Here is a 144179-nt window from a genome sequence, read left to right as displayed (position 1 = left end):
GCTAACTATAGCAAGCATTCCTGGCCCCATACATTCCCCTGGCTGCCTGTTGCATACCATGGTATTGCCAGTGGAGCAGGAACAGTCATGTGATATCTGATCCATTAGCTATCGCTTTCTCAACTTATAGATTTGTAATCCATCTCTGTCAGTGGATTATCTGGAGGACAGGGAGGCATGTCCATGTGAACCAGAGCTGAAGTTGATCTGGTGAGGTGTCATGTCTTAGGCTTGAAAGCAGCAGAGTTCATCTGGCATTGTCAGTCTGCGTGCATGAGACTGGGAGTCCTGCATCTGAGGTTTGGGTTGTTTTTTTTTTTACTTCATTTTTTTAATAAAGTCTCTCCTCACTGTAAAAAGGAAAGTTTTTTCAACAAAAAAAATATGGGCAAGTACAACCAGTTGTTCCAGATTTGCACCTTTTGAAGATAGTTACATATGTGCAGATAAGTATTCACTAAAATTTTTTTATGGCTTACTTTTTGAGGAAGCAACATAAAGTACATGTAATTGCAGTATGTGTCTGTAATAAAATAAATCCCATAAAAGAAGTATCAACTTCTTTTATGTTTAAAGAGGACAGTATGTCTGGAGGACTTAGAGTAGAAACAAGTAGATTGTCAAATGATTCAGCAGTGGTGCCTAGCTAACTGGAGCATCTAGGAAAGCACAGGTAGGCAGTTGGCAGGCAGTTTCTAAGAGGTGAATATTTATGAAAGATATGAATGGTAGAACATATAAAGCTATTTCCAGTATCTCCTTGAAGTTCTTACTACCAAAAAAATTAATTTATTTTTGAAATGTGAAATAGTTTTGCTTTGCATCTAAGGTTTTTATAGGTTCCAGGCTCATACAGACTTTCAGTTAGGATGAGTTGGTAAATCAGAGAAGAGGAAGGAGAATTCAATGGTCTTGATTCAAAAAGAAGATAAAACAACCAGTTAATTCTCATTAATGTGATAAGATCTAGTTCCCTCATGTACATTTTTAAGATGGAATCAGCAGATAAGGAAAGTTACCTCTAAAATTGCAAAAGTCCATATAGTTGCTTTCTGAATTTCAGTCCCCCGAAAAACTAATTGGAATTAAAATTTGAAGTTAATTAAGTCACTATTAAAATTCCTTCATTTCCGTTCAAGTTAATCTTAGGAATTACATTAAACTGTGGCTTCATGAGCAAGGTCATTTTTTCACATGTAACCTGAAAAGTAAAAACAAAAGTCAAACTGACAGTATAATATCCCTTCCAGAAGAAAATAGCGTATAACTTTATAAGTTATGCTTAAGTTGGTACAATATTGAGTAGACTTCTGTTTCTACTTTGCTTATTCAGTGCTTAAATGTGAAAGTTTTAAAATCAAGTGGCTTATAAAGCTCATCAGCAATGGCGTTTTTTCATGTGCTTCTGGAAAACAGGGCAGCTGTGATACAGCAGGCTTTCTCAGGGTAGAGAGGGTTGCTTGGTCATAAGGGATGCTATTTGCATCCCTTCTCTGGGGCAAATGTAAGTCCACTAGAATCCTTGTTCAGTAGAAAGTATTTTTATAGATGAATTCTGTCTTTTGCGAATGTCTTTCACCTCTTATGTTTGAAAGCAACATTTGAAAGTGTAGAAATGTAAATTCTGAGATCACTGCTGTTGACACAGGGATGTTGGCACGTGGATCTGGAGCTGCTGTAACTACCTTTGCCCTTGGATCTTTTTTCGTGAGTATTGCTGGTGGAAAACATCACTTTGCTACATGTATAAAGTGCCAATTTCAGTAGATGTGTGAGTGAGTCAGATGTGATCCCAGATGACCCCTGATCAGCACCAAAGAACAAACACATATGACCCTCTCAAGAGTGTTGGATACCTCAGGAGCCATGAGCCTCTCTTGAGGCACCAGTGTCTCTGGTGCTTGCAGAGTGGTGATACCTTGTCTTTGCCTGTATCTCCCTGAAAAATAAATATATGTAGATATCTGTAGGAATTTCAGGAGGCATTCATTTATCCATTGCAAGTTTCAACAGATAAAATTCCAGTTGGATGTAACAGGAAAAAATATTCCCAGGGAGAATGGTGAAGCATGGGACAGGTTGCTCAAAGAGGCTATGACATACCCATACTTGGAAATTTTTGAAATTTAAAGGGATGAGACTTGGAGCAATCTGATCTGACTTTGAAGTTAGTCCAGCATAGAGCTAGGGGTTAAAATAGATGACCTCCAAGAGTCACTTTCAACCTCAATTATTAGGTAATTTTATCTGCCTTTCTGTGGACCACTGTGGAATGTGGTCTCAGGACGTAGGACAGGGATTGTATGTGGGATGTGTTTAGCAATTTTGTGGGGTAGGAAGAGCGTGTGTTTACCACTCCATTAGCTGTGGTTTTCGTTGAGAAGATTTAAAGTAGGATGTAATCGTATTTGATTTCGTGGAATACTCAGGACCAGGATTACCCTCTCTCCAAAGACTCTTGGAACTATTAACAAAAACCAGAGCTTTATTAGATCTGTGCAAAGTAGGTAAATTTTATCAGTTTGCAGAAGAGTACATGGAGATACAGGAATGGAACTACTTCTGTTGGCAATCAGCAGAAAGATGGATGTAGAACCTAGGCAGCCCTGTTTCATGCTCTGCTGTGGGCATCATGAAGCTTGGTATAATTTTTAATATGGTTTGTGGAATCTTTCTGGGAAAAAAAAAAGCACAACAACAAACAACGCCCATACTTGTGAAATGATTCACTGTAACAGCAGTGTCTTTCTGGTGTATATTACAAAATGCCAAATCAATTTGTGATGGGAGAGGGATGGGGCCACAGGTGGTGTAAGAGGAAAACCCATCTGTGGAGCGGTCAAACAGAGTTCATAGCTATATTTACTGTGCTGCTTTTATTTTTAATAAAGTTCGGTGCTAATTTTTCTTCAGAAATAAAACCAAATTTTCAGTAAGGGCAAGAATCACTCATATTCTCATCTGATATGAAGAATGTTTAAGCAAGGAAGGAGAATTATACAGAAAATGGAAATCTGGAAACAACTATAACTCATATTTAATGCTCTGAAACTTGCCTTAGAAAACCATTATTGTCTTAAGCCAGCTGCAGTATTAATTAATGCAAATGCAGGCTTAAGCAAGGTGTTGCTTGCAGTGTCTTTTCGTCTGGCATATGGATTGTACTGAGTAGTTCCTGCTTTCCTGTGCTTAAGGAGGGGGGAAAATAACTTTTTTTTCCTTCCTCTCATACAGATCCACATCCAGAGAACCGAAGGGTGTGACCACATGACCTGTTCACAGTGTAACACTAATTTCTGTTACCGTTGTGGGGAGAGATACCGCCAGCTCCGCTTCTTCGGAGATCACACGTCAAACCTCAGTATCTTTGGATGCAAATACCGCTACCTCCCCGAGAGACCACATTTAAGGAGATTAGTGCGAGGCTCTGTTTGTGGTGAGTGGATAAAGGTTCCTTGTGGAGAGCTGCACAATGAAGTGATTGGGGGGATAAGGCAGTATTTAAATTAAAACATGGTTTAAGGTATTGGATGGGCAACTTGTTTTTCAGTTATGTAAAGGGGGGTTATCAAATATATTTAAATATATTACATTTGCACTCCCTTTTTAGATAGACTTGTATGAGTAAGTATTTTGTCCTCTTCTGATAGCTTCTGTTTCCTAACCTTTTTTAGTAATACATAAGCAAACCGGAAAAATGCTGTCAATATGCATGTGGCTGGCTCTTTTTATTATTCTAAAAGCATATAGGAGAAATGGATAAGAGCAGGAATCTTTTTTTAACCTCTCCATTAAGGATCTGTTTGAATAAAGCGCTGTTAGGATTTGAACCTGATCTGGGTTATTTTTTAACTGTTAGCTTCACTTCAGCTTAAAAGAAAATAATATACATAAATATATACGTTAGTTTCTCTCAGAAATATGATCCCGAAATACAACCATACAAAATGGTTGTATTAACTGTCAAAAACTGGGGACCTAATAAGGAAAATAGAACTTCTTGTACTTTGAATTAAGTCATAGAAATTGGAAATGACTTGGAATTCACCTAGAATTAGGAAATGCTTTGAGCTTATCAATTGATGATGTTGACTGCAGAGGTAAGAGACTGTACATGTGGAAATAGAAGTCAGCAGACCTGAGATGAAAACATTACTCCTGAGCCAAACATATTCCAGTAAGAAAACTGGATGATTTTTAGAGTAACACAAGAGTTGGCACACAAACATAGGCCTGGTAATAAAAATGCCGATCTTGCTGCTCTGCAAAGTTGTGGAAGATTCACAAACCTGGAATGCTTGTTTAACAAGCAACAATAAGTCATTCAAGCCCATTATTTTGACCTCAGAAACTTGCAAGGCTTTATAAGAAACTTTATCAGAGAGGTGAATTAAAGATACATGAATAACAAGAAAGTGGATGAAAATTGAAAATGATTGGAGATGCCTACTCTTGACACATTTTGTAGATATTAATACTAGTGGATGAGAAGATCTAGTCTAGATTAAAAACAATTCTGGCACTAAGGCACATGGGCAGAAACATTTCATGAATAAATTTAGACTTAAAACTCAAGAACTGTTTCAAAGCACTTAGTAAGATTTCAGAAGAGCTTTTATTAATAGCCACAATGGCAAAAAATGTAAGCTGTTTTAAAATGCATCTTATTACATTTGGTGTAATTAGTATCTGCTGTAGCAATGGACTGTTCTCAGAGACATAACCAAGTCAATGCTGCTTATGTACAGAATCATGGGGAGCCTTATTAGAATTATAGAATAGTTTGGTTTGGAACAGACTTTTAAAGGCCATCTAGTCCAGCCCACCTGTAATGCGCAGGGAAATCTGCAACCTAGATCAGGTTGCTCAGAGCCCTGTCCAACCTGGCCTTGAATGTTTACGGGGATGGGTCATCCACTACATCTCTGGACAACCTGAGCCAGTGGTTCACCACCCTCATTGTAAAAAAAACTTATATGCAATCTAAGTTGCCCACCTTCAGTCTGAAGCCATTACCCCTTGTGCTATTGCTACATGCACTTGTAAAAAATCCCTCTTCATCTTGCTTGTAGGCCCAAGATTAAACCTTCTCTGTGCAATGGAGATGCAAAGATAAAACAAGTGAGTTTTATCGCAACATAGATCTCCAAAAAAAACATTATCATTCTGGTAATATTTGCATTGGTTCACATTTAAGGTATCTAAATATGTAGTTGGAATGTTTTAATGTCGCATAAGAAGTCCCAAATACAGATGCATGTACTGCATGTGCATAACTACTATTGAAATTACTTTATATTTACCTTGCTTGTTGTTGTAGGAAACAACAATACACAGCCTTTTCCTTTTAAAATAAAACAGCTTTTACTAGTAAGAAACAAAATTATTTTATTTGCAAACATCAACTTGAGGGCAATAGAGAAATGTGGAAGAGAATATATGAATTAAAGTTCAGTGGTGAACATGTATATGTTCATATTTAAAAGATCACACATAGAGAAGGTATAAAATATTTTTATTTTAATTTCCTGTTTGCAAATGTACTTGTGGTTTGTGTGAATTAGTAAATAAGAAAGATTAGCAAAGCTCAAAGCCTCAGATGACATTTCTCATAGGGACTTTCTGTTAAAAATGTCTCTCCAGGACTACCTCTGTTATATGGTGCAATTTCTCAAAAGAATGGTTATCATTTGAATAGAGACAGAGCTAGCTGGACCTGCCAGCACATGTAGTTAATGACCCTCTTCTTGTCAATAGCTTGTTAACACTCAAGTTGACAATAATTCAAAAAATTCTGCATTGATGCTCGTGACTTAAATCCCTGTCATCTCTAGAACTCTAAATTTTAATATTGGTTCTGTTACACTTTATGAATAACTACCAAAACACTCCATGGCCCTAACAGAATTTGCACATGAAAACAAAAAATTACCAGCTTTAAAAATTTGCATCAGATTTGAATTCTGGAATTGAGGTCACAGCTCTTCCTCCATTGGATTAGATTTTGGCTATGATTTGCATATATGAGCTAGTCTAGATTTTTGTATTTTTTTCCGCAAAAGTGCACATGTGAGTTTTCACATGTGTTTTTTTTTAAGACAACATTATATTGCTGTAAGATTGTACCTACTGACATTTTTCTTTGCAGAAGGTATAATCCCAAACTGTGATACAGTGTCAGTTCAGTTTGTGGATTCTGCCATTTTCAATGCTGCAAATCTGATAGGATCATCTGTCTTCGTAAAACTTCAACAGAATTGATCTCTGCCTGTTAATTGGGCTTGTGTAAAGGTCTGCCTGATAAGTCTGTCCCCAGCAGTGGTCAGTTAGAAATAAGATCTCGCTCCCTGTTTGTTTCCGGTAATAGTTGTTTTAAACAAGACACTTCTTTAGTTAAGGTTTGTATCTGAACCTTTGATTAATAACTATCAGTAGATTTATCCCTCAGTAGTTTATACAGTTCTTAAGTTTTGACTTCCAAAACATTTCTGGTAGAGGTTCTAGGATTTTACTGTATGTTGTGTGGTGAAAGTTCTGTTGGTTTTTATTGATTCCTAGTGATTTCATTGGTTACTTCTGTTATCATGAAATTGAGTAAATAATAATAGCTTGCTTACCTACTCATCTTTCCTTTATGGACCCTCCATCAGATTCTACTTTGTCATGATATTTGATACTGGTTTTGTTTGTTTGTGTTTTATGTTTTGTGCTGAACTGAAGCTTACTGGTCTTAATGACTTATGATCAAGCTGAAAATTCTGAAATGTTGAATTCCAATTAGGGATCATGTCTAGGCTCAGGGATGTCCTGGTTGTTAGAACTGTAAATGTAAATACATAAATACATTGTTAGGCAAGAGAGGAGCATTGTCATCAGGAGATGCTAGAGTACAAGCCTGGGTTTTGGTTCTGTTCTGAAAGTCAGCAGAAGAAAGAAGAGATGGTAGCAGAGAGATAGTCCATTAAAGCAAAGTCTCAAATTTTAGTAACATGTAGTAAGAAATAAAGGTTCGATTTCCTGTAGTAAAATGCCTCTACTAGCTAGCTAAGTAGTGGAAATTAAGGGAATCTTATCTTGGCTGTCAGTGGGAGACTGGTGAGGTGTTGCTAGATATGTGGGTGTTTTCTATGACTTCTTTATTACTATGGAGAAGAAATACTTAAGTTAATGTGATTTTGTAGCCATGTAGAGTAAAGGTTTTTTTGGCTTGTTTCTAAAATCTGGCTGGGTAGGGTGTGTAGAAAGAAAAGAATGCGTCATGGCAGGCTGGCATGCTGTCATGGTTTCCATTGAGAAGCAAGGGTTTGTGCATACAATCACAAACTGTTCTGCAATAAAAATAAGGGAAAAGCATTTATGGCAGCATAGATTTAAACATACTTCTCTTCACAAACCAGTTGTTATGTAAATGTGATAGTAATCACAGGGAGTAGAAAACCTGAGAGCAGAGGTGATCTCTAAATTTGATGACATTTCTTCCCCTTCTTTAGTCAACATGTTTTTTAGAGAAACTTCGTCCTGTGACCAGTAAAGTGAAACTGCTTTTATTCTTCAGTCCCAGCAGACTTAGAGATTTCATTCTCATAGTAATTATTTGGCTAAAGTGTCGAAGGCAGAATGTTTCGTTATAACTGGAGTCAGTGATGAATTGTACAGAAAGGAAAAACATGTTCAACTGTCTTAAAGGTACTTAAGATGTCACTGGAGTACCACTTGAATTCAGCTGGATGAACTATATTCAAATTTAACTGCTAGGTACTTCATGGATCTGTAACAGGACACAACATGCAATGAAGCTATTAAAGCAAATTAATTTTTTTGCATGGTAAGCAGCATTTCAAATAGGAAAAGCAGTATGTTTTGAGATCTGACTGACTCCTGTCCCAAGCAGAGCACAAGGTTCACTTTATGTATGCACAGCTTTGAGCCCTGCAGAAGGAAGCATGCATTTCTGTGATCCAACCTTCATTAGCAACTTCATGATTTAAGTCCGTCTGATTTGTAAGAAGTCATCTCTATACACTTGATAGTACTCTTTTAAAAACAAATGCAAAGGTTTATTAGAACTTAAATGTACATAGATATGGCTACTTTGATTTGTAAGGAGACTCTTCTAGTGTCTCTGCTGCTTAAACAATAATGATATTTAGACTTAAAAGATAAAACTTATTATTTCCCATATGCTAGTGATTAAATTTGTTTTCTAAAACTAGTTTATTAATATTTTACATGGCAAAGAATTCTTGAAGTGTTTATGGATGTTTGTATATATTACCCTAAACCCTTCAACCAAACCCAAAGTTATGCAAGGGAAAAATATTCCCTCATGTTTCCTGAAATACTTCATCATTTTGCAGAAAAACATGATCCTCTGTATCACAAACGTGGTAGTTTGGTCTACGCCTTCCTTGGTGACCAGTTTGTAACCAAGGAGGTGCCCAGATTTACCCAGTATTCCCTACGATTTTTACGTAAGCCAGGGTATAAGAAGAAGGGAGGAAAGGCCTTCGCTCTCTCTTTCCTTCCGGCGGCTTTGGAGGTGCAGGTTTCCCTACTGTTGAGTCTGTCGGGTTGGAGAGCGAGGCCTGGTGAGGCCTTGTCGACCTTGGGAGGCGGAGGCTGCTGGTAGTCGCTCCAGCATGACTCTCCGTTGTCCCAAGGAGAGTAGTAAGATATTCTTTGCTAATTCTTTTAGTTGATAGACCTTGGGCTATTGATTGGGATATATATATATATATATATTTTATTTTGGTTTTGTTCTTCCCCTTTCCCTTTTCCTTGTGAAATTGTATATATATTTCAATTGTATATAACTCTAATAGAAGTGTAAATATATTTATATATTGCTTTAGCTGTCGTTTCGGTTTTCTCGGTTGTTTTTTTCTCCCTCTTCTCCCTTGGTTTTTGGGGGGGGGGGGGGACACGACACTTCTTGTGGTAAGGGTTGGAGACTTGGCAGGGAGCCAGCTCCAAACCATATCAACAAGTAAGGCAACCCCTCTGAGACACCTGTAAATACAGTTACTACATTACCACAAATATCTAAGTCTTCATGCAGAGTGACCCAGTAGAGAAATTATTTACCATTAATTTGAGTGTGATTGTAAAAAAGGTTCCCTTTTGAGGCTTGTTCTCTTTACAACCATTTCTTCTTAAGTTATCCCTAAAAACTAGCTTTGGACAGTACCAAACTGGGTCATAACCTGCCACTGGGTTCATCACATGGGCTAATGACCCAAGATTTCATTCAGCTCTGAGAAAGGTTTTACATTTGCTCTCTCCACTAGCAGTCTTGGAGCTAACAGGCATAGGGCAGTGGGTCTTTGGGCAGTTCAGTGCCTGCAATAAACATTCTTAGTCTCAGCATCATTTCTTGGTGTGTCATGATTCCATCACATTACATTCATCCTTCTGTCTACACTTGAATAATTCAGGTAACAACTTCTATGTATGTAGAACACAGCGCAGTGGAGTCCCAAGAAAGTCTACCATTAGGATACCTAGCAACTAAAGTAATACAAATAATATTTGCCAATTTTTTTCTTCTAGGAATTAATGTTTCCCACTCACAACACTCCTATGAAATTTAAAAGCTATCAAAACAGCATGAAAAGGACCAGTTCATTTAACTGCTGTAAATATTTCCAAAATATCTAACCTTTCCTTCAGACTGCTCAAATTAGTGTCTCAGGTTATGGAGAGATTTACATCATTATTGAATGAAGTAATCCATTTACTGAAATCTGATACGAGTGACTTGAGAGACAGAATGGTAGGGAAGAGGCAAGTCACAAATTCACTCTTTCTCCCATTCTAGAGGTGATCTTTCAAACACATGCCTAACTTATAGACTTGCCAAATTTCAAGTCCCTGATCAGACTGCTGATGTATCAGTAAAAATGCCTTCCCTTCTGCATTTTCAAACAGCTTAGACAAATGATATCTTAGATCCAACTGCTCAGCCAACTGAGACAGGGAGATTCTTCCACTTGAAGTGTGCAACTCAAAGATAACTTGGTTTCAAGTTCAGTTTCAGATTCACTGTTTCAGAAGGTCCCCTGCCTTCACTCCATGATCGTGAACTTATTAGAAGTAAATAATATGAGCATGCTTTATTTGTTCTTGGTCATATGCTCTAGCCAGTATGCTGCACAACATTGCTGCCTTACTTATGTAAGTGCCACAACATATCCTTACAAATGTTGATCCAAAATAGACTTGGCTGTAGTTTGATTTAGACCTAAATCACAGCTGTACACAAGCACTTCACTGTAGCCTTTTAAAGCTAGTAGAAGCATATTTAGAGGGGATGCTCTCATCACCTTGAGCTAACCTAAACTTTCCAAGATGGTAGTTTGCTTGGCATCTTTCCAGGGTGGTTGTTTTGCAGTTGGATTCCGGAGAAGCCAAATGATAGTAGCTTTATAGCTATCACATTCCTGTCAATGCTTGAGGGATTTCAGAATGGAAACAGAAGTAAATGCAAGCTGTTAATGGGCAAAATGAGCTGTGCTTGAAGAGTTGTGGTCGGTGCAGAAAGAAATGTGTGCAGGGAGCTGGTTGAGTGGTGATAGATCCTACGTGGATTTGTAGGATGAAATTGCAAATAGGAATCCTATTTGTAAAGGTAAAGTATTTAAAAAGTGAACCGGCTTTTGGGAGTCTGATATTGAAATGTTTATGGATGGTTGGAAAGGGAAAAATAAAAATGCCTTCTTTAAATTGCTTAATGAATTTTACATTTCAGCTGGAAAACTACTCATTACGCCCCTAATACTGGTTCTGGGACTGGCACTGGGAGCCGTAGCTGTTGTAATAGGTAAGAGTTACATACGTGAATGAAGCTAATCCTGATTATGCAGTGACTTTCACTGTATGACCTCTCTGTATTTTCGTCTCAAAGAGATGGACACAAAGTACACATTTCACAGATACTGTTTTAGTATCAAGCACATGACTTTTTTTTTCCTAAAAAGCTTGTCTCTGGGTTTTGGTTGTTTTTTTTTTCCTTACTTGCATTTTATGCTTATTAGCTTTATTTTTGTTCCTATATTTGGTTTTCTGACCCAAAATCTTTAACTAGTATAGTTAAACTAGTACAAAGGCCTGAGTAATTTAAACATAATCCTAGGGGCTGGCTGACTTGAACCTGCCCTTTAATCACCCCATTGAATCACAATTTTATGATCTTAGCCATGTGCATAATAAGATTTTTGGGGCACTAGGCATAGTCCCAAGAGCTCACCAGCTTGAAGATGTAGCAGCAACAAAGCAGCGAATTGGGATGAGTCAGTCTCAAAATATGATTCAGTGCATGGGCTGCCAAATTGGATTCCATCACAAAAACTGGTACTGTGAACTCATTTGATATAGTATCAAAGCTCTATTAATGTGGAGGTAGTTATTTTAGCAAATCTGCTCTTTGCCTGGCTTAGCTGAGTTCTCCTGCAGAAAGGAAATTAACCATGACAATCAATGTATAATTTTGCGCATGCAAGTGCATATCTACTCTTTATGTTGGCAGTAATACGTCATTTGGGTATCATGTTGCTTCACAGCTCTACACCAAACTACTTACTTCATTGAAAATTTGCAGTGCATGCCCTGAGGCATGTTGGGATGTGGCATCTTTATTTTAATATAATAAAGCCAAAATATACCACGGGAGTTAAATTAATAAGGTTGTAAATAACCAATCAACCTATAACCAAAATACTGCTATAGCTTCTCTAGACTACATCTGGCCAAATAAGGAATATTGCTATTAATTTCTATATTTAAGACTACCTTCACTGGATGTAGAGGGGGGGGTCTATCTTAAATATTTATTTTTATTCCAAAAATAGAGACAATAAAAACTTCTTAATGCCAGTAAAGCTTATTTTGCTCTGCAATCTGATATAGTGTACAATCTATAATCCACTGTTTTGCTTATACTAAAAATTAATAGGGTTTTGCAGTAATATAATAACAATAATTGCAATTACAAGCATGCCATTGAAGTCTCATCCTAGGTATGGCTGGATAAGACAATCAAGAGCAGCAGTATGAGCAGTTCCAAAAACGTGGATTATTTATGGGAAAGTTTCGGGTTTTGAGATAATTACAGCAGTATTTTTTGCCAACATCACTGTTAAAGTAATCTCAGTATCATAGCTGAAAACCATTATGCACCATTTACAAGGCTATTGAGCAAAGCAAGAACCTTGGTGATTGTGGGAGTGTTTTGTTCTATGTTATTACTCTAGTGGTGTCTGAAAAGGAAATCTTTGGCCGTTTCAGTCAGCTGGTGCCAAGAGAAAGGGGGAGATCTCATTTGGGTTTGAGAGAGTACCTCTTATGACAAACTATTTTTCACTTGATTAAATGTGATTTATTTATTTTACTTTTTACAGCTTGCTTTCTCTCAAAAGACTTTTAAGAATAAATAGTATCCTGCCCAGGCAAGGATAAACTTTTGCTATTACTTCACAATAGATGAGGATGTTTGTAAAAATAAATAATATTTATAAAAAAGTAAAGCCATAGCATACTGTCTCTATTCCATGTGAAACTAATTGAAAACTAGTTTAGTTACATCAGACTTGGATCTAGATCTAAGGATTTCCAGAGTGGTTTTAAAAGTTTTGTTTGTATCTTTTACCAAACAGCATGGTTCAGAAATTAATATGTCAGAGATAGGTGTAGGATTAGCAGGAATTTGTTGTAAAGGAAAGAATAAGTGTAGCTCAAATCATTATTGAAGAGACTCTTGCAGGCTAATATTTTTCTGCTTGTCCAAATGCCTTGTCGAAATTCTCTTGGGATGTAGAAAGCCCCACCTGAATACATATATTGAAAGAATACAATATACGCACAAGGGATTGCATTTAGTTATGGTTTTCTTTGTATTTTCTTCTTTTGGCAGGTTTATTTGTGTTTCCTATCTATTGCCTTTGTAAAAAGCAGAGGAAAAGGTCACGGACAGGTATGCCCTGGTGAGGATGGACCTTACTCGCCTGAACTGAACTGGTCCTGCAAGGGCTATACGTGCTTTGTGCAACAGAGCAATACAGTGCTGGTAACAGCATCAAAGCCACCGCCCTGGAAGAAGAATGGGGGTTCTCCTGCCATCTTCCCTCAGCCGAAAACACTACTGCAGACCAGAAAGCCTCTTTGCTCTGGTGCACTCTCAGCAAGATGGGCCCCCTGAGTGCTGCTTTTTAAATGGTTTTGGTTCTTTGTTTTTTTTTTAATTATTACTTTGGAGGGGTTTTTTTGAGTCTAAGTTTCTGAACTAGACAATCAAAGTCTGTATTGTAGCCACAGCTCTACTACCGATTTGGCCTGTGAAGAAAGCATTTAACCGCTAACATGTGCTCCATTTAACTTCAGTGTCGGCCTTTAAGGGGGAAATGCTTAGAAGTGTTTGGACTCTTACTGTATACTGAGCATACTACTTTTGGTATTAAAAACTACTTCTGTAAATAACTTCCATCACACAGCATTCTGTTCAGCATACCAAAACCCCGTCACATGCCAGAACACAACAGCTGGTTATCTTCTGAGTTCTCCTGCTAGTAGGCAAGAGTGTAGATTGCCACTGCCAAACTGCAGTGCCTCAGAGGGAAATATCCTTAGTATTGAAGCTCTGTGCTACTTAAGAATGTGATGATTGGTTTCGCTTCAGTAATTTATTTATGACAGTCTATTAATATTAATGGCAGGGGTGTGACAAGGCTTGTTACAAGAGTACTTCATTTTTAAATTGTCACAGTACAGAAAAAATTTGAAGGGTTTAGATAACAAGAAGTGTCAGTGGCCTATTCTGTCCCAAGATATCCCTGAAGTGTGTTTGCAGGGAAGATGGGAACCTGCTCTTCTATTCTGACTTGGAATATGATACACATGCTCCACACTAGTTGTGTGAAGATAGACTTGGTGAAATTTTATAACCTAAATAGCACATTTTGTTTGTTTGTTCGTTTAAGTAGGCTATTGCACAAGTCTTAGAGTATCCACTGATGTCTCATGAGGAAAATCTGTGAATCTGGGATAAGGGGAGGGGTCATGAATTCTTAGGAGACCACTTCATTCTTAATTTCTGTTTCTAGTGTTTGTCTTCCTGGTGCATTACAGTTCTGAAGATAATAGCTATCTTTGCTCTTTTTTCCTAACTTCAGAGTTCCACTGTTTGCTACCAAACCTCTTTCTCAGTGCGTCACCCCAAAAGCAATCTAATTCAGCATTAGGAATCAGCTACTGAGAATTTTTACACTTTTTATTTCAAATTTATCATACAAATATAACTTCCAAGAAAAAATAGAATAAAATAAATTTGTGTAGGCAGAACACTGAAGCAAAGAAAGGAACTGATCAAGAAAAATACCTACTTTATACTGTAAAAATACAAGCTGATCTTAAAGAAGATTGAATTTGTACTGTGAAGGTACTTTTTTGCAGTGTATGTGTTTGAAGATACACGTGTGTGTGTGTGTGTGTGTGTGTATATATATATGTTTGTGTATATATGGGAAAGGGGGAAGCAGGAGGATGGGAAATGTCCTGAAGAGTCTACAGACTTCAAAACTTAGACTTGCAAATAGCATATCATGTAGGAGGATGTACTTTGCACCCCTTTCTTTGTTACATGTGAATCCAGTTGTAATTTTTAAGTAAATGGTATTCTGCCCCACCAAGATAATACTGTTATAAGATACTCACTTTGACTTCAAAGCCTCAGTGGAAGAAGGTGATGACTTTTGTTTACCTGGAAACACAAATATCAGCTTTCTGTAGTTGGCTAGGATGCTTGTTTTCTGTCAGCTTCTTGTTTTGTGTTCTTGGTTTGTTTTTTTTTTCATTGTTGAAACAGTGTGTGCAAGCACATCATAGTAGTCAACAATTATTTAATAATTTCCATTTGAATTTAAGTGCATGTTGCTTCTGTTGTCCTAGCAGTAGAAACAGTATCTAAGATTTGCAAATTAAGCAGGGAAGCAATGACATTTAGAAATAAAATTCAAAACCTATTGTCATTGCAAATCCACCTATTAATTAGATTTCTTCTTCTGAGATGCATCAGTTTTCTATTTGTGTTCTGCCTGAGGTTGGAAGCTGCCTTAAAATTGGTCTTGGTTTTGCGTGTATTTTCTGAGGCTATACATATCAGTTGTCTTTGGCTTACTCAGGGATTTTTATTCCTCTCTTTAAATGTCAAATAATGAAGATATTTTTGTATTATTTAGAAAAACCTTCAGACCTCAGAGAGCGAGATATATATAGATAGATTTGGGTTTGCAATGCAGTCTGTAACATGGTGTCAAACTATTCCACTTGAGAATATTTTAGTACTTGAGATTATCTGTAATTAACTATACAGTGGGTTAATTTCCTTGCTTTTCCTGGTTCTGTATAAATATGTGAGATATTATTACACTTTTTGTAGCTATTTTCACTCTGGCGTGTTTGCCATTTTCAGTTTCTGACAGGAGTTCAGTGAGATTTGAAATTAAGATACTAGAATAAAGAGCATAAAAGGGAACATAATAGATCTGCACTTATTTATATTCAGAAAGCGTGTCCTTGTGGATGGAGAAAAGGAACACACAACTCAGCTCCTACATTATCATTTCATCTAGGCCATTTTGATTTCATCAGAACAGATTAAATCAAAGGGAAATAGTTTTTCATTTTCTATACAGAGCAAAAAGAGACATCTATGACCTTGTAAAGATGAGCAAGTCTGGTCTTTTTCTGTGGGGAAAAAAAGGGAATGACAATAATTTTTGCTTCTCTGTAGAATGGGACAAACTTTCAAGAGTCAGAGTAGAGATACGAAAGTCTTTTTCCATGTGTATAAAAATATTCCCACTTGAAAAGTACATAAACACAATTTTTATCAATATGTTGTAACATAACCAACTGAAATATGAGAAGTAGCTCAGTACAAAGGTTCATGCAATAAAACATTAGCTTTTAAACAACTCACCACAGAAAATCTTACATCAAAGCCATGACATTTGTTTTAAAAGCATTAATTTATGAGTTTGAAAGAAATTGAATGAACTTTGTAATATTTTTATCATGTAAACATCTTTTGGTTTTGGTAACTACTCTAAAGAAACTACCAGGCTGTTCTACTCCATCTTTAGTAGCAGAAACCTTGTCACGCAGCTGACTTAACCTACTAATGCAGATTTCACACTACTGTATGCTGATCATTGCTGGTCATTGTGTTTGCTTTCACCACATTTATTATTTAAGATTATTTATTGTTGTGCGAAGTTGTTGCTCACCAATACCTGTATTCAGACTAGGAAATGCTTAAATCCGTTCTACACTAGCCTTCTCTTTCAAGTTTGCCTGAGAATGGATTTGCCTATGCGCCAAGTCCTGCTTACAGACATGCAGTCAGAGCTAGGACCTTCCCTGTGGTGCCATGCAGTGTGTGCCCAATCCTGTTCCTGCTGGGAGGGCTGGCTGGACATGCCATCTGGCAGGGACTGCTCTCCACTTTCTCCACTATGCCTAATTTAGTTGTATTTCAGTAATGGGGTTGAGCTTCAGGGCTACTCAACCATGTCATTGGCTGGATGATTGACTGCTGTGGCATAGGTATATTTGCAGAGCTTATCCAACACCTTGTAACTGGAAAATAATTGTGCTTTCCCTATGTCACAGTTTATTAGCCAGTGAGAATAAGACGCTGAGTAGGAATACAAAGGAGAGGCAGAAGGGCAATTCTGAGTAGCCTCATGCTGAGCTGATCCATCGGTTTTGGTTCCGTACAAAAAAGTTGGTTAGTCTTCAGTTCTCACCACCTCTGTAATAAACAGCTTATTCCTATCTTCCCCATGTCATTAAAAATACAGTGCACTTTGAGTGATCTGTTATCTTCCTTTGAGGAAGTGCAAATATGTAAGTAAGGGAAGATTTTGTTTGGTTTTGATGTTACTAATGCTGACATCGTAACTCTTTCTGGTATGTTAGGGGTTTTTTAATTTACACCAGTTTATTCATTATAAAAGTTTTATCAACATGAAGTTTATTAAAAATATTAATTTGCAGGGACTATTGCCAATTTAACTAGAAAGCATTTTGGATCATCATCAAGTATTCTTTTTAGCCAAGGGGCTTTCTGCTCTTCCAAAGACTGTCACAGCTTGTGTGATGTTAAATGGTGTGTAGGTGGTGCAGTAATTCTCTGAGGATACAAATTCTCCAGTGATAAATGGTTTCTTTTGCCAGTTAGTCTGAGAAACTGTTTGATATTCAATGGCCAAATAGTTTGTCATGCAGACTCTTGAAGTTTTGTTTTTTTTTAATTTAGTTGGAGTGTTTTGTTTCTTGAGCAAACTTTGCATCATTAATAATTTTGGGTATGCTGATCATGTAGTTTCAAGTTGTGGATAAGAACCATGGATTACTGTTACTTTTATAATCTATATTAAATCTATGATTCTGCTGATGGAAAGAATCCTACCTGAGTAAACTCTTAAAGAGATAATTTCTTAGTTTCTTTTAATTTTGCAGCTTTGTAGTTGCAGTGAATCAGCCTCGTTCCTGACATCAGTCATAGCCCCATTAAACCAGAGAAACCCATTTTTATGCCAGTATGGGATTTGGTCACAAATACTTTGTTGGCATGTTGGTAGCCATTGTGCAGGAACTTGAAAATCTGTTTTGCTTCTTAAGTGCAAACTATCATTTGCCGAATGATGCCAATGTGTTTAGTAAGTGCAGGAGAGGGAAGGACTAGGGAAGAATTTCCAAACAACATTCTTATTAGAGCAAATTGTCAGGAGAAGGGATACTAGCTTTTAATATAATAAAAGAGACCTTCTTAAAGCTTTGAGTCATTAATAAAATTAGAAACAACATCCACAGACAGTGTTAAGTAACATCTTCAAATTCTGCTTTCTTCAATGTAACAAATAATAGCACAATGTAAGAATTGGTATTGTGAACTGTTCAGTATTTTGGGGACTTAACACATAAGCTTGAGGGCACACAACATTTAAAAAGTTATGATGCTGATCTGTTTGGTGGTTTGTCTTGCTACTGTTACATTAAAAACAGGCTGAGCCTTGATTCAGTTGAAAGACAAGCAGTGTTTTCACTTATATTACAATTTGAGCAGTACTTAATGCCCCCAAACTTTTTTCTTAATAAAACTAACAAATGCAGCTGCTTGCAGACTTTAACTTCCTGGCTGATTTCTTCATTATCTTTCTGTGCATAAGATTTCAGAATCTATATGTTCTTTCTGCAGTAAGGAACGGAGTGCTCATATAAAGCAGTTAATCACTAATGTTTTCTCTTAGCCTGATAGTGAAATACTGTAAGATAAGGAAGAGAAAACTGGTCTTAGAGTGCATGCTCTGATTTCAAACATAAAAATGTGGAATAAGCTTTAATTACTCTGTAGCAAAAAATTAATACATACATTTCTAAGCATAATTCTAGCTGTTTATTTCTAAATATATCTGGTTTAAAAAATAGAGTAGTTATAATAGCAATTAGTTTATTAAAGTATGCATATTGTACCAAAGGAAAACTTTTTTGGAGCTTGTTTGGCTTACCAAAACTTGAAAAATTAATCTGAAGTGTTTTGGATGCATCAAAGTCAGAAGAGAAATATTGTGTAAAAATATTTGTTTTGCATTAACATGAATTTTGCACATACCTTCTTAAACAAAATTTCATGCCAACCCCAGTCCAGTGTTCACCTTGTTGAAAATTTGTCAGGCTGAAAACAGTATTTTTGAAATTTTAACTTACTGTCACTGAGCATGTTACTAATATAATGCCACATTTACTTCATTTCTGGAAGGAAACCTATTTACAGAATCCAGAGAAGCTGTTCAGATATTTTAAACCTGTCCTGTAAAACTGCTGATGCAGTCAAGAAACATTTCCATGCCTTATGCAAGCTCTGGATGAGCAGATGGATTCAGTCTTTAGTCATAGACTATCTTTTTGCATAAAAAATGCACTCTTAAGAGTTCTTCATATCAATTTACATTCTGCTACTTTGTGTCCCAGAATTGCAAGGATGGGGTAGAATTATATTTCACTTTGTTTACCATCTCATAATAAAGTGTTTACCATGTTTCCATTCGTTATACACTTTATTTGTAATCCTGTCCTTTACCTTCCAAATTTCATAAGTTGAAACTGACTTGTGAAAATGGCTTCAGATCAAATTAGACATGGAAAATGTGATCTCATAAGAAGTCATTTCATTAATGCTTTGCTGAGCTATACCAGCAAAAGATTAGTTTTGTTTATTTAAATTACTGAAATGCAAAATGCTGAAATCTTTTTCCTCAGGGCTTTTAATTTTGCAATTTTTTAAAAATGTAATTAAACAGCACAGTCATCTTTGCTACAAAACTAACCATCTGAGTATAAAATAACATTTTAAGGTATTTGTTAATTCTTTTCACTATGGTAGAGATGAGAATAATAATATGTGCTGAGAAGAAGAAAAAATTATCCTGAGGAGCTTGTCCAACCTGAACTTTCTCTTAGTTCCATGACAATTCAGTGAGAAATCTTCCCTTGTTCTCATCTCTTTTACGTATTTTAGGATGAAGAATTCTGTTTAAAATAGGTTTAATTTGAATGGCTGGTGGTGAGGGGAGTGAGATAATGAATCACATCCTTTTTAGTGTACAGGCTCCTGGCATAACTAGGGTGCTGGCCGAAACACTGTGGATTCATTAAGAAAGCAATTTCTAATTCTGCATTTGGGCTTCATACAAGCTATATACATCAGTGAGTGGAATCTTTTGTAGTGTATTTATTGGATGGCTAAGAAGTTATAAAAACTGGAGGTAGGTAATGCCCATGAAATCAACACTTGAATTCCAGCATTTAGAGTGTTTTGTATAATGAGGAATTTTAAACGTGTAAGTGCCTTATTGCTTGAAACAAATGAAAGGTGTTTGTTCCCCTCAATAGAGCAATATGGGAATTCCTGTTCTGTGGACTCCTACAGTTACGTTAAGCCAAAGTAACCAATACTGGTTTGCTCGGAAAGTTGGAAAATGTTATGTTAGTGAAGAAGTTATTATAAAAGTAATCCGGCATGCTGATTTTAATTCTTATGATCTCATTTCTGAGTTTTTTTAACTTGCTGTTTGCTCCCCTCCCCCCACTGACTCCCACCTTCCTTCGGACTTCTGCACAAATGCATGTTATGTTGTTGTTAGAGTGAGTTTGGCTCTTCAACATAACAAGCCATGAGTTTTCAACCACTGAAAGAAATGCAACTTTTTGGAGAAGAGAATTCAGCTGAAGTCTGGTTAGAGCCATACTGCAGAAACCACAGCCTGTCATAGGTGTACCTTCCAACTCCAGGGCTCAAACAGTCCCTGTTTGCACCAATTAGTGAAGGTGGAAGCACTGAGGAGTGTGGTGTAATTAGATTGGGACTTCGAGCAGGTTAGCAGCATTTCAGTTTAGTATCCAACTTGAACTGTTAATATAAGTTGGTAACTCCTCTGGTGTGGATATCTTGGTGGACTAATCCATCAATCAAGCTTGATGGCACAGCTCTGGGATCTCTGCCCAGCCCCTTCATCGCAGGGTGGGAGGTATGATCTGAAAAAGTATTATTCGTTTTGCCATCTTCTGATAGCTTCAAAATGAATAGCGTAGGGTTTATTTCTTCTTACTTCCATTCCCAAAAGACAGTGGAATTTTGCCTTTTATGAAATAGATTTTCTAAAGGACCTGTTTTTTCTTACTAACATTGACTCTGCTTTTGTCCATCTATTACTGGAAATCAGGCACCAAGATTAAGCTACTTTTCTAAAATTGTCTTGAATTACATGAACTTCTGGTAGAAATTATCTTTTAAAAAATAGTGAAGTATAAAAGGTAATTATCAGAAGGAAATTGAGTTAATGGGGGTTAAGAAGAAAAATGATACTTAGAAGGTCTATTTATTATAGATTCATGATCATAAAATAGTTTTATTATGTTCAATTTCCTCCACTGAGAATTTGTGGAGGCAAGAAGGAAAAGAGGGAGAAATGAAGATAAGAAGAGCATCCCCTTGAACCTTTTCTTCTCCTGAAATTCCTGGTTTTTAGAACTGTAGAAGAGTTGTGTTTTCCACCCTGGAAAAATTGGTAATACAGCTGTCACAGTGTTACTGTTAAACAGTACTATGAGTGCTTAATCAGGATTCAGCTTGCATATATGAAGGTTTTGGTGATAGGGAGTTTAATTTAGAGCCATACTGCAGTAAAATTTTAAGTGAATTATCACTCTTAGATGACTCTTAATGACGTCTATTTCCGCGTTATCTCAAATTTTTAGGCACTAACTAGGTCCTTTTATAACCCATTGAACAGAAGACACCATGTGTCAAAATACTTCTTCAATCTTATGAGTTACTGTTTATTTGTACAAGTTATTTCCTTAAATGAAATTTTTTTCTCTTAGAACCAGCAGGCACACAACCAAAATGTTGATAAGGGTTTTCCATTATCTTTGTCTTACATTCAGCTGATAACTCTATTTTCTGCTGCGTAGTATTGCAACAATAGTCTTCATGCTGTAACAACTTGTATTGGGTAGTCTTGGGCAATATTTTACAAATAATTCATCTTCAAATTGGTATTTTAAATGTATACCAATAATCACTGTTGTGTGTGCTATCTGTGTGGCCGCTTTAGTTCATGTCAATGTTTTGTAAGGATTATTTCTTGCTACCCTCTTCAGAGTGCCTTTCATTTAGCAGATCTAGAAGGCGGTTCACTGAAGTCTTCTGTTGAATCTACCATAGTAATGTCTGATCTTTAAACTTGTCCTGATGAATGTATAACTAAAATCTTGTTCTTTTAAAAAGCTATAGTAGACACAGGTGTATATGCACATGTACATGCATGGATACAAGGGAAGGTGTTCTGCCAATGTTTGTCCTGCTGGACAGGACCTTTTGAAAGTAAGTGAATTTTTAAACAGTTTTATTTTCAAAATGTTACCTCACTAGTATTCAGTAGTAGGTATGTCTCTGTACTGCTTCACTTTGCTAAATACAATCACGATCATGATAGGCAGTTTCATTTAAAAGACTGCAATGAATCTGGTGTCCGTATTGAGACTGAATTTCGTAAGACAAAACTTACGGTACTTTGTTTTCTTTAAGGCATTCCTTTGACTCACACTGACTCCCAAGCCCCTGTTACCAACAGACTGAAAAAGTGCTTCCCCATGATGAAATGGAAGAATGTAAAGTAGCATTTGAATGCACTCCACCTGTCTTAAAATCAGTATTCAGAAAGGGGGTGGGGAGTGAATTTGATGAACTGTGGGAAGACATACGTTGTAGAGTTCATTCACTTGCACACAAGGGGTTTTACAATGTCATCTAATAACATCTACCTAATAAAGTTTTGAAAAAGAAAAATTAAGTTTCCCGAATGTTTAACTCTTTCTTTAAGCAATTCCATGCGTGAAGGATAGCCGAACAGCTACAAGGAATCTTGCTTAAACCTGTAATACTTTTTATAATTCTTACATAATCTTTTTTTAAAAATTACATTAAATTATTTAAACTCCAGAATCTTTGTCTTTACAAACACTGTATTTCAGTCACTTCAGTCTTTAACTGCTTTACCACTGAAAATGAAAGCAGAGGTAAAAAGCCAGTCCACTGTGATGAATATTCTAATGTAAAATATTCTCTGCTGTATGGTGTCATCTCTGGCTACTGCTTTCAATTTTAAAAACATCTTAATTGAACACATAATTTTACCTTCTCACAAGATCTTAAAATGTTGGCTTAAAATAACCCAATACAAAATGAGGAGAAAATATGCTGGAATCCAGTTTTCCCATTCCCTTGTTATGACTACTTCTGAAAACTTCTTCAGTTTCAAAGACAGTTTTTATAGAAAGCAATCTGTAGCTGTAAACTTTAAATATGTAACCCCTTAATTGAACTAAGTGCCTTTTTCTCTGGAAAAGAACTGTGTTCAGTTTCTACACTTTGTGAGCTGACAATATTGATGGAATGTTTTGTTTGATATGTTGAGGATTTTTAAGCACTATACCTAATTATGAAATTGCAGTTCATGCACAGGCAGTCAAGGTATCACAGTTGCCTACACCTGTGGGAAATAAAGCTGAAAAACAATTCACTGCAACAAAATATACAGCAGAAATATTGAGGCCTGTGCTAGGTGCCTCTGGCAGAGGAAAAGCCTTTCAGCCCTCTCCCCACCCCCCTCCAAAACAGTCAAGATTTGCAACCAAATGTCAAGGACATCATACCAGAGGTTCCTTATCTGCAGGAATTCTAGCATGCAGTGGAAGCATAGTCAGCAGGCGAAAGAAATTGATAGCCCTAGAACTGAAATTGAAGTTAAAAGCTAACTTCTCACTTGCAATCTCAAACTGTTTGACAAAAGGCAGACAGGAGGCTTTGTTTATAAACATCTCCACAGAGATTACAGATGTGCAACTGTAATTTTTAGATGCTTCCCCTCAGGTGATTGATGTGCTTTTGCGGGTTCTTGAAACAGTGATTATAGGAAATATAGATAGATATTTTCCCTAAATCACTAATGCATTTGTGCCTGCTCATAAGAAATTGCATTTGATCATTAATAACCAAATAAATATATAAAAATTTTTGAATTAATATTTGAATTTCTTATGTGTTGCTTAGTCGTTTGGCTTCAGCAGCAAAATGAGACACTGTGGGATACATGAAATACTGGCTAATGAGAACCTAATTAGAATTAGCAGCCACGTAAAGCTGTCATGTTTTGAAAAAGTTGATAGGGTTTTTATGAAGGAGTCTTTTCTTACCAACCACAAAGTTTATTGGCAGGTCAGCAAGTTGTAGAAGTCTTTGTTGTAATTCCTTGCAATAGCCTCAAATGAAACTAAGTAGATGTAGGCTAAAAAGGAGGATCTCACAGGGACAATGTGGACATCATATGGTCAGAAGATGCAAAACAATTGGAGTAAATAGCTTTTGCCATGAAGGGAGGATGCCAGTTAAACTCTGCAGAAATCTGTGCTAGGACTTTGCTCTTGGACGTATTTGCAAATGATGTGAAGAAAAAGGTAAGTAATGGGGTTATAAACGTTGCTGATGATGAAGAGTTACCCAGAACAGCAAACATGAGAGCTAGTTACTGTGATCAAATAAATGGGTTTTGGACAACAGAAAATAGAACAAGGCTCTTCATCATGGAATGATATGAATGATGCATATGGGTTATGTTTGTGACAAAGGCCTGTATTTGAGTGATACAGGAAAGTCAGAAGAGTGACAAAATGGGACCTGTAACAAAAAAGGTGAATCATGAAGAAATAATGAAAGACTAGTGGAATCTCCTGCTGAAGGATATTGTAGATGCTGGGGGCTGACATGGAAACTGCAGCAGTTACAGGTGAGAAATTGATGGTAAGTCACCAAAATATAGAATACCCTGTTTTCTCAGAAAGTCCTTGAGTCAAAAGTGTTTGGAAGCCTGAACAGTAGTAGACAATAATATTTGTTTGCAAATACCTTCCGCAAATACCTGATTTTGCTTACTGTCAGACATTGGGCTCCCTGATGTGTTGCTCTGTCTGAGTATTTCTAGGTCATTCTCTTTCAATTCTTCTGTTAAAGGTCTCTAGGTGGGGACAGTGTCATAGTAGATCCTAGCAGTGATCTATTGGGGACAGTGGGGATATGGCTTTTTCCATTCTACTTGGCCATAGAAAACACTCTGCCCTGGATGGAGATCTCGATAGAGAAGATATAGATTTGTGAAGTTATGCAAGTCTGTCCCCTCTGTAGTGCACTGTTCTCACTATCAATGAATTTTGTTCTACGTGATCTGAGCAATGTTTTTACCTCCACCTCATTTCCACCAAGCTTATCCTCACTCTCTCTTGGATGTTCTCAAGGTCACATCAGTCTTTCCCAGGCTGTTTTCTTCCTCTTTAACACTTCCCCTACTGGAATACTCAATATGAAGCTAAGCTTTGTTTTCATGACCCTTGTATGAATGCTGGACACATCCAAATCCATGTTCTATGCTGGCCCAGACCTCACCTCCTTGACAACTTGGACATAAATAAAAAATACTACTTCTCTAGAAACATTTATTTCTAATGAGTTGCCTTTTTAGATGCCCATTGCCCACTTTTGTCTGCCTTCTACTTCATCAATTCCATTTTAATTTGTAATTGTAGTTTCTATTTTATTCCTATTTATGCTAAAGAAATGTTGGATAGTCTCTCAAAATTCCTAGTAGATAGGAGAAAAAGTGCAATAAATCAAAATAAAATTACAAAGCTGGTTAAGCCTGAAAAGTAGTACTGTGCTCTCTGCTAGAGATTCCCCTGCTGCTAATTGTACACTTGTACACTCCTCATTTTGATTTTTATTTGCATTTTTTTGTTTAACATGTGTATGATGCATCTAAAGAATTAGTGTGCCTGTTTTGGGCATTTGGTTTTGGCTTTTTTTCTTTTGCTTTGGGTTCAGGTTTTTGGGGTTTGGTTGGTTGGTTGAGGGTTTGGGGTTTTTTTTTTGTGGGGTGGGGCAGTTGTTTTTTGTTAAGGAATCCATATGCACCTGCATATTTGATGAGGGACGGCCCCGAGGCTGAAGCCTGGCTGAGGGCAGGTTTGAGTGATCATACGGTCTGATGGATGGCACCCAGGGCATCATGGCCTTCGCCCACAGGGCCGTGAAGATGGCCAGTTCTTGTCCCAAGCCATCAAGCCCCTTCCTGCCTAAGATCTGCCATGTAGATTCTTTTCTTTTAACCCATATTTTGTCAATTAATGGTAATGACCCGCTCCAGTCGTTGGTGCACCACACCAGAACACACCGCGGAGCAGAAAATGGTGGGAGAGGGAGCGGTGGGGAGGACGCATGTTCACGTGAGCAGCACAGTGTGGCAGCAGTCTCCCTCTGCCCTGGCCCACTCTGGGCTTCTCACCACAGCTTTCCCTAGGCCTTCTTGATTTTAACTTTTTTATTTTCAAACAATGTCTCTTTTAGCTTTTACTTAGACCATTTTTCCTATTTATTATTTTCTATTATTTATTTAAAAATACGTTCAAAAACATGGCTTCATTTTAATTTCATTTGACTTTTATGAGGTGATGGACAAGTTAGAGCTAATAATAAACAGCTTAGTGACAAACCTTTGCCAAATCAAACAAACATTAATTCAGCAGAGCTTTCCATTAACACCTTCAATGTTTCAGTGTCTGCTGTTGCCTTTCTCAAATTCCTTTACAGCAAGCACTCTGTCACCACTCCCCTTATGATGCTATTTGGAACAAACAGGTTACTTAGATTACAGGCAACATGTAGCTATGTAACTATCATTTATTTATTCATTACAGTTTTGAGTTAGCTGTTTGTGGCTTTGGACCTGAGAAATGAGCGTAGCGATGTTATCTCTCCTGTAGCAGTAAAAGGAGAGAATGTAGAGAAAGGCTAACCTTTACTTTCCCACAAAGGAGCATTCAAGGACTAAATGTGACTGTCAGGATCGTACTTCATAAAATCAGCCTTCATGGGAACCCCTTGTCAGCCTAATCAGGGATAATGGAGCAGCTGTCTCTGCTGAACCTATTCATTTATCTGACAGCCTGCCAGATGAGGAGTTCTCCAAAAAAGGTGGCTGAACGTGAACTGCAGTCATCGCTTTGGTTGTGGCACCCTGTCCTGAGCTGCCATTTTCTCCAGCTATTTGAGGGGTAAGTGTGGGATGTGTACATGGGAGCTCCATCAGGTCCCCAGCACCCTGGGCTCAGTGTGCACAGGGTTGTGGCTCCCTCTGAGCTGTAGGTCCAGCCGAGTCGTAGCATAGCTCTGCACATCACAGTCTTGCTACTGGAAGAAGGAATGGGACCCACTCCTCTCAATATTAGGGTAACTTATTACTAATTATTTTTTAACTGTCATCTTTTCCTAGCACTGTCAAGATAGGAAAAAAGTGTATACTTCAGCATACAATTTCTCTAAGAAGAGACACAGAACTTAGAAAAAATATGTTTATGTGATTTAGTTTATTGTGTATATGCATGATCATATTACTATGGTATGAAAGCTTTTGCTTGCTTCTTTTTAATATATATGTAATCTGTAACAATTTATGTTATAATGTAATAGTATATCAAATTATAGATAATCATCTGAAATTCAATAAAGGCAAATGTGGGGTCCTGCACCTTGGGAAGAATAACCCTGGGCACAAATAGTGGCTGGGGGCCAACCTGCTGGAAAGCAGCTCTGCGGAGAAGGACCTGAGGATCCTGGTGTACAACCTGTCCGTGAACCAATAATGTGCCCTTGGAGCCAAGAAAGCCAATGGTATCCTGGACTACATTAGGAGGAGCATTGCCAGCAGGTCGAGGGAGGTGATCCTGCTCCTCTACTCAGCCCTGATGAGGCCACATCTGGAGTGCTGTGTCCTATTCTGGGCTCCTCAGGACAAGAGAGACATGGAGCTCTTGGAGCAGGTCCAGCAGAGGGCAACAAAGATGATTAAGGAACAGGAGCATCTCTTATGAGGGAGCTGGGCCTGTTCAGCCTGGAGAAGAGATACCTGAGAGGGGACATAATCATTGTATATAAGTATCTGAGGGGAGAATGTCAAGAGGATAGAACCAGGCTTTTCTCGGTGGTGCCGAGGAACAGGACAAGAGGCAACGGGTAGAAACTGATGCACAGGAAGTTCTACCTGAACATGAGGGAGAACTTCTTTACTGTGCAGTGACTGAGCAGTGGAACAGAGAGGTTGTGGAGTCTCCCTCACTGGAGATATTCAAGAACCACCTGGACACAATCCTGTGCCATGTGCCCTAGGATGACCCTGCTTAAATAGGGAGGTTGGAACAGATGATCCATTGTGGTTCATTCCCTATTCTGTGAAATATTCATATTTATGCAGATAATGGCAAACCAATAGCATTATTCATTCCTTGCTGGTTTGTCACATTGCAGAACAAAAGAATTGCAGTGAAATAATTTAACTGCTGGTTTATTGTCTGTGTACACTTTCAGGGCTTTTTAATTATTACTCTTTTGCTGATTTGCTTATCTCAGTGGCATTCTTTGGTACTGAATTATCTACATTCCAATGTGGAAATGTACTTCTTAGCTTCAGTAATTGCCTTTTTATATAATGATTACCCACCAACTTTAAGATAAGAACAAGGACCTAGAAGATGGTTGTGGGTGTGAATTTGTGTATATTGAAAAGTGAAATGAGAACCAAGAAGAGGCTTTGGAAGTGTAAAGATGATGGCAACATAGGATTACCAGGAAAGGAAAGGGACTGTTGTGAATGTACGTCTGATGAGAGTTGTACGTTGTTTATGTTAGAGACTTCTGACCACATTAGACTGATGTACCAGAAAACTTTAACACAACTCAGTCATGAGAAGCAGAGTCCTCTCTTTGTTTCTGCTCGTTCCTGTGCTTGTTAGGCATACAATATTTAAAATTAGCTCTTTCATGAACAGAAAAATTAACAGTCTGTTTTATTGTGGATTTATTTTCTGTGCCCCTCCCTCATAGCCTGTCGTCACCTGGTGTGAACTCCCCCTGTTAAGTGTCTCTAGTTCTGCCCTGTGTTCCCTAAATTCTCATCCCTCTCTCCCTCTCTAGCTGAGCAAGAATTACCACATGCCTTACCTTTTCCAAAGCATGTAGGTTCCAGTTGATCATCTACTAGAGCTGTGATGGTTGCCAGAACAATTTTCAAGAGCTGTCAGGCTGGATGGATGCCCACCAGCAATGGGTACTTCACTCTTTCTCCCAACTGAAGAACTCCTACTTCAACCACTTTTGTCCAGGTACTGATTTTCAAAAATCATATAGGAATGTGCTATCTTTGAGGATGTGTGCTGGTTTAAAAGTTAACCAGCAAGGGAAAATGAACTCAATTCAAAAGAGAGATTTATAAGTCAGAATAACAATTTATTAAAATAATGCAATAAGTACAATTATACAGACAGACAATTGGTTTTAACCCACAAAACCCAAATGTACAACCCAGCACCCTAGGGTATAAACAAGAGTGGTGTACCTTGGCCCACCCCCGAGTCCAAAGCAAAGGGAGAGGGGATAAACCTGCTGGTGGGAGAGCTGCTGCAGTCTGGTCAGAAGTGGTGATTGCAGTCCAGTCGAGGGTGGTGGTCTCTCAGTCTGGTTGAACGCGGTGGTCTGCAGTATTCCTCTGGATCCCACAAGAGGTGGCAAGGCTCTGAAACTCCCAGTTATATACTCTCCAGTTCAGGCGGGAGTGCTCAGTCCCTCCCTCAGAGTAGGGAATTCCATAAAAGGGCATGCGGATGCTCAGTCCCTCTTCCATATAAGGGTATCAGAGCGGGGAATTCCATATAAGGGTATCAGAGCGGGGAATTCCATAAAAGGGTACAGGAACATCTTCCCACCTTGCAGGCCTCTACTGACAGCAGTTTTTGGGAAATGGCATGGAGGCTATAGAATACACAGTTTTGGGTTACACCCATCCAGGGATGAATTGGTCCCAGCCGTTCTAACCAGGACAGGATGGTTACTCTAGGCCACCACGCAATGTGGCATTCCAAGCCTAATTTTGTTAGAATCCCAGGATAAATTGGAGATTTTCGCATGTGCATATATAATGTTTTCCTTTTAACTTCAGTGTGAGATTTAATTTTTTGAACACAAGTATTAGAGCATGGTAATGATGCTGTGGTTCTCTGGCTTTAGACACACATTCAGAGGCCAACCAAAGGGAAGTAGGCAAAAATTTCTGTTTGTGATGGACGAGCTCAAATCTGCAGAGACCCAAAGCTGGGCGGGGTGCAAAGCTCAGCAAACATTACTTGAATCAGTATGATTTTTTGGAATTAACACTAAAATCCAATATGCATTGTATAGAAACAGCCAGTGAGCTGTCAGCTCCTGCTCACTGCCTCCATGTTGTGAGACTTGTGTGTCCCTGCTGTATATATTATGTAAAATTCTCCCCATTCTCTCTCACCCAACATGTCTTTTCCAAGTTAAGGAGCCTTAGCCTGTGAGTTGCTCACACACCAGAAATTCTTCCAATACTTTGACTGTTCTTACTGCTGTTCTCTGTTCCTTTTCCAGTTCAGATATTTTTTTTGAGATGGGTGGTATAGTACTGAAGGTAGATGAGATGCACACATGGTCCTGAATATCTGGGTAAATATGGAATTTTATAATGGCTTAATCATTCTTTATGTATGTTTTGCTTTTTTTGACTGCTAATGAGTAAGGAAGTGAAAGTTCTTTGAAAGTTTGACTGAAACACCAAGGTCTCATTCCTGAATCCTAGGTGGTCTGTACTAAATTGAGATCTGAGTAGTGCTTAACAGGATGAAGAGATTCTAGAGTTAGGAGACTGTTCCGATTTCTTCTTGATCAACTTTTTTCTTCCTTTTGAAAAATATAATTATTTATGACAGAATTTTTTAGATGATTTATTATTATGTTTTCTCAAATGTAGGTTTTTTTTCACTTTATAAGCCTACATATGTGTCCTGTCTCCTCAATATTATGATCTGAAGAATAGCTCAAGTATGTTATAGCAGTTATTCTTTCTGCTTTAGAATACCATCCAGCAGTGAAGAGCCCTCTTGGATTATTTCTTCCAAAAGAGTTGCAAGAAGCTATGCCTTGGGCAGAAGCTAAATATTCTGGCAAGAGAAAAAAAATCTTCCTTCTAAATACCAATAAGTAAAATGCTGATAAATGCCTAAATGGGAAAGGACTTGGGTCCTTCCCAGTCCTTTTTCATAGTTCCTATATTCTTGTATATTCGACCACTTTTCAAACCCCACTTGTCTCTTACGTATCATTGGTAAAATGACTAAAAATGTTCCACTTTCACCTATCCACTGACTTTTTATGCAGTCTGAGAACTAAAGTGCAGATTTTTTTTCCAGAAGGAAAATTCCTTGCTTGTAATTTTCTCCACCCACACTAGGAAGTTAACTCATCAGAAAAACTTTCAGCCTGTTTATTGACACTGTGGACATATATGTGTAGCCAAAGTCTTAGACTGATTTGTTTTACTTTGATGGTTATGTAAAATACTTAAATAATAACATATGCCAATTATTTTTCCCTCTAGCTGTTATCGTTTACTTTGGCTGAACGCCAGGTATCCACCAAGCCTGCGCAGATTCCTCACCCCCCACCAAAAAGGGGAGACAAAAAGAAAAAAAACGTGAAAAACCCGGGCTTACCAAGGAAGAAAGTTTATATTTACATGGAGGGAAAAAAAAAGAAGAGACTCATAATGCTACAAACACACAGGCAAAAGAAACTAACAGTAAAAAATTCTACCTCCCTCACGGAATGGCATCTCGGACAGGCATAGCTGCCTACAGGGCCATACCAGAAGAGAGAAGAAGTGCTGAGCTAATTCTCTCTTCCTTCTTATAGTCGGACCGACGTAACATGGTATGGAATATCCTGTTCCTCCTGGAAAGAGGAAGTGTTATTTTACTACACAAACCCATTACACTAGCTTATACATATATATACACATATGCATCATAACATGCTGCAGTATTAGTTATTATATTTAAGTATATGTTGCTATGTACATTTTATTTATATATGTATATAATTTGACTCCTGTTAAGTATTGAATTTCTTTTTAGTCATGTTCGTCTGATTGCAATAGGCTCATACATTAATTCTCACACACGTTTATGCAGCAGCACTTGCAACGATGCTGTATTGAACTGTACGTGCAACAATGGTGAGGAAATGTATGTTAGCCAGTTCTTCCCACCATAAGTGACCTAAGATTAGGACAGCTCTATTTATTAGCTGAGAATGGAAGTTTACATGTCAGAGCCTGTTGGAAGTGCTAGCCTGAAACAAGGACCCTGTCCCTGCTAAACAGGTGGGTGCTGAAGCAGAGAAGAGCAGTAACAGTTGAGGTCTTCCACAGAACAGGCAGCGAAGTTCTTTCAACAGAATAGCATAAACAGAGCTTTTCATTACTATGTGCTGTTTTCAGCACAACACATGAAAAACGAACTGAGCAGTTGGAAGCAAGAACTTTTTTTCTAGGAAAAAACTGCCTTGAAAAGTCCTTTGTGTGCATGTTGGAGTTAGGGAAGCAACCATGTGATTTCATAATTTGATTCTAATTGGGCTCTAACAGGCTTGTGTCTTCAAGCTCTTGAGTTGGAGCAGTGGCTGAGGATAGGTGCTGTTTAATATGATTCAATTAGACTTTGGTGAAGCAGTTTAAAAACACAAAAGTAGCAGATAGGTGCCATGCATAATAGTAGTGAGACTATTATGCCAACACGTTTTGCAAATACTCCAAAAATTGTATAAATTATTGGCATTTTTGAACATGGTTTCTGACAGCAACATCCCACACTGATCAGAAGTTAATCAGGAGATCAGAAATTAATCAAAAGTAAAGATGATTGCAGACACATGGCTGAGACACTTCTACCATAGCACAGATGTCAGGAAATGTAGTTAAATCTCTTTCCCCAACTGCAGTAAGTCACAAGGCACTTTTCACAGGAGTGGTAGTTAATTTCCCAAGTGCACAGAATGATGCACACTCAACACTTTGGCTTGCACCTCAGTGTAACTCTTGCAGCTAGATGGCTTCCTAACATCTTCAAGGCATCCTCAAGACAGGTGCCTTCTGCAGTTTCTCTCCTTACATTTTTTCCTTCTGCACTTAGCATAACTTTCAGTTTCCCTTTGCAAATTTACCTTGATGCACAATTTTCTCCCTTTTCCATATTCTCAGAAGGTACCTACAGATTTTGTTAAGCATATAGCCTACAAACTCTCTGTGGGCTGTAAAGACCTGCACAGAATACTTACTGCAGCTTTCATAAGAGCCCTTAGGGAAATGAGTATTCAAGAGGAGTTTATAAAGGTGCAGCATGTTGTTCACGTCTGTCCTAGAGCAGAGCAAGCCAGTGGAGACCTTTTCCCTGAGCCCTTAAATACACTGTGCAAAAGGTTAGGAGTAGCAGCACCTGGGCAGCCTCCTCCTTGTAACTTCCCCGAAGGCAACCACACTACAGCAAAATGTCAGCTTGCCTGTAAATTCTGCCTCCAATCTCATTAATGCAAGTACACACAGGTGCCTTCTCTCACCCCATCCTTTCTGTCTTTCACTGCACCCAAGTCCTAAGGACCAAGCACAGATCCCTAATCACATTCTTTCTAATTACTATAACTGTTCCTCTTCTGATGTTTAATTGTCCCTAAACCCTAACATTCCTCACTGTCCCATATCAAATCAATCCTACCTAAATTCTCTGTGCTAACCAAAGCTAAGAGCCCCCTGAAAAATCTTGTGCTTGCTCTTGCCAAATTCTGCTCATAGTGATGCTAAGCCAAGGACTAAGTCAGCCACATTTCACTGCTGAGCCAACCTGCTCAGATCAGCTAATTTTATCCTGGACTCAAATATAAATGAGAATGTTGCAAAGGGTGAGGATATGATGCTGATTTTGGAAAGGAGATGAATGTGGAGTAGACACACTGTCAGGGATGTGTATGGGCAAAAGGAGCACATTGGAGACCTGTACATGCCTAGTTGTCTCACCTAAAGCGGTCTAAACACCAAGTGGCTGGGCATCTGAGAGGAGGAGGCTGCATGAATCACTGGCAGATATACACACTTAAAACAGTTTTCAGTGCTGAAGTTACAGTAAGGGAATGGCAACGCCTGATCTTCAAATATCCACGATATCAAATGATAAATGTAGGTTTCCTATGAAAATTAAATACGATTCAAGCTTCAACTTAAACTGTATTTCAAAAGGTGACCTGCTTTTAAAGTGTTTTTAGCTTTGGTTGTGTAATACAATTGGCACCATCAAGTGGTAAAACAGTGTACTGCTCATTCATAGCAATCTCGGTAGTAAAAAAGGGAACATTTTAACATAAAAAAGGGAATTAATTATGTAGTTGTGTATTAGAAAGGAGCCTAAAGAAACCTTTGAATACATTTTACCAAGGTTATTTGAAAAAGTTTCTGATGTTTTCTCAGGAAAAGTACTGGATTTAAATGTTTTATGTTTCCAGAAAATCTAACTTGGATCAATTATTGTTTCAGCTTGAGTATATCGTGGTACTTCGTATTTTTCAGTCTAAAGTACTGAAGATGAGTCTATTTACATGTGATCATAATGGAAATAATGTTCATTTTAGGATAAAAGCTGGTATGAGTTTCCTCCTTGGTAATATCTTAAAATATTAATTCTGTAAAATGAGAGCACAACTAGTAACCTGCATAGTTACTAGGCTTGCTTAACTTTTCCTTACTGGCCGATGAATAGGCTTGAATGGGACCAGCCAGTGGTAAAGACAGTCTGCAAAAGAGACAACTACAGACAGATAAAACGAGTAGAAATTAAATACAGAATTTAAAAGAGCACAATTAATTTGGTTCTAAAATAATAACAACAACAAAGTCCTTTGCTAGGCCAAACCCAGCTCTGCAATCTGAAAAGATTTTCAATTATGTAGTAATCATGCATCATTTCAATTAGTACCAGCCTTGGTACAGATAACACTTAATATATGCATAACTTGATTAAGGAAATAATAGACTTACCTGCAGGGTAAAATGATCTATAATTATCCTGGGTGATTGTTACATAAATGTTTGTAATTTATTCAGTATGTGCTTATCAAATAAGAATAAAAAAAGACCTTTTCCCTCAAAAAAACCCCCAAAAAACAACACCCAAACAAAAACGAAACTAAAAAAAAGAAACCTAAAGCCTGCTCCCATTAAAATAACCTTTTTCGTCACTTAAAAATTTATTTTAATGAGAAGCAGAGTCTAGTGGATGAGATCACACAATTGAAGAGAAAGAAAAGACAAGCAGATGAGCTGATCTCTGAGAAAGAAATGCAGATAATTTGGGCCAGGGAGGAATTAGAAGGGCAGCAAACCAACCTGAATAACAGTGAACATAAAATCTTTATGTTACAGTAAAAGGTATTTTTCCTTGTATCAATTAATAACACAAAGCACTTATTTGGATTGACTCCTCATGTTTATCTCAGGAGAAATATCTGATGCCAAAAATATTTCTCCATTTTGCTATTAATGTTACAGTTTAAATTTCTTTCCATTAATCTACTCTTCAGTCACATAAGCGCAATATTTTAGTAACAGGTGAAAACTTCATTGACTAGTGTTCATTTGAAATCAGTGTTAACTGAGCCTAGGATTCTTATAATGGGAAGTGAAGAGCATTTGCAGACTGTAATAGGCTCCCGGAAAGTCAGGTTGCTCAGCATCTTTGTGCATCCACTACGCTTTTCATATATTCTTGGACTTCCGAAAAAGGGCAGGAAAATTTTAAGGGCCTTTTGTGAGGTCTTGGTCAAATTTTAGGAGCTTACATGCAGAATAAAATCCCTTCAATTGTCCTTTTTTTTTTATTTTTTTTTTTAAGTACTGGATGCAGTTGACTCCAGTAGCTTGTCCAGCTTCAGGAAAGAATGAGCTCAGAGAGAAATGGGACGGTCATTCGAGCATAAGTGCACAAAATCCTCTCTCAGTTTTTCCCAGTGTTAGATGCTAGAATTCCAAGTATAAATGCAGAGAAATATGTGATACTTAAATAAATACCACTCCTTAATGATTAATCAAGACCAAAATACATAAGAGTGCCTGTGTTAACGTATCAAAGAAAGAAAAAAAGACAGACGTTTATCAGGGAATACTGGAGAGAGAGACAAGGGAGATACACAAAAGAATTGTTGTAGGCTTCATAAAACTCAGTGTGATTCCTTTATACAGGCCTCAGCTACTCATCATAAGAAAGTGATTGATAGCAGCAGTGTGCTGTCATCCTCCAAATCCCAGCACTTAGCAGGGAAGAGGAGGAGTTGCTGCAGGCTTTGTTGTCAGCAGGCAGGATGATCTGGGGAATGGCAGCACAGCTCCAAAACAGGAGCCATGTATCCCCACGTTGATACAACACGGAATCTAAGCTAACGTACTTTGCCTCCAGCTCAGCTTTTTGGCTGGGGCTCAGTGCAGTGCTGGCTCGTGTCCCTCTGAGCTGGAGCACAGGCAGGCTGCACTGAAAACTGCCTCAGAAAGCTTTTGCAGGCATACTACCAGTAACAGAGTGTTTCATTTCACACCTTTGAGAGGAGTCTGCTCTACAGATCACACATCCTTCAGCTTGGTCCTCATCTTGACTCTCCCTGAATTTAGAATTTGCCAAACCGAAAGAGCATGCAGGGATGTCACTTTCTCGCATGGCTAAAACCATGGCTTAACAAGTGGAACTTGCTTTAAAAAAAACCACTGCAAAAGTACACAGACATGTCAAAAAAGAATATGCAGTCTGTAATTTAATTGTATTTATAGTTAGGTACAAAATTAATAACTATTAGAAACTTGCTCTCTTTCTAACCACTCATTATTAAACAAAAGATGAAATCAGAATGTGTGGCAGATTTTCAATAAGCAAGCTATCTCTTATCCCAGAGTGCTGGCATCCCAAAGTAGTTCTATGGTTTACAGGTAAGCTGTCAGTAAATCAAAATTTGAATCCTCATGTTGACGTTGTTTTGCCTCCTTGTATATATGTCATTACCAAGGTAAAACAAAGTGCAGAACAAAAAACAACCATAAAGCAGCCACTTTCCAAAAACAGGAGAGAGATTCTGAAATTGCAAATGGTTGTGCCTGACATGGAAAATGAAATATTTTTTAAAATAGTGATGGCACAATAGTAGGTGACATGCGATATCAAGTTATTTGGCTTATGGTAGTTGGGATTTTGAAGTCACAGAACTCAGTTTTAGTTGCATCCTATTTTTGAGCATCAGTTGTGTTCTTAGGGAGGTTGAAATCACTCAGCCTGGGCACCCAGTTCTCTGAACAAACTCTGCTTATTGTGATGGTTTGCTGACAGTTCTTCCTTATTCACTTCTTTTTAAAGAAAAAAATAAGCCTTTAATCTGGTATTTACTGATTCTAAGATTGATTCTGCAGAGGCATCCTTTCTACTATGAACTCTTTTAAAGAAATCTTAGGGACTTTTTCCTTTTTTTTAAGAAGAATCCATCTCACATGTTTTACATAAATTGGAAAATTTTTAAAAATCTAATCTTTAAGTGATGTGTGATTCATATCTTTGCATTGTAATGCTAAACAAATACCTATGTAAGGACACAAAATAGAGTACATATATAATCTGATTCTTTCTGCTGGTGAAAGCTATTTGTTAAAGAGTTAGGTTTTTCTTTTGGTGATATAGATAATAAATAGGCAGGAATGTTGTCAGGTTGGTTCAGTCACTCCCAGTCATATGGCAGGATGCTCTTTCACTTCAGTCTGGAGAGGTAGGATTTAAGCCCCAGAAATGGACACTACATCCAGCAATGCAGCAATAATTCCATGTGCTAGGCCTTCCATCAGTATCAAGAGCACTTCAAAGAAGGAACTCCTTTAAGAAGTTGAATTAAACACTTCTCAGCAATAGGTTGTGTACCAGCTTCCCAATGCACATATATGTAGGTGAATATTTTCTAAACCAATAAAAAAATCCATTTCTGAAATACCTGTGAAAAACAAATTCTATCTTTGCTTTTAGGATGACTTCTTACCTTTTGGGTATAAAGAAAACATTCTATGAAGACAGAAGAAACCGCATCAGTTGTGTTGAGTTAAAACTGAATCACATTGGATCTATCATGATTATTTTAACTGTATCAGAGATTGATTTTGACCTATTAAAAATTTAGTTGTCGAAATATAGATTCACCAAGTTAACTTTCTTAATATAGCATTTTATAGCATGTGTTTGCCAAAACTGAAAGTTTATTGTACAGCAGGATTGGCACATAGCAAGATAAATGGACAGAGAGATGGATTGAAAATGGACTGAATGACTGGGTTCAAAGAGCTGGGTTCGGCAGCACAAAGCGCAGCTGGAGGCCAGTTACCAGAGGTGCTCTGGGCTGCATGAGGCAGAGTGGTGCCAGCAGGCCAAGGGGGTTGATCATTCCCTCTCTCCAGCACTGGTGAGGTCATGTTGGAGTTCTGGGTCCAGTTCTGGGCAAACGTGGACATGAGGGAGCAAGTCTAACAATGGACTATGAAGATGATTGGGAGTGTTTCCTTTTTGTCAGGTTAATGTCTTTATACAATAAAGTTTTCATCTGCATGAGTTAAATTGATTAATTGTATGTTTTAATCCAGTGTTCAATTTCTGATGTGTGTAGTAGCAATGTGTTAGTAGACATGTCCATGCTCTGCTTCTGAAGGAAACCTATTTACTACGCTATTGGGGACGTGGAAAGCTTTGGGGGTATAAAATCACTGCTAAAAGGTGAGTTGCTGATCTGACCAAAAGCCTAGTGGCAACCTGACTTACAAACCAGGATACTTATAAGCTTACAGAAAGTGACAAGAATGTTATTTGAAAGACATTAGGTGATTATAGCAGGGGTGGATGCACAATATCAGGCAGACTTGGTGAACATGCAACAGTTCTGCAAACACAACATGGCACTAAGTACATCTAAGAGGGACTCCATCTACAAACATTTAGCCCACACCTAGCTCCACAAAGCAGGATGCAGTTTTCTGAAAAATGGGAGCTACCTTGTCACTTCAGATATAGCAAGAAGTCTCACCTGGCCTGGAGCTGCTGCTCCAGAGCAGTGCAGGCCTCACATCTGGGCTGTGCTGCACCTCTCTGCTCTACTGAGGCATCTCAGATTCCCCAGGAAGTGACATTGTATGTTTCTCTGTAGGTAACTGAGTGCTTTCTGTACTGAATAATTCAAGCACTTAAAGTTAAATGTTTCGTAGTATTTTAGAATTCCTAGGGTATCATGTCTGTCCCAATATGACACTTCACAGATCTCCCACAGATCTTGTGTGATATATGCCAGGTCATGTGGGTATGTCAGGTATTTTTGACACCTAAAATGGTTCTATATATGTATGTTTAGATATTTAATTGCCTTCCAACATTCAGGCAGCTAAGTTTAGTCATCTGCCATCTGGTGTTGAAACATGCCATGAGGGAATCAACTCTTGAGCTCTCATGGTTGCAGTTCATCTGAATGACTCTAGAGCTCTGTGTCAAGATGGCATGAACCCATGCGTAGAAATGCTGGGTTTCTTTTTTATTTTCTTTTTTATTTTAACATAAGAGGTGAGCCTTTATTTCTGACAAATAGAGTATTTCATTTCACAAATTATATGAATGAATGTTGAATTGCTTATCGCAGTATATATATATCTTTTAGAAAGTTCTAAAAGCATGATGACAACACACATTCACACTGTGATATCCACAGATCCCAGGATGTTTGTAAGCAGTTTGTCAAGCATTCAGGCACTAAGACACTGAGTCCAGGCAGCCTGTCCAGGATCACTTGCAATGATGTGGGGGATGAGTGGCATCAGGTTTGGGGCTACTGGTATTTTGCTCCCATGCATTCACATTCACTATAAATTCATATCAATATAAACTTTTTAAATAAAATTTTCCACAGCCCTGGAAGATTCCTAAGCTTCTATTTTCTAATGGATTGTAGGCACTTTGGTGCCTACTGACAAAAATGACAGTTAGCTTTTGTGAGTCCTATGTTTTCTTCCCAAAAATGTTCCAAGTTTCTGGTGTTGCCCCTCAGTATTTCAGCAATATATTAGGATAAATTTCCCAGTTTGCTGACCCAAAGTTACAAATGAAGGCTACAATTCACTTCTATACAATCACTTCATATATAATTTCTGGTCTGATCCAACCTTCATATTCTCTAACTCTCTGTTTTACTGGATTGTGGTGAACTGTCTGATGTGCCTTCCCACTTGCTTATCCTCTGTTCACCTCACATTATCCCTTTTCATTCCAGACAAACTGGGAAAAAGAGAGAGAAGAAAAGAGACACTTTCCATTAATAGGACAGTCAGAAATCCATTGAGTAATGGAAAAAAAGTATTTATTTCACTTCTCAGTAATATTCTAAATGCTCTCTGTGAGTTGTTATAAGTGTCATAATACTGTCCTGTTATATACTTCTCAAAGACTATTCACAGTGGCTAAGCAGAACTTTATTATTATAAATAAGATGTCAGCATCCAATAAAGATCTTGATTCAGATTCTTTGAGATTAGGTGCATAGTAATCAATGTTGGATAACTGAAGTTTAGTTCCACTGATCCCAGTTGTAAGAAAGTTGGGATGTTTTAAGGAAAACAGAGCTGTAGAAGAAACAGGCAGACATTTTAAACTCATATTAATAATAATAAAATAACTTTTTGCACATGATTCCACCACAGTGCATTTCATACAAAGTTAAGCATTAAAACCTTGCTCAAAAAAACCTGCACAATGTTTGTATCTTCATACTTACATTCTGTTAGCTACAGCTGGAGAAAAAAAAATTCATAGTAAAAAAAAAAAAGAAACTACTTTATCATCAGACCATTAAGATAATTTGGAAAGTAGTTTCAGAACCATTAGAACAATCATGAAAATCTGCTGATAAAAATGTAAATGTAAGATTTCAAAGTCAGATTAAATCATGAAAGAGTAACCTCTTCAGGCCTTTTTATTGTTTAGAATTGTCTTCTGCTGCAGGCCTGGCATGACATCCAGTTACAGGTACTATGGCTCACATGAAGATAAAATAAATATATGCTTAGAGTGTATTTCATATAATTTTGCATGTTCCTAGTATATCTCATGCATCCTTACAGCCTGTAAGAAAACTTAGGGATGTCTCCTAGACTAATATCAAAATTCTATTTTGCAGAACTGTCATTTCTCAACATAATCTTATGGATCAGATACACAGGTAAAGTAAAAATTGTCCCATAGTAGACATATCTATGCAATAAAAGTAATGTAATACTTCTTATTTCCACTATGTCTTCAGCCACAGCCCTGCTGGCTTCTGCTGCACATGATTTTTTTACCGAGGTTTACCATGGGACGGAGAGAGGTTTCAGAAAAGGTTTCAGGAGAGGTTTCATCTTGATATAAGAAAGACATTTTTTACAATGAGAGTAATTAACCACTGGAACAATCTCCCGAGGAATGTGGTAGAGTCCTCATCAGAGTTCACCTTCATGACCTTTTGGAATGCTTTAGGCAGACACATTTCCTCTCACTCTAGCACCAGTGGAAAATGGAGTTAAATGTATTACTTATTGTTAAGAAGTAAGGTCTAGTGCATGTAATATTGTTCTCTGATAATATATTTGTATAATTTAGCTCAGTGTTATTTTTTTATACTGTTTCCAGTATCTTTCTCGTATTGTTCTAGTACCTTTTGACCCATGGAGCCAGAACCCCACTCACAATGCATCTTCTCACTGTTGTATGTTGTAGTAACACTGACATTTCACACTTTGTATTGTCCTAAACATTGTCCTAAACATTAAGTATACATAGAATAAGAGATGAAAATCAAACGAACTTACTAAAGGTTAAGGAAAAAACTCTGAAAGAAGATTGAGTGTATTCTATTTTAATTTTAATATTTCTTTGAAATATTGGAACTCACAATATGCTGAGAATTGAACATTTAGCAAAGCAGTCAATGACATCTGAATGGAAGGAAGTAAATTACAACATCTGGTCTGAACACATGACAGTATGGTTTTCCAACCTTGTAATGACACAGTAGACACACAGCACATCCTTGGCCTTTCCATCCATGGCATAATACTGGAAAGCTTTAATCTGCCCATTGCTGGGGATCTAACTTTATATCACAACTAGAATGTTGTGCAGCCTGCCATTTTTCTTACAAAGTGCATGTATGCATATGCCAGAGTGCATCCTGCTAAACAATCACTCAGCCTGAAGGACCAACAACTTCCACTGTATTTCACAGTTCTTAGACTGTTTGCACTTATGTGAATTAGTCAGCACAGTTTTTCCCCATTATTTTCCATGGAAATTTAGTAAGAGTTTGGGATACTTGGCAACATGCAGAATCCTGCAAAATGCACATAGTTACTCCCTACAAGCAGAGAGACATCCACTGAAGTCTGACACGAGACTGAATGTAGTTGTTTTTTTTTTGGAGGACAAAAACCAGTCAGTGCAATGCCATAAACGTAATACATTTATTGATGCCTTTTACTGTTGTATTGTGAAAATGGTGTATTCTGAAGTGTGCAGTAATACATAAATATTTCAAAAATAAAATAATTTGGCTTTTGTTTTATTCTGTCTGGCTTCTTAAAAACCAAACAAAACCCAACTGTTCCTAATTTCAGCATGATGGGAGAGACAATGACCTTTCTCAGGCAACAGCTAAGCTCCTACAACTTGATTGAGCCCTTCCAAGACAGAAAACAAAGTCTGAATTATGTCAGTCTCTTCAGACAAAAAAGTGCAAACAAATCTCTTAGAAGGCAAATTCTATGAGGAATCTCACCAAATCAGTGATATATGTGGAACAATATGAAAATGCATCCTGCTGAACTGTAGGTAGAAAACTAATCAGCTATTTTACAATTAAATGACATAATTTCAATGCGATATTAATTTTCTAATCAGATTCACCTTTAAAATGCTGATTTCCCAGCTGCATGTTACAGAATATTGTAAATGACTCTTTTCTTTTTCCTGTCTAACATGCCATGATATGAACATGCTACTGTGGAACTCCAAAGACTTATAGGTTTGTTTCTTTATTTATTGTTCTCTTAAACAGAGAATTAATATTGTTGTTTGCCAATACCTGTTAGGTAAAACACTGCTTGGCTTTTCTTTAGAGTAGAGTGCATTTCTAGTGTGGAAAAATAAGTAATATATCTAAATGTAAATAATAAATCAAATTCAGCATCTAATCACCTGGTGAAATTTTCAGTTGTTCAGTAATTTGAACAGCACATGCTGCTGTAAGATCTGCTTCTACATAAATAGTGTTGTTAATATTGTTATAGGCCTGTAAGTAAATGGAGTGCTCAGTTTTCATTATGCTTCATAAAAACTGCTTAAGCTGCTTTAAAAAACCTTACACATATTTGCAGAAAAGTTTGTTTTCTAATTATATTGTTAGTTTCACATGTTGAGAGAAATGTCTCAGCTATCTATTTCATGCATTTGTGTCTGGACTTGGATTTGTTTTTTTCATGTAGAAGTTGATAAAATTTCTGAGCTCAAATCTTTTAAGAGTAGGATGTCTCTGCATTTGAAATGACATGAGTACAGGAATTCATTCTTCTGACAACCTCTGTTCTGCTTTTGTAAGAGGTAAATTCCAACTGAAGGAGATGTCAAATCACGATGAAGAGAGGCTTGCCTAGGAAAAAATAGTGATAATTCATGACTTACAGTAATTCAAATTCAAACCCACCACTGTGTGTGTACTAAAGCAAAACATCATTAGATGTATACAAATTAAAGTTGCCTTGGCCTTAATTTTTGAAGTTTTTATAAAAGCAAAGTTGAGAAATAAGTAGATTTGATGCTATGCTCTACAATATCTTAAGGGGAGAAACATTATTTTCTAGCTATGAATGTTCTTTTTTTCTTTAACCAAACTGCATAGTCATTTTCTTTTGGATTTGTTTTCTTCAATTACACTATTATCTGTTTGCACAATTTCTCAAACAATGTCCAATACCTCCTTCATCTGCATTTACTCTCTTGCTTTGTTATTTTTAGTATTACAGGTCTTGAGAAGCTATGTGTCCTTAGTATATCCTGGAGGCATTTGGTAGTATCATATACTCAAAATACATATGGTGTTTGACTGATAAATGCATGGACTGTCAGCCATGGCGAATGCAGCATTGCTAAAACAAGTATTCTGGACCCTTCCACAAGTGAAGGTAGTGTGGACTGTTAACAGAGTGTGGAAGTTATGTTGACATGAGCAAAACATAGAGTAAATCTGCACTGCAGTGTGAACTATATATAGGCACTCCAGCTTCCAGTGAATAGTAGGATAGAGACCTGTGTGCTGGGAAAACGAATAAAATCATTTTTACTTAAACTGCAAAGTATATGTGACAGTATAGGCTCTGTCAGTATTCCTTTGGATGTATTCCCATGCTTCTACCATAGGAGGTAGTAGTACTTGACATCCACAGGTGCTCAGATAAGCCAAATACTCATTCACTAAAGGCACCTAACTAGTTCACTGTGCCGCTCTGACGCTAGGTACTCCTGATTGCTGAGGTGGGGAGCGTAACCTGCCGGTGCCCTGGGGCTCCTTGCTCCCCCGCTGGAGAAGTCCCAAGTGCCTTCCCTCAGCGGGGGCAGCCGTGACCTGAGGCATTACGCGGGGGAGATGGAGAACAACAAGTGTGCAGCTGAGGAAGCCGGGTGCTGGCCCTTTGGAGCTGAGGGGCTGGCCCAGGACGAGGGGCTTGGCTGCGGGAGCAGGACGCCGGGACGAGGCTTGTCCTCGGGATGGCACGGGACGAGGGGGGAGGCTGCAGGTGAGCGGCGGTGGCAGCGCCCGCGCCTGGCCGAGAGGTGGCGCCGCCCGGCCCCGGTTCTGGCGCGGGGGCGGGGGCCGGGGCGGCAGCGCGGCCCGGGCCCGGCTGTCAGCGCCGCCGGAGCCGGGGGTGCGCGGGGCGAGAGCGTCCCTCGCTCTGCCATGGAGCCGCAGGCACGAGGTGAGTCTCGTCTGGACAGAGCCCCCCGGGGCGGCGCGGGGTTTCCGGACCTTCCGCCACCGGGGGCTGCCGCTCCCCCCTCGGGAAGGGCCAAGCCCGCGCGGGGGCAGCGGGAGTTCGGGGCGGGGATGCCCGGCGGCAGGGAGAGCCCGAGGGAAGGCGCGGCCCGGGCACCGGGCGGTGAGAGGAGCGCGGTGCCCATGAGCGGTACCGTGGGAGGCTCCTGTCACCACACCGGTGGTGGCGGCCCCGGGCTCGGCCGGGGAGCGCGGCACGGCCCGGCCCGGCTCGGCCCGGATGCGTCTTCCGTCCCGTCCTCCATCCCAACCCGGGCTTCCCCTGGCTTTTCTTATGATTGAGGTGGTGGCGGCCGCTTTCTCCTCCTGCTGGCTTTAGGCATTTCACGGTCAGGTAGCTGGCAGACAACTCCGGGTTAAGTTAGTCCCTTAAGGGTTTGGGGCTTCCTGGGTTTGAAGTAGTTTTGTGTGTCCTGCCGTGTCCTGCCCGGCTGTCCGTCCCTCCTCGGGAAGCTATTCCCCGGTCAGGCTCCAGCCGCTGCCTCCCGGGGCCGGTCGGGACGGTGCGAGCCCGAGCAGCATCGCCGTCCTCGTCCTGGGAGCTCTCGGCGTGCGGGAGGCACCTCCAGCAGCAGGGACCCTGGGACCGAGAGCTGCTTAAAATTGGATCCGCTGAAATATTTCTTCAGCTTTGCAAACACGGCATTCCGTTCGTTTAAGGTGAACATTTTCTATTGCAACAGTTAGGACTAACATACATACATACATGACTTTACACTCTGGGTAAAGTTAATTGACCTCCAAAGAACAAACTTTTCAAGCGAGCTATAAATGATGTTTGGGTCAACCTAAGGTATTTAGCATACACTGGTCTTGCTCACATTTATAATCTTGCTTCTGTTTTCTAAAGAACCTCATGGTTTCGCCACACGTCTGGAAGTCACCAGTACTAAGCAGGTGGTAGAAATATTTCTTCAAAAGCAGAGTGTTTAGAAAACATTTTATGTCATCTATAAAACAGGGAAATGAAGTAAGAGGGAAACATATGCTCATTGAAACTAACTGAAAAAATAGGCTTCCAGAATAGTTAAAAACTGCCTTAAACACATACACTAGAGAGACAACTCTTGCCTGCAAATATGGTTGTACGTAAAGGAATACAGCACAAAATTTGAGTTCATGATGCTTGTGAAGGAGAAGGTGTTTCCAGCAAGTGTGGTGTATGTGCTGTCCTAATGGATACATGGCTGAAGCTGCTTGGCAAAATAAATACATCTGTGGCTCAGTTCACAGGGTTTTTAGAAGTCAGTATTAAGGTTATAGAATAGACTGTTATTTAAACTAAACTTCTGAATACATCTGTAGAGCTACTATGATGGGAGCTCCTGTTCTTTAAACATTAACTTCATAAGATAAAGACTTTGATCATTTCTTGTTTTGTAGAACTGATGGGAAACAGTATCAGATTCTAATTAGCTAGATAGTGGTATCTGTAGATGTGATTTTTTTACCTTCTCTGATTAGCAAGATCAGTAAATAGGTTCTTAGTGCAAGTTAAAAATTCAGGTCAATAAATGTGCTTTGCTAGTGTATATTTGGGTCAGCAACTCTGTTACTTCCACAGGTCTTGAATAAGTTCTTCTTCTGGATGAATATAAAAGCATTTTGAATTGCTTCATCTTACCTATACTCAGTTTTAAGTCACTTTTTCTTTTGTTTCTCACTTGTGTGTTTTATTTCTGCAGTTTCTCAGAAGTCTCCCATTACTAAAACAAAAAATAAAATATTGCTTTGATAAACAAGTAGTACAAGCTAAGATTTTTGTGCTATATACTTGCATGCCAGAAAACCTTTGTTCCAAAATACCCTCTTCCTTCTAGACTTGAGTAAGTGCATGCTACTGCAGTTATGGAGCCTTGCTGGCAAAAAGAATTTAACCTGCATGTGTCTAATGCTGTCAAATTCAATTAAGTACATCTAAGCACTGGTCAGAAATCTGAATTTTTCAAACCCACTGTGCAATTTCCAGAGCATAGTTATAGGAGTTTACTAACAAAACAATAGCAATTTTCTTGGAAAAAAGTTCCACTTCAAATATCTGCTTAAGCAGCAGGAGAAACTTGTATATGTTTGAATGAGTTTATGAATTGCCTCTAAAAAACTTTCAGATGCCTACAGAGAAATGAATCCTAAATGGTTTGTTCCAGTGTGCTCTGCTGGGAGGTTGCATTCCAACTGAAAAGACAAAGTAAAAGCTATGCATTTAAAAGCAGTGTTGAATTCATGTTTAACAATTTAAAGATTTTATTCAGAAGGACTTTTCTGCATAAATATGTTGTTTGTGCCATTTTGTATTGTCTTTAAGGGAGGCTATGCCTGAGTAGAGCAATTTCATGTTCAAGAAACATGCACATGCAAGTATAAAATGTACATTTCTTCAGAGCAGGAAAATCGTTTCTGTCAGAATTTTTACATGGCAGCATGAATCAACCTTATAAATCTTAATGCAACTCTGGAGAAAAGTATTATGAGTAACTGTATCAAGGTACTGGGTAGAGGTCACAGCTAAACATCAGGAGTTTCTGTGTGGTTCAAGGCATAACATAATACCTGTCCATGCCCCAAAGACTGTGAAAGTTAAGTCCTTTGATATTTACTTTAAAGTAGTAGAGAGATTTCATGGACTGAAACAGAATTACTGTTATCCTTAAGCATATTGAATATGCCTTGCAGCATTCATGCGAATGAACTAGATGAGACAGTCAACCAGACAGAGTAGTAGTAGTTAAAGTTAAAATTATTTTCTAAAAAATAACTAGATGTTCCATGTAAGCAAATTTGTATGTATAATAAAAATAATAAATTTCACTTTACAGACAATGTGTCTTTAAGTCTCTGGGTGCTCTTCTCTTTGATTACTTTTTCTTCTTAATGGTCCTAGAGCTAGCTGGTCCAGGAACACACCAGCTATATTTATGCTAGGTGCTAAAAATTCCGTAAGAGCATATTTGTTTTCCTTCAAATGACTGTCAGTAATTTTTCATGTGAAAAGTTTGGAAGTCTGAAGAACAGTGTTTCTCTGTGAAAGAGAGGAAAATCAGAACTGTGTATTTGCCTCTCATCATACTCACTCTACTCCAAGTCCACATTAACTGACTATTCTGCGTAGTTCTGCTTTCTAGTTTAAAACTATGAATGTCCTTTAATAATGACAGTACAATGGATGTCTTAATCTATGTGACTTTTTAACACTGGAGCTTTGCTCATAAAACGTCTCTCTCCTTTTGCAATTATTCTCCCTTTCTTTATGTATCCAGATATAATCATACTTTCTTTCTCTGTTGTAACTTTTCTTGATTCTTACTCTGACAAAGCTTTGGTGTGCAGCTTTCTGCTCCCTTTTTCCTACCCAGGTAGCTCAACCAACTTCTTGCACTTCAGGCCTCCAAAAGGGTTTTTGAGGCATCTCCCTGTCCTAGCAATTCTTACAGCCGTTCGTGACAGGTGTTCTGCATCCTCAGCTAGTTGTGCATTGTAGCCATAGTAGCTTGCTGTGTATGCACTCATCTGTTGGGTATTGTGGTAAGAGCTGTGGTTAGTTCAGGTGATAGATGACTCCTGGTTGAGGCCTTTAGCACCTCACTTCTTCCCTCTGCTGTGTGCAGCTGACATGCTCCTTCTGTGGTCCTCAAGCTAGCTGCATCTGGCATGAGAGGTTACAGAGAGGCAGCATCGTGGGCATTAGCCCAGTAGTCCTCTCCCTACCACAGTGGCGCCTGCCACCTCACAGTCAGGTGGTCTGAGGTCTCCATGGTGGGAGGTAGTGCTGAGGAATGCTGTGAAATGGTGTACAAATGGCAAAATGGCATTGGCATCTTGGACAGCCTTCTCTCTCCCTCTTTCTCCTTGCTAGCTACTCATGTGGTTACTAATACATATAGGAATCTGGACAGAGGGTCAGCCTCATAGTGGGAATGTGAGGATAAGGAACACATGATGATGTTAGTGCAGCAGCAGCAATGCTGTGGCTATCACACCAAAGCAGGCCTGTGTTATGCTGGAGAGGGCAGCATCTTCCCTAACCTTGTGTTTGAGGTTGGTGGCTTTACCAAGGAGCACTGACCGTTTTGTTCTGTGTTCACGTTTCCCCTAAGGACAGAGCAAAACTGATGGTTTGGAGCTGATTTAGTATAATTATTTTATGAGAAAAAAAAGTGCCTGGCTGCACATGCTACTTGAGGCATCAGGATTCGTTCTAGTTATCAAGGGATTTGTGTTGTCTCCATACTGCCTTCCTAAGCTCACCATGGCCCTGCTATGGAAAGCAGGAGGTAAGACTTCACAGAAGGTCAGGAGGATATTGGTGTAATTGAACCACCTAGTGATAACCTGCTTATTTCACTGCATGGTGGAAGTTTCAGCTGCTGTGTTAATAAGATCACATGAAGAGGAGGTCAAGTGAAAAAGGTAGGGTTGTAATATTTAATAGGATTCTTAAATATTTAACAAGAGTGCACAAAGCTCCAAATAATTGCTCTTTCATGCTTTTTGTACTACAAGGAGAGAAAATACATGAGTGGAATGAGTTATTTGGTGTACATCAGATTTTAAGCAAGCAAATGCTTCTCTTTTACCCTTTGAACCTGTGCTGCTTTCAGCTTTATGACACGTGTCACAGGATGAAATTCAGTTTGCTGAGGCTGAGAAAATTTCAGTGGTTTCATGTTACACCTGAGAACTGAGAATAGAATTGAGATTTGAAAAAGATATATAAAAGAGATACCTTCTCTAAAGTCTAGGACCAATGTTATGAGGCTTTGTAACTTTGCCAGTTTTCTAACCATGAAAATATAAAATGTAGAACACGTTAAAACAAGCACATCAAACCCTAAAACATGTTTTTAAATTCTTGCTCTATTTTTTCTCCTGTATATTCTTATTTTCACAGGACTGCTGGTATGAGTCCTACTGTGAGGCAGCACAAGTATAATCTGATTCTGTTGTCAGTGTTGTAAAGTACAGTAGTGGAAAGATGAGTTTTCTGATGCTGTCCTGACATGCCTTAATAACTAGTACAGTACAGAAACGCATGGAACTTTTGAGATGCTTTGCTTAGGCTGCGTGCTGCTTGAAGGATGTGGCACAAGCTTGGCAGGAGATTGCAGAGGGATTGAAGGATGTTCTGTGTGACCATATTTAGAAATTTATGTATCATTTAGTATCTTATATTAGTGTAATCCTAGAATTTGGGTTTAGAAAGACCGTAGTCTGCCTTTGATTCAGAATGTGTTTTAAGGGTTGAATTAAATATTTCTTTCTAATTAGAAAATACGTCTTGGGGTAGTAGATACGTATGAGATCTGGGCAGGGTAATTTTATAAGATTGTATTTATATCTCATAGAAATGCACAGTTGCAATGCCAAATTTTATATATGTAGTATGCTCTAGTCATATCAGTGCTCTCTAAACTGTGCCTTTTGGCTGCTGCATTCTCTGAACCCATTATGTATGAGAAATGGTGAGAGGGGACTGACAAATGTGGATTCTACTATCAGATGTCACACTGACCTTCTCCAAAACCCTAGGCATACTAGTTCATTTGTTTGATTCTCTAGGACAGAGGTAATGTTGCTTAGCCATATTTGAGATCCATGGATCAAAATCATAATATCTAACTAGCCTATCATCATTACACTTCTGCATCCATGGTGTGGTTAAGAGTTGCAGGTGAATAATTGGAAAAGACACATTTAGGAAGTGTTTGTATTGTACTTTAGCAGTAAATCTCCCTTTTCTTTCTCTTGTACTGCCTGTTATTCCCTCTTTCACTTTGTACAAAGAAATAGAAGGGTATCAGCGAGGATCTTGTTGCAAATGTTCTTTTCTGAAAGTGTATAACAAGTGCAAGAATGCAACATGTATGAAGTGATACTGCCTCAAGTGCCATCTTACCATGATGATAAAGGTCTTACACTGTCTTCCAGTTTTCCTCTCCTGCTTGGCATATTTTACCTTTTCTGTGCTTGTAGGCTTTAAAATCTCTGGATAATAAAAAGGGCTTCTAAAATGCTGTTCTTGTTAATTACTTCTGTGTAAGATTTCTTGAACTTTTTGATTACTTGTCACTTATTCCAGTAAAAAGGTATTGTGTTTACATTAGTGGCATGGGCTTAATGGTATGCTAAAGTGAAGGATCTGCTACTAGATCCCCAAGCAGACAAGAAAGTTCCCACTGCAAAGAGTTGCGTAAAATATTAGGAATTTCTGTGTTTTCTTCACATTACCTGTCATGAAGTTTTCTTATGTAAGCTGGTTGCTAAGAGTTGTCATGGTTGTAGCTAAAATCCCAGGCTTTTACAGCAAACAAATAAGAATAATAAAGCAGTAAAATTTATAAAGACAGCTTTCCAGAAGTAAGGAGAAGTCATGGTTGTGTGTATATCCCATGGCCAGATACAATAGTTTCTCTCAGTCTGTTGTCCAACTAATGGGCTTTTAGATGCTTAGGAACTACGTAGTCAGGGATCCATTTCTTGAGTAATTTTTGTATCTTTGCATTTCTAATCACTGAAGGAGAATCCAGGATGCTCAGAGAAGTAGATAGGGGATATAAAACCAGAACAAGGTCTAATGCCTTATGTCATTTCCGGAAATGGAAGGCAAAGCTATGCCTTGAGCAGTGAGTTCCTTCTAAAGCAAGGAGGCCTGTCAGGAAAAATGCTTGCTTTTGGGGTGTTTTTGTTGGTCTTCTGGGGTTTGGTTTTTGTAAAGTTGTCCTGTTACCATTTACTTTAGCCTGCACTTATCCTTGCTGTCCACCAAGAGCCTAGTCAGTAAAGTGTTTTAACTTAATGAAACTACTTAAAATGTGTAATGGAAAGCAGTCACTTTTCAGCTTTGCTGTTCTAAAGGCAAAATTAGACTTTTAATGTTTTTGTTGTTAAAAGTACTTTAAATTCTATTATCTTACAACTTATTTCTCAAATGCAAAAGTTTAGCATTTCGTATAACACTGGAACTATGGCTTTAGTGGTGCTTTAGGCAGAGAGAGATATGAAGTTACACTCTGAAAACACTTTTGTTATTCATGCAAGCATGAAGTGCCTATAGATACAGTGTTGGTTTTCCCAGTAAAAAATGTTTATGTAGCAGGCAGCACAGTTTACTTCCATGTGCTTTCCTGCTGAAAGGGCTGCTTTTGTTTGTTGATCAATGAAGTTGTTAGGACCAGATCCTGCCCAAGCTATTTCTCCCTCTGTTTTGAACCTTTCTTTCTGTTTTTGTCTGAGTTTTACTTTAGTTTGTGAAACACCTTCCTCTTTAGCCATCTAAATGTATAAGTTGTCTCTCTTCAGTACCTGTGCCACACTTTAAAGTTGTATTTAATAAATGCCTAACAAATAAAGTTACTAACTTATAAATTGTAAGTAAAGTATGGAAGGCATAATTTAAAACTATGTATGGTATGAATTTAAAAGACTGTATTATTTATATTCTGTAAATATTTATAAATGGGAGCTAAAGGGACCTGATGCTTTCCATGTTTGCTTCTTCAGTAAAGAGTTAGGTTTTTCTGTGTTCACCTGTTTGTTCAGGTGTTCTCTTTTTACCAGTTTCCTCACTAGGAAATTGCCTTGTCACCTGGGTGGGACTAAGGTGGTGCAGGTTTGTGGTTATGAACAGGTTTCTCATAACCTTCTTAAAGTTTTAAAATACTTTTGCATAGCTTCCTTGGAATAACTGTTTTCATTGTGCTTCAGGTGGATTTAGTAGTAACTTGTGAAGCTGATGTTGGCTCAGGCGTTTTAGGTGCTTAACTAATTCCTCTTTCTATGTTTCTCACTTTAATTAAAATGTTCCTAACTGCACTGAGTAGATCACAGATAGGTCACGCTGAGAAATGCTGGCAGATTTTTAGAGGAGGATGTGGTGTGAATGTGTCTAGTTAGAATATCTTCTGAAGGCCTCAGATACTTTTTCTGCTGGGCTGGTGCATGCTAAATTTTCATTAAAAAGTGATCTGAGATAGTTGTATTTAAACATATCCAGATTTTTCTTAGAGACAAGTAAAATGTGTGTATATTACAGAGTCAGAGGGGCAATTATGCCAAGAACAGAAGATTATCTTCTGCTCAAAGTATTTTAGGTAGATGGCAGCTATTAACTTGTTGTTGTGGGAAGAAGGAATCAAAGTCATAATCAGAGAGAATGATGTTTGTCATGTAATTAAACTATCTAGCCAGCTGTACACTAGTATGTGCAGATGAAGAACCAGTGAAGCCCTGTGGTCTTGCAATAGTAAATCCTTCAGTCATGTAGTGCGCCAGGTGTTGCCGCAGCTTTGATAGCAAAGAAAAGATGACAGTGAAGAAGGAACCATTACTGGAATAACCTTATTGATTAAAAAAAAAAGGCTGCTGAATAATGTCATTCATATAAACTGAATCACAATGCAGGCTTGAAGACTTACATGAGGTCTTTGCAGAGATAAATAACAGGAAACTGGAAGTCACATATTACAGGTAGAGGAAAAATATGTGTTCTCTTGATTTTAAATTGCTTCAAAAAACAGAGAAGCATAGATAGTGAGCAATAATGATGAAGCCTGCAGTAAGCACAAGGAATTAGAGTATGTAATGATAATAGCTTGTACTCATTTGGGAGAGGTTCAAAAATGGGAAACAGGTTTACAGCTAGATCCAGAATTAGAAGGCTTCTCAGTTGTGTCCAGTTCTGCACAGAAATATGGAGCATGAACATGACCAGAAAAGGGAGCAGCAGTATTCTGGTCATAGTTATGTGCTGTGCATGGGAATCAAGGACAGGGAAGGGTAAGAAGAGAGTAAGTTTTAACAATTAAGTTGAATAGGGATAAAGATATGAATGGAAGTTATTAGCAGATATGCAAGCACTGGAATACTGGTTTATTTCAGAAAAGTACATTTTTTTATGTCCATCCTGCAACAAGTTCCTCATAAAAATCTCCTTACTTAAGGTAGTAGAAGAGTGAAGAGAAGACAAAGACTGTCTTGTGCTCTCCATCTAGACCATTCTAAGGTACTGAAGTTAAAATAGGCATGATTTCAGACTCAGTGATCTGTAAAGATAGGTTAGAGGTTTGAATGTTGTTCTTGCCAGTGAGTGTGGTTTAATGCAACCTCAGGGGAGTAGCAACGCATGCCTTGTGCTTAGCTAAACCCCTTGCCTTTCTTACCCATTGGCCTGCCATTACCTGTGCCCAAAGCAGCTGTTGGAGAAGCTGACCCTCCTTGGTTCAGGGCTCATCTTCCCAGTGATCTTCAAGGAAAAAAAACATAAAATCTGCCTGTGGCAGCTGCCATCTTCTGCTGGTATTTGAGGATGATTCAGGGACCTCAAATATTGAGACTGTATGGTGTGTCTGGAAGTGCTTATCTGTCTCCTGCTCTGATAAATAGCCTCCCTTCCTGCAGTATGGTTATCTGTGTCACTTGGGCTGGCTGCATGAGGCATGCCTCTGTCTTCAGACCCTGCCCGACAGAAGTTTCTATAGGAAATTCACAGATACCCAGGGCCTAAACCCCAGATGCCCCCACTCACAACCTCACTAAGCAGACACATTTCCTTGTAATGGCATTCTGCAAAACACTGAGTTGGCAAAGCCAAAAAGTTAATGATGCCAAAAACTCTGAAGGCCTTAACATGAAGCTTAACATTAGGAGCAGAATAATAAGTGCTTCATTTCACAGCTCAGTATGCTGGCAAAAAAACTTGTGAGAAAAACAAATGAAACTTGGAGTTGGGCAGGTCCAGATAGATGGTGCTATTCTGATTGAGGAGTGTTTTGTGTGGCCTGTGTGCAGAGAATTAGTGTCACACTAACTCCAAGTTCCAGGTTTGTCAGAGCAAGACTGCCTGGACGTAAGGCAGTGCATTTGCAGGAATCGAGGTGGCACACAAGTGAGCTGGTTTTCAATGTATTTGTAGTATTTGCTTTAAAAAATAAAAATTTGTTTTATTTTGAATATAGGGCCTTTGCAACAGAGTACATGGCCATTGTATCTGTTAAAATGGGTTGTTTTCAAATAATTTTCATATAAATAAGCTTTATTTTTATTGGTTTTAAATAGGAATACAATTATGTTGGAGGTAGATGCGTCCAAGAGTAGGTCAAGTTTATTTAGGGAAGACTAGAGGAAGTCTACACAGTCAGATGACCCCCATTAGGCAGGCAAAAGTGCATTGGTGCAAAGTAGCTGGTCTTTAATTATGAAGGGATTAAGGGGTGAAGCAGGTGGTGCTTAAAAAATGGGACAGCGAGAGGGAGGAAGGGAGGTGGATGTGACACACAAGACATGTCTGATCTGAGGAGTGTGTTGATTCACTGCTTTTTCTTGGTGGCCAGGAGCTATTATGTAATCTAACATTAAAAATTAAGAAAAACTGAGAAAAGTAACTGTGTCTTTCTCCTAACTTAGTGAGTGATTTCAGCTCTGGGGCCCCCAACTTAAGAAGGACTTGGAGGCCTACGGAGATAATGAGAGAGCTGGAGCACCTTTTCTATGAAGACAGATTGACAAAATTGGGTTTGTTCAGCCTGGAGAAGAGAAGGCTCCAGGGAGACCTTAGAGCACCTTCCAGTACCTAAAGGGGACCTACAAGAGAGCTGGAGAGAGAATTTTTCACCAGGGCATGTAGTAGTAATGGCCTTAAGGTAAGGCCAAGGGGTAATGGCCTTAAACTCAAAGAGGGTAAGTAAATAAGATATTTAGAAGAAATTCTTTACAGTGAGGGTGGTGAGACACTGGAACAAGGCCAGAGAAGCTGTGGGTGCCCCATCCCTGGAAGTGTTCAAGGCCGGGTTGGGTGGGGCTTCGGGCAACTTGGTCTAATGAAAGGTGTCTGGAAAGCAGTGCCACAGAAAGGGACCTGGTGGTCCTGGTCGATGGCAAGTTGAATATGAGTCAGCAGTGCCCTGGCAGCCAGGAGGGCCAACCGTGTCCTGGGGGGCATCAGGCAAAGCATCACCAGCCGGTCGAGGGAGGGGATTGTCCCACTCTGCTCTGCACTGGTGAGGCCTCACCTTGAATATTGTGTGCAGTTTTGGGCACCTCAATAAAAGAAAGATATTAAGCTCTTATAGAGGATCCAAAGGAGGGCAACGAAGATGGTGAAGGGCCTTGAGGGGAAGCTGTATGAGGAGCAGCTGAGGCCACTTGATCTGTTCAGCTGGAGAAGAGGAGACTGAGGGGAGATCTCATTGCAGTCTACAACTTCCTTGTGAGGGGAAGAAGAGGGACAGACATTGATCTCTTCTCTGTGGTGACCAGTGACAGGACCCAAGGGAATGACCTGAAGTTGGGTCAGGAGAGGTTTAAGTTGGATATTAGTAAAAGGTTCTTCACCCAGAGGCTGGTTGGGCACTGGAACAGGCTCCCCAGGGAAGTGGTCACAGCACCAAGCCTGACAGAGTTCAGGAAGCATTTGGATGATATTCTTGGGCACATGGTGTGACTCTTCGAGATGGTCCTGTGCAGGGCTAAGAATTGGACTTGATGATCCTTGTGGGTCCCTTCCAACTCAGCATATTCCATGATTGTGTCCCTGCCTATGGCAGGGGGGGTGGAACTAGATGGTCTTTAAGGTCCTTTCCAACCCAGACCATTCTATGAGTTATTGTTGTTAATTTATAATTATGCTGCCTACAAAGCTTAGTCACAGATCATGGACGTTTTGTGCCAAACAGTATGCAAAAAAGTAGTCCTGGTCCTTTAAAACTGTGATCTTTACTCTCCCAATGTGAGAGATTGAGCAGATATAGGGGAAAGATAATTTTTCCCTTCTCTCTCAGCATTCCTAAATGTGTACTTTAGTAAATGTAACTATGCTGAGATATTTAATCTATATTAAAGCAATGGGAGTAATGAATTTGAGCCCAAAGAGAATAAAGAATCTGTCATGTACCCAGTTATAATTGTTTCCTGTGTATTTTCCCTAGTATGTTTACAGGACTAAAAGTGACACATCTGCCTTAGATATTGAGATTGCTGAATTGGGGTGTGGGGAAAGCAAGCAACCTGCTGGCTGCATTAAGATTTTGCTCATTTTTAAATTAGACTTTTAAAGATATTGTTAGCTATGTGTTTTGAGATCTAAAGGATACAAATTATAACTACTTGAAGAATTTATTTTTTAATTAAAAATATGATTTTATCACTTCTTGCAGTATAGATACATTGTTGGAAGTTAATTGAGGAGTCTTGTGAGCTTAACTATACTGCAGCTAGATTGCTATCTAATTATATTCTTTTGCACTGGGCTTTAGAAAAGTACAGTAAACTGATCCGTTCTTAGAAGAGAAAGGTTATTAATCCTGCATTTAAGTTGCAGTCATTTTGATTCAGTGAAGCAGATGAGTGTGAATTGATGAGCATGACATGAAGCGTGAGCTTAATTATACAATTGATGGGATTGCAGTCACTTCTACCAGCTGAGGATGGGACCCCAGGTGTCTGTCTATTCTGAGATTAATAAAAAAATGTACCTTCATGTATTTTTAGAATGAAAGGGTGGATTTAAGAAATGTGACTGATGACTTCTACCTCTGACTGCCAGCATTTCCAGATCATAGCTATCTTCCCCTACTTTGCTTTTTCTCTAGTCTGATTATATATACTTTATTCCTTCATTTGATTTATACTGTCTGTTACAGTTTCTAGAGTACCTTATTTGTGGAGAACAAGTCCCTTTTGTGACTCGGTGTCCTGCACTTTCTCATTCCCTATTATTCAATCGTGACTTTATCTTGTTTCTTTTTTTTTTCTCCTTCCCTCTTCTGCCTAAAGAAAGGAAAGAGAGGATAATTCTTCCACTTGTAGCATCTTTTTCTTCCCATTGACATCATGGAAAGTTGTGCAGAATGATCAGTAGAAAGCACAGAAGGTGGTACAATGCTGTCATTACTTTCAGTTTAACATAATAGAAAGAGTCTTCTGCTGTCTTTAAACTGTTACATTTAACAACAAGTGCTTTGTTTTTCCATAGCTACAGCTTGAAAATGTCGCCCTTGTCTTGCCCAGGCAGGCAGGATTATTATTTTAAACAAAGAGAGCTTGCTATTGGATAAAATGCACAAGATCATCCCTTGCATTTCGGGACATTTCAGATAATTATTTTTTTGGGAAGATCAGTTCTCAGGTTGAAATCTTAGGTTGAAGTAAGTGATATGTCATTACTGCTATTCTCATTTTTTTCCATTGCACTTCTCCTTACCAGTGTGTGTGGCTTCCTGATGCAGTGGTCAAGCTGTCAATTCTGTTTTCTGCCAGTTATTTGTGTGTAGATTGTGTCTCTTACTAGCATAGACTGGCAGCTGTGTCAATGGTTTCTGGTGGAAAAATAAGATAGAGACATCCTCAAGGTATGATTAATTTCTTCTTATTATACTAAAGTGGAGAAAAGAATCAGCACAGTACAACTGGCTGTTTATCTAGGAGCTTCAAATAAAAGCATTCCTTTGTTTCGAAACCTGCCAGTCTATCTGATAGGTATGGATGGATTTATTATTGCTTGGTTTTGCAAGCGTTAAGAGATGAAAGGGAAAGCCTTAGTAAAGTCTGTAATAAGCTGGTCCAGGATGACTGGGAACACATTCTGAGATTTTAGACTACATCCTAGAGCTCTTGAACACCCAAAAGCTGTACTCCTTTCCTCCCCTTGATACCACCCCACCCAGAGCCTGTTGGAGAGAGGAAATGAAGACACTTGCCCATCCATCTCTCTCTTCCAAGGAACATACTCAGAGAAAAAAGATTGAGTCCTCATGGTTGCAAAAAGTAGAATCTACAGTTTTCTTTAATGTTTACATTTTTAATTTACATGACCTGTGTGTCTTGAATTCTTGCCTCTCTGAACCAAGGTGTTTTCCAGTCATAGTTTCAAAAACAACCTTCCTTATATTCTAAGTCCTTTAGGAAGAAGGCAGACTGTATGGTGATTGCTGGGCTCAAGCAGTTCAGACTTGTCCACAGATAGAACCAGACACAGAAGGGAAGATATTCCTCCAGTAGTTTGTTTTCTAGGTGAATTAAATGAAAACATATTTTTCTATTTGGATCTTCCCTTAACTTTGTAGTGGAAAAAATGGTACTGGAAATCCTTGCAACTTCTGTTAGTTTTTTCTGATCAATTTAGTTATTTAGTACTTGCTTCTGATCCCCCTTCTCCCCCCTTAATCTCTATATCTATCATTAAGACTACATTATAAAGAAGATCAAAGACACTAATGCAGTGTCTGGACAGTTCCTTTGTTCTACTTACCATTTCATCCCTTTGAAGACTTAATTGCAATTTAAATTTGTAAACAAGAGTTTTCCAATTTTAAAGAAGAAACTCTAATGACATGGCAAAAGAGGCTGTAACAAGTCATTTTGCTTACTGGAAAGGTTATATAATTAGGAGTTGTTTTCTCACTATTTGATATGAATGCCAGATAACAAGGTAGGCGCTATTTTTAATTGGTTGGGAAATAAAAAAATAGAGCAGTAAAAGGGCTTCAATTCTTAAGTATTTCATTAGAATAAAGGATCACCTATATATATATTTCAAATGAATGTCAGAAAATGTACACAAACGGAAATTGATGTTCTTGACTTCATATTTGCTGCTATTATGGTTAATTCAATAGACATCACTGCATATAGTGTGAGGTTGGTTTTTTTTTTGGTTGAGTTTTCTGGTTTTTTTGTTTGTTTTTTTTTTTTTTAAACAGTGGACATATAAGAATTAGTCTGATACATAACAATCTAGAACAAGGGCCTGAGATTAATACAGAGAAAATACATAAAAAGCACTAATTAAAACATCTTTACCTTTAGATACCTGAGTAAGTCTAAAAATCTGCCTTGGATTTTATCGTTGTATTATCTGGTTATTTTAAATTTTATTAAATATTTTATGTAAATAAAATATGTAAATTTCATAAATTTTATTAAATAAATTTTATTTTTAAATTTTATGAAATAGTTACAGATCCTCTTATGGGAGGATCCACTTATCCTCTAAATGTCTTATTAATTTGTCATCCCTACAATTCTACTGGCAAACATATGCACAGGTATTGATCAATGCTGAACCAGTTTCTTGCATTAAATCAGATTTCATGGCAGACTGTAGAATTTTGGTCACTAGTCTTAGCCTCAACTGCCATGAACTTTGAGAGGAAACTCTAAAATGCTCATGAAGTGTTTCAGCATACTATAATTCCATGTATGGTTGTTGTATTATCTTGTTGTATGAATCTTGCAGAAGAACACATTAAATATGTTCCACCAGCTATCCTCCTACTTTTTTCTGTATAAATATCATAATGCAAAGGGTTGTCTGCTCTGTTGTTTCAACTTGGATCCTTCTGTATGACTTGCAGTTCCTAATTACTGATAATCCCATAATTTTAATGTTTCATGCGTATTTTATCTAATTATATGTGACAGTTAAGTATTAAAACTTTCTTTAATGTAAAAGCCAAACAGCTGTTTGCACTGATTTAAACCTACTATATGCTGTCCCAGACTTTATGGGGGCTTTTTCTTTTTTTTTTTTTTTTATATTTTGAAGTAACATTTGTCCAGAGAATCACTAGTTTCCCTGTTTGTGGAGGATAAATAACTTACACATGAGCATAGTCTTAATGTAATTTGTTGTAGGAATATGAGGTTGTATGAGACTGTAGTCTTGCCTCCAGCAATCCTACATCACAAAAAGAGGGGCTGTCTGGAAGACATAATGGGGGAGGTGGACTGAATCTTGCATCTGTCCCTGGGCAGAATCCTGTGGCAACATATCCCAGAGCCAAGTGTTGATTGAGCTTCTGGATTGAGCTTAATTGCAAATAGAAGAAGTGGAGAGATGGGGATAAGTAATGAGGACTCCTCAGCTGACCATGGAGAATGAGGGAGGGGAAGTTCAAGGTGTAGGTTCTAAGACAGCTTCTGCTCTGTTGGCACCTCTTGTGTGAATTTTTTCAGTGCAGTAGAATTGCTGGGCACCAGGCACAGCACCTGAAATTAAATTCAGTAACAGAGTTAACTTAATCTGCATAAGAAATAGTAGGAGAAGAAAATAGATATTAGTAAGTGGTGGTGTGGGGACTCTACCCTCATGCCTTATCTCTTAATGGCCTGCTGGAATGAAACCTGGAAAACCTATGCTTCACATGAGTGTGTGGAAGTCAATGCCATGTTGTTAGTAAAGGACATAAGAGATACAGGACATCAACAATGCAGTGAGTTCTTGTCAATGGCTGGTAATCTATTGGATGAAGCTCCTAATTCATTCAGGGAAGCTTGCAACACCTGTACTATGAGGTGAAGCAGAAGCTATTCACCCGCCCAATGACTAAATTGCTATTCTAAACAGGTTGAAAGTTAATTCCCCATTCCACACCTGGATATTGGTATAATTCTGAAATAATAGCAGCTCCACATCTGAACAATTTAATAACCATCACAATTTCAATTTTTTCAGTTATGACCACAGCTAGAAACAAGGCATGATTGTCAGTATTTCTGGGTAAGTGGGTAAGAGGAGCGGGGAATGCAACTTCAATGCAAATCCTTCATGAGGAAGCACCCATATACTAGTCAGGCAAAGGGGGTGCACTGGGAGCCCTACACTGACCTTTCAGGTTTTTTATTCTTTTTTTCTTCTGCTACCAAAGATTTTATGTTAATCTTGGAAATGACTCTGCTACTTGTGCAACTCCCCTCTGAGAGTGACCAAATCTTCCTGGCTTCTAACTAGTACCTATGCATCTTTCGGCAAAAAAACTGTCTTTCCCAGACTAAGTACCTGTGTGTGGTCAGGTTACTTAGCTGGGCAGGAGAGGAAAATGTCTCAGTCTCCTTTGAGACTGAGAGGAGACCTCATTGCAGTCTACAACCTCCTCCTGAGGGGAAGTGGAGGGGCAGGCACTGATGTCTTCTCTGTGATGACCAGTGACAGGACCCGAGGAAATGGCCTGAAGCTGTGTCAGGGGAGGTTTAGGTTGGATATTAGAAAAAGGTTCTTCACCCAGAGGGTGGTTGGGCACTGAAACAGGCTCCCCAGGGAAGTGGTTCCAGCACCAAGGCTGCCAGAGTTCACAAAGTGCTTGGACAGTCCTCTCAGACACATGGTGACTCTTGGGGTTGTCCTGTGCAGGGCCAGGAGTTGACTTTGATAACCTATATGGTTCTCTTCTGTGCCCACTTAGGATTTTGAGACTGTACAAGAGCAGTACTTGTAGGTGGACTTATATGACATCCCTTCAAGTGTGCTGTAGGATGCTAGGCTGCTCCGTGGTCACCTGCCCTTAAAGGCCGGCTCCATCATCATCAAGGAGTCACAGAACTTCCCTCAGTCCGAGACTAAAGTGTGCGAGAAGACAGTAGAGAGAGAAACCAGTGACTGTTAGGAATGTTCTGCTGGCTGTGCAATGTAGCACAGTGCAGAGATACCCACAAATTCTGAGCAATAGGTATACCTGTGATCTAAAGCAGCGGTCCTGACTCAAGGCTCCGGAGCAGTATGTTATGTTTTCAGCATGCCTGAGCTGATGAGATGTGTAGCTTGCAGTGGCTAGCTAGCAGAGAGCGAGTTCGTACTGATGCAATTGTAGTCCAAGTTTGAGCTGGTAGATGCTGATCTCTGTGATGCTCCATTTTAAATATAATGTCCTAATTGTAACAGCTCTGGTTATGGTTGGTGCTTTAGCGATGGCTTTAACTATGCAGAACTTTCATGTAGCAGGATTAAAGCTTCCTTACATAGTGGTCTGGGGAGTATCAGATATCTTGCAGTTCTAAAAATACTGTGAGTCTCAGTGCAATGAAGTCATGAAACTTAATATCAGGTGGGAATCCTAGCAGAGTAGGTTCTTTTGGTGTTTACAAATTTAGACTTAGAAAACCTAGATTATGTGTAGGTAAAACTGGTTATTTGGCAGTAATGTTTCTGACCAGGCATGTATGTGTCGCTTCTTGTGGAAAACTAATTTAGCCATTGGGAAATGTTTCACTTTGAAATTTTAGCCTCCCTGTATTTTATCATCAGGAGCATTAACTGAAAGTTAATAAGTAATAAATATTTTCCCTGATCCTGTAAGTTAGCAGAAAGAATGAATTAAATTAATTTTATAGCTTCCCTGTACTTTCAGTAAGCCATTGGGAAAACAGAGCCTTGAAATGTTACCTGACCAGATTTGCAACTTCCCAACAATATTATTTTAATAAGCAGCTAATGATCATTTGAATACTATGATTTAAGATAGCAAATTTAAAGGAAAACGTGGAGATCAGTGAATGGAAATTGAGGTGCAGTGTAAAATCTATCATATTCCAGTGCTGCAGGAAAGATTTGCCTTGGGCATCTGATCAAAATGCCATTCTGTATTTTAGTTCCTGTGAGAAGTTACAGATTATTTATATATGTATATACAATATGACATTTACATTTATATATGTAAATACATTATGACTATGAGTAGATATATGTTTATCTATAGAGTTATATACTATGTAGATATATTTAACTCCAGGTTTACTGGAAATCAGTTAAGTTCCTTCTACTCCAAAGGAAGAAGTATGAAACTGAAAAGAAAAGCTGTTTTACCTTCTCAGCTCCGGGAACTGTTTGTATAAACTGAATGTCTGTTCATGCACATGAATGAATGTCTGCATTGCTAAAGTGCAGATTTCTGTTTTCCTCGATAAAGTACATAATTTTTGGAATTGAATGTACATGCAGTATTATCTTAAAATTCTGGCTTTTAGATACCTAAATCTGGCCTGCTTGTGTTGAGTAGAAAAATTTTTTGATTGTAGGACTTAACTCTAACCATTTAGCTGAATGAACTCGTCTATTTTTGTGTTTTCATAAATAGTTAGATTAAGTATGTTTAACAAAATGTGTAGATAGATTAAACACACTCAATAGGATCCTAACTTGTTACTTGATTCTTAAAGACCTGCTCATGTGGTTAATTCAAGACATATCAGCAATTGCACTGAACTCTTTTATTCTCTTATGTTTCTGTACTTGCTGCATTTATAACCAGTATCTGTAAGGTGTATTTCCCAGGCTGCCTGGTTGAAGGGACACTACAGGGAAGGTTGAGAGGAAGCTGTGCTTCCTGCACAGAGTAGAAGGTGAGAGAATATTTTGGGGTCAGCAGTACTTAGCAATAGGAGCTGCTTGGCTACCACAATCATCACCAATTCTTATATATATTGTTGTGAATTTTGCTGCAAGTTTCTGTTCTCCTTAGAGACTGAAAAACTAACAAGTTTTCTACAAATAGGAAAATGTTGATAGCTTAATTTCCTATGGTTTTGTGTCATGTGGTTGGCTGACTCCTTGAATCAAGTTAATGCTATAGCTCTTTCTGAGGCTGTGCTGAACTCCTCCTGGGCGCGGTGCTATATGGACCTCACAGAAGGTGGGCTTTTGTGGAATGGATGCTGTGGTACCCAGAAGTAAATTTTTTCCTGTTATTGTAAAACAGATTTTGTGAATTATCCTTTTTCCTTGTTTGGCTTCTCTGATACCTCATATAAGGATGAGCTTATTTAGCATCCACTCTGTCTGTGACATTACTTTAAATCTTCTTTACCAGCTGACTGTTTTCATTAAATGACCTCCAACTCTTTGAAATCTAATACAGAACTCAGTGGTTATTAGAGGGGAACTAGAGACAGGCACATAAATTAAAAAAAATAGACTAAGAAGAATAAGATCTCAGGAACCTTGCCTGCATACTTTGATGTGCAATTGGTAGCAATTATGGATGCTAAATTCTTTAGGATAGAAATCACAGGGGCAGGTTTTATGTTTACATTCTCAGTAGATGGAAAGGGTTGGAGTCTCGTCTGCCTCCTGTCTTCCTAATGTTTTTTATTTCCCCTCTTTCCTAAGATGAAGACTAAGACAGGTAAATTAGAGACGTGGTCTGTGAGGGTAGCCCAAGGCAATGGTGAAGATACCTTTTCAGAAATGACTGTCAGTTGCTCAAGTGGGGAAAAGACACTGAAGAGTTCATATGACCTAGCACTAGAACTGAAGCACCCTACTTATGCTGCTAGTCCTGGCCCAGGACAGAAGTGGTTGGTCATAAATGGTGCAAGAATATCACAGAGACTGAGAACAGCTAGGAAGAACTGAGAGAATTGGTTGCTTGTGATAGGGTTCATGTGAGGAAGTTTCAGAACTGAGACTGACTTTAAGAAGTTTGTGACCTATAGTACAGTGGAGAGGTGTTCAGACTGGAACTGTGAGGTGACTGAAGTGAAACCTTTGCACAGGGACAATGACCATTAGGGAAGACTCTGGTAGTGACTTGAGCAAGAAAGTAGAGACTAAAGGATCAGATTAGATTTTGGAGGACTTAAACAGGAAGCAAAAGGTAAGAATTGGGACTGGCATTGCACTGCAGAGGATCATACAGAAGATTGACATGCATGTGCTATTTTGGAATGGATTGTAATTTCAGTCCAATCTTGAAGTTTACTTGACAGTTGGATCTAGTTAAATGTTATTCATAAACTAATGCTGTGCCTTGAGCATAGGTCTGCCTTCTTTTTAGCTCAAGGATCCATTGCTCCAAGGTCACCTCATCTCACATCTACCCCAAGGCTTCCCTTAAGGGTTTTCAACCTAAACCCTGTTGCCCCTGAGATTTTTCCCAGAGCTGCCCTGTGCTGATGCTCCTCCATCCATGGAAAAAGAGACTGCTTTCAAGATTATGGGGGCTAAGTTTAGCTTGATTTCCATAGCAACACTATTATCCTCAAATACCAAACAACAATTGTGTTTGGAGATGGAGGAGTGTTAATAAAGGTGATTTGGGAGTATTCATACTGAATAAATGTGCTTTTCTTTTGTTGAGACTTCAGCAATCTAGGTTTTCCTGGCAAGCAGCTTTTTGGGTAATAGCTAAGATATCAACTATTTCTATATGCTTTCATGTTTTTAAAAAGGTTTTGTGCTTAAGGGTGGTGATCTTTTTTGGCATATGGTGCCAGGCAGGGGTTCAGCACCTGTTTTGCTGCTCTTTTTCTTCCCACTCAGGGAAGGTTGTGATTAACAAGGCTGAGTTCACTCCATTGTGCTCTGCAGTGAGGTTGATGGTATGAATCAAATCAGTTCTGTTCTATTAAACAGGAGGAAATCCAGGTACACTGGGAAATGCTAGATGGAGGAAATGACAGAAAGCTGGAGGGAGCTTAGTTTTTTGCATGAAAATGTAAAGTACTCAATTTCAACAGACTTACTGCTTGTAACCTCTGTTCCCTAATGCGAAAACCTAACTAAGTTGTATTCTAATCTCTGTGTAATAGAGTGTACAGGCCCCCGTGGACCTGGGAAATAAATTATTTTCTTCCATAGAAAGCAGTATACAGGTGTTAGGAGTCAGCAGAGATGGCTGATTAGCCCACTAAAGAACTGAAATAAAGGGAAAAATGCTGTCCCAGATGTAGCCTGAAGGAGATTTTTCTTCCACAACAGAAAAAGATCTAGAACTTTAAAACAAGTTCCAAAGGAACAAGAATGTCTTTTGTTATCTCATGGTTCATGTTGTTTTCTTTGCAGACCATAAGAAATGAGAGGCTCTTAGTGGCTCCTAGTGATTGGAACCCCAGCGATCTTCTCTTTACTGAATGGCTGGGAGATAGGATATATTTTGTTTCATCTGTACGTATTATACTAGGCAGGCCCAGGTCTTGGAAACATCTTTGTATGCACTTATCTTGCTTATTATACTTACTTGTCTTGGACATGCAAAAGAAGAAAGTAACTGGAGGTTGAGTATGTTTATCCACCCTTCACAAGTTTAGATTGAGCAATCAAGGTATGCTTCTCACTAACATTTAGAAAATTTAAACAGTAGATATGACATTTGCTTCTGCAAACTGTATACATCTGTAAGGTTTCAAATTGCTGCAATCAGCGGTACTTTTAAAGCAAACTTTGCTCAGTGATATACTTTATCGTTCAGTGCACTATTGCTACTATTTACATCTATAATCCACATTAACCAGCTTTCTTATTTTGATGAAAAAGCTTTTTTTTTCCTTCCATATTATTAGAAGCAAGGAAATGCCTTATCATGGATTAGTGGGGTCCAAGGTGATTGCTTTCTTGGAATGAGAGGTGCTTATACATATTAAATTGCTTCTGTGCAGACATTGTCATCTAATAGTTCCAATACCTTTTCAGAAGCAAAGAGAAGCAGAATCCAGATGATCTGTAGCAGGAAAAGGTTGGGTTTTGGTTTGGTTTTTTTTTTTCCTAGTGGGTGAATATTATAATGTTCTTAGATTTTAGGGGAGGCCAGTACCATAAGTGGTATAATCAATAACTGAAATAATTAATAATGGTTGTCTTGACCTTTTAACTCTTTAAGGCCTGTTGGAAACCCAGTCGTTGCATGAAGCAGATGAAGATGTGGTCACTGATGTTGATTTCACCAATATGATTTCTGAAGAAGAAAAAGAAGAGTTAAAGATTGAGCTAGCCAAGGTAATGAATCTGAATGTGCTACTGTTTCTAGTTCCTTAAACTGGAAGATATTAATTGTAGGATAAAATCATAAATGTATGCCCTTTCTTTTGGTAAAATTATGCTAGGCTACAATACTGCGAAGGAATTAATTTCCTTTTAGATTTTTTTAAGGTTAAATATGTTCTACTTGATGGTTCTACAGAGAAAGTTAAATATACCTTACCATCTTAGTAAAGACTTGTCTTTATTTAGAAACCTTCCTTCATAAAGAATGGAAGGTGTTTTTATTAGATTTGTGATATTGTTGATACAGTGGTTGTGCCACCTGATGGAAAAGATTTTTTTTTTTGTTTTCTTTGGCACTGATGTGTTTGGAGAGGGTTATATTTTCTTTCAGGAGTCTGGAACTCAGGACACTATGAAGAGGCTTAAAAATAATAACAAGGATATAGAAGGAAAAAGGTGGGAACCATGTGGTTTTTTTATTATAAAGATTAAAGAGATTGTCTAGATTTGGTCTACAAGGGGAGGATGTGTTCAGTTTTAATTACTGCTGCTGAATACCACAGAAACAGAAGTGAAATTCAAAAATTATAAATGAGAGAATGGGGAAAAAGTGTGAGTTTACTTATTTTAAATATGAGTCAAATAACAGAAATTACAACTGTATGAAGGGGAAGAGTTGTTTTTGTCTTAATTGGAATATTAAATTAATATTAAGTTGTAATACTAAGTAGTCTAAGAAGTCACATTCTTAACTACTTTCAGGTCATTCACCTTTAGTGCTGATAGGATTTTCTAGTGAAGCAAAAGACTGTTTTTTCACTTCAATATTTTATCAAGCCTTATGTTTCTGAGTCACTAGTTATTTTTAACTTTGCTGATCCGGTCACATCTGTAAATAATCAGAAGGAAGCTGAAACTTTACATGTTCTGTTCATCACATAAGTTAGAAGTTGGCCTATTCATTACTGGCTTTTCATAAGGATCAGAGGCAGTGGGCACACACTGAAACACAGGAGGTTCCCCTTGAACATCAGGAAACATGTTTTTAACATGAGTGTGATTGAGCAGTGATACAGATTGCCCTGAAATGTTGTATAATCTCCATTCTTGAAGATACTCAAAAGCTGTCTGGGTGCAGTCCTCAGAAACATGCTCTAGGTAGTCCTGCTTGTGCAGGGGGTTTGAACCAGATATCCTTCAGTGATCCCTTCCAACTTCACTTCTTCTGTGATTCTCTTCTCTTTTCTGGTGAAAGGGACTTAATAGGCAGATGAGAAACAAGGAAGGAAAAAATTCAGTACTTCTTGCAATCATCTGAGAATGATATGTCTCTCAGCACAATTAATCTGAAGAGTTTTTGGGTGTCCTTTCTGCCTACTGATTCCCATGGAAGCAGAGAGTTCTCAGTGGCTAATGCTAGAAATGCTTTAATTCATGTACTAAGAGAATGCCTTTTAAATATTATCATCTTGAGTGACCTAGGAATTATTTTTTGAATTGCTCGCAGCAGTTTACTGGCATACAACTTATGCCTAAAAAGAAAATAAAACTAAAAAATTATGATAAGGAAGGTTTGGAAAACCTGAATTTAGAGTGAACAAACTGTAAACTTAAATGAGGCTTATGACTCTTAGAAAGACTGTAAAAATATATGTACGACCTTGCCTCCTTCAGAATAACCTCTATGGGAATCAGCTAATGTTTCCTTCTGAAAAGCTTTTAGTCTTTACTTTCAAGCCCTTTCTGCTCCACCAGTGATAGTTTTGTTTTCTTCCATGTCCTTATGTGTTATGTAATACCAGTTTGAACCTGTAGGAACAAGCACCTTTCTTCTTATTGTTGTAAAATGTAAAATTCATCCTTAATTCTGCTATCAATAGTTGATATACTGGAGAGCTGTTGTGAGCACCTGCTATGCATGTAGTTAAACAGAAAAAATATATTCCATCTCTGTGTTGTGTATCTGCTGTATACATTCTTTGTCTTGTTCCTCTTCCTCCTTCCCTCTCCAACATTAGGAGAGGAACAAGCACTACTGGTTTTTTTGACAGGTTTTTTGTATCCTCTATTCCTATTCCTCTGCTGGTACTCTCTTTGTACTCGAAGCTTCTCAGAGCATGGACTCACTCTGTTCTTGTATTTGTAGTCTGGCTAACACAGCAGGGCTCTGACTCTAAACAAGCCTTGGAATTCCTACAGTCAATCTAAAATGAGTAACTCTTACAGAAACTTTGAGCAGTCATTTGAATTTACAGAGTTCAATTGACTTTTCAGAATAATAGCAGAAAATTGTAGCCCAAAAACTTTACATAAGGCCAGAAGATTGTTAGCAGAACAGGTTTTTTTTCTCCCTTCCTCCCTCGCTGTAAGAAGCATGGTACAATGACTCTTGAGTCATGATGGGGGCTGAGACCGTGAGCTGAGACTTGCTCACTGCTGTCAGTTGTCCTTCCATTACACTTGTCAAAGTAGTCATTTACTCTTTTCTGTCTTCCCCCTCCCATACCTTCAGAAAAGGAGCTATCTGCTTTGATCTAGCTGATGCACAGGTTCTAAGTTCAGCAGTGTGTGTTACTACATGTTTGCTCCCAGTTTGAGGAAAGATGCTAATACGTTTTTTCTGCAAACTTATGCCTAAATTTATTTATGAGTGTCCCTTGATGTGTCTGGGTGTTTTTCACCTAAGGGAAAGCTTAGGTGATTCTAAACCCAGAGGTGTAAAATTTGAGCTATATGATTTGTGCATGTGCTGCTTTATTTTATCACTACCTTCCTCTCTTCTCCATCTCATTTCTGTCCCCTATCCTGTATCCGTACAGGTACTTGTGCATCACGCTGTAGTGGATCTGGTTAAAAGATCTTCTGTGATGGCTTTTACCTGGTTCAGTCCACCAAGGAGGGCTGTGCAAACAGTCAGACAGGGCCACTACGTATTTGGGTGATGTAGTAGTAGTGAAAAAGGACACTTAATCTAACTTTTATTTAACCATGTTGGCTTCTGTTTTCTGTTGGGGCCCCTTAATATTTTAATCACTTACTGCCTTGAAAGCTTGTATTTCTGTTGACTTAAGCCCTAGTTTCATAACAGATTCTGCATTTATATGAGAGGACTTTTAAAAAATGCCTAAGCAGGTGATGCCTGACTATCATGGGAGCTAGGTATGTAGCATGCTTAAATGTTTTTCAGTATCCTATTGTAAGTCCCTAAACCTTTCTACCTGCTTCAGAGTCTTCAGTCACCGATATCTGAGCACTCGAGGGCGATTTTGTGTCTGTCATTATTTCAAAGTGATGGAACTTGAGGAGGATTTTGTCAATTCAAAACTGATCACTGTATTAAAAATATTAAATTATTTTTCTTTAGTCAAAAATGTTGTTCATACTTATGCCATTGAGCACATGGCTAATACTTGCTTAGGGCTTTACAGCTTTAGATGTCTATTCAATGGAACAGATGGAAAGTAATTTTATAGAAGCCCTCAAATGTTTACGTATCCAGGTACCTAATGATCAGGCTAGTGCTAGCCCATATGGAAAGCATTAATGTTAAAGTACAAGTAAGCATACTGGTATTGGTTTAAGTTAAATGCTTTAGCAGTGTTACTCAGGCAGATGTGCACTAAGGGGGGAAACAACTAAAGGGAGCTCTGAACTGCTGCCTGAGGAATGCTGACATTTGTGATTTCTTTCTGTAACCATTTAACCAGTTATCCTCTCAGGAGAGAGACTCTTGACAGCTGCCTCTTGACAGTGTTTCGTTTGCAGGTTAGGAATATAATGGAGCATAAAGGACATGGGCAGGAATAAAGCAATTTGGATTGTTGTGTATTTTACGGGTGAAGTGTTGGCATCACAGGCATTGGTGAATACTGATATCTGCTTCACTCAGATCATGATTTTGCTTTGTGTTCATAGTCTTGCTGCTTAATTCCTGAGCTGCTTGAATAATTCAGGTAGCAGGTAGTGACAGAAGAGAAACTGACAGCTGAGGGATTCAAGGATGAGACTTTTCCAAGAACAATGAGTTTACAGCCGGTTTTACAGGGAAGCAGAACGCATGAGTGTGTAAAATAAAAATAATGCTGGTATTGGTGTCCTAAATATAGCCCTGGAGGTCAGCACTGTTTCAGCTGGTGCTTGCATCATTCCCTGCAGCCTATGGAGTTATATCACTGGGAGACTGTGGTTCCAGGGAACTTAGCATATGGTAATCAGATACACTGCCATATGTTATCCTATTAACATATGGAAGAAGGAACGCATTTGGTAAGGGAATTTCTAAACCTGAAGTGAAAGGCAGCTGCTCTGATGTCACTTGCCCTTGTTAGCTTCAGTGTCTCTGAGTGCTGCTTGTATAGATTGGATAGGGAAGCTTCCAGATGAGGAATGCAAACCTGTGCTTGCTTGCAGGAGTGTTACCCAAGGAGCAGGATCCTGAGCCAGTGGCAGGATGTTTCTGCTGTCCCTCTTCTGGCCCCGTGTTCTGGTCCTTGCCTTGTTAAAACACTGGCTTTGTTTAAATGTTTAAAAAAAGTGTCCACTGCAGGAAGAATTATATCCCAGTTTGGGCTGGATGGCATCTTTACAACTTGAAAATGCACAGTTTGGTTAATGACTAAGACTTCTGAAAAGGATAATCTGCTGTGTCTTCTGAGTGTTTCTATGCTTTGGGTAGGACCTGCTCACTCATGTTAACAGTCCATCTATAAACTTTTATGTTACTATTTTGAAATATGTAGGGCCTAAAATACATAAATAAAACTTACGTGACAAGGATTATAACATTTTATGATACTCTCAAGTCATGTTATCATGCGATTTTTCTGGTTTTTTTAACCTGCTCCTATGAGTTTGCATCTGTTTTTTTCAGGACTGGAAGACTAAAAATATGCAAATATGAAGTTAAAAGCCTATGCATTCAAAGACAGATATTTGCCTGAATTGTCCAGTCTTGTATTTGCCTGAATTGTCTGGTCCTACCCATTCCCATTTTACTAGTGAATGAGAAACTGATGTTTGAGACTCCTAATGCCCTAAGGCAGATCTTGGTCAAGTCACTTCCTTACTGGACAATTCTCTGTCTTATCAGATGCATGTGTATGATGGTGCACATAGATGACACAGTTTGAGACATTAATTTAATGTAGTGTCAGCTCTGTTCTGGGCATGCCTTTGTGATCTCCACAAGCACTTGACTCTGTCTCTGTAGTTACCTACAAAAAACACAAGTTTATGTGAGATTCATTTAACCTCCTAACATCATGTGTCTTTATCATTCTGTGGGAAGAGGCTAACACCTTTCTCCTTTCTCCTCCCCATTTTTTTCTCTCAGCTAGAGGATGAAATTTCAACTTTGCGGCAAGTGCTAGCAGCCAAAGAGAAGCACCTGGTTGAAATTAAACAAAAGCTTGGCATAAGTCTGATGAATGAACTGAAGCAGAACTTTAGCAAAAGCTGGCATGATGTGCAGACAACTTCCGCGTGAGTACTGATCTTGATACTTACACATATGAACATACCATGTTCCTCTCAAATTTTTTGGGCTGAATTAATAGCAAGATTGGTAGAAAGAACCACCCACCTTTCATTAAGTGCTGTCTGAAAAGTCATTTGATATTTTTTTTCCTTTTCATTTGACAACTGAATTTGACACATAAGGAGAAGCAAGAGTGAGCTGCTCCACAACTGAGCTGAGCTGGGAGCTGACAGCAAGGCAGGCAGGGCAGTGACATCACCCATGAAGGAGCAATCCCACAGTATCTGAACAAAGAGAGCAGAGCAGGTCCAGTGACAGTGAAGAGGGTCAAGCCAAGAGTTCAGATCTCCCATCTGTATTGATGAGCCAGGTCCAAGGTCAAGCCAGGGAGTCAAATCTGTGAGTTCAAGATCGATGAGGTACCCAGCCAGATAGAGGCATATCAGTAATATGACTTGGGCTTAAATGCAATTTAAGCTTTAGTGTAGCTCCAAAGTGAAGGGAAGATGTGCTTAACAAAGCTTCTCCCAACTCTTTCTTTCATGGCACTTTGATCACAGTCTACTCAAGGCTGCACAGTTGTGCAGTGCCAGAGGTAGCCTGCAGCCAGACTCAGGGGAGTGGTGGGGGGAAGCATTTGCAGTGTCTCTTGGTGCATTCAAGGTGCTAACAGAGACTTGGAAAAATATATTAAAATGCACGTTTTTGCATTAAAATAATTATTCTTTGTATTTTCATGGGAAGTCAAAAGAGGCATAAACCCCTTAATAGAAAATGTAGTTTGTATGTCTCCTATCTCTAACTTTTGGACAAGTTTCTCATCTAGGTCCTGTTTCTCATGACATGTCATTAGCAGGAGCATCAATGCTGGCTTGGTGAGGATGTATGACATGTGCTAGAAGAGGGTTTAGAAACACTAAACTTTAGAAGAGAGGAGGGAAACAAGAACACCTGAACTAGAGTTACTGGGAGACACTAGCAACATTTTGAAAGAAAAACTTTCATTTTTTACTTGAAATTTGGTAGAAAATTACAAGATAGCTTTTCATTTTTCCTTCACAACATTGAATTTTCCACAAGGATAGACTTAGGAGACTTTGTCAGTATGGTAGCTGCTACTTTTTATTTGAGATGATTTTCAAAAACAACAAGCCATTAGGTGATAAGTGTCCAGAAATAGTTATGTGGAACTGAGCAGCAGGAGTCCATCTGTGCCCGTGAAAATTCTTTTGTTCATGGTCCCACTGCTATATAATTCTGGCTGACACTCATGCCAGTACACTGATGCCAGTACAAATCATGGTAATCCAGCATTCTTAAGAATGAATGTGTTAAGTAACAGAGGTGATTCATTGTTGCTGTACCAAAATAGCAATGGGATAGTATTAGTCACCAAGATTCTCTGATTTAGAAAGGAAGAAAGCCTGTTTTAAAAAATAAAAGTTCAAAATATTTACATGCCTGCAAATTTTGTTTTCACTTAGCTGCTGTGTTTCTCTGTAAATTAAACCCACATTTCTTTAACAGGGAACTTTTCAAAGCCACAGAGAACAATTAAGCACCAAATTTTTGTCCACTTATTGTTAATAATCTTTTTAAGCTCTCCATTTAGGGATGCATTCTTAGGGTTAGAGTGGACTTAGAGGCAGAGGGGTGGACTTCTCTCAGCAACAGTTCTGTAAAGTGTGTTTGATCCCTAGTTAGGACTCAGGACCTAACTCACAGGATGGATGCCACCTGTAATGCCACCTAAATTTTAACTGGAGATTTAGTACAGTCTGTTTCTTTTCTATTAATTCATGGCTTAGGGTATGCAAAAGCAATTCTAACTACCTCTGGTAAGACGTTACATTTGCAACAATAATGTGCAGCTTTTTCTGTACCAGAACAGCTTTTTTTAAATCAGCTTTATTTTTCTATAAGGAAAAGCTGTAATGTTATTTGCATTTTCCAACCTTTTATAAAAGGCACCTGGCAGCCATTCATTTTTTATGACCAGAATCATTATGCATTTTTCAAATTCCTTGTTGATTTCCTATACTATTCTTCACTGCACTGACTTTTAGTATAATCTGTATGTTTGGGGGAGGCAGGGGGTTCTACTATAGAGAAGATCAGTATCTAGGGAGCAAATGATTGCCTTGAGTTTAATTTGCTTTCACAGTGGTAAGGCATTCAACTGGAATGACTTCCTACACACACATTTTTAATGATTGGGTTTTCAGTGAATAGAGGTGGGTGGATATTCAGATAGCTTTTAGCAATGCAGGTTTTTTGTATTTTAAAAATAGGTAATTAATTTTTATTTAGATTCTAGAAGCAGGGTAAGAAGAAGGACTAAGGAAAGATGTCCACAAGATACCTTGGCCTTTGCTAACTATATATGGTGTAACCATGCTCAGCTCTGTCCCTCAGTTTTTAATTTGGTGCTCTTCTGTACTTCTTTGGGAAAAGACATAAGATATTATAGTCCTGTCCTCTTGGGAGATCCTTCAGTACTATTGAGTTTCTAAAGAGCAGTTGTATCTGTAAAATTACACACAAATAACCTCACTCCAGCCTAATAGTTCCCAGAAGCTCCTTGGTCATTCTTTCTTGAAATGTTATCAGCTGTTAAAAGATGTAAGCCTCCTCTATTTTAAATGGTTAATCTCTTTGGAGTTTTTTTAGGAAAGTTTCAATGTTGCTCTGCTGTTACTTGTAGTACTTAATTGAGATTTGGGACAAGAGCATTCAAGATGGACTTGGCCTTTTCCCCCAAAGGCAGAATAAAGATCTGTTCATTGACTACTGGTTGAACTATGTGAGCAAACTTAGTTCTGCTGATAGGTGACTCGAGGACAATTGCATGGGTTTCCACAAACAGTGGGAACCTAATATTTTATAGTTCAAATTTCTGCCAGGTGATAAGAAAATAGAAAGTATTAGTTACGCTGCATGTGTTTTAGGCTTACAATCTACAGTACATGCAGTCTTTATTAGTATAACTTTAAATATATAGTAATGTGTTCCATAGGTTCAGAATTCTCTTAGGAAGTCAGATATAACTTGTGGACAACCACAGTCCTACTGTGACTTCTAGGAATTAAGTATACTATGTTCCCACACACATACTTCTTATGAGTGGTAGTAAAAGAAATGTGGGTGTTTCCGTTCTTTGCAATGTGTAATCACCTTTTGATGTTTTCTTTACTAAATTTGCAAGTAAATGTATCAGTTGTGTAAGTGATGACTTTAGCAAGTACGTTACCTGTGTGTGAGTCCGTGCTATATGGAAGTAAAGGGAGCTTTGGGTCCGATCAGGCAATGTTCATGCCATCTTCAAAGATGCTGCTTTTCCACACGTATCTCTGTCCTTGAATTTGGAAGGGTGGAGTCACAAGGTTGGAGAAAGGACTTGGAGAAGTTAACTTAGTCTGTTCTCATTGTTCCTTTTCCAGAAGATGTATGTCCATTTGTTTGCACTAGGACCTTCAGATAATTGGAAGCTCTGTAGCAAGGTCATGTGATCTGTTCCAAATGTTTGTTTCTCAGGGAAAACCCCACTGTAATTGTAATTGTGGAACAGAAAATATATACATGTGTATTATAGTTATCTATATGTGTGTATATGTAACAGTACGGATGGGAAGGGAGGCCTGAATGTAAATTGGAACCTTTGAAAGGACAAGGATTAATAATATCCAGGAAAGGGTCAATGGAAAGGGGATGAAGGAAAGGGAAGTGAGAAATGGAAGGAAAAAGAAAAACTGAAATGAAGGAAAAGGAAAGAGAAAGAAGGAAAAGGAAATTAAAGGGAGGAAGGAAAGGAGGAAGAAAAGGAAGGGAAAAGAAAAGAAAGGGAGAGGGAGGAAAAGGAGAAAGAAAAAGGAAGAAAGGAAAAGGAAGGCTGGCATAGGTTTAGTCTGCATAATTTTGTTAATCTAGTGTACTATACAGAGTGCACAGTCAGTGTTATTGGCATAGTTTAAGGTGTGAAGAGCTGTGAAGTTTTGGCCTTGAATGTCTTAAGATCATCTGTGCTTAAGGCAATAACCTGGAGAGTAACTGTACCAAAACTGCTTCTTTTTCCCCCACTCTATGCTGCATTGCACAAATAATGCATTTCACACAACTGTATCCCCACTTTTTCCCAAGTGTTTGAAGATTACAGGGCAGAACTGCCCAGAATGTTTGTCACCTTTGTCTGGCACCTTTTCTGACCTGTGACTCTCTCCAGCCTGCTGAACAGTCATCTCTTGTGTGCTGCACACAGATTTCTGGCTGCAGCCTGCAGAGGTTCAGTTTCTGCAGTTCTGCCCTTCCATCTGTGGGAGAGGGACTGCCTGGTGCATACCTCCTTTGATTTAGGCATATGTGCCCATCCAAGTGCCATCACAGTTTCAGTTAATTCTTAACATACCTGGCAGTGGGAAGGATGTCAAAAAACGTACATTTGGTTTTGAAGTTAGAATGAATTTCAAGAGAGTACTAAAAAAAAAAAGAAACCAACCAAAAAACCAAACAAAACAGCTCACAACAGTTTAGAGTTCGTTTGTGGGTAAAATAGCAATATGAATGGAGAATGTTTTATGTACACGTTATCTGTCATTCATATACACATTTATCTCATTTGAGCATTAGCATAGTTTAGTTAATGCTGAGCCCCACTTCTCCTAGAAAATCAACAGAAAAATAGTTTTCTAGCTGAGAGTTTCTCAAATATCCAGATGCTTTACATTGATTCCAGAAAAGCTATTCTTAAGATGACTAATGGTTTGAAAACTGAAAAGAAACAAGCTCTATAGGGCATGGCTTGTGCTACCAGGCTCTGCTCTACTGTATGGTTTTGTTGTTAATTGTTTGCATTCTGTGACATCTTATGTAAGCTTTATCACAGACAAGCGTTTCTCAAGTGAATTAATTTTACCAGCAAGCATTGATAGAGAGGCACAATGATGAATGTGCAGATGTACTAATTTTACAGAAGCTGAATTTTAATTCTTTATAATTTACTGTAGTAGGTCAAATGTGCAGCTTGCCATGCAAAATATAAATATTATATGTATAGCCTACTTCTGTTAGCAGTCCATGTATTGCACCTATGAAGGAAGGTTAGATTTAACTCTACCATGTGAAGGGCCATTCTGTACTGAGTTGAGATGAGTGTGACCGTCCTGTCTTATCCTGCAGATGATGGTCATTTAAATGTCTGGTTCTCTGACCTCTCTATATGGCTGCCACCTGGCTACACTCCTTATGAAGCATTATTTCCTTCACATGTTGTGTTTTATGACACAGTCTCTCCTTACACTTGCTTTCACTGGCTGTAAAAATCAGCTAGTGAGACATGGTTGTCACAGGATAGTATAAACTAAATGTAGTATATGAAACTGTCAGATGAAAATGCAGTCAAAATATGCTGCAAATCTACTTTGTCTAATTAGTATGTTACAGCACTGGAGAGGTGAGTTATGTCTAAACCTTCTTTTAAATGTGTTGGGTATATTATCAGAGTATAACTGCAATATCAGCATATTTTGTGATAACCTGTAATAATCAGTTTTATAAACAATTGCTTCTTTTAAAGAAATACCCTATTTTAAAAACAAAATTATAATCAGAGGTTGATAGATGAAATTCATAGTTCAGTGTCATATATAAAGGAAATGTTCAAATGTTCACAGGTGAGTGTTATTTACAAGTTTGTAATTGTGACAGCAATTGACATATTTGTTTAATCCTTTATGTCTACCAAATACATTATAAATATTTACTGATAAGTGCTAAGTGAAAGCATGGAATATGATCCTTGTTAACCAGCAATTCTTCTGTGCTATAGAGTATGCCACAAAATCAGAGAAAGCATTCCTTCTTTAACCGAATAAATCAAGTAGCCTGTTTCTACTTTTACTAATGCTACTGGGTACCTGGCATAATGCAGATGAGAAACTCAGGGAGGTTAAGGTGCCTTTGTATTAGTGTAAGAAAAGCATAGACCTTAATGATGTTTTTGTGTAAAAATGCACGCCATGGGTTGCATTGACGATGCTATTTCTTGAATATCTGTATCCTAAATTATCTGAGTTTGTTTGTGCTGGAGCATTTCTGCCTATAAGGTTTAGGGGTCACTGGTCTAATTTCAGCTGCTGGCTGACTGACTGCTGAGATGCTGTCACCTGTTCTGGTGCACTGGGTGGTCAGTACTCACCTACGGATTGCCAGCAGTGGCTGCTGACAGGATGAGAGTGTGTAGACAACTTAGCATTCAGAGCACTAGGTGGTTTAAGGAGGACTTAAGCTATACATACAGCACTTTTTCCAATTAGTAAGTGTTTGTAGGTCTTACCTAGAATATCCAACTTTATTTCTGCTCATAAAGATTTCTGGAAATTATGTAAGCTGTTCAGTGCATTAAAACAAAACTGTTGTGTGTTACATGACATAATGAAAACTGCTGGGTCAGATAATTTATGCTACATACAACTGCGAACATTCCCAGATGTCAAAGAGAATATGCTGAAGAGATCATTGTTTCCAGAGTGTTTGGCAAGTCATCAAATGGATGCTGTAAATATGACGTAACTATGAGGATAAAAATATCTGAGCCAGAATACTGTGCATCATATATCAAAATATCAAAGTATAACTAACTACAGTGAGGCAATGTGCTCTGTGGAAAGATAATTTATTTATGAAGAAGGCATAGTGATATGCATAATGGTGGAGAGGAGGCAATGGAGGGGGCTTGATTTTTAAGCTATCTATCAGTGAGCTCTACTGAGACGCAAATTGCTGCTTCTTGTCTCTGCTGACAGGTATTGTATGTTGTATTCCATTTTCACCTTTGTTATTTTATTGTTTCTTAAAGCTCATCTTCAGCATTGCTGAAGGGAGGAGTGGTTCATATCAAAGGTCATTTTTGATGAAGTTGGTGCTGAAAAAAGACTAGTTGTGTAATAGTTTTAGCTGGATTTATGCTCTTATGTAATGTCAGAAGTATTAGGAACACAAATGCAATCTCCATGTCTTCCTTGCTAATGGAAATACTGGAGGATGTTGGGTTTACAGGATTTGCAGAGAACACAATATTGTTGGAATACAAAATCAATGTCATTCCAGCCAATTCCCAGGAGGTGTGTTCTGACCAACGTAATGTTCAGAAATACGTAGGGGACTCTAATGTTTCTCAGTGAAATTTGAGTCTGTCTGCTGTATGTGGCATTTGGAACTGTTTCTCTTAACAGTTTTACACAGTGTGAAGAACTTGTGGAAGAAAGGTAAGACATGGAGATATTTTATCATAAAGTTAAATATACCTATGAATAAATTTAACTCCAAGGTGTTATTTCAAAAAATCATTTCAAGATATCTGCAAAGTATTTTACTATGTGCATTCAACCTGTACATAAATAGGTTGTTCTACAAATGATCTTTTAGACCTGGAAGTCAAGTCTTTGCCTTCATTTTGTCATCGGCAAAATTCCACTTGTGCTGAATAGTTTAGGAAGCTTCTCTGTCAGCAAACTGTCTAAGACTTGTATGCCACAGGCGTTAGAGTATTTGATTTTTTTTTTGTAGGCAACTCTTACCAAAAAGCTACGTGCTTATAGTTTGACTAAAGTATCATTAATATCTTTTTTAGGGTCTCATCCCATTCTAGTTTATATGAGAGTATATCTACTGTCAGCAAGAGAATGACAGAGCTGTTAAACTAGTTAAGCTAGAGAAAGAGGCCTCAGTGAAATAAGAGCATTGCAATTCTTGCTATGTCCAGGGACAGACTGTCTAAGAAGAAATGAGATCCGGTGAAAACAACCATTCCCACCTTCTCTGTATTTTATCAGGATAAACAAAACAAGCATAACCAGTGCTCCTTCCTTTCTAATTATAATATGTGCTCCTTCTGTCAGTGTTGCCATGTTTTAGCCCTTGTTGGCATTCAACGTTGTACCTGTGTTTGATTCTGCTTATCTAACTGGAGATTCCTAGAGAATTGGTACCCTAGTCTTCAACTGCTCCCTGTAGATTGTCTTGTTAGTCAGTGAAGACAGAGACAAGTACCTTCATAGAAGGAGCCCTTTCACTTGGCAGTTTTAGAACTTGTTAGGCCAGTAGGATGTAAGAAATGTTGTGGCTTAGGAACATAAAATCAAAGTATATTATCTGAAAGACCAGAGCATTACGTGGCATCTGCCATCCAACCTGTGGTTTGTAAAACACAGTCCTGAACAGAGGACTTTCAGCAACAGGTACTTCTGGAGCTAAAAGGACATGACATAAAATGTGATGTTCCATGCTGCAAATGTTAATCTTGTTTTCCCTCCTGCCTCCACAAATTCATATTGCTTTGATATACATAAAAGTAAGAAGAAAATACTCTGTTGCAGGAATTACGCAGTGGGATTTTTTTTTTAATCAATCTCCAGTGTGTTTTGGTACATGTTTGCAATTCTATAGTTTTTGTTCAAAGGAGAATTAGAACCAGTAGAGTTGTATTTCTGAATTTTTCACTATCATTTCTTCAGTTCTTGTCTGCCAACACACACCACAGGATACAAGACTGATTATAATGTGCTCTCCTTTTGTTACTAGGTCAGTACTTCTAATTCTGAGCTTGTCTGCGTCACTGGGAGTATCAGATAATTTACTCAGAAGAAAGGCTCTGGCATGCTGAGAGTTGATTTAGTCAGCAGAATAGCATCTGTGCAGAAAAGCTTATTGATTCCTCTAAGAGAGCAACTTTACTGAAGGGTCTGTGTGGGTCAGAGCATGTATTCTGGATCAGTAATTAAGGTGATTCTGTGTTTGAATCTGTGTGCTATAACTGAAATTAGTAACTTCTAAGAGACTTCAATCCTAAAAATATACATTCACTGTCTAGGTTTTTTCATCTTTCTTTCTATGTCCTTCCCCAAACCTTCTTCCTTTAAAGAAATTTTAAAAAATAAAAAAAGGAGACTTGTAGCATATAAAAACAGATTTGATCAGTTTTTTCCCAATGTGAAATATCACAGAATAATTTTGAAGTGCATTTGTTAAATGTACCTAATATGTATACGCTTGGAAGAGCAGAGTTGTATTTGTCCTGATTCTTTTATGTACTCCAGATAACAGATTTTGCCATGAGGTCAGTGTAAGAATGCTTATTTGATGTAAATATGATTTTACGTAAACAGAAGTTTTATCAAACAGGTATTCAACAAATCGCTGTATTCTGCTTTTAAACAGCGTGTGCTGGCCCATCTGGGGGATGTTACTTGCCAGCGGGAAAGATACAGCAAAGGATTGCTCTGGAGAGCGTTTTGCTCATATGAGGATTAAACTTGGGAGGCAGTGCAGAAGTGGGCTTCTTCACCCTTTGTTTTGAGCTACACTTACCATGTTTCTTAACCCTTCAGTGTTTGGGACTTTAAGATGTGGAAATAAGGGAAAAGCGAATTAATTGCATGGGATTCTAGTTGCTCTTTTTTAATACTTACCACTGTTTCTGTTCTGTTTTTTGTTTTCAGTTACAAGAAAACACATGAGACCCTGAGCCATGCAGGACAAAAAGCAACAGCAGCTATCAGTAATGTAGGAACAGCGATCAGCAAGAAGTTTGGAGATATGAGGTATAGGCATCTGTTGCTTCTCTGGTCTTATTTTGAGAACAAAATGTATAAATCGTTTGTCAGCTCTTCTTTTACTTTTACATTAGTGTTTTACAGGTTCAAGTAGTTTGTAGTCTGAGCATTTTGCAGCATTCATGTTTTTAACCGAAAAGAAGGTATAATGATGAATGAAAATGTTATTTTTATTAGAGTCCTGTTTTGTTTGTTTGTTTGTTTTTTAAAGTACAGTTGGAAATCCCTTTGAAATAACTTTGCAAGCTCAAGGAAATGTACAAGTAAAATGGAACAAAAAAATGGTGTTAGATCTTTATTAACGCAATTTTATTCATACATGGACTCTGGAGAAAAATTTCATCTGAAGAAAAGAAGCCTGCCTAGGAGCTGCTTGTGAAAAGATAAAAAAATATTTTAGGCTGTTTTTTGTCATTTTTTTTGAGATGTACTGCAAAATTTTGTTCTGAAATTGTATAAAAATAGATACGATGGAAGTAACAGGAGTTGAGGTCAGTACAAGAACTGTCACTTAAATGCAACTTCAGTGTCGAGCTTTATATGTTGATGCGGCTTTTAAAGTGTTGATCTTAAAGTCCCTCAGCATGAGAGCAGAAATTGTACACTGTAAACCAGCACTCCACTTTTCATTAGGTAGCAAGATTACAGAACTTCTTGAGTGTTTGAAGAAGTTGATTTTCTTTTTTGTGATGAAATAAATGGACATGAGTAACTCTGCAATGTATTGTTTGAGCTGCAGAATTAGTCTCATTTATTAGAGATATTGGTATATATTCACTTTTTTGTCATTTTGTATTCTATGAGGTAACCATATCCTGAGATCTGTGTGTGCTGCAAATGGCTGAAGCATAGTTCTTGGCAGCTAAAACTTCTTTTTCAACTTTTTAAATTTTCATCTGAATCTTAAGCTATCTTTAGAGTCCCCCCTTTATACCTACCTTTTACGTGCAGTTTAATAAACCCTTCGCAGAAGTGCTGCTTTTTTTATAGGTGAAAATAAAAAAGGAAAATCTTCATCACAATATGATCAGCTTTACAATGTCTTTTTCTGCACTGCAGTTCAAAATGGAAATTTAGTGCATGACTTGCAACCAGGGTATCAACATAACTAAGAATTTTTGACTTGATGCAGTTAAACATTCATGGGTAGTATATGCCTATCAAAGGCTATAAGAATATGCAATTGTGTTTTCCTATTACAGTTTTTTTAGCATTCAGCAATCTCAGAGCTGAAAACTTTCTAAAACATAGATTTGAGCTTTCATTTAAAAGTTTTTAAGGCTTTTTCTTAATTAGTTTATCTTTATTTAGAATTTATTTTAATATGTATGAGGTTTTGACATTCGTAACATCTCATGTCTCCCCAGATGAATAGACAGTTATGTGGTAAAGTGTGTGGTTTGTTTGTTTGCTCATTCATTCCCTATTTGGAGTCTCCCTGATGTCTTTCTTTTGATACCTTCTGGCTCTTCCATTATGAGAAACAGTGAGTGAGTCCTTCTGTCCTTCATGTCAGTCATTATTTCTTGTGGTTTTATTTTATTTCACTTCAGTTCCCTCTTTCCAGGCTCCAGTTGGCTGAGTCACTTTCACAAGCCTTTTTGCTACCTTTGTATATTCTTTCTGCCTTCCATACATTTATAGTTGTACTCTATGTTTTTGAGAAGTGCATGAGATGTGTGTGATGCACGTGTTCCCTGTTTCATTTTCTCTTCATTCCAAGCACTTTCTCTTGTAAAAAAGACAAGCCTACAGCTTAGCAAACAGGTACTGTTGCTGTTTCCATACTTTAGACCCTACAGCAGTGACCAAAGAGTTGTGCGAATACCTTAAGTGCTGGCTCTTGATCACAAAGGGAAGGATGACTTTAACAGTTCAAGATTTCTTAGTTCCTGTTACTTATGCTTCGCACAGGGTGTGAGATTAACTGCAAAGGCAGAAATGTCTTCACTGAAATAGAGCATGTTTATCCTTTGTTATTTCCCCTAATTAATCACTGTTACCAAATGCCTTTGTCAGTATCAATGCTCATCCCCTTGGAAACCATGCTTCTGACTAGCGCTCGGAGGGCAGATGGAAGGTATTTATCCCATTAGCCCTTTAGCCAAGGGCTCAAAGCAGAGGCTGAGTCCATAGGCACTTTGATTAATCAAGAAGCTGGTTTCTTGTAGCTTTCTTTGATTGAAATTTTTTTCTTGAACCTGGTTGGGAATTTTTCAAGAAAATATGAACTACCAGCACTGCCTTTTTTGTGGACACTTATTGTTTTCAGTTGAGTTCTCAGTTAGGAGAGTTTTCTTGGCACTTGATGAAGAAGCAAGTGGTCTAGCCCGATTCCCATAGTTATATAAAGAGTGGCATGACTTGAGCCTTCTGCATCTGCTGAACATCCTAAATCTGCAGTGATGGTCAGTATGCTTCCCTCAGCAACAAAGCTGGCCTAAGATTTTGGCTCAGCTTGGGCAGATGCAGTTCTGTGTGGGGTCCCACTATAAACCTTACCACTTACATAACGTGGTTTTAAAAATCTTCCCCCTCCCTTTCCAATCCCAGTTGTGTTTGTGGGAGTTAACTGTAAAGAGGCAGGAATTTTCTGTCATTGTTTACTTGCTTTTTTTGCTAATCCGAATAATTTTATTTCAGTGATCTAGTATATGGATTATCACCACCCCCTCCCATAATGCCGATTTAAACAAACATCAGACTCTAGCTTAATTCTTTTGGTTAGGCATTAAGGCTGATAGTCACCAATGGCACCCAGATGCAAATCCCTGTTCTGCTTTCATTCAGAGCAGACATTTGAAACTGATTTCTAAAATCCAGATGTCATCATAATTCCCAGTATGTTCAGCAGTCTTACCCCCTGCCTGTGGCGATGGTGATTTTGAAAGGGTTTGTAGTCAGCCTGACTAAATACTGAAGCCTGCCTTCTTTACGAAACAAAATTCTACTTTCTATGTTGCCTGCTATGTCAACTATACAGAGCTCTACATGAAACATATATTTCTGTTCTGAAGATGCTGGATGTTAATTTTCACCTTGTATTATCTCTAAAAGTATTACTAAAATATCATATAACAGCAACAGGCCAGATAGATTCCCCCAAATGTGCTATTCTGCTGTGTTAGCATTCAAGAAGATAAAATCTACAAGAAAGAAAAATGAGAAAATTCTGTGTGTCTGAAAGAACAGAGATGCTGCCTTTGGGGACCAAGTGCTTTTCATGCAGCTGCTAGGCTTCTCTTTCATCCCCACCCTGGATTTCTGGTGTCACAACTCTCTAATTCATTTTGTGCATGAATAATCACTAGCATTTTACATTTTATGAATTTTATATTAATTATTAGTGCTTGCAAGGTCTATTTGCAGTCATAATGCATCCTATTTATTATTATCATGTTACTAGAAATACCAGAAATGCATATAAAGGCAGTGTACTGATATTTTTGCTTTAGGATACAAACCAGACACTAGCAATGTAGCTGAGATAATAGATTCTTTATGAATAGCTCTTGTGATTAGTTATATGCCATCAAGATTTTTTGTTGCTTCTCCACCCCCAGCTCATATTGTCTCCTTTAATATTTTTCTGACATGGAAGGCAAAGGGGAAGAGTGAGGTCCCAAGTCACTTACAAAGCAGTAGTATGGACTCAGATGCCATTTTAACATGGCTTTTGCTATGTAGAGCACAGATGTGATAAGAGTTGAGGGTCTTTATCCCTTCCCCTTTTACATACTGCTAAAATTTGGATCTTTTCATGCAGTACTGTTGGACTACTCTGCAGCCATCTGTGTGGATCTAAGTTTCATCCCTGCTGATGACCTTTTTAGAAAAAAGTTGTGATACCAAGTGGGAGACTTTCTGGTTTTTGGTTTGCTTTAAAAGAAAAAAAAAAATGGGAAAAAAAAGGAAACTACTTACACTACTATATGCACACTACCACATACGTTGCTACTACTCAAGTAAATGGATTTAAAGATTAAGGTAACAAAGGCATGCATGCAATTTAGGATGTCAGCAGTTGTACTGTGTATAGAGGCTTCATTCAGCTGTCTCATACATTTTCTTTAATTACATGATCACACAGACCCCTTTCAAATTCAGTGCCTGGGATGAGCCAGCTCTCAAGATGAATGAAGATAATATAATGCCTCATTCCTGCCAGGAATTGGAAGGCACACGTGGAAAGAGACAAAAGACTTCAGGGAGGGAGAGCCTGGGGGCATGACTGTGCCCCTCAGAGATTATGGGAATCAGCACAGAAGGCACAGGAGGCCCCAGAGGGGTGGAGTAAGGCAAAGTTCATCCCTCTGGAAAGGGGCAAGGGAAGTTCTGGGAAATAGAAAGCAGATACTGGGAGAATGCATTAACCTGTTATTTTCTAAGGATCTAGAAGATAGCATGAAGACAAAAACATAAAAGGGTTTGTCAAGAACAATTGTCTTGAATTGACAGCACCTGTCATAGCTGATAGATGGGAGGCAGGAGATGTCATAGAGCTTGACTTTGATAAGGCTGTCTATACTGTTTTTGCAGAACTAGAGAAATACAGCTTAGGTGATATTGCTTTAGCAGGAAGAGAGCATAGGGAGTTGAAAATTATATCCAAAGAATAGGTCTCAGTAGCTCACCATAATGCAGGATTTTGCAGGCATCTGTCCTGAACCTGTTACTTATCAGCATTTTCATTACTGGGTTAGATGAAGGCATCAGAATGGCATCACTTTGAATTCCCATATGAGTGCAGTGGCAGGGTATGCAAGCACTTTAGACACCAGGATTAGAATTCCACATTTATTCAGCGTAGGAAAGTATAAGGTGCTTTATTGACAGATAGAAAAAAAAATCAAAATCAGAGATGGGGAGCGCTGACCAGCCAGCTTTGTAGAGAAGGGCCTAGCAAATGCTAGGCTGGAGGCTCACATGTGCAGCTGAACAGGGGTTATTTCTGAAGGCTATGAAATCTCTCTCATTTAACCTTTTTATAAGCAGGTTGGGCCAATATCAATTGGTGATGGCTCAGATATAATTAATCTGTTTTAGTGCTTTGGGAATTGATTTTTGCTGTGCCTTTATTGTTGTGCCTTTTGGAGCTCTTTGTTGTGGTTTGTGGTGATGGTGGAGCTTTTGCACAGCCTTTCAGGATTTCTGTGATCTAAGGATGTTCTGGGCACTTAAAACTGTTGCTGGAACTTAATTCCTTCAGATACTGTAGCTGTCATGCTCAAAACTACTATTCTGAAACCCTTCTGTCTTTGATACCCTTATACAGGCAATAGTAACACTGTCTTGCTTCAGAACATGATTTCATAAGCATTTCTTTTGCTGATGGGTGAGGCATTGTTTCCTCTCATTTCTACTGACACCCGTTCATTTATGCTGGGTTTTAGAGGTTTGCAGTAACAGATTTCCTTATCATATGGCTGTGCAAGTATCTGTATTAGCATGGAGAAGAGGGTGGCTGCTACTGAGAGGCAGCAGGTAGTAAAAGGAGGCTGTATATGGCAACAGTATTACTTAAGCTGGTCTAAGCAGAACTGTGTTATGAAGATAAACCCATGACTGTTGAAGAAGCACCAATATACATTATGATATGTATAACCCTGTAAATAAGCCTGAATAAATCAATACTTTTCTTTGGAGGAAGGAATGAATGTTGTGCAGTAAATAATGCATCACACCACACATTGAAAAAGGATGTGAGAAATAAGTATTGAAGAGATGTTCATTAAGTGTGCACCATCTATCTGGCTCGCTGTATGAGACAGGTGTTCCCTTGAAGTGGTCTGTAATTAAAGACTACATCAGTAACACAGATGAAGAGAGGCTGTCTGCCTCATCATGTCTCAACTTTGGAACATTAATGACATCCTTTGAATACTGTATATCAGTGCACCTTTCCCAGTTCTGCTGCCTGAATTAAGTTTCTTGTGAGCTGGAACACAGCGTCAAAGCGTTTCAAGTATTGTTTTCAGCAAGGAACAAGTATTTTAGAAAATGTCATTTTAGGAATTAAAAGCCCATATTTTTTCCCAGCCTTCTTAACTGAGAGATGATTAAGAAATCCAGTGGGGAAAAAAAGACATTTGCTATTGATGTACATGTACAATTCCAGTACACCTATATTGTAATAATATTAAGGTAGGATATGGGTAGGGAAACCAGTTAACATTGTTTAAATCTGATCTAATGAAGAGAACACAAAACTTAGCAGACAATACTTCTGTTATCCAATCCATACAGAATAGGTGACTGCATAGTGAAGGACTGTGTGAAAATTTTTGCTTTGAAGGGATCTTAACTGATTCACATTCTAATGTGAATTCCAGCATCAAGATTTGAATGCAAATTATTTTATTTTTCTCCTTGGGCAGTTTGACATGTTACAGATATACATGTATATATTTGTTACTTTTTCCTATTACTTTTAACTCTTGCTTTTCTTTCCTTGTGCATCCACGACAGATCGCATTCAATTGGGTAAGAAACATTACTCTCCTTGAATACTGCCTCTGTATTTGCCAGGATTTGTTTTATGGACTGTAAGGCAGTAACCTCTTTCCTTTTAGCATCATTATATAGGATAAAAGCGTGTGCTACTTAAACTGTAATGCTTTATTTTTACAGCATGGTGAATATAACAAGAAACGGACTGGACTAAGTGTTTGCCTTGAGTAGATTAGTCTGAAATTCAAATAATGAACGTGTTCAAAAGATGTTGGTCTTGAGAAAACCTATTTGTACATAATTGCATTCTTTCAACTGTCTTTTTCTGTCAGAGTTTGGAACAAAAGCAACAAACAGTAAAAATTCTATTCAGCTGAGTTTTAGAAAGATTTTATAAAGTATTTAATTACCTCCTCTTCAATGAAGCAAAAGTATCTTTGCCATGACTCTTGAGTCCTGGCAAAATTTCCAATAGTAGGCCAAGTTCTGAACATGATAACAGAGTTCTTTATATTTAGAGTTTGAATTTATTGATTCTGTAATGCACTTCAATATATGTTGAATAAGAAAACAATTTTATGTGTACTCAAAGATTCTATAAGCAGTCTGGCTTTATGTTAGGTCACCCTGCAGAAAGGCTGAATAGCCCTGAATCCCCTCCCAGTCCCTCTGGCCTTCTAGCAACTTCAGTGTACAGGAGAGCCCAAGAATATTTTTTCCATTCAGCTAAGTTATAATAACATGGACTCTTACTTCCCTGAGAAAACTTCAACACGTGGCATAGATTGACCCTCCTATCTCACTCTGACATGAAACCAAAATGTAATATTTAGCAACCTTTGTCATGAAGGATCTCTGTTCTCTGCCCTAATCACCATCACAGACATGTATGTCTTTAAAAAATCCTCATTGTTTTAGGCTTCTACTAAAAGAAGATATTGCCACTGTTTCTATAACCTGCATCCCTACCTCTTTAGAGAAATTAAATTATGAACTCAATAAATAAATATTGTGCAATTTGCACTTAATATTTGGATTGTCTGTCATGTCCATCTCTCATCTGTGTGAACTTAATTTGGCAGAATGTAGTCTTCTTACTTAAATCTTCATATTTGGAATGTTTTGCTATTAGAAGAGGAGCAACCTATGCTGAAATACTTCCAAACTCTATTTTTGCCTATTTGTCATATGTTGCAAGACTAAAAAGGCAATCATGCTTGTTTAATTTAACTGGAATTGTTAAAAATTTGCTGCACTTGTGAAGTGTTTGGGCTAATCTTTCATAACTCTTAAAAATTATGTGCAAAATTGAACATGAAACATTTGCATTGTCTGCTGTCTGTTCTAGTCAATCTGAGCTTAGCAGAAGCCTTAAAATATACACAATAGCAAACCTTTTGTATTAGATCTCTTCCGCTTGCTTGCCAAATAGTTCTTCCTTCCCTTCCCCACCCCCATTTCTGAATCTTTAATCTGGAAAAAAAAATCTGTATATGGACTCAATGCTGCTCTGAATTTGTACAGTTTAGAAAAAACACATATACTGTTTGTATGAGAGCTTTCATTTTTTAATGCTATAATCATGCTTTATGTGCAGCCAAATGTTGGTGGCTCTTTAAGTAAAGCTCTCATTGTTCTCAATCAGACCAGGCTGCAGCTGGCAGACGACTGAAAGTGGCAATGCATGGATTTTTGAAAAAAGACATACTCTTGCAGTGCACACTTCACTTAAAATGCTCAGATCTAAATGTGCTTATGGAAAGTTCTTAAACTTAAATAAAGATTCTTATTTGGAACAAGTTTGATGCTTCTGAGCAGTGGGGAACAGGTGATGATGTGACAGCAGAGTTGGTTTTGATGGCTCAGGTGGGAGAATTTGTTTAATGTAAGTCAAGCAGTTAGTGTGGGTGGTCATCTGCAAGTTTAAAGGTGTGCAAGATGATTTGATGCAGAGGCTCCATCCTCTGCTTGCAACCTTCCAATACTCTTGCTGCTGGGAAGTCTGAGGAGGGAAGTGTCATAAGGAGAGCTGGATGAGAGCTGTGGAAAACAGCTTCCTACCTTTGGTAAAGTTGAGGGGTGAAGGAGGAGGTGAAACATCTGAGAGAGATGTGGACAACTGAGAGTGCTGCCTCTCTGGTTGAAGGTAGCTGTTTAGGTATCCAGTTGTGCAGGAGCGTGTTCAAATTGGGAGTCAGCACTGGCTGTTTAGACTGTATATGTTGCACATGCAGCAAAGGCAATTGCCTGGTCACCTACTGCCTTGAGCCAGCTCTGTGAATGTTCACAGACCCAAGGTGTGCTGCACTTGCCCAACACAGAGCTTATCCCCTGTCACTGCGAGTCACAGGGATGGCTCTCTATTCCACTCTCACATGTTGTGTGTCTCTCTAGATAGCATTTAAATGGATATTTCCAGGAACCGTTTTGCATCATTGTTTTGAGCCCCACTGCTGATCAGTTGACACGAGAATGAGGTAGCAAGATCTTTAGTGCTGAGAGTGAGCTGGAGTTCACAAGTGAATTTGACAAGCTCTTGCCATCAGGAGAGGAAGAAAACCAGCACTCTTGAAAATATGTATATGTACATTTAAAGTTAATTTAAAAAAATATATTATAATCATGTTGGAAATTGGATTTTACAGCTTTTTTCTTTATTTTTTATCTTTGTCCTACAGCTACTCTATTCGCCATTCCATAAGCATGCCTGCAATGAGGTAATATGCTACCCATATTCTGTTGCTATGATAATGTTCAGCAGTGTAATGAAGGGGTATTTGCATACTTTGATCCTGATCCTGCAGTTTTTAGTTAGATGAATAGTCTCATTTCAATCAATTAAGGTTATTCATGTAGATGAGGGCTGCAGGACAGGCCATCTGTTTTGGTTGTTTTTTTTTATTTTAATTGTATTAAATGTGTAATCTCTTGTACAAGCCTTTGAGTAAATGAAGCAGTTCTGAGATATATTTCAGTAGCTGATTGTTATAAGGTTTGTATTACTGAATCTGAAATTCAGTTGTTTTGCTGTCTCTAGAACATTGTCCAAAGCCCATTAATGTCAGAGATGCTTTCCACTCGAACAGGCTGTGGATCATGCTCCTATGGAGGGATTTTACATGAGTGCTTTCATATTTTAATGGCTATAATCATGCTTTACTTGACTGCAGCCCAATATTGACATCTGTTCAAGTAAAGCTCTGACTATTTTTTCAATAAAATTAGAATCCAGCTTTCTTTTTACTCCTTTGGCCTGTAGATATAGGAATATCCCCCCTCCTTGCCAAGCATGTGGGAAAAACAAATCTCCTAACTATATGATGGATGCTAATTCCTTCAGCTTCATCAGGTGAATAGTTTAAGGCAAGCATTCACCCACTGATGTGACCTATGGGTCAAATGCAAGTCATAAAACTCAGTTTCTCTCTCCTTTTGACCCTTCTTGCCCTATGAAAAATTTGTCATCTAATTAACCGGAACAAAATCTACATCATTTTTCCAACTGGCTTCTGTTTTCCCTTTCCTTAAATTAGGGTCATTTTAACTTAGCCTGATGAGGGATATGATGCAAATGTATTTGCAGAAATAGGAACTGTGCTGGACATCAGCGTCTGAGCTGCAGAGCCTTCACTAATTATGAAGCACAATGTATGAAGCACTATAATTGAGCTCTCAGGTGTCAAGCAAGGAGCAGAGAAGCAGAAGGTCCCCTTTAGCCACTGTAGATTTGCCCAAGTCCTTTGTGCTGGCTGAACACAGAGAAAAGCTTAGGTTTGTCAGAGAGGCACCTTAGGCACAGAGTCTCCCTAAAGTCTTTGTCTTTGAAAGCAGCAGGATACATCTGCAGAGGGGGGGAGTCAGGATTCCTCAAAGGCATTTGGGACCCACTTCCTATGTAGGTCTAATCTCCTTCTTCCCATCTTCAGGACATTACACTTGTCATGTTTTTAATAATGTAGGTTACGAACTTGCTCATCAGCTGAAAAAAAAAATGTTCATTTGTTTACAGCAACAACACAAATGTATAAAGCTACAACAGAAATGATAAAACCATAGAAATGCAGCCCTACAGCCCCCATTCTAAGGCTGTTCTTCTGAGAGCATGATAAATGTATCACAGAGTAGGCAGGCCAGTCACCATTTGTTTTCCATTACTAGGCAGGTTCTGCTTTTGCAAATTTGTAGCTAAAAAATACTCATCCGATTATCGTAATTGGATTTGACTGACAGAGCACAAGTTGAGTGTTCATAGCTTATCAGCCTATAGCCATGTGCTGCCAGGCAGCCTTCATTCTGTCCTGGCATTGTTGCCTGGTAAGAACTGATCAAATTGTGGTGTTATCCCATGATGTTTGCAACTGACTCTTTTTCCTTCCTTCAACTTTTTTTTTTTTTCTCGTAGGAATTCTCCAACTTTCAAATCATTTGAGGAGAAGGTTGAAACCACTGTCACAAGCCTTAAGGTAAAGATTAGGGGCAGAGTTACATGGCTGTGTGTGTTAAAGTGTGACACCTTAGTTGTCCCTGTCATTTGTACAGGAGACCAGTTGAATTTGCTGTTCCATCAAGAATTTCATGGAACTGCAAGAGCACTAATGGAAAATGAAAGCAATATGGAGAATGAAAGCAATATGCAAAGAAACTGCCTTTCTCTGCTTTGTTAGTAAGAAATTATTTCTGTTGCCTGCCAATGTGAGCAACTGGTCTCAGAAATGCCAAAAACAGTAGTGAGAGCTGTCATGTAACTCAGGTGTGATTAATACTACCCTCTTAGTGGCCCTTAGCCACTAAGCCACTAACTCGTCTTTCTTTGTCTGCAGGTGTATTTCCTTTAAAATTTAAATGTTTTATCTGGATTTAAAATTTCAAAACTATATTGACATATTTGCTGCAGGAGAGGAACATCTAATGGCAAAGTTACCAGGCAGCACTAGTTAAGGCAGCACTAGTTAAGCAGGTCAGAGCATGGCAAATTTGCAGTTAGCTAATCTTTGCTGCATGGTGAGGCACAAAGGGGCAACATGAGGGTTTGTCTCCTAATGGTTCTTGTTGATCAGATAAAGTCAAGTGTGTTCATAACATGGCATTTATGGCTGTGATAGAATGCTTTATCATTTTCAGATTTTGAGTGTTCATGTTTATTTAGTGATAGATTGTTCTACAACTTTAGGTCATGATGGTGTAGGGCAATTTCATCTTCGTTGCACTGTGTCAGAGAAGGAACAGTCATCTCAGTTTCACAGGTGGGAGGCAGCATCCCAGGAAAGACTGGGTGTGTCTAGGAGGAGGAGCTAGAACAGAACTCAGACCCCCAGAGCCCCAGCACAGTGCCTGTATACGCTTTCCTATTCTTTTTACTTTAGCTGCAAATGTGTTTTATAGTCATCCTTACTGTAGGAGGAATCATTCATGCAGTGGGGTGCATCAGCTTAGAAGATCTGAATTCCTGTCTGTTGCAGTCAAGCCTATTGCTTGCATATATCACTTTGTGTTCCTTCTACCCATTGATATAAGGGATGCATCTCACTGGAACACCTGAAGTCTGAAATTTTTGGGGTTGGTTGGTTGGGGATTTTTTTAGAGGGGGGTTTGTTGGGGTTTTTTTCCCCCATTTTTCACCAGCAGAAGTGCAGCACTTTTTGTATCCATTTAGTCACTAAACCTACTCTCGGGGCTTTCAGTAGTACTTCTAGCTCCCAAGTTTGCATCTAGACTACTCTAGACTCCAGAAATCCATACTTCCTACACACAGGCGAACCTTTGAGAGAGACAGCTTAACACCTTGCTTTCAGGGATAAAGGACAATTGTGAGTGATGTTCTTTCTGCATCAAAGGAGGGGTGTCTGTTTCCAATCACCTCAGTGTGATTCAGAAAAAGTCAGTTCAAACTGCACAGCTCTGAAGACCATTTCCTCTCACAGTGTTTCACTTGAGGAGGCAGAACTTACTCTGCTGATTAAGCAAAGGTGTTCTAGAGGAGACTATTTGTCAGGCCAGCTCAGCCTGCTGTGTTCAGAGTGCTCTTAGATCATCCTTTAAGGAAGCTCTAATTAAGCAGGACAATACAGTAAGTTTTGAGTCTGAAATAATTCATTGTCCATTGGCAAACCCACTAGCATTTTCTGAAATATTTTCTGTCTGTTTTCTCATTCTTTCTTTCATTTCCTTCTGCAAATGGGGAAGCTGGAGTTATGGACCTAGGGTGCCACCAGTATAGACTATGCACAAATGGGAATGTCTCATTACTGTTCTTCCTTTTGCCTGCCTCTTTTCCAAGCCTTGTAAGATTAGGAGGACTGGGGGATGGGGGGAGAAATCATGTGGTTCCTCTTCAATTCTAGGATCCTGTTGTGGTCTGAAAAAGTGGAGAACTTCCCAGAGAGGCTTCTGAAAAAAAAGAAAAGGACAGCAGCAGTCTTATCATGTCCCTCCTATCCCCTATATTAGCCAAAATTGATGTTCAGATTTCATACATTTAGAAGTCAAATTTAAAAATAAATTTGATTTGCTCTTGGAGTTTGGTCTTTGGGTTGCAGCTTTCTTGGGAGAATGTATTAGTTTCCCCCTAGTAATCAAACAGCACCTCGTTCTTTTCAGCTTTTCTGAAAATCTGAACACTGGTGAATTAAATATTTGCATAAACACTGGGGTACTGGCCAGTGAAGTGACTTTCCTCATTCTTAGTTTTGGATGGAAGAGTAGGCAGAAAAACAAATGAAAGAAAAAGAAAATGAAATTGCATTAATGTTTCTTATTTTGAGGTGTCCAAATCAAGATGCACCTTATCTGAGTCATTTGAAGCAATGCAGGAATAGTTTACTTTCACAATCACCCTGATTAGTCTGAATCAATGTTCTTTTGAGAATTTTAATTGGCAAATAAAAGTCATGACTCTTGCCATAAAAACTTAATACTAGCTTTACTAGGCAGTAGCTGCCTTTTTGCTGGAAATTCTGGGCCCACCAGCATTTAACAATACATGTATTTCATATTGCTGTTTGCAAAAATTAGTGATGGACCGACACCTTCTCAAACTAGACTGGATACAGATTTTTACCTCTTGAGATGGGAACTTTTAATCAGTGACTCAAACTGTCAGAGCAAATATCAAGCCCACTACTACCTTATTTTATTGGACTTTCAAGCTAGGCAAACTGCTGAGCTAGCTAAAGAAACAAAGGATTACATAGGATTAACCCTTTGGAAACTTAGGACACAAAGTTCATTTAATTAAAATAACCTTCTTGAGCATTCAGTGGCTGACAGGCTCAAAAAATGACAGCTTGTCTTTAAGTCCTGCTACAATTCTAGGATGGAGTACAGAGTTTTTGCCCTGTTTTCAGACTTGAGTCAACTTTGAGTGGGCAAGCCACAAAAGAACATTTTCTTACCAAGACAACCTAGTCAAAACAGCTTTGTCTCTTCGTCACTTTGGCTTGGTCATTTCCAAATCTTTAGATAAAGCTCTGTCTTTGTTAGGAAAACTCTTTTTCAGAGATTAAGTCTTACTGGTTTTTATTTTTACTACATTTACAAATTCAGTGACCTGAAGTAGATGTGCAAGCACGTTGTCATACACTTCATTAATGTAATTTGATATCTCTTCACCGCCTTCCTCAATGAAAATGCTGCAGGCAGTTTTGTATATCAATATCTATGTAGATAGATATATAGCCTGAAGGGAGACAAGCTGCTAGGTTTGTTCTTTGGTTACTACATTCCTTCTGCTGTCCAAAATCCCAGTACGGTTTATGTATTTTGCGAGAAGGTGTGTTACCATTGCAGGCGGATGGGCCACTTTACTCAGCAAATGAACCAGTTCATTTTAATACCCATCTCTTATCCAGGTTTCATAGAACTAGAAAAAAACAGTGAAACCAGTGTGAGCTACTCACATAGATAACCACACTGGGTTTAGTGGTAGGGTCTAGGATTCTGCCTGGGATCTGCTTAGGGACTGGTTCCTTTAAGTGTGTGAGACATGCCACTGGCAGATTTTACAATGGCAGCCTAGTTTAGAAATTGGGGGAGGAAAGAATTTGCTTTATTTGACTGTTTTTGTATCTGTTGTTCTAAGAAAAAAACATCCTACCTGTTCTATGCCTGAACAGTTCCCAGCTCTCCATGACCATGGGGTGGAATGCAAATGGGACTTGCTTCAGTGTGAACAGAAGAACTTTCTGTTTTCTGTTTGCCTTGTTTCAGACCAAGGTTGGTGGGACAAGCCACACAGGAGGCAGTTTTGAAGAAGTTCTCAGCTCTACAGCCCATGCCAGCGCTCAGAGCTCTCTTGCTGGTACCCGACTTCCTGAGAGTGAAGAAGAGCTTCAGTGTTAAGCTTCAGGCCCTCCTGAGCCCCACATACTTCTCTTCAGAGACTTGCCCAGACAGTGATTTGCAACCTTCTCTCACCACACAGCTTGTGCAACAAGGTTTTGTCAGCTTTGGAAAACTGCCTCCCTGGCCTTGTGTTGGAGAAATGTTTCCTCTCCCTATTTCTATTTTAGATGGGCCATTTTAGCGCCAGGTACTTTGTACATCACCAAAACCACACACCAGTCATTGGCTATAATGCACTAAATTCTGTGTTAAGTGACTAACATAGTTTTCATTTTCACATGACTTCCCTCCAACAGTCTCCCAGTTCCTGTTTCTTAACTCTTTTAGTTTACTCTTTTGTATGTGTTGGTTTCCGGATCCCCTCTCAGTGCCACATCAGACAGATGGACCTAGAGCTGTGCTAAGCTTTCAACTGCCAGCAGTAGCCCCTACACCAGCTGTCTACCAGCCATACCAGGTGCCCTTTGTTCAGGAGTTTCAGTACATGATCTGTTTCCTAACAGAATTAAAACCACTTATTGTCACAAAAAATTTTTTCTCCTTCACTGGTACAGTCTGGCATTGCCTTCCACCTGTTAATCGGCAGAGTTAAGGAGGACAGGAAGAGACGCCCAGTTATTCATGCAGAAACTGAACTGATCACAGCTCTGGATTCAAGATGGTCACTGTGGCTGGAAAAGTTTCAGTTTAGAAATATGTACTGTTGCTTGCTCTCTATGGTTTGGTAAGGCTTGACAGTATAAGTTAATTACAAAATCAAGTGGAGCGGAGGAAACCTCTAATATTTTTGCCTCCATATCTTACCCTCAAAAATAAGGGAAGGTATTTATGAGCTTCAGTCAAGCTACAGCCTTAAGTGAAAGAATACAAACCCAACAACTGGCTTCAGATGTGCCATAGGTTAGAGAGCCCATGCCTTCAGGCTGCATTTCAGAGCTGCTAGGATAGACCCTGTCATCTCACAATATACCGGATGAGTAAAAACTTCACTCTTGGTGTCAAATTTTGTCATGCTTCGCTCTGGGACATAATTCCACCAACTGCGTTATCTCTGCTCAGTCACCAAGAGCCAGGCATCTATCAGCTTTGATTCAGCATGCTTTCTTGCATTCTTCTAACATTTTTTCTAAGGAAAGAGCAGCATGTTTGTGACACTATCTGGCTGTCTAGTGAGCACGTGTCAGTATGCATGTTGCATTATTCAGTTCACCAGATTGAGGAGAGCACAATGTTATCAATAAACAAGATGGAAAAGAGCCTGGCTACTTTGAAAATGGATGCATTTTTTGAGCATATGCCAAAGCTTCAAATCAGTGTTAGTGAGTTTGACATTACAGACTGCTTAAAATTTTGTGAGAAAACTTGGCTTTAAGTGATTTTTTTTTTTTCCCCGTCTGGCTTTTGGTAATTTTTACAAAGTTGAAAGTCCTTTTGTAATGTTCTACTGGACATAAGTTAACTTTGGACATTTATATCACATGCCTCTTTAGTGTGATTTTTAGCATGGAAGCAAATCTAATTATGCTTATCTAGTATTCTTGTGACAATTTTCTAGCTTATTTTATGTGGTTTTGTGCATAAATGTGTATTTATTTAAAATGTAAGCTATTAATGGTCTAGTTTGTGTAAATGAAGTTCTTGATATTCTTATTAAAAATAAATTTCTCTCTTACTCTTTTACCCTTTGTGATGTTTTAATTCTGTGTTTACTAGTAGTACTGAGCAACCTGGTCTAGTGGGAGGTGTCCCTGCCCATGGCAGTGGGGGTTGGAACTAGATGGTCTTAAAAGTCCCTTCCAACCCAAACCATTCTATGATTCTATGATTACTGTGCATCTATAAGCCTTGCTATTTCATGGAAGAATATCAAGGTAAATTGCATGAACATAATCTGCTATTATTACTTACAGTTTTTAAAATCTGTTCAGTTTCTTTTGGGCCTGAAATTCCCCATGAAAAATCTGGGGCCCAAGTTTTGAAAAGTCTGAGGTTCAATGGAGAAACATACTTGAACTAAGTTCAATAAAAGTGAAATGCATGGCAGAAAACATCTAGGTCTAAAACCACTGACCTTTTGAGCGGGGCCAGCAGCCAAACCAAGGTCAAAACATGGAGTCCAAACACTGTGGGGACACTAATTTAGACCTCATTTTATTTATTTATGTATGTATGTATACACATTGAAAATACTTCTGGGGATCAGTAAATTGCATTTAATTGCATTCATTAAGAGCATAATTTCAAGAGTGCTAGTGGAGGTAGGCTGGCCAGGCAAGCTTCACTTCCATCCATACAAATTCTTAAATGTTGCTGTCATGACAGCAGCTGCCACTAGGTGTAGGGTCAATGCTGATATGAACAGATCAGGAGAAAGACAAAGGAGGAGGCAAGTTCCTCTTGCAGGTCATGAGGTCCAGCACCTTTTCCTACAGGTGAGTAGTGCACTTTAGAACTGCATTAGGAAGCCTGAAATGCCACAGGCTTTTTGCTAACCTATCAACCTGTCATCACAGCTCATGCTTTCTGATCACACCTTCTTCTCCCATCTCCTTCCAACTAACTCCTGTTTCTGTTACAATGCAGTGTCCAAAACTGACATAGGATTGCAATGGCAGCAAGTAGAAGGGAATGTAATTTTACACAAACTACCTGTTGCATTTGTTTAAAACCAAACCCCACGCAATGCACACCCAAACCATGTCTCCATTTCTCAGGCTAGCACCACTGCACTGGGGTTTCACACTGTCCCCTATATCCCCTGCAGAACAGGGAAGCTTCCTTACTTCATTGCAGGAATGAACTGTTCCCGTTTAGGGTAGCGCTTGTGCTGTGTATGTTTCTACCAAGCATCTCTTCAAGGCCACTTTTGTGGTTTGTTAAGAATGTTCTCAGTTCTGTCTTTCAATGCATCTGAGCTCTTTCACGCTCAGCATTCAGTGCAAACTAAGAGACTACAATCTGTGTGCATCTTGGTGGAATAAATATGCTGAAGAGAGCTCAGTGGGCCCCACTCCATCCCACTGGCAGTATGACTGTCTGTTGCCAATAACCACTTTCCTATTGCTCAGCAAAGCACAACCTGTTCTTCCAGGGTTTCCACAGGGCACAACTGCTCCCTTGTGGGGTTCCTTACAGATCAGGCATCTCACATCTCCTCTGGACCAGACCAATATGCTCTGCAGATTTTGTGCACTGTGCCAACCCCTAAAGCAAGAGCTCCCAGCAGCTGTGCCCAGCACTCTGTCCCTCTGCCAAAGGCACCAGCTGCAGAACGCTACACAAGCTTTGGTCAGGCCCCTGAGGTTTGCATAAAGGAAACATTTCCTGAGTCATGGTGCCTGAAAATGTGTGCTCAGCTACATTACCTATCTTTAAACTGGATGACAATTGAATTTAGTTTTATGCTTCTTCATTTGACATGAGGCGGAAGACAGAGAAGCGAGCTCCAGTTCTCGACCATGTAAATTTTCCAGGTGCAAACTTTGCTTACTTGGTAATCATGACATTGCCTTAATCTCCAGCTGCACACAACTCAGCAGTTGGCTGTGCAGACACTGGCCTCATTATGGCATTTACCATCACTACAGCTTTACTTCCCAATCATTCTGTACTTCTACACTGGCAATATTACTTCTGCCAGAAACTCATTTACGGCAGAATCAGTACCAGTGTGTAACAGCCAGAAGAAGGGAACCAGCTTTACACAGGTATAGAGGCTTCTGTGTTAGACTGCACAAACACCAAAGGTCGCTCCCAACCTCAGCTATTCTGTGATTATCAATCACCTGTCAAAGAGTCTGTAAAACTGCCAGTCTTGGCTGAGGGGGAGTAAGGAATATTGGAATTATGGAAATGTTGGCACCAGTCCTTGACACAGCACATGAACAGTTGGAAAGTCCTATGAAACAATGAAGATAATGAGAAAATATAATTAATGAGATTACCAATTTTATCCACCATCACTTCTTAAGGCTTATGTACTCAAAAGAAATCTCATCTCTAGGCTCAGTCAAGAGCTCGTAGAGGAACGTGCTCATTGGTCTCATTTCTGTGTAGCACTGTGAGTGGATATTAACCCACTGAAAGGTAATTAAATCCATACATACTTGGAAGTCACAGAAGAAGACATACACAGTGCATTACATGAACTGATTAGATTGCAATCAGCTAATTTTTAAACCTACTTGAATTTCCCCAGCGGAGAATCTATTTGTAACTGAGACTGCATTAATCAAAGGCTGATTTAAAAAAAAAAAAAAAGGAAAAACCCAAACAAGATAATTCTAAATATTTGGTCCTTGACACAAACTCTGATCTAACTATGCTCCCTGCTCGTATCTAAGTGGTCCTCGGATTCTCAGCAAGAATGCACAGGAAAAAAATCTGCTGGCAGAATCAGTGATCTTACAGAAGGAAACATAATGCACAGAATATAAAACAAAGTATTTATTATAGCTACAGCATTTAAGAACACCTCAGGAATGTGGACGAGATGTAGCAGCTATTTTTTTATTCCTTTCTGTGTTAATCAGAGATACAAGCCGAAGTATTTCTGGGTGAAAAAACTTTCCTGCAAAACAAAAGAAAGGGAAATTTAATGAATAAGGCTGTCATTTTCCCACATGTGAAAGGCTGGCACTGGAATGACAGCAGTGATGTCACTTCAGGCTCAGAATAAATGTCAAATTATTTAAGAAAGTGAATACTCCCAGTTTGATCCAACTATGGAGTAAGAGTAGTTACAGCCCTTCTTACCAAAAAGCTTATATTTTGTGCCATATTAAGACCTTAAGAGCTGAAAAAGGGATACACCCTGACCAAGATAATCCGATACCATGTATACTGCTACAGGAAACCACTCCAATTACAGGTGCACTTGGGGTGTATGCTGTAGGCTCTACTCAGACAGCAGCTCAGTTTAGTTTACTGAATTGTGGTAGGAGGGCAAAGATGTCAGTTAGAAAATTAAGTATTCCAGCTTTGTTCATGTTGTCCTTTTTTTCCATCTTCCCTAATCAAATTATTACATTTTTCAGAGAGCTTATTATTTTCCTGAGGAGTCACTAAAGTATAAATGGGACTTGTCAGGAAGTGTCTGGTAACTGCTAGTCCTCTTCCTGAGTTTGTCTACCCCTAGTTTTTTTCCAGGACTGGCTGACTTAGTCACAAGTTCTCTTCTGGTGTTCAGCTCCCTTGCTAAAATTATAAAGATTATTATTTCACCTATTTCTCCTTTCAACTATCAGTTTATTTTGCAAAGGATGAAAAGCAATGGATAGAATAAAAGGTAATACAATTGTAGCTAAACCATTTCACTGAGGTGGTTCTCACATACATGAACCTTGGGCAGGTTACACACAACCACAGCTCACGTAGAGATAACAAATGCTACTTCACTGGCGCATGAAACACTAAAAAAGTAGAAACAAGCTGCTGTCAGAGCATCTGTGAAGGCTGAAGACTCCTTTAAGCCCCCTCTGATGTTTCAGGCAATTCCTTAAACCCATGCAAGTGTAATGAAAGCTGGGCCTCTGTCTAGATAAAAAGTGATCTAAAAGGAATTTGGCATAAATGAATTTCAGGCTCAATATCTATAAATATAAGGTATTTTCACACTGCATTAAGTTTTCCTCAAAATATTTAGGGTACTTGAGCAATGAGTAAAATAACTAGTTCTCACTTGCTCTGAATATCTGTCAGAAAAAAAGGCAATTTATCTATTTCATTTATGAGAGAGGAAAAATAAAAAGCCCAAATGTCATACCAGCAGTTGAATCATAAAAATCTTGCAATCTGCCAGGTGTGTTTTCCAACTCTTCATACTCAAATGCTTGTAGTATCATCTCACACTGATCCAACTGTTTTACAAACTTGGCTTCTGCAGTAGACTGGTTTTCATATTCCTGAAAAGATTTGAAGTTATAGGAAAATAATTTTGTTTCTCTGAAACAGAGTATTAAAAGCTCTTTATGTATCAAGAATTTTCTTCATTAGTACAAGCCACTCCATAAATATCCACCGCAGTTACGTCTTTCACTTTGTTTTTAAGACGATATTCAGCAAAAAACTTGAAATAAGTATGTGCCAAATTTATATTAAATGTAATGGGACTCAGAACATAATCTAACTCTAAACATATCAGTTGTTTTGGTTGAATCAGGGATGATACGGAGGCAACCCTGCACCATATACAAGTTAAACAATAGGTTCCATTTAATAACATTTTACATATAAAGATCATTTGAGACCTGGCCTAATATGAATTACCACAGTGTGTGCCTAAGCGTTGTCATCACCTATTTTTAAGACCTGTTTTGCACGTTTCTCCACCACTTGCTGTTTCCATATGGAGCTGTTCTTTACATTTCTCCTGTCATTCCTTCCTAATCTTTTTGGTCTAATCTGTCTGAGCTGCTTATGTCCTTATGTCTCTCCCAGGAGATAGGAAGGGGAGTGGTTAAGGGGTTTCCCCCCCTTCAGACTTTAAGTCCTTTAATCTCTGTGCTATCTTTTCCCTCTCTACAGTAATCATCAGTATATATTTGTGAGTTATTCCCATTTCTGGTCAACTTGAACTGTGTTGGTGTCATTTGCTTCCAGTGATGGCTGCAGACAGGTTTGCCATTTCATTTTCTCTGTCACATTGCATGTGATGTCTCATTAACTGGTTTTCTCCTGACTTCCAAAATCAACTCCAGGAAAAATGTTTTTTTCTGTGCAGGTTACCAATCAGCTTGATACCCTTGGCAGGCCTGACTTGATTCATCATCACCATTAATCAGTCTTAAGTACACACCATCCCATCTGTGCTCCCAGATCCACAGAACCTGTGACTCACAGCAGTTCTGCAGATAAGAGCAGCACAAGTACAGGAAGAGGTTTTCCTACTGACCAAAGAACATGGCATCCCTTTCTGCATCTTAAGACAACAGCTGTGGTGTGAGTGTCACCGCAGTGGCAAGATCCTGGCTTTGTAATTCCAGCACAGGTAAGCGTGACAGTCATTTCTTTGTCTGACATACTACTAGGAGCCTGTACTTAGGCTTATTACGTTACCTCTGAAGTCAAAAATCCAGATTTTGATAGCCATGACTGACTCATTTACTATTCTACTTGGATTTCAATGATACTTTGAATTTTCAGTTACATTTTGATTGTTAGTTTAGTAATCAATTTCACTTCAATGTTTTATCTTCTTTTTCTCCTTTGAACCTGAGTTTGTTTGTCTTAAATACTACTTCTTATTTTCTTAAATCTAATTCTACTATTTTTCTTTTTTTTTGGGTGGGGGGAAGTGGGGTGTTCCACCAAAGACAACAAACTCTTGGCAGCATTACAAAGGAGAACTTCAGGAGGACAACTAGGGCTGTTTTCCTGTAAAGGTCGGTCCCACCACCAGCAATTAAACTGGGAGTATCAATCTGTTACCAACTTCTTTGTGCCATACAACCCACCAGATCTTATTCATACCTCAGCTCACATTACCCTCAAGAAACATCAGCTATTATATGTGCAACTGTGCACAGTGCTGAAATAAACACTGTTTCTTCCCCAAAGGTATTTAAGACTATGAAACAACAGCACACTTTGGAAAAACAGTAACTAGTCTTTTCAACGTCACAGGCTATCTTTTAAAAATTACTCCCATGCTTTTGCACTTGAGAATAAACAAGCAGGACCGTGCCAAAACGTGCTGACTCGTTTACTTTATTATTTTTTCAAACATATTCTGGATTGTTATAAAGCAAAAATATATCTGAGGCATCTTTCTGCTGCCTCTCTCCCCTACACTACACTTCCAGAGTGCCCACCAACACAGTCCAAAGCAATAGTCCTTGTAAAGCGGAAAGGCAAAGAGAGGCAGAGACGAAGGTAGACCAGTGCAGGAAGGACTTGATAAGAGCATCAACAGATCTTGCCCCACCACTGTTCAGCTCTGGTCCATAACTTTCTTCACTCACAAAAGAAATGATAGGGAAATGCCTCTGGCTAAGTGAGAGCAGAGTATCATACCAAATGACTGGAGGCTTCTTATTTTCTGCCTCTTTCTTTTCTTTTTAAGAAGCACCTAGTCGTTTCACTTAAGACTAGAGGGACTACATATGAATGTTAGATTTTTAGGTTATCCTCGCTGTTATGTGGGTTGCACTCATGCTAGTGCATTGCAGACTCAATGCCAATAAATTATCCTGAAGGTAGAAACAAAGACCAAATGATCAAAAGTGCACATATATTAAATTATGGTTAATGAGAATGATGAAAAGCTAACATGCTGAAGAACTGACTCCATAGTGAACCAGCTCTTATACAATCATAAGAGAAGACTGAGACCAGCAGAGAAAAATACCAGTTCTACAGGACTAACCTTATCTATCAAAACTCATTTTTCTCAATTATAACAGCTTCCCAAGGGAGAAGGAACCAGTGCTCAGTAAAAAAATGCATACACAGTATTTCCCAGATCTGATGATGGTGATTTAACCTCTTTACCCTGAAATATAGCTCTGAGAACACATTCTCACTGCCTGTTCACCACACAACTATAACAGGGAAAAAAAAAACAAAGCAAAACAAAAACCCCACAAACAAACAGAATGTTGTAACAAAAGGCAGAAATTAGATGCAAATATCTGGAATTTAAATGTATTCCAAGCAGAAAAGCAAGAATATCAATATAAGATACAGAATCAGGTCACAGAGTCCAAGAAACATATAATGCTTTGTTTGCAGCAACATGTGAACAAGAGGTTGTGGATACACTCGTCCTCATGCGACTGTATGTTAGGAGAAGATGAAGTACAGTAATTATAAAATTGAATTTTTTGGAAATAATCTAATCATCCTTCATTTACAAGTATAAAAGATCTTATCAATTAATTGCATGAGTTCACATAAAAAGTTAAATCACCTTCAAATACAGAAGATACTTTCCAATCAAAACTTTTAAGGTACACAAGGCATGAAATCCATAGTGTTTGTAGAAAAGCGCTGTTTTGTGTCATATTTAAGTTCAAACTTAAGTTTTAATTTACTTTAACATTTTAAGTTACTACTGGATATTTTAGCCTAATGGGCTTTATAATAAAGAAACAGAAACCACAGAAATTACTTGTATAAAATGCAGAAAATAATCTCTGGCGTCATCAGCTCCCATTATTTTCTTCCTGTATTAAAAGCTGCAAAGGGCCAGATGTGAACAAGAGATAATGTAATAAAAAAAACAGATTTATACTCAAGTGAGCTGGATGTAGAGGACAAACCCTTCTTTCAGTTGTACAAATCAAGCTCTGGACAGGTTCATCTGGAACTTTGAGAGGACAGAGGCCAAAACTGGTTATTTTGTCATAGTCCAGGGTTTCTGTCAGACAAGGATTCTAAAACGACCCTGACTCATACCATTAAGCTTTATCTCCTAAGCAAATAAATCTAGCTTTCTGAGGTCAAAATAAGAGATGGCACAGTTTCACAGGTACACAGGAAGAAGAGACTGGGTCACCTGGAATTTTACCATAGGATTAAGAGAATGCAAGCTTACTTCCCAGAGTTCATAGATTTCTTTTCTGAGGTCCTCTGACAGAAGCTGGGTCAGTTCTTGCATAGCTGCCTGAAAAAAAGAGGCCATTTCCATTTACCTATCTTTTGAGCAAGCACATTTCTATCACTGTCTTTTCTGAATAATTATCTACTTGTTACCAAGTTCGTAGAAACATACACTAGACAGAATATTATTGTATTGTGTTGGCATGGCAAGGTTTTGATGGGGGGAAGGGAAGAGGGCTACAGCACTGGCCAAGGCCAAGGTGGTAGCATCTCTGGAATAACATATTTAAGAAGGGAGGAAAAAAATCCTGCACAACTGCATTCCATTGCCCCCCACCACTGAAGCATCAAGGTCTTGTTCCTTCCCACCTCCTTCCAGCTCTGGAGCTCATCAGATTTCAAGGTTAGCAGGCCAAAATGACTTACCTGGAAAAAAAACAGCCCAACCCAAAAAACTTCCCCCTCAAAAAAACCCAAACTTTTTTTTAAATCAAGTTCATTTTCTGCTGCCTTAGCCTTGGGCAAGACTCGCTGGTTAGACTTACTGCACAAGCAGCAAACTTCAGAACCAGGTCAACATCAGCTGTAGAGCAAAGGGGAAAAAAGAACTCTGCAGTGGAAGCAGAATATTGATAATTCCCCTCAAGCCATCTCCTGAAGTTGCCACCCTTCCTGTATTTTTTCAACAAAGTATTTCAGAATCATCCTAAATATTTAATGCTTTACCCTCCTTCCCACAAAGTCAACAGCAAAGTTCTCACTGAGTGAAGTGAGAGCAGGAGCTGAAAATACTCAAGAAAATTTTTTAAACATACTTAGGCATCAAAATACCTTTTTCCTTGCCTAAATTCAAATGAGAATTCTCTCTAGACAAAAGTTGAAGCCTGATTCTCAGTGACACAACAACCTTTAGAGGCTTCTAGGAAAGAGGTTTTTTTTCTGTTCAGTGTTTTGAAGCTCTTGAAAGAGTGTAACATAATGCTTCAGTGATTATTCCCCTCCCTCTTTAATGCTTATCTGTTTAAAACTTGGGATTGGGGGGCTGTGACTAACTCTAGGAGTAAGCTTTTTCCTAAGAAAGTGGAAATTACAGATTTATTCATATTCGGTGTTGTTGAAATAATATCTTTACCGACTGTAATTGTGGTATTTCATTTTTTCAATGTACTTCCTAGCATGTTCTTACACTGAACAAAAAGGCTATCACGAGTTTCTGAGGCGACACATTGCCCTCTAGCTGTGGCTACAGAAGTGGTTTACATTTTCTTCAAATAATGCCACAAACCAGAAATGACAAACCAACAGTTTGGATATGTACAAGGCTAAAAATAAAGTAACTCTAGGCATGCTGCACTCACTCACAACAACAACAATAACAACAAAACAAAAAAACCCACCCAACAAACAAACAAAAACAAACCCAAAACAAAACAAAAAAGACACCTGTGTCTGGAGTCCCGTGCAAAAGGTTTCAATAAAGTCTTTGTCACAACTGCACGATCTGGCACCACACATATGATATGACATGAACTGTCATACATCCCAGTCAGTGCACCCACTCCCTGCTCTCCACCTTTTGGTAAGGCTGCTGAAATGACTTATACAGGCTATCAAAACTACAGTTAGTTTGGGAATAAATGGCCAAGATGAAGATTACTTCAAAGGTTCCCCTGTCATAACTTTGTACGTGGTGATGTTAAAGATACAAAAATCACAATGAGTTGAAAATTGTAGTTGGTTGTGGCAGACTTGTGTGATGCCAATGACAGTGTTATATTGCTTAGTGTCCCTTCACTAAACCATTAAAAACATACAGAATGCTTTGCAGATGTGTTTTCACGCCTTATGTCCATACCTCTTCTCTCCTGTGTTTCTCCTCTTTTGAGATATTATCTGCAGGAGCAATATCTCCAACAATGCATTCAGCCATATCATGAACCAAAGCTAATCGTATGCATCTGACAAGAAGCAAAGACAGAATAATTATCTTTTCAGCATTTTAAGTTATATCTTGTTATCCACAAAGCTAAGAGATGACAGGATTTATACCCTTCCTATATTCTACAGGTTGGCTGGAGTTTTTTTTAAACTTTACATTTTTCACTTCTGTGCCACGGGAAGTAGTTTCCACTTAGACGTGTTTTTAGTTTCTGATTTCTAGCTCCTGCTGCTTGTAAATACAGATTCAAGTATAAATACACCATGTACCAGAGCATAGCATTCGTATGTACTTAGCTTTTGTACACTTGGCTTTCAGGGATGTTGTGATAATTAACTACGATATACTTTCACGTTGTTCCTTCAACAGGTAGAAGTTAATCTGATTAGAGCCATCTCAAATTCATCATATAATCTGACACTCACAGCTCTATGGCTATGCCAGTCTGCAGCAGAATGCTCAAAAAAGCCTTCACATAGCTTCTGAAGGGACAAAGCAAGCATGATCCTGTAGTGGACTCAACAACTCATTCAATAATGAAGCTTTCTCTACTGTGCTAGAGGTTTACTGAGCCTCCTTAACTGCTGCTGAGTGCTAGTTCAGTCAAAATCCATATGGTGTATGGCTTTGCCCTTGCTGTCTATTGCTTCAGGCTATGTTCAATGAGTATCTTCAGCTTGCTTACTTACAGCTTGAGAGAAGGCCAGCTCAGAGCCTCTGCACTAAGGACTTGCCTCTGCACTCGCAGTCTAGCAATAGAAGTTTTTAGCCCCTTTCAGTTCTCCAGGTAAACAGCACCCTGTCCAAAGGATGGAGGGAAAAGAAGAGGGGAAAGGTTTTCAAACTCCTTCAGTGTGTTTTAAAAGTTCTTAGGATGACAGCTCTTTTTAGCATTTTGTCTGCAACTCTCCCACAACATTAATATATCGTCTTGATAACTAGAGGCAGTCTCACCTGTCCTTGTTAAGGTTTTTGTCTTCGGTCACCAAAGCCATCATTGCCATCCTGTACATATGATCGGATACGCTCTCTGGCTTTGCCACGTTCCTGTACACCCATCCTGTCCGTGGTACTCTCTGCACGAGTGTCACAGAATCACTGAATCAGTCAGGTTTGAAAAGACCTCTGAGATCACGGAATCCAACCTTTGGCAGGACATCACCATGGTCTCCTAGACCACGGCACTGTAAAAGTTAAAATTCTTGGAACTGAACTACCTCTCTTCAGAGAAGAGACCAGAAGAAATTTTGCCCCACCGTGACCTCCACGCGCCGGCGAGCTTCGATGCTTTCAGGAAACACCTGCCCCGACGACCAGACCGGGCTCCCCAAGACTGTGCCAGGAACACGGCCCAGCCGCAGCCGAAGGGCCGGGGCACCCTGCCCTGTCCCGCCCGGCGACCCCCTCTCCTCGCCGCAGCCCCAGCCCGGCCTGGCCCGGCCGCCTCCGCTCCGCAGGCGCCGCGGCGGGGCCGCCAGGCACACCTCGGGCGGAGGCTCCGGCTCTCCGCCGGCCTCCACCGACTGCGCCCCCGCCGCTGCCCGGGCACTGCCGGGGAAACCGGACCCGCGCGAGGCCGGCGGGCACACGCACACGCCGGCGGGCACACACCCCGGCAGCCCCCGCCGCCGCGCCGCTGCCCCGGGCCCTTCTCCCGCAGCGCCCGCGCCCACCTTGAGCTGCCCCAGCAGGCGCAGGAAGGGCAGCAGCCCGGCGCCGCCGCTCGCCGCCATCCACCGCCCGGCAGCCACCGCCTCCGCCCGCTCCACCTCCTCCTGCCGAGAGCGGAAGGAAGCGGACGGCCGGGCCGGTGCCGCGCTGCCCGCCCCGTCTCTAGCTGAGCGCTGGGGGGAGGGCGCGGGTTGTAGGGAAGCGGTGTCTGTGGGGTGCCGGGTGTGTGGCGCAACAGCGCTCCCGAAGCACTGCCTCCTCGGGGATGCATAAAAAAAGAATGCTTCGGACTGCGATTGCAACGGGAAAACAGCAAGAGAACCGGGCTGCTCAGGGGTCGTGAAAGGGGAAGGGAGGTGGGCGGCCTGTCCTCTCGTCTCGGGGTGCAGCGGGGAGGAGGGGAAGGCAGTCTCGAAGGCAGGAATAACTCATACTGCAGCCAAAACTGAGCATCTCGGTGACCTTTACCATACTTAAAAAAAAAGTGAAAGGTAGATATTGCAAACTCATGTATATTATTAACAGAAGATAGGTTAGCTATCAAGGTTGCTAATGAGTTTTAAATTATTCTGGGGACTCACGGAGTCTGGCTACAGGCACTTCCACCACTTTTACAAGTTGAATAAATAACACGCTGAATCACTTGACAGTTGGTGAATTTTCAAAATACCTTGCATTTCTTTGCTATTTTTATATTGCCAACTGAAATAGCAAGTAACAGTTTAAATGTGGTGATGAAATAGTCTTTTTTTCAGAAAACAACCTTTGCAGTTTGCCGGATATCGACAGATGGCAGAGTATTTTTATTTTTACTCATGCATATGCCTAAAATCATAAATTAATAATAAAGTCCAGACACTATTTTGGTGACCGTTTTAAGGCTGTCTTCCATCAATAAACAAGAATCCTAGACCAGGAAAGTCATCACCTTTACACCTGTGCTCAATCATAAAGGTCGTAAGGGACTTCTGGTATTGCAGTCCAGCTTCCCTGCTTGAAGTGAATCACATCTGTTGCAGTTTTGTCTTGACAGCTCTCGAAACTATCCAAAATAAAATTTACATAGCTTGTCCAGGTTAACTACCTTCCATGTAAATAATTTGTTTCATAATGTCTTCTTTGGACCTTCTGAGCCACTTGTGCCCATGGTTTCCTGTTGTAATGCATACCACTACCAAGGGAAGTTTAGCTCTACCATATTTGTAATACCCCTTCAAGTAATTGAGTGTTGCTGTTATATGACCCCCAACACTCTTCAACAGGCAAGACAGTCCCAGGACACCTCATCATCTCCTTCAAGATGATGTGATTTAGATCCTGATTGTCTTGATAGTGTTCACTGGAGCTGCCCTGTCTTGATCTGAGGAAGCACCAAACTGGGCCCTGTGTCCAGCCAGCACCTCACCAACACCAAGCAAAGGGGGACAGTAACTTTCCTCAGCCTATTGCCCATACTCCTAATGTAGGCTACTGTGTGATTTCCCATCTTTGGGATGAGAGCACACTATGTGCTTGTGTTGGACTCAGCTTTCACATAACCCCAGGTCATTTTCGATGAAGCTGATAGCTAGCCTGTTTCTTCCCAGCTCGTACCAATGGAAGGGCTTATTCGGCCTTATGACCAGGGTTGAGCATTTATCCTTGTGTTTCTCCGTGTTGAACATGTTAAGGCTTCTGTCAGCCCAGTCCTGAAGATTCTCAAAGTCTCTGAGAATTTAAGCTTTACTGTTTAGTGTGTCAGCCATCCCTCCTAACTTATTGTTACCTTGAAATAGCCAGAGAGTGTATCCTGTCCCATGGTCCACGTTTTTGATGAAGACAATGTACTATATATGCCCTAGTATCAACCTCTAGAGTACTGAACATGCTATGGGCCTTCAGGCACATTGCCAAGCCACCAGTTGCCACCCTCTGAGCCCATCAACCTAGGCAGTTTTCAATGCATCTAGCAAACAGCTTGTTCGTGCCATATTTCCTCAGTTTGTGAGTGAAAGTACTGCAGGAAATCATTTCAATCCCTGTACTGAAGTCAAGATCTATTGTGCCCACTCTTCCATCCTTGTCCATGTAGCCAGCCATTCCATTATAGGGTGCAATCAGATTGACCAAGTGTGTTTTTTTCTTCATAAATCAATGCTAGCTGTTCTTGATTGCCTTCATGTCCTGTACAAGTCTCTCTAATAGAGCTTCATCCACTTTCTTTTTGTGGCTGCAAACAGAATCTTTATTGTTTCTTTAACAGCTGAGAAAAATGCCTTCTGAACTCAGTCATAAAAATAATAGAGTAAGTTAATAATTTGCATTTTAAATAAGATGCTGTATCCAGTTTAGGAGTGCTATTAAGGCAACTTTGTCTTTTAACCCTTCTTGAATGTATCTATTCAATGTACATATTTAGTATTCATAGCCCTTTAAATCCATTTGCCTTTGCAAATCCATTAATAATTCTTTAATATGGATGAGTCTTCTACAGCACACACGAGGAGGCATGATTTTCAGTTTTATTGTCTGACAAATTCTTTGCCACTGATGTCCTTAAGATAGGTTTCTAGAACAAACTCTTGTGTGACATTAATGAGGCTGGATTCACAGGCACTGATCTCAGCTCTCCATTTAGTTCAGAAAACACTATCAAAAGCAGCATAGTCTCATTCACAGATTGATTTTCTAATGCACTTAATATCTCTGCTCAATTTGAATCCTTTGGAGCTGTGAATGCTCTGAAGACCTGAGGTTTCCCATGGTGTTGGGAAGTACAGAAAACTGATAGGTGACAGGATGGCAAAACATCATTTGACGTTGTGGTGGAGAAGAATTTCCAGGCATCAGCTATAAATAACGTCTTGACTTATTTTTGCAACACTTATTTCTTTAAAAGTATACCCTGACATATGTACCATTTATAGGGGATAAAATGTACACAAAATAATACACTTAATACAACCATTGTAATTCTTTTGTATAGGTATTTATATAATTTTTGTGATTTTGTAAAAATTGTAATATGTTTAGTATTTTGTAATATCTGTCTTTATATAAAATGTATTTATGTAATATTTATGTAGTGTATTTTTTAATATATGTCAGTTTTGTAACATTTGCATGTATATAATTGTTCTTCATGCACTTCGTGTGCTGTTTTTGCATATTGCTTATTGACACTGGTTTGCTACCCAGTTGTTCTGAGGTAGTACTAGAGGTATCATTTATGAGCTTTTTCAAGAACTTATCAAATTCATCATGTGGAATATTAGAAACATAGACTTTCTGTAGGCTGGAGGACACTAATATAGTACAAATTTTAGCTCTGTCATGATTTTATTCTTGACTAAGCAGCCTGAAAAAAAGAAACAAATTTAGGATGCTTATCTCCATGCAATTTTAAGCAGCTTTTTCATTTAACTCAGAAACTTTAGCAAGGATTAGCAAAGTCTCCCTACAGGATATTAGGATAGTGTTAAGGCTTAAATCTCAATCTTTCATCAGTCTCAGCTGGCTTTTTCTCCATCTTTTCCAGAACAGATGCAATTCCAAAGGAGAAATTCCAAATTAGTTGGTTTGTTACCACCGAGTAATTATTATTTAGTAGCTGGAGATGGCGCTCTCTGTCCACAGAATTCTGCTTCGACCGCATTTGCTACTGCCCAATGCCAGCCTGAAATTGTGCTTCCATTTCTTTAAGAAATAGCTCTGGGGAAAAGGGAATGCTTCACACGCTTGGCTCAGTAATATGAAAATCATCTCCTCAGATGTCAGACGACTGGGAGCAGACCCATTAACTACTCATAGCATGGATCTTAATCAGTTTGTGGTTTAAGTAACGTAGCACCAACAATAACAAATTGCATTTTGAAAACTCTTATGTGTTCTGCCAACATGGACACAATAAACCTTATGTTGGCAAAATATCTTCAGGAAAAGTAATTAATTGATGGGATTCATCTGGTAGGGGAAAAAAAAAAAGAAAAGAAAAAGTTGTATAGTTCAGTGGACATAGCAAAATGGTTGCATATCACAGGCCCATCAGGCAGGAATAACAGACTTGATGTCCTCCTTAAGAGCCAAAAGTTTGAAGAGCACCTGCCAGATACTGTAAATGGTAGTTTTAGTTCTCCAGACTGTATTATATCTTTCTTTATCTGAGGCAATCTTATCAACAATGTAGAGTTAGCTAGTGAAAATCTGTTGCAAGAATACTTCAGTAAGGGCACGGAAAGAACAAACCTCTGGAGTGACCGGTACCTGTGTGCCACATAGCTCCATTCACTCTGCTGTGCACTTGCAGTGCTGGACTGTGTGTCCTTGTGGCCAGGGAGCCCTGTACTGCCCTGCGCAGGCTGTCAAAGCAGGTGAGAGAGGCACCATGCGCTGATATCTGTGCCAAGGGCTGGACGGCTGCTGAGACTTCACAGAATCACAGAATGGTTTGGGTTGGAAGAAACCTTAAAGATCATCTAGTTCCAACCTGCTTGCCATGGGCAGGGGCACCTTTACTAGACCAGGTTGCTGAAAGCCCCATCCAACCTGTCCTGGAACATTTCCAGGGATGGTGCTTCTTGGGGCAACCTGTTCCAGTGTTTCACCACTCTCACAGGGCAGAATTTCTTCCTAATATCTAATCTAAACTTGCTCTCTTTCAGACAGTGTCACTACATGCCCTTGTAAAAAGTCCCTCTCCAGCTCTCTTGCAGGCCCCTTTAGATACTGGAAGACTTCTGTGAGGTCTCTCAGGAACCTTCTCTTCTCCAGGCTGAAGAGCCCATTCACGTTCTACACCTCATGGGAAGTAGGTTAACACTAATAATGTTACCTGTGGTCTGGTTATTATCTGTAAATATTGACCATATGCAGCCTAGGGGTAAGTGAATGACACTTCATTTGTGCTGGCCATTAACACTCATCTGACCGCAAAGCCAAACGTTTCAGGAGAGTCTGGCCTTTGGGGTCCAAAGGAGAAAGCTGCAGAGGAGCCCTGGGGACACTGCAGGGGAGCTCTGGGACAGCTGCAGAGGAGCTCCAGCTGCCCTTTCCCAGCAGTGTTGTGGAAGTACCCTCACATGTGGCACTGCAACAGAACCACCACATCAGAAAAAACAAGGGAACAAAAATGAAACGAGAAGATTGTTTCAATTCTTGGTGAAATGTGTGTGAAGTCCAGTGGAAGGCATATCAGAAGGCTGAAGAGAATGTACAATTATGGTAGCCTTCCTATAGTTGGCAACAGCTGTCCAGAGTATCCACATTCAGTGTAGCTAACCTGTGGGATCACTACCAAAAAAGAAAAATGTTCTTCTTGCTGCCGTTGCATAACATCTTGGGCTTTCTGTAATTAGCAAGAGATTTTCTATCAGATTAGCCTATTTAACCCTTCAAAACGGAGAAAAAGTGGTCTTATTTTATTTGCGTAACATATCTGCAGAGGCAGGAGTAGAACTTTAGATTAGCACCTTTAAAAACAAACAAACAAAAAAGTCAACTTAAGAGCAAATCAATCTTACATGAGCAGAACATTTCTAATATAAAAAGGCAGCTGAATTAGAGGATTAGGTCACACTGCCCGATTAACATCATTTGATCTTCTGCTATTGAAAAGCTACTGGCCTTCTCAGAGAATGGAAGCATTCAAACTTTAAATGAAACCACAAGCCTGGCTTAGAAAAAAACCTGCTAAACTGAAAACAACTTGCCTTGCTTCAGTAATTGTTGATTTGTCTCTGCTGCTGGGGGATGCATCCAAATTAGGATTTAGAAATCCCTTACATTTTGCTATAACAAAGAGGGGCTGCAAAACTGAATGAGGGCATCTTGGGTGCTACATGGGAGAGGCTTACAGCCTGTGAATCTTGCCTTGCTTTGCCATATCATATTCATTTCTTGTTTAAGGGTGGATGACAGATACTCAAAGATCTGTTTGATGTTTGTTTACTTTATAACAAATTCACTGTTGGTTTTGCCTTTTTAACTTTTGCATGGGGAGGAGGTGACAAAAAAAAGGAGCTCACCCTGGACTGCAAGGCCCATTCCGGATCTGAGAGGTACCCACTGATGACATTTGATAAGAGAGCAAAAGAGAAAGAGAGTTCTAGTTACAGTTGTTATTTTTTAAAAATTGTATTTGTGTTAACTAATGAGCATTTTTAAAGAAGGAGACTGTTCTTAAAATTTTAACTCTTGCTTGGGAGCCTCAAAGAAAAATAGTAACAGATCAGCCTTGATCTTCTGAAATTTTCTAAGGTAAAGTGAGAGTGAAGAAGCTTTTTTATAATTAAGCCCTTTGTCACTGGAAACACCAAGAAAAGAGTAAATCCTGTGTGTAAAAAATCCTCTGGCTACGTCTCATATCTTTTCTGTTAAAAAGTTTATACTGTTTATGCTGTTTATTGCACATGCACATGTTGCACTTAAATGATTTTTTGAAGGGATTTTAACAGTCCCCTGCATGTCAACACTTAGCAAAGTAAATAGCAAGCAGATAGTATCTCTAATGACCTGATGATCAGTTTGCTCAAAGGGCTTTTCTGTGCTTTTTGGAAAGTATTAACCAATATTCAGAAGGGGTTTTTTATTTTAAAAAATGCTAATTTAATATTCATGATGTTATTTTCGGTCATAGTGTTGCTAAATGTGGAGAAAAACAGTATTTTAAGATATAGAAAAGCTATAAATATTCTAGTCATTCCCCCCATCATGCTTTTAGGCATTGCGCATTCATATAATGAGCACATAGATCCGGCTCAGTCTCCTGAATTTTCAGCAGTCTCCCAAATGTCAGCCAAGTCAGACCCTGCTTAGTTTCCAAAATCAGATGTGATCGGGCATGTAACAATGTAAAGAAAAATAAACCTTGAAAGGCACTCTGAATTATAATGTACATTTTTTTCTGACATGCAAGAAAGAACAAAATGGAAGTTTTATCACAACTCTGCTTCCTTTTGAGTGCCCCCACCCACCCTTATTACTGTGAGCAACGTTTTCTCAAAATAAAGGCACACTGATTTGTTTGTTATTTTAGGCTCTGAGAAGAAGGTCAGACTGGAACGCTGTCCAGATATATGCCTCCAGTCCCATTAAGGACCTACAAGCACCCTTATCTCCATCCGTTGCAAAGGAGTTCATTGTCTTCCAGAGAGAACTCCTAGTACTACCCAGCTCTATCTATTTCTTTAGAGCTGTACGTGCTCTTGCATCCTTGTGGGATCTGAAGCCGCTTCGTTCCTGTCGGTTCTCACACAGGGAGAGATGCACATAATTAGCTGCTTTGGCCTCATGCTTCCCCACTGCTCGGCTATTATTTTGATGGCTGGTGACACACCCCTGGAGCCTCCCTTCCCCTCTATCACCCTGCCTGGCAGCCGCAGCTGGGCGGCCTGATTTGTGCCCTGCCAGCCCCGGAGTGGGGGGAGAGAGCGGGGTACACCCTGAGGCCACAGCTCTTCGCTGCAGGGGCTTCAAGGAGTCTTCTAAGGGCAGGTCCACTGGCCACAGCTGGGGGCTGCACTCCCTCCTCTCTCATGTGAACAGTACAGCTCCTACAGTAATAAAAAAATCTGCTTTGCTAATTTTGTCCAAATATTTGAGCTTTTCAGACATCTCTGGACAAAACACACCAGCTATTGGCATATTCTTGCTAATCCAAGGAAATCTTTTGCATGGGCCCCTGCTTTCTAACCTGAGATTGACTTTAATTATCTATTATTTTGCCTTCCTCCCTGTGAGCCTCCTGCTGAATGCATTGTGCCACCCAGCATATTAGTCAATCATCACATCTCACAGAGCACTATACTTTACATCTTGGCTTTGGTGTCATTCATGTGCAATGAGTGGAGACAGCAATCAGTTTTAAGACTCTGGGTAAATGTAAGCATGCTAGGGCCTGTCTGTCCCTATAGTAAATAGCTTTGCTGACATTTAAGCTGCACATGGCTTGATGTTAGGTCAAACAAAAATGTCACACTATAATCACTTTTTAAATAGCTGTTTCCGGCTCAGTTAGTACTGTATAGTTCCAGAAGAGAAAGCACTTACAAGCTGACAGACAGAAAGAGGAACCGTCTGTATAGGATGTTTGCCTAATCCCATCCCTGCCCTTGCCTGTCAGGCTTGGAGACTTTGTTTGGAAAAAAAAAAGCATATAAGATTTAATGTTACTGTACTTTTCAGCTGGGAAGACTCTAAAGAAAACTTATGAATAAGTTCTGGGGAGGACTCACATCTTCGATGTAGCTGTGAGGGGGTTGATTGGCCCAGGGGGCACCCAGCCCTCAACAGTTTTTGGGGTTGATACTGTGTCTTGGGGCACTATGCTGCTGAGCTGCTATTGCTGGGAGAAGGCATGTAGGTAAAATCCTAATGAGCTTTGACAGCTGAAAATGTGAGGATTTTCACATTCCCTGATACCACTCCTTAAATCTGTCTCTACCTCTGAACCAGCCTGTGAGGGACATGGACCACAGGGAAGCCATGCAAGACTTGCTGCTTCTCTCAGACCACTCAGTTTGGTGTATGTCTGTCTCCATATAGAATCATAGAATCATTTAGTTTGGAAACAACCTTTATATGGTTTCACTGAGGCTCTGGCATCCTGCCATACCCTAAGCAGGAACTAGCATTCCCATAGGGCACAGCAATCGTTTGCCAGAGAGCAGAGCAGCATTCCCCAGGTCCTGGTCTCCCACTAACATAGACAGGCAGTGGGCCAGAGCACCCTGTGATGAGGCTGAAGTGTGTATATGTCTTTCCTCTCCACAATCCAAATATGGCTGGAGGGAACACTTGGGCACTTTTTCTCTCTCCCACCTTCCCAAAATCAGATATGTGTGCAATGCTGCCCACCCACAGCTTTACCTTAGCCCACAAGCCCTCCCAGGGGTTATGAGAAGTGTCTTTTGTGGCAATGGATGGCTGTAATCAGAAGGTGGATCAGTGGATCGTGAAACAGTTGTAGAAGGCAAATGAAAGTGCATGATCTTTTGCCCAGGAAGAACGGTGTTGGAGGAACCGTGGAAACCCGTGAGGGAATAAAGCAGTCTTGTCATCAGTGGTTTAGCAAGAAAGAAGAAACCAGCCTTACTTGGCTTCCACTGTAGCCTTTTGCTTCTTAATTTGATCTCTGGCTCTATTATTTCTAACAAACTGGGAGTTTGAGGAGGTGCTATAGAAGTGACTGAATGCCACCATGAGATCAAGTCCAAGCCTTGAAAACCCCTGCCTGCTGCTTCACGGAGGCTGCTGACCCCAGCTTGTAGTTCTGTTGTAAGTCATTTCCTTTTCTGATTAGGTCAGAACAGTGGCACCAACCTGAGTGTGTCAACACGGGGATTTCCTGCTACGTTTATTTTCCCCTATTCTGAAGCCAGCTGTATGTTACACTTTTTAAGTTGAAAAGCAAGTTTATTCCTGTAGAGATATATTTCCAAGCTGCGTTTAGACAGTAAGCAGTAAATCTTCACACATTCCTCATTTCACATCATAGTTACAACAGGTGGTGGCTACTGTCTAATCACATAATAATGAACATGATAGATAAACAAAACTCTTGCACATTCAGACTGTGGAAGATAAGCTTTTGCCAGATGCAATTGCAAACTGTGGGGAACTATGAAGGGGGAGCTGGAAAAATAGTGCAGTCTCCAAGAGGTAGGGCAAGATAATATTTTGTTTAAAACTGCCCAACACTTCTTAACACAGAAGCAAGTTTTCTTACACCTCAAATTTTTATCAGCAAATCTTTTTCTTTTAGGCACAGTTTACTGGGAATGATTGTACTTTTGCTCAACCACTGATGTGAAGGCGAGTGGTTGCCGTTGCACGCAAGCTGTGAGAATCCACTTTGGGGCTGTTGGAGAGTTCATCCTGGCCAGGAGATGGATAAGGAAGAAACAGAGGGATGTAGTATATGCAATGCACAGAAAATTTATTAAGGATGACCATGCATTCAAAGTCCAGCCATTTCTTCCTGGTTTAGGCTCTTCACCTGTACAAAGGTTGAAATGAGACTAGAGGAGCCAACTGTGGGTGAGCATTCCTGACAAAGCATAAAAAATGGCATGCACTGAAAACCAAATGTTGTGATTTTTGGTCTTATATGGATTCACTGGTCAAGAAGGCTCAGTCTAGGGAAAAGGAAAGGCCCCACTGACGATTCAGATAGAAAATTTCTAAGTTTACATCCTTGTGTTGTGGAGTTCTTCTTTCTTATAAAACACACAGAGCAGAGTAGGGGTGGGCAGTGACAGTTTTGTTACATGTTACATGTGAAATCATGTATGCCATGATGAACCATTAATGAAATGTAATGTTTAGAGCTGTAAGCTATCACCCTTGTTTTGTCTGCTCATCATCAAATAAAGACTTACAGAACTCAGGCAAGGGAAAATGTTCTTCAGTCTTACAGGATTTAAAATGCATTAAGGCATTCAGCTGAAAGACACTTCCTAGGAAATCAGAATTTAATAATCAAATATTATTTAATATCACAGTTATTTCTGTTTTGTTTTTTTCTTGTTAAAATACTTGAATTCCTTTCATTTTAAGTCACATACACAGTATTGAGTTGTGATTAGTAGATATGTTCTTGCAACATCACATGTCATTCTTATTAGTGAAGACCACAGAATCCCAGAATGTTTGAGGTTGGAAGGGACCTCTGGAGACAATTTGGTCTGACCCCATTCCCCAAGAAGGGTCAGTCAGGGCAGGTGATCCAGGACCATGTCCATACAGCTTTTGACTCTCTCCAGGGATGGAGACTCTGCAATATCTCTTTGTCATCTTCAGTGACAAAATATCACTCCTTTGTGACACCATTACAAGGAGAGGAACTTCCCATCTGCAGCTGTTTAAGTGAAAAGAAAAAAAAGGATACACTAAAATGAGAACTAAAAAGATGTTAACATTTCCACTTTTTGCTTTTCTGAGTCCACATTCTTTAGTTATATGTAAAAATTTAAGCAAGGATTTTATTAAGTAATTCTTTACCCCCACAATTTTACTGTTTCTTTGGAACTGGATCATAAATCCTCAAAAAATTTTAAAGCTAAAACCTGCAGCCATGTACCATTGAAATTCCCAAATGTTTTTCAGTATTACTAGTTGTCTTCTCAGGTTCTGCAGCTTTTCATATCTTGTATTTTTCATATGGGAAATCTAATACTGTAATATCGACCAGAATTTCTGCTGTGCAGATAAATGCTAATTTTAACTTACCTGCCTTTTAAACTAAAGTTCTTTGAATGAGGCAAATATTTAGACAGTTACTTTTCTTTTGTTCTGAAAAAGACTTAATTTGGACACTAGGTCTTAATATATTTTATGTTTTAATGCAAATTTATAATCAATTTGCAGGTAGTGTGGATATATCTAAATAGAAGATATGCTTTTTTGTGAAATTTGTATCTCAGCTAGGCTTTTTCACCAAGTGTATTGGCAGATGTCATTTATATATGCCTTCCTATGTGCAGTTGTGTATCTGCTCTGTGAGAATATCTATTTAGTTTCTAATTGTTTTGCTAAGGGTAACATTAATGAATGTTTTCATAAGCAGAAGAGCGAGATCCCTGTCAGAGAGCTCTCTGAGTGTGAGAGTGGCACAGCGTGCATACAAAGACTCAAGAAACCATTTCAGGACTGCTGGAAGTTGCAATAACCCCGTGCAAGATGCCCTGATAAAGTGCTGTGCAAAAGCATTCCATTGCAGGGCACTGACAGGTCGGTGTGGTGACATTAGGAAGATGACAACAATGTTTGAATGATGATTCCACATGAACAATATTCCCTGGTTTTGGTTATTTGGAGGGTCATTCCAACTAATGCTACAAAAGAGGCACGTTATAAAATTGTTGGGGTGAAATTTGTAATTGTCTTGTTTAATGTAGTTGGTTGGCCATTGTAAACTGGTTACTGTGTCATTTACAATTCACAATAAAACCTACCCCAATAAAATGCCTGTCTATTGCCTTCTTTGTCTAGCTACCTTTTTTTTTTTTTTGGTTAATAGATTTGATTTTTACAAAGCTTGTCAGTAAGGTTCTCGCTCTCTCAAAGTTCTGGGGGTTTTTCTATGTGAACATTTCAGTCAAACCAAATATGACAACTTAAAGAGGTGCAGATGGCTATTGAGCTGGAAAGGACTGGCTGTCTAAATTAACTGATTGAAAGGAGAGTCCTCTACTTGGTTGGCTGAAGTTTGGTTCTGCTAATTTCATAAAGACTTTTTTCTCAACCTTGGTTCATGTCTTGAAGTTTTGTACCTTCCCTGATGTGGATTGTGACTCTACTAATGGTAAGTGCTTCATTTTCTTTTCAAGATATTCCCAGGGTGAGTGTAAACCCCCTTCAAATCCCCAATTTCATAAGTATTTTGGATTTTTTTTCACACCAGATGTCAGTTATTCATCACTGTTACTTGACTTCCTCTTGTGAACATTTGGATGTAAAAATTAAAAAAAAAAAAGCATATGCAGAAGGGTGAAAGAAAAATCCTTTCTTTTTCACAAAACTTATTTTGTATGATCAAAGATTTATTTGCACTTTTTTTTCTATTTGAGTTTGCTTTTTTTCAATTTCAGGGGTTTTTTTCTTCCCCACTTTTATTCCCCTCCCCACTTTTTTTTCCAATTTTCTATTCCCTCATAACTTAGGTCTTAGCAGCTATGTTACCAGGTAAGTTGTTTCAAGGAAAGAATGAGCTTTTTAGATAAAACAAGGAAACGTAAAATGTATGTGGGCAAGAACAGTGGTAGTAGTTTGTAATCAGATATAGCACTGCCAGAGACTGTACTGGCAAGTAAGAGTCTGTGGAAGTATCCCAGGTCCCTAGATTAGCTCAGAGGACTAAAGGGAAAAAATGTGATCAGCAGTATCCAGAGCATATGGGCACAAACTAGGAAATCCAGAGGAATCTGTAACATGGTGTATTACAAGCAGCACAGAGGTGCAAACTAGTCCTGTGACCTGCTTATCTGCAGAAAGCTGGGATTGGATCCAACTACTTTGATCTTCCGAGAAAGGAGGGAATGCAGCATCATGTACAGCTAATTTGGTAGAGTTCACCTAGAGTACAGCTCCAGCCCTAACATGGACGAGATGGCATGACCCCGCTGCTGTGCTGCCCGCCTGCCTGAAGCACAGTACTTCCCTTTTGCAGATGAGTGCCTTTCCACAGGGTGGGATTTTTGTCTTCAGACTTGCTCTAAGAAAAAATGAATGCCTTGCCCTTCTTTTTCTCTAAAAAGGGACCCACCTCTTGTGCACAGTACTCCTCTGTTTCCATCAATGTATTTGGAAATCTTTACAGCATTCCGCCAGAGCCAACACAATTTTGATGCCTTATTTCTCAGAGGCACAGCAAGTATGGAACATATTACCTTGCTGGGAAAATCCTGAGTTGGATTATTGTTTTGGCACTTTTCAAGTGGCCTTCTCACTCTATATCCCGAAGTACCTCACAGGGTAATAAATTACATTACCAGCAACCAGTATGACCTCAGTAAGACCCACCTATAGCCAAGAATAGCTCCAATACTGTCAGTTAATTAGTGGTAGCGTTCATTAACTGAGGAAGTGAGAGCCAGGAAGCCAGTGGTGTGCCATGGCACAAAAGCTGTATAACCAGTCACCATCAGCTGGACAAAAGGAGGTTAGGTATCACCAGGTAGTTCATTCCTGTGGCCCATGAGAGGGATGTGGTGCACACACAGTCACCCTTGCATGCACACCTCATGCATGGTCACACTTTGGGTTGTCATGACACCCTCCTGCAAGCAAGGCCTGAGCTGCTATCACCTTAAACCATGCACTGCCCTGACCTTAAACCTTAACCCTGTGTAATCTGATGGGGATGGCTTCCCAATCCTGCAGACTGGTGGCCTCTAAATTCAGGCTAAATATTCCTCCTGTGGTGTACAGAAGTTGATATGTCTAATTACATTCAACATGTTGATCTAGCATTAGGGGAACCCAGTTAGGATGTTTGCTGCCTCTCTGTGGCCATTTAGGGAGCTTTTCTGGGAGCAAGGATCAGAGTCCATATTACGATGTGGAATAAAAAAGGCATCTGTGCTTCTACACCCTGACATGGTTAGTGTCCCACCTTAATTCTTGCGAGCTGAAGTGATGAACTGAGACCCAAGATGATGGAGAGCTGAAGGAGCAGAATGCAGCTTCTCGTGCTCCAGAGGGAAAATTCCACCTGCTCCACTAGCTGGAAATGCTGTCAGCATGCAGAGGGACTGATACTGCTCACTGTCCCCCACACTGGCACAGGCAGCACCCAGTGCTGCCCTTTTCTCCAAAGGCATTCTTACCCTGCAAACAGAACTGGACCTGAGGCATTAGGAGGGTATTGATCCATAAGAAAAGGAGGCAGAGAGCACTGCAGAGAGAGTGTGATCCTGAATGCCTCTGTAGTCTCAAGATCTCATAGACATACAGGTGTGCTGTGATGGACTTCTCCCTGAATGCATTCTTGGTCTTTCCACTCCATCACAGCATCTCTCTGACAGCCTACAGGGCTCTTTGGTATCACTCATAGTTCCATTCAGAGTTCATCCACCTCTCTTAACCCCCTTTACTCTGTCAGCAACCTTTCTCTCCCTCCCACCACAGACAGCAGACAGCCAGGTCCCCCTAAAGTGCCTTTTTTTTTTTACACATGAAAAATGCCTTCTTGCTTTTCCCTCTCCTCCTCCACTCTGCTCCACACCACATATCCTGGAAGTCACCTTCAGACCACACTGGAATGTTACCTCTATTGCCCAGGGCTAGGATCATATTACAGCCTTCCTCTTCTCACTAAAAATGTGTGCTCTGATTTGAACTTCTCCAAAGTTCAGGGATGTTTGGAATCTGGGCTTTTGGCTTGGACCCCTCTCAGTGCCTCGTGTCAGCCTCTAGGAGTTGACAGAAGTTGTTTGCAGCTGGGGCACCGAGGTCTGCGTGATGTAAATTACCAGGAATAAAAGAAAGAATTAATTAATTTAATTAATTAATTAAAGCTGGCCCAATGAGGAGTTACCTGGCCTCTGGAGACACACCAACATTTCTTTCTTTCCACCCAAGCCACAGGTCAGACAGTGCTCACCTGGCTGTTGGAAATATCAACAAGCAAGAGGACTTCAGGAGGCTAGAGTCACACACCCTGGCCTGATGGCACACAACTTCATATTCTTGCTTTCCTTTAAGGAGACTGGGCAAGGACAAGGTGATGGAGAAGATCCTTACAGAGAAATAACTCCATTTGGCATGTGGCTGCTTTCCCTTTGCAATGGCTTTGGAGAGGCTAGACTGTGGGAGAGGAGAGGTGATGGGCAGAACAAGTTTTTGTGCTTTTTCTTTATTTTACCAGAATAGGATTGGACAGCTTGACTTTACCTCCAGATCAGGACTCAACATGCACAGAGTTGGGGGAGGAAGATGAGACTTGTTTCAAAACTCTTTTCAATGTGCAGGCTGCATTCCTCTCCTGACAGCATGGCATCTCAACTCAGGGAAGTGTGGCACCACATCCCTCAGGGTTATGCCTGCTGCTGCTGAGGGGTGTGAGTGGTGCATATCAAGCCTGTGCTCTCTGCATGCCCTCAGCCTGCTCCTTGGGGAGGGGGTCCCACAGAACTGACCAGGTGTCAGTGCAAGCCCCAGGGAGCCTGCCCAGTATCAAAACAAACAGGGCTGTCATTTTCTCTTCTGCCTACAGGAACCAAAAATTTTCTTCCTACCCTTTCCTCCTGGCAGAAAATAGGCAGCTGAGAGAGGAGCCAAAGAGGCCAGGAAGGACCAGCAGCTCTGCCTTCCCCCAATAGGAGGGAGCTGTTGCAGCTCAGGCTATTTTTAACCTGGTTTTGTTGTGTGCTGGCAGTCACATCCCTCATTACTTCCTTCTTTCTCTGTCTCTCTGTGTCTTTGCAACTCCTTCCTGCTACCATGAGATGTGTGAACTATATATGGCCTGGGAAATCTGCAGCAGGCAGTATTTTTAAACCATCCAGGCCTCCGGTCTGCAGGCTGCTGTGACGCAGTTTATCCAACTTTGTGAGTTTCTCATGGGAATACAGGGTGCCCGGCAGCTGCCTGCGATGCTTGGCTGTTTATTTTCTGGCCTCCACGATGCAACCCTTGGGGCCCAGGTTGGCATCTCGAGACTTGGGAAGCAGCAGGCCTTGTGTGTGTGTGTAGGGGAGATTTTGAGCCTGGCTGTCATCACAGTTAAGCTTTCTGGATGTCAGCTGCAGGTCTGCAAAGTGAGGTGACTTTTCCAGGTGGCCAAATGCTGCCATTGAACCTAGAGGGCTGGACACAGGGAGGACTTACTTAAGCACCTGCCCTCCTGACAGAGCGCATATCCCAGTTCAAAGTACCTGTTCGTATCCTCTGTGGAAATGGTATTACTTTTGTAATATTTGGAACTTAGCACTGCCAAATTTGTTTTGGTTTGGTACATCACTCAGTCTTCCGGGACCTGCCTTTTTCCTTCTGTGCCCTTCTCTGAACACAGTGAGTAGGCTTATGGAAGGTGATGTGGTGTGCCTGGGAGGCAGTGCCCATGGAGGCTGAGCATCAGGCAATCCTGTGAGCATCCTGTGTATGGCAATGGATGGTCTGTGTCTGGTGCAGAGCTCTAGCCAGGTAAAAGTGCTTGGTGGGGAAAACAAGCAAAACAGAAGGTAGAGTCCAGGCCACTGGGAAGAATTATTTAAAGAAAAGGTGTGTGAGGAACATGGGTCCTAAGATAAGCCAAAGACATCAAAATCAGATGGAAGGTGCAGGGGAACAGGTTTACAGTGATGAAACCCTGGACAACAGACATCCAGTGTAGAAAAGATTGAATAAAAATACAACAAGAAATATTTGGGAGCAAACGCTTTGACCTGGGCTTGGCTACTCTCGGGAGCCAACCAGGTAAGCAAGGGACGATGCCAGGCCCATTTGCAGGTGATTTAAAGAATCTCTAGGGAGCACTGCAAACAGGAGCGGGCAAACAGGGACATGGCACAGCAGTGAGGGCATGGCATGGCAGTTTGCACAGGACAGGGCGAGCAGGAAGGGCACAGCCACTCTCCTGGATTTTGCTGGTGGGTTGTGTGGTAGCTGTATGTGGTTTTGTTTAGTGGTTGGGTTTTTTGTTTGTTTTCTTGGTTTTTTTCTCTCTCCAACTCAAGTAGATCCATCAATAGTTTCCAAAGGATCAAAAGCCATTGCTGCTGCTGCCAGCAGGTGTGTTCTAACCCAGATAGAACCCCCCAAGAAGCATGCAGCTGTCCAGGTCACTGGCTGTAGGGAGTGTCTGAGCCTTGCATTAGTACCAGAGGACAGTGCGAAAGACACCTGCATACGGTGAGATCAGGTGAACAATTTGCTTTGTTTAGTGGCAGAGTTTAAGGAAGAAGTAGAGAGGCTAAGGAGTATTAGGGAAAGTGAAGGGGAAATAGACTGGTGAAGTTGCATCCTTTCAACCCCAAAAGAAGTTCAGTGGGAGTTAGAGAAGCCCTGCCCCTCTTGCCATCAGGCAGATGGAACAGACCAGGTAGATGGGGGATAATGGAAATGGGTCCCTGGACAGAGAGGTAAAAGAATGCCCTCCCGACCCCCATCACCTGCCACGGTGACCTTAAAGAACAGGTATGAGGCTCTGGACCTAGAGAGTCAGACAGATGACACTCAAGAAAAATATCTGTCTGGATGTCTCTCAGTTGCACCCTGTCTATTAGGTGGATCAAAACTGCAGCTATTAAGAAAAAAAAAGAGGGTAGTTGTAGTGGGGGATTCCCTTCTGAGGGGAACTGAGGGCCCTGTATGCTGACCAGACCCATCCACAGGGAAGTTTGCTGCCTTCCCAGGGCTGGGTTGAGGGATATTAGCAGGAGACTCCCCGAGCTAATTCAGCCCTCTGATTATTACCCACTGTTGGTGGTACAGGTTGGCAGTGATGAGATCGATAAAAGAGGTACCAGAGCAACTAAAAAGGACTTTCAGGCTTTGGATCAATGAATTGATGGGACATGAGCACAGGTAGTGTTTGCCAATTCCTGCAGTAGCAGGGATGAATGAGGAGTAGGAAAACACATTTTATCAATAGGTGGCTAAAGGATTGGTGCCACCAGCAGAATTTTGGTTTTTTTGATCATGGGGCAAAATTTATGGTACCAAGCCTGCTAGGGTTGGATGGGCTTCATCTATCAAGCAAGTGCAAAAGAACACTAACATATAAGTTGGCAGGCCTTATCAAGAGGGCTTTAAACTAGGTTTGAAGGGGGAAGGGGTTGAAATGAGGCTCTCCAGAGAAGAGCCCAAGGGTGGAAAGCCAAGGTTAGGAGTGATATCAGCAGCCCAACTGAAGTGCATGTACACCAATGCACACAGTTTGGGAAACAAGCAAGAGGAACTGGAAGCCATCATGCAGCAGGAAAGCTATGACATAGTTACAATCATGGAAACATGGTGGGATGACTCACATGACTGGATTACTGCAATGCTCTTCAGAAGAGATAGGGGAGGTAGGGGAGGTAGGAGAGGTGGAGGGGTGGCTCTATATGTTAGAGAGTCTCACGAGCCTCCAGAACTTGAGGTCAGTGTCTATAAGGTTGAGTCCTTATGGGTCAGAATCAGGGGGAAGGCCAACAAGGCCAACATTCTGGTGGGAGTCTGTTATAGACCACCCAACCAGGATGAAGAGGGTGATGAATTATTCTACAAGCAGCCGGTGGAGGTTTCAAAATCACCAGCCCTTGTTCTTGTGGGCAACTTTAATCTGCTGGATGTCTGCTGGGAACTCAACACAGTGGAGGAGAGGCAGTCTACGAGATTCCTAGAGTGTATGGAGGATAATTTCCTGTTGCAGCTGATAAATGAACCTACTAGGGCTGGGGGCCCCTTAGACCTGCTGTTTAAAAACAGAGATGGGCTGGTGGGAGATGTGGTGGTCGGAGGCTGTCTGGAGCACAGTGACCACGAAATGATAAAGTTTTCAATACTCAGTGAAGTAAGGAAGGGCATCAACAAAACCTCTACCCTGGACTTCCAGAGGGCAGACTTTGGCCTATTCAGGAGGCTGGTTCACAGAGCACCTTGGGAAACAGCCCTTAGAAACAAAGAGGTCCAGGGAGGGTGGACATACTTCAATAAAGAAATCTTAAAGACACAGGAGCAGGCTGTCCCTATGTGCCGAAAGCCGGTGGGGAAGGCAACTGGCCTGGCTCAACAGGGAGATTTTGCAGGAAACTAGGGAAAAAAAGAGAGCGTATCACCTTTGGAAAAAAGGGCAGGCAACTCATGAAATGTTTAGGAATGTGGTTAGGTCATGTAGAAAGAAAATTAGAGAGGCAAAAATACAATTTGAACTTAATCTGGCCACTTCTGTTAAGGACAACAAAAAGTGTTTTTAAAAATACATCAATAGTAAAAGGAGGGGCAAGGAAAACCTTCATTCTTTGTTGGACATGGAATGGAACATAGTTACCAAAGATGAGGATAAGGCTGAGGTACTTAGGAGGGGCAAGTCCTCCCTGACCAATCTGATCTCCTTTTATGATCAGGTGACCTGCCTGGTGGATGAGGGGAAGGCTGTGAATGTGGTCTATCTGGACTTCAGCAAAGCCTTTGGCGCCGTCTCCCACAGCATACTCCTGGAAAAGCTGGCAGCCCATGGCTTGGACAGGGGCACTCTGTGCTGGGTTAGGAACTGCCTGGAGAGCCGGGCCCAGAGAGTGGTGGTGAACGATGCTGCAACCCAGGGGTCAGTGCTGGGCCCAGTTCTGTTTAATATCTTTATTGATGATCTGGACGAGGGGATTGAGTCCACCATCAGCAAATTTGCAGATGACACCAAGTTGGGGGGAGTGTCAATCAGCTGGAGGGTAGGAGGACTCTGCAGAGGGACCTGGACAGACTGGAGAGTTGGGCTGATTCCAACAGGATGAGGTTCAACAAGGCCAAGTGATGGGTCCTGCACTTTGGCCACAACAACCCCACGCAGCACTACAGGCTGGGCACAGAGTGGCTGGAGAGTAGCCAGGCGGAGAGGGACCTAGGGATTCTAATCAACAGGAAGCTGAACATGAGCCAGCTGAATATGCCCAGGTGGCCAGGAAGGCCATTGGCATCCTGGCCTGTACCAGGAACAGCGTGGCCAGCAGGACCAAGGCAGAGATTCTGCCCCTGTACTCAGCACTGGTGAGGCCACACCTGGAGTACTGTGTCCAGCTCTGCACCCTTCAGGAAGGATATTGAGGTGCTGAAGAGTCTCCAATGAAGGGCAACGAGGCTGGTGAAGGGGCTGGAGCACAGGCCATATGAAGAGCGGCTGAGGGAGCTGGGGCTGTTTAGCCTGGAGAAGGGGAGGCTCAGGGGAGATCTCATCGCTCTCTACAACTACCTGAAAGGACGTCAGAGTGAGATGGGGGTCGGTCTCTTCTCCCAGGCAACCAACAGTAGGACAAGAAGGCACAGTCTTAAGCTCTGCCGGGGGAGGTTTAGGTTAGACATTAGAAAGAAATTCTTTACAGAGAGAGTGATCAGACATTGGAATGGGCTGCCCAGGAAGGTGCTGCAGTCACCGTCCCTGGAGGTATTTCGGAGACTGGATGTGGCACTTAGTGCCATGGTCTAGTTGACAGGGTGGTGTTGGGTCATGAGTTGGACTCGATGATCTCAGAGGTCTTTTCCAACCTGGTTGATTCTGCAATTCTGTGATTCTGTTACTAGCTTCATATGACCAACAAACCTTTGTTCTTGCCTCTTCTTCCACAGCTAAAATTCTCTCTCAGTAGAAAGGTGCTGCTGAGGACAAAAAATTTCCTTATGAGTTTTTTTTCTCATTGCCACCTTTTATTTCTGTTTTATATTCAACAGAGAGAAAGCAAAAAGTTGTTCTGAGACTCTTTGCTGGAAACATCCTGTCCAAAAATATTCTTCAAGCATTTTCACTGTAAGAAAAGGCAGGAGCCATTTGTATTGTCTACAGCATGAACATCCATTTTTCTCGTGGTACTATTTTTTTGCCAAAATTCTTGGAGAAGATAAACAGTATGTTTTAGTCACTCACAATTTTGCACATTAAACACTCTTTGTCAGATTTTCTTTTGTGAGAAAATGGTGTGTTTCTTCTCCTTTTAATATTTATAATGCATATAGATTGAAATTAAATAACCAGTATCTGAATATTCTTGTATATGACTTTACTGCTGTTGAAAAATGCATCATAGAATCATAGAACTGTTTAGACTGGAAAAGACCTCTATGATTGAGTACAACCGTGAACCCAGTACTGCCAGGTCCACCACTAAACCATGTCCCTAAGTGCCAAATCTATGGGGCATTTAAATACCTCCTGGTGTAATGACTCTACCACTTCCCTGGTGGAGTCCAGGAAAGTGTCCCAATCTTGACAACTCCTTTGTACAAGAAATTTCTTATAATATCCAATTTAAACATCCCCTGATGCAATTTTAGGCCATTTCCTCTTGTCCTGTTGCTTGTTACCTCGGAAAAGAGGCAAACCCCCACCTAGCTACAGCCTCCTTTCAGGTAGTTGTAGAGAAAAATAAGGTCTCCCCTGAGCCTCCTTTTCTTCAGGCTAAACACCTCCAGCTCCCTCAGCTGCTCCTCATAAGACTTGTGCTCCAGATTCTTCACCAGCTTCATTATCCTTCTCTGGACTCACTCCAGTACTTGAATGTCTTTCTTGTAATGAAGAGTGGAAAACTGAACACAGGATTCGAGGTGGGGCCTCACCAGAATTGAGGACAAGTCACTGCCATGGTCCTTCTGGCCACGTGATTTCTGACACAAGCCAGGACGCCATTGGCCTTCTTGGCTTCTTGACCTGATCACCCTGCTGGGTCACGTTCAGCCGCTGTCAACCAAAATCTCCAGGTCCTTTTCTATCCAACAGTTTTCCAACCATTCTTCCCAAGGCTGTAGCACTTCATGGAGTTGTTGTGACCCAAGTGCAGGACCTGGCATCTGGCCTTGTTGAACCTCGTGGTCTCAGCCCATCAATCCAGCTGGTCCAGATTCCTCTGCAGAACCTTCCTACCCTCCAGCAGATCAATACTTCCACCCAAATTGGTATCATGTGGGAACTGACAAAGGGTGCACTCAATCCTCTTGTCCAGATCATTGATAAAGGCCCCGAGACTGAGCATTGGGAAACACCACTGGTTACCAGCCACCAACAGGATTTAGCACCATTCACCACCACTCTGAACTCAGCCATACAGACAGTTTTTAACAAACCATGCTTCTGACCATGAGCAGACAGTTTCCCCAGGAGAATGTTGTGGGAAATAGTGTCAAAGGCTATACTAAAGTCCATGTAAACACATCCTCAGCCTATGCCTCACCAGTTAAGTGGGCCACTTTGTCACAGAAGGAAATCAGGTTGGTCAAGCAGGACCTGACTTTCACAAACTCACACTGGCTGGGCCTGATGCCCTGGTTGTCTTGCACATGCCACATGATGGCACTCAAGATTATCTGCTCCATGACCTTTCCTGGCACTGAGTTCAGGCTGACAGACCTGTAGTTCTGCAGATCCACTTTCTGACCCTTCTTACAGATGGGCATCATTGAGGAACTTGCCTGCAAGCATATAATATATTTGTGTTCTTTTATAAATACATGCTTTTATCTACTGTTATCATTTGTGTTCTTTTTCCTCAGTAAGAATCCTAGCTCTGGCAGTGAGGAATTTTACTCAAAGTCTCTGGGTTACAAAGATTTCACTGTGTTTTGGACCACATCCATCTAATTTTTTTTGAGATGCTTGATTCTAGGCTCATGAAAATACCTGTAATTTGTGAAGATTACACTTTCAGAGTTTAAGAATTTACACAGTTTAAGAAATTATGATCAGTGTTTATATGGTAATAATTTGACCTGTGCACTGCTTCATTCAATTTATTTTAACTGTTAACAAGGCACAGTATTTCAGTTTGCAAAAAAGTGAATGATCACAGCTATTATCAGAAAACCACTGGGTTTGGTACCATGAAATTTGGCAGTATTATGGAGAAGGCTAATTTCTCAGGGCCAATTGAACCGGTGTAGGAAAGCCTCTGTGCCCAGGAAACTGTTTTTCATGCGTGATTAACTTCTTGGATTTATAAACATTTAGGTAAAACAACAGCAAGAGTATGAGTTTAGCAGGACTAAAAGAAAGCATAAGATATGTTTATCACTAATAGGTAAGGCAAAGGAAGCAGATAAATCCTCCTTACTCTACTGATGATAACTGACCCCAGGAATGACTTAGGAGCCTGGTGATGTTATTAAAGATGTACTTCCATTTAGTAAAGAAAATCTGGGATAAAATTCTGTCAATATGGAATATTAGATTAGGTAAAGCAAGGATTTTATCTTGCTTGGTGTTACTTTCCAAGTAGGTGTTTGCTCATGAAAACATGGTTTTTCTTAACATCACATCAAAACTTGGCTTTAATTGTCCTCTTTCTATCAGAAAAGGCCTTATGTCAAGCACATGCATTATTTTGGGATCAAAATGGTTTTATCATTCCAGAGATGCTTTCCAAAATGTTCCCATGACATGCAGTGGTCAGTGGACTTTTAATTCTGCAGATGCCAATTAGAATACAAAGTCTAAGAGGAAGTTCATTTCTGGGCAGTGAGAGCACATTGTGGGTGGCCGTAGACGCCACAAAGCCTATGACTTCAGCCACCTGAGAAATTAAGTAATGAACCCTGACTGAGGAAGCTTGCGGGCATTACATCATTTACACATAAAAACAAAAAATAGATTTATAGGGTACACGTGTGGCCATGAGCCAGCAGCCAGTCTAGAAGTCTCAGCTGTATCCAACAGACTAATGCCCTTTAATACTATTCTTTATAAAAAGGGATCCCACAAACCTACTCCTCTACTTTGGGTTCCTGTTTTTCAGTTGTTGCTACGGATTGACTGTGACTCTAAGATGTGTTGCCTAAGCTGCAGCTGTACAGTGTGTGCTTTGCATTGAAGTCATATGATATGTGCCAGGTGTTTTTCCAAACCAGTGTAGCCTTGGAGAAATGTACTGCTGCTGCAATTTTAATGGGGATTGGGAACAGACTTAAGGGATTTCTAGAGATCCAATGTGTTTGAAATATTTTATTATGGTGGTACTGACCACTCAGAAGTGGGGATAGAATTGTTCTACTTCAGAAATTATCCTAAAGGCTTACTAATAGTCTGAAAAACGATTATTTGAAAAAAAAAAGTATTGCCTAGTACAAAAACTAGAGAAGTAATAGCTTACAGTAGTAGCTAAGTAGCAACAGAGCTGTAGCCAGCAGTGTCAGAGGGCATAGCTCTGGTGGTCCTTGTTGGGAATGGGGAGAGGAGAGCCCTAGGAGTGGCTTTAAATGAAGGAGAAGCACAGGAAGGATCAGATGATTTTGCAAGAAGAAGGGCAGTGAGGCTGATCAGCCATGAGAATAGCTGCTGGCAAGAAGAGAAGGCATGCAGGAGGCAATGGGATCCTTGGGGACAGCAGTTATTCTTCGGGGTCTGGGCCTCCACATAAGCAGAGGCAGCTGTAGGATCTTTCTGAATGTCATCTATTCCTGTTGCTTTGGGCTCCGAAACAACTCCCTCACCCCAAAACACACCCGTCACCTCAGGGAGCATGTTGGACCATGACCAGCTCATATCCCTGAAAAAGCACCATCTGCACACTGACCCTGGGCAGTCTCGCTGAAAGCATCTCTGAGCTTTCTTTAATTAAAACTTTGATTCGTGCTCAAGCAAGAGAAAACAAACATTGTCCGCTTCCAGTGTTCAGATCCCTCAATGTAAGCCAGATGTCCCAGCTGGTTCCTACAACTGCTCTCAGTGTGGCAGTGTGATCTCCTACCGCACAGCCACACAAGGGCAGCAGTCAGGGACAAACCCAGTAGCTGCCTCAATGCATCTTGCTTTCATATTTAGTCTCAAAATATGTTTCCCGATCTTGATATTCTCATTCCTCTCTTTCCCTTCCTTTTTTCCTCCTCGCTCTTCCCTCCCACCTTCACACTTGGCACACGGTGCTTTATCTGAGTAGCAAAATGAAGGAAAAAGAAGAAAGAAAAAGAAATTATGAAAGAAAGCAGGCCTATTTCTCTTTGTTTGTTTCTAAGGCAACAGGTAGGAGATGCAGAGCATTGGCATCCTCCCAGCTGCATGCCTGCGGTGCTGGGGCTGCTCCATGCCCCACGGGGACTGGTGGGAGGCTGGCTGTCTGTCAGCACGGGCGCTGGGGAATGGTGTTAAAACAAATAAGCCTTGCTTGTGCTCCCTTGTCAGCCCTTTGTGTGGGGCCATCGTTGTGGCTGCCCAGTGCCCAGCTCCTCTTGACGGGTGCCTGCAGACTGATGAGCAGGCAGGCAGGTGAAAAATGTGATCTCAGATGGCCTCAGATGACAGCCTAAAAGCTGAGACACATTTCAAACAACAGAACTAGAAATAAATTACTTCCTCCTCCCAGGGTTACGGCTGGGTCATGCAGGAAGAGGGACACAATTATCTCTTCAGGAAAGAGAAAATGCATTTGGCAGTTACAAATTTTACTGAAATAGATAAAAGAGAAGGCTTTTCCATCTGTTTTTTTTTTCTTTGGTGTCTGGACTTACTCCACCTGCATCCATCCATTGTAAGCAATCATTATGGGAGAACCCATGAAGCTGGGGTCACGACCCAGAAGCAAGGCAGGTGGACACTTAGATCAAAATGAGTCAAAGATGGGCAATGCTGAACCCAGATGAGTTGTGTAGGCACTGCTGAAAGCCATCCTGGAGACCCTCCAGAGCACTGTGGGTGTAGTTAGGGACATGGGCTAAAGCAGAAAGAGGCTTGTGGAGACGTTGGATGACAGCAGCCCACAGGCTGAGTTGTGCCCCTGCCTCAGCAGGAGAGCAACCTGGACGTAAAATCACTGTCACAGTGACTGGCCAAGAATGATTTTCCAGCCTTTCCAACAGGTTAAGGCTAGGAAACATTTTCATACAGACATGTTGCTTTGAGCTAGGCTACTGGAAGATACAAGAACATGGCAGAGGAAGATAGAAGTTTTGATCAAAATGTGATGGATGTGTCTGAGACGAGCAGATTTACTAGAAGCAGGCTACAAGGGCTTAGCCCCTTCCCTGTCTTTCCTTTTCTTACTAATGGAGCAACATGTCTCTGCACCATGTGTTGTGGGCCCCAACTCTACAGACTGAGGATGGCATTGTGGTCTATCTCACTGATTATGACTTTGATGCTCCAACCCTGACTTTGCCTCAATGTTTTTGAAGGTTATGAAGTTAGGTTACTTGGAAAGGTTCCATTGAGCTCCACTTGCTCAAAAATCTCAAGCATCCAAGCTCCCATTGCCTTCAAAACTAAGATTTGCAGAAAGCTCTGCAGAATTTTTTTCTGAGTTTTATGAAATATCAGGCAGCTGACCTGTCTTTCTAGCTGTTACACTAAATTTCAGAAAAAGCCCAAGCAGTATCCTGAATACTTTTTAACAATAAATTTAATTTCATCTGACTTCAGTTGATGTCAGTAGAACCACTGATGCCTAAAAGAAACCTATGTTCTTTGTAGGATCCATAGAGAGTGCAATAAATAAATGCAATTGCTGGGTAATCTATGACAAAAGAAGTGATGCCAGAGTTCAAAATGCCAGTCTCCATACTTTCACAAGCAATGTTTCTCTGCAAGCAGGTATGTTGCAAAGCTAAAATTATTGTCAGAGAAATCAAAAGTAACTCCGTTGCAAAGAATGACAATATTTCTTTCCCAGATTATGATGATTTAATTTAAATATGGGGCTAATAAATCACCTCTTGCTCAGTCTAGTTGAGCATTTTATATGTAATAATGACTTTTCCAGGCAGAGTGGGTTAGGTATTGGTAATGAATAGTGGGCTGTAAATTCTCTGAGACTACATGTATATGTATATGTGTGGCTGTGGCTGTGTGTCTGGAAGGTGTGAAGCATGTATGTGAATACTGCAGGGGATGTGTAATGAAAGAAGTGGCAAGAAACAGAAATAACCTCTATGTGATGGTTGCAGAGATCCAACAGCATAGCTGCATGTTACCTGCTGTTCTAAGAATTGTCTGTCATGTCCATCATACCCAGGGTAGATTAAAAAGAAGAGTTTGCATCTATATACCCAAATACCCTTATGTGAATAGAGAAATCCAGTAGGATTTCTTACTACACCTACTTACCATTTTTGATTCCTGTAGGGTGGTTAACAAGTAATTCTTGGAGCTGTAAAATTTTGCTGGTTTTAGAAAATTTTACTAGTCTTAGAAAACTAATGCCTTCTATTTCTAAATTAACACTAAAAAAACATACTTAAAAAGGCACTTTGAAGCCCTCTTTGGCCAAGTTACCTGGATTTACAAATTCCAAGCAAGTATATAACATGACTTCATTTGAGTTCCAGATAGGTTTTAGGAAGTGTCTTGAGAAAGATCTTATACAAGAACTTTCACTAATTGGTGTGATAATATGAAGTGTTTTGAGGTGGGTTTTTTGTGATTGTCTCTTTTTCACATGTGGAAGATAATATGTTCTAGATCTGTTGTACCTTGTCTTTACTTACATCCAAGCCTTTTGTTTCTGTACATCTTTTATTTTGTAGTGTGGCTCCTTTTGAAAGAAGAATGATAAAAGAGAAAGTTGAATCTAGCAAAAAAAAAGAAATGTCCTTCAGCTTGTCAGAGGTAAACAACTGTAGCTTTTATTTTACTACAAGGAGCACAATTACCAAAAAACAGTTTACTTTACAGTACCACACTTTCTTATATTATTTATTTCTATGTTTTTCACTTTCTGTCATAGGATTGTTTTAAGATTTCCCATCTATAAAAAATCTGCATATTGCAGTCATGAAACTCTGCTTAGACAAAAAAATTTCAAGATTACACTTTTTTTAATTATGGGGCAAATGTGATGAGTGGTTATAGCATCACAACAATGGGGAAATGTGGTGTTTTACAAGGTAAGAGATAAATAGAAATATGTACTTTGCCCTAAACAATACGCATCAACTAGGTGTGGAGAAACTCTGTCCTTACAATTCACTCACAGATCAGGCAAAGAGGAATTCAGGTCTGTGCTATCCCACACTTGAGAGACTCCAGCTTGATCTGAGCAACACAGAGTTTATGTTTTCCATGACAGACGGGGACATGGTAACTGACTATATGATGCCAAACTCAGGAAAATGTTGAAGCATGTCCCAGCTTAAGCACTTGAATAATCATGTTACATGTCAAATGTTCCTACAGAACTCCTTTAAACTGTCTGTCTCATAAGAATCGGTGTTTGGCCAAATGCATAAATTAAAAATAACTTCTTCTGGCTCTCCTAAAGGCACTGGGACTTTTCTATCAAAGGAAATATCATTCGTATATCACATATGCTTTGGTTACCCAAAAGGCCTGTACCAAGACATGCTGGTTCAAAATGTGGCTTCTTTTTCAGACTATTACCCAAGGTTTGGGGAGAACAATTGCTTTCTAAGACAATTTCCCTGCAAAGGCAGTTGGAGTGCAAAATATTTCTGAAGTAGGAGAGCAAAATCTAGTCTTTTCGCACCAACCAGGGGTGTTCAAATGTCTGCAAGGGCAGCCCAGGAGGAGGGGTGTAGGATCTCTGATAGCTTGGGGGATGGCATTAGGATTAGTGCTGAGGATATTTTGGCAATGCACAGCTTAAGTACCATTACTAATAATGCTATTTGTGAATCTGTGGAGACCCTTTGGCCAGCGTGGAGATTAGCTCTATGCTCAGAGGACCGACCTTTTTTTTCCTGGACAACACAAAGCCTCAAAGGCACAGTACAGCCTATCATATGTGAGGATCCAACCCAAGAACATCATGCCCCTGAGAAGTGAATGGCCTTTTGAGCAAGACAAGTGCCTTAGATGTGAAACTCACTGGCAAGTACATGAAAAAGCAGTCTGCTTCCACACTGGTTTCTAGCAGAATGACAGCCCCCGACATGCCCTGCTTTAGGTAAAATTACGGTAACCCTTAGACTCTTGTAAGAGTTAAAAAAAATTCCAGATCCTAAAAGATGTGACATTGTCTGATGCTGACACCAGAGAACTGTAACTATGGCTGATGCAGAAGCAGTATTTCCCTTTTTGCCCTTCCTTGCCCTGGTGGTTCCACCTGAACTGAAGGGAATACCTCTAAAAATTAAAGCCCTCTTCTGTTTCCATCGCTGTTTATAACCAGCTGAGCTATCTCTGAAGAGATAGGAAGAAGGCAAAACTTCAGCTAAAATTGTACTTGTTATAGGGATTTTCAGAAACTTGAATGGCTGTTGCTTGATTCTCTAGACTACACCCCATTGCCAGCTTATAAATTATCAGCATTATTATACTTCTCCTTTCAACAATGACCGTACTCTCTGTCTGCTGAAGAAGAAGATCTAAAAATAGGGGGAGGCACAAACACCATTTTCCAAGGTCAGTTTTCATGTTCTCAGGATTTTGTGCCCAATAACTTTCTAGTCAGTGAGGTATTAAAATGCTGAGCTTTTAAGTCAGTAAAATGCAAAAATAATCTGCTGGTCCCCTCAGCACAGAAAGAAGTCTGTCCAGCTGGACTGTTTCTACATATGCTGTCAGGCAGAGAAAGATGTCCAGCAATTGTCACCTCCTCCTTTGGCTTCTGGGGCAACAGCATAATTCACTGAGTGTGCATAGATGTTGCTGGCATGCACGGTAGCACAAGCAGCAGGGAAGAAAGCAGGCACTACCAGAGAAAACAGCATAATGACAGCACTGTTGAGCACCCTCCCACATATGTGTATGCACACACACATATACACTCACATCGTGAAATATGAGAAAGAAGGGAGAAATTGGAGGCCAATGAAGTGTAGTGGGTGTCCAAGGAGAAGGGGCTCAACTGTTGTGGCTTCTTTTCAACTGGAAGGATTTAATGCAGCATTAACCTCTGGTGGTCTTGACACTCCTGATCACAGTCTTCTGATTTCATCTGAGTCGGCATTTCCAGCACAAATGCCTATTTTTTGTGGGAGACTTGATTCCATAAGGAAAAAAAAGATCCTACATCTCAGCTGGATACTGATTTTTATTCTCCAATTAATTAAAATAGAAGACTCTCTATCCTTGAATTATGGGAATGCAAAGAAACTCAAGGATGGCTGAGGTTGTTTTTATTCACTTGATTTCTGGCATTTAAGGGGAAACATGAAAGTGACCAACTTAGGTATATTTGAGAAGAGACATTGTTTGAAAATAAAAGACTTCAAGTGAATTGTTAGACAGGTGCCTGAGAATCAAATCCTTTGATATTGATACCAGCGGCAAAGCTAATTTGATTCAACAGCAGCAGGCAGCAATCTCTGTGTATGGCCACAACCTAATAATTCACCCTGGGCTGAACAGAGCCAACACTTGACAAAATCCACCAGTGACCCTTGAGGCTCACTTCTTGCCTTGCTGAGCAACCTGTCTCCACTAGCAGTCAGCTTGTGCTGACAGGGCTCTGTGTCCATAAAATTTGCCCTAAGTGTAAATGCTTCTACTTCACAAGAGAATCTGTGATGCTTCTATGCTTAAAAACATGGGACAACTGTAGCAGGATATTTGCAATTGCAAGGACACTTACCCAAAGTGTGACCAAAATAATATCTCAGAATTTTGAATTATTTTCCAAAGCAACACTGTAGTTCTGTAAGATTGCCATTGAAATAAACAGATCACTGGGGTCTAATTTAAGAGTGAGCAATGTGTGGATGTGCTGAGCTGTCAGAGGAAACAAGGGAGAATTGACCACTATGATTTTTGTCTACCCAAAATTCTTTTATCTGACTACTTTTCAGAAAGCTGGGAGGCTGATCTTGTGGAAGTGCTATTGGAGCTAAGGAATTAAGGCTTTATTGAGGGATCCTACCCTGGATTGTGCCAGGATTCTATCCCATTTTGGGTTTTTTGTTGTTTGGTTTGGGGTTGGGTGTTTTTTGGTTTGGTTTGTGTGTGTATGTTTGTTTGTTTGTTTGTTTGTTTGTTTCTTGGTTTGGGAATTTTTTTATGTGACATGGCTGCATGCTCTTGGACAACAAAATATTTCTGCAGTGTGTGAGAACCAATGACCAAAGTGATGCTTCTTGTCATCTCTGAGACATGGCTGGGACCTATTTACAAAATACCAATAAAGGGGCAAATTAATGAGGCTATTATGTGCTAATAACAGAATACTTATGCTCATCTAAGCTGTAACCTCCTTCTTTGGTCCAAAACCTGTCAAATAAATATGGTCCATCTGTCAATATGGTTGTCATGCATGGTTGACAGTGAGAGTCCAACTGGTAGAGTCTGTGCTCTGTGCATGCTAAGTGGCACCTGTTTACAGAAAAAGTATAGTTAAAAAGAGTCAGGAGAAAAAATGCCCAAATACAAATTTATTATCAAAAAAACTGGGTTTACTGTACAGTTTAAAGCCATTTTGGCCTGGCTATGTGAATAGGAGTTAAATCCACATGGAAAAAAGTTCAAACAAAACCAAAAACAGTGACTTTAGAGAATGCACTGGGAGTGTAAAGTCATTATTTCTCCCTTCAATCTGTGGTTTCTCACGGACTGCTGGAGCAAACTAGTAACCTGAAAGCTGAAAAAAATAATATGCATACTTGAAACATGTATCTGAACACTTGGGGTAAGCCGTCCTTCGTGCCAAGTTTTCTTTCGCATATGCTGTATGAGAATTGATTGCCTTTGTGATTTTTATCCTAGCTGAAAAAAATGCACATGTTGTTCTTATTTGTATGAATGGCTAATCCATTTTAATATGCTGTTTTGACACATGTACATGACTTTTACAAGTTAATAGAGGTGATTCACATCTGTCATGCTTTCCCTTCCATCCTTTTTCCTCCATACTGGATTTTATTAAAGATAATAGGGAAATATATCCTTGTGCCAAAGTTAATGACATTAAAATTTTTAGGGCCTGATAGGCATCAACTTGGTACAGTACCAGTAACCCCTGCAGGCTTTCCTTTTGAATGACCCGCACAAAATCACCAGTGCACAAAATTCCTTTAGGCATTTTGTCTCTCTTCTTCAGCTTGCCCCAAAATGCCTTCTGCTGGAACTCCCCGTGTGGGGCAGGTTAGAATGAGGACAACCTTTTGGTACAAGGAATAGTCAGAGAGATTTGTGGTGGCTCTTTGGTATTTTTTCTTTCCACAGTGCAGGTGTCAACCAGGCATAAATTGGCAACTAGGAACATTACTTTCCTGCTTTATTTGTACTTGTCTAAACCATTTATCTGGATATTAACTGTTTTATCTGAAAATAAACAGATACCTCAGCCAATCTTCCCCAAGTTAGCCCATTAGTCATCAGAAAGAACCAAAGGAAAGAATTCACTTACACATCTAATTTTGGTGTCATTGCCAGATTCAGAGCAGGAACCTGAAGTGGGAACTGTGAATCATTGGTTGGAGGAGTGTCTTTCATCCCACTGATCATAGTGGAAGTCTATGGACAGTCATCTTGGGCAAGACATGGGTTTCCTCTCCAAAAAAATCAATAGTTCTATTGAATTTAAACTCAAACTCCAAAACTTGTAATCAAGGTGTTCTTAGGAGAAGAGGATGATCTTTTGCTGTTACAGATTGGAGAATATCAAAATAAGAGTAATCAAACTCTAAGCTTTGAGGAAAAAAAATGTAAATCTCCTAGTGGAAACTGAATATTTTCCTGATTGTTTCCATCTGCACTACACCCTGGCTATCCCATCCAATTTTAACTGATTAGCAAGGAGGAGGAAAATAATTTTCCAGAAATATTTTTCTGCACTCATGCAGTAAGTACATTCTGGTTCACAATTTCTTTGTATGTAAAAGCCAGGTCCTTCTAGAGTATCTGTATGAAAAGAATTATCTAAACAGGGGCTGTATACATTGTAGCTGCCAAGGTGCTGAGCACATGAATAACCTGTGACATAGATTTGGCAAGAATGAGACTGGCCTTGTTGTCTTGGCCAAATTCCAGAATAAGTAACAAAAGTTGGACAACCTAATTTTCTCTCAGTTTCAGTAGGAGATACTGAGCGTGGTGCTGCTTCTTTATATTTAGGTGGTTGTTCTTCTTATACAGAAAGGATATAGAATACTGCCTTCTTGACATCACATTTACTTGTGCTCTCCAGAAACAGAAATGACAATTAATCGTACTGGGCAGTCACACATTACTTGGCTCTTCTTACTCTTTCCTAGTGCTGCTTAATAGCTGATTCCCCCCAGTCAGGCAAGCGGACTGAGCCTGTACCCTGAGCAGGTTTCAAGCTATAATACTTTCTATTGACTGCAGCAAATTGTCTGCTTGCTTTGCTGAAAGGGTCTCAGGAAAAGTTTGTCTCAGGATCATAAAGTCAGAGAGGTAATATGGAGTGTACCAAAACTCACAACTTTATAATACACACTACTAGATCAGGGGTCTCCATTTAAATTTTTCCTGCTGATGTTAGGAAGAACATGGCATCCTATCTTCTACTTTGCAGGGTGAGTCCTGAAGCAAAGAACTAACGTCAAAAAAAGCTAAGCAGCTGTGACTGACAATTAGGTACTGCTGTTATCATGGTAGGAAGCACTAGATGTCCACAAGAGAGGTCTGGGATCCTTTAGGTAAAAAGTCTGTTCCAAATGTACACCCTACACATGGCCTGTGTGCAGGCAAATGTTTCATGCTAACAGCACTGTTAGCTGTTTTGAGAGAACTGCTGGATAAATGGAGCTGAGCATGTACAAGGGAGACTCTGCGTTGGTCTCTGATTAGAATCAGTGCTTGAGACAATGCTGGTCTCGAAGAGAAGACATTGGCATGGAATTCGGATTCCTAGGAGATGGAAATGACTTTTTCTCCCAGGGCTACCACTCCCACTAACTAGACACATGAGATTCCCCCCCTTGCTACAAATTCAGCTTGATATCAGACTCATTACTCAAATTTTCTTCATTCAGACAGTATGACAGGCAGCATAATACTGGCCAAA

At 39.7% G+C, this 144179-nt stretch overlaps 3 protein-coding genes across 6 annotated transcripts in view; 2 read left to right on the top strand and 1 right to left on the bottom strand.

Moving 5' to 3' along the window:
- Positions 1-14678, top strand: part of RNF217 (ring finger protein 217) — a 61146-nt gene extending 46468 nt beyond the window's left edge. Inside the window, exons 4-6 of the mRNA XM_027692002.1 lie at positions 3235-3436; positions 10748-10819; positions 12908-14678. Of these exons, the coding sequence (XP_027547803.1) occupies positions 3235-3436; positions 10748-10819; positions 12908-12981 (348 nt within the window). The 3' untranslated portion in view covers positions 12982-14678. The remainder of the gene's footprint in view (positions 1-3234; positions 3437-10747; positions 10820-12907) is intronic.
- Positions 14679-44256: 29578 nt separating this feature from the next.
- TPD52L1 (TPD52 like 1) lies at positions 44257-98706 on the top strand. 3 transcript variants are annotated; one of them, XM_027691969.1, is made up of 8 exons: positions 44296-44432; positions 67048-67163; positions 72484-72632; positions 82119-82220; positions 88701-88715; positions 91361-91399; positions 93085-93145; positions 96888-98706. In XM_027691969.1, exons 2-8 carry the CDS (start codon positions 67116-67118, stop codon positions 97017-97019), a joined length of 546 nt encoding a protein of 181 aa, XP_027547770.1. In that variant the 5' UTR covers positions 44296-44432; positions 67048-67115; the 3' UTR covers positions 97020-98706. The 3 variants fall into 3 exon arrangements, with proteins under 3 accessions (XP_027547779.1, XP_027547770.1, XP_027547788.1); XM_027691987.1 differs by lacking the exon at positions 44296-44432 and adding an exon at positions 44529-44612; XM_027691978.1 differs by lacking the exon at positions 88701-88715 and having other exon boundaries at positions 44257-44432.
- A 2741-nt stretch (positions 98707-101447) lies between these two features.
- Positions 101448-110303, bottom strand: HDDC2 (HD domain containing 2). 2 transcript variants are annotated; one of them, XM_027691944.1, is made up of 6 exons: positions 110175-110303; positions 109456-109577; positions 108418-108520; positions 106558-106626; positions 102787-102925; positions 101448-101592 (listed from the first exon to the last, which is right to left on the bottom strand). In XM_027691944.1, exons 1-6 carry the CDS (start codon positions 110232-110234, stop codon positions 101498-101500), a joined length of 588 nt encoding a protein of 195 aa, XP_027547745.1. In that variant the 5' UTR covers positions 110235-110303; the 3' UTR covers positions 101448-101497. The 2 variants fall into 2 exon arrangements, with proteins under 2 accessions (XP_027547745.1, XP_027547755.1); XM_027691954.1 differs by lacking the exon at positions 106558-106626.
- Between the last annotated feature and the right edge of the window lie 33876 nt (positions 110304-144179).

The sequence above is a fragment of the Neopelma chrysocephalum genome, unplaced genomic scaffold (genome assembly GCF_003984885.1).
Source record: "Neopelma chrysocephalum unplaced genomic scaffold, ASM398488v2 Primary Assembly neopelma1_23, whole genome shotgun sequence".
NCBI classification, from domain to species: domain Eukaryota; kingdom Metazoa; phylum Chordata; class Aves; order Passeriformes; family Pipridae; genus Neopelma; species Neopelma chrysocephalum.
Note: the sequence above shows the minus strand (reverse complement) of the source record. Positions and strands in the feature narration are given on the sequence as shown.

Coding starts and splice junctions, on each gene's coding strand:
- HDDC2 (XM_027691944.1), bottom strand. CDS start 110,234: ATGGCGGCGAGCGGCGGCGCCGGGCTGCTGCCCTTCCTGCGCCTGCTG. Junction 108,521..109,455: donor AAAAACCTTAACAAGGACAG/GTGAGACTGCCT, acceptor GCTTCTTGTCAG/ATGCATACGATTAGCTTTGG. Junction 106,627..108,417: donor AGAAACACAGGAGAGAAGAG/GTATGGACATAA, acceptor TCTTTTTTTCAG/GCAGCTATGCAAGAACTGAC.
- TPD52L1 (XM_027691978.1), top strand. CDS start 44,282: ATGGAGAACAACAAGTGTGCAGCTGAGGAAGCCGGGTGCTGGCCCTTT. Junction 44,433..67,047: donor GACGAGGGGGGAGGCTGCAG/GTGAGCGGCGGT, acceptor TAACTCTTTAAG/GCCTGTTGGAAACCCAGTCG. Junction 91,400..93,084: donor ATAAGCATGCCTGCAATGAG/GTAATATGCTAC, acceptor TTTTTCTCGTAG/GAATTCTCCAACTTTCAAAT.